General features: G+C 33.6%; 11 protein-coding genes and 8 pseudogenes across 23 annotated transcripts; 11 read left to right on the top strand and 8 right to left on the bottom strand.

Moving 5' to 3' along the window:
* Positions 1 to 3,744: 3,744 nt before the first annotated feature.
* LOC111278228 (G-type lectin S-receptor-like serine/threonine-protein kinase At1g11330) lies at positions 3,745 to 7,126 on the bottom strand. Its single transcript, XM_022864806.2, has 6 exons — positions 5,680 to 7,126; positions 5,439 to 5,549; positions 5,140 to 5,342; positions 4,850 to 5,060; positions 4,009 to 4,246; positions 3,745 to 3,907 (listed from the first exon to the last, which is right to left on the bottom strand). Exons 1-6 carry the CDS (start codon positions 6,998 to 7,000, stop codon positions 3,745 to 3,747), a joined length of 2,247 nt encoding a protein of 748 aa, XP_022720541.2. The 5' UTR covers positions 7,001 to 7,126.
* Positions 7,127 to 13,154: 6,028 nt separating this feature from the next.
* Positions 13,155 to 14,275, top strand: LOC111278670 (calcium-binding protein KRP1 pseudogene; annotated as a pseudogene). Its single transcript, XR_016344249.1, has one exon. The product of XR_016344249.1 is annotated as a calcium-binding protein KRP1 pseudogene (transcript).
* Positions 14,276 to 34,729: 20,454 nt separating this feature from the next.
* Positions 34,730 to 35,601, top strand: LOC111278708 (calcium-binding protein KRP1 pseudogene; annotated as a pseudogene).
* Positions 35,602 to 40,169: 4,568 nt separating this feature from the next.
* Positions 40,170 to 41,834, top strand: LOC111278716 (uncharacterized). 3 transcript variants are annotated; one of them, XM_022865339.2, is made up of 2 exons: positions 40,170 to 40,895; positions 41,027 to 41,834. In XM_022865339.2, exons 1-2 carry the CDS (start codon positions 40,389 to 40,391, stop codon positions 41,159 to 41,161), a joined length of 642 nt encoding a protein of 213 aa, XP_022721074.1. In that variant the 5' UTR covers positions 40,170 to 40,388; the 3' UTR covers positions 41,162 to 41,834. The 3 variants fall into 3 exon arrangements, with proteins under 3 accessions (XP_022721074.1, XP_089621277.1, XP_022721076.1); XM_089765151.1 differs by having other exon boundaries at positions 40,176 to 40,895; positions 40,988 to 41,124; XM_022865341.2 differs by having other exon boundaries at positions 40,196 to 40,895; positions 41,030 to 41,457.
* A 613-nt stretch (positions 41,835 to 42,447) lies between these two features.
* Positions 42,448 to 46,468, bottom strand: LOC111278662 (universal stress protein PHOS32-like; annotated as a pseudogene). The gene is made up of 4 exons (XR_016344163.1): positions 45,598 to 46,468; positions 45,228 to 45,285; positions 43,108 to 43,540; positions 42,448 to 42,985 (listed from the first exon to the last, which is right to left on the bottom strand). The product of XR_016344163.1 is annotated as a universal stress protein PHOS32-like (transcript).
* Positions 46,469 to 46,549: 81 nt separating this feature from the next.
* LOC111278225 (E3 ubiquitin-protein ligase CSU1-like) lies at positions 46,550 to 49,031 on the top strand. Its single transcript, XM_022864804.2, has 2 exons — positions 46,550 to 46,942; positions 48,148 to 49,031. Exons 1-2 carry the CDS (start codon positions 46,704 to 46,706, stop codon positions 48,821 to 48,823), a joined length of 915 nt encoding a protein of 304 aa, XP_022720539.1. The 5' UTR covers positions 46,550 to 46,703; the 3' UTR covers positions 48,824 to 49,031.
* A 121-nt stretch (positions 49,032 to 49,152) lies between these two features.
* LOC111278226 (uncharacterized) lies at positions 49,153 to 52,317 on the top strand (annotated as a pseudogene). Its single transcript, XR_016344164.1, has 5 exons — positions 49,153 to 50,413; positions 50,569 to 50,632; positions 50,832 to 50,989; positions 51,391 to 51,456; positions 51,657 to 52,317. The product of XR_016344164.1 is annotated as an uncharacterized LOC111278226 (transcript).
* A 250-nt stretch (positions 52,318 to 52,567) lies between these two features.
* Positions 52,568 to 55,360, bottom strand: LOC111278490 (putative cyclin-D6-1; annotated as a pseudogene). Its single transcript, XR_016344162.1, has 6 exons — positions 54,686 to 55,360; positions 54,480 to 54,566; positions 54,271 to 54,366; positions 53,979 to 54,180; positions 53,759 to 53,889; positions 52,568 to 53,662 (listed from the first exon to the last, which is right to left on the bottom strand). The product of XR_016344162.1 is annotated as a putative cyclin-D6-1 (transcript).
* A 4,145-nt stretch (positions 55,361 to 59,505) lies between these two features.
* On the top strand, positions 59,506 to 60,257 carry LOC149517686 (equilibrative nucleotide transporter 3-like; annotated as a pseudogene).
* A 1,601-nt stretch (positions 60,258 to 61,858) lies between these two features.
* Positions 61,859 to 64,649, top strand: LOC111278680 (equilibrative nucleotide transporter 3-like; annotated as a pseudogene).
* A 1,922-nt stretch (positions 64,650 to 66,571) lies between these two features.
* Positions 66,572 to 69,428, top strand: LOC149517685 (equilibrative nucleotide transporter 3-like; annotated as a pseudogene).
* Positions 69,429 to 73,402: 3,974 nt separating this feature from the next.
* On the top strand, positions 73,403 to 79,739 carry LOC111278223 (lysine-specific demethylase JMJ28-like). 5 transcript variants are annotated; one of them, XM_089764971.1, is made up of 13 exons: positions 73,405 to 74,662; positions 74,744 to 74,889; positions 75,260 to 75,365; positions 75,462 to 75,594; positions 75,684 to 75,747; positions 75,833 to 76,580; positions 76,921 to 77,250; positions 77,971 to 78,537; positions 78,614 to 78,686; positions 78,771 to 78,856; positions 79,067 to 79,186; positions 79,274 to 79,334; positions 79,433 to 79,739. In XM_089764971.1, coding segments are annotated over exons 1-13 (3,096 nt in total). In that variant the 5' UTR covers positions 73,405 to 74,002; the 3' UTR covers positions 79,435 to 79,739. The 5 variants fall into 5 exon arrangements, with proteins under 5 accessions (XP_089621098.1, XP_089621099.1, XP_089621097.1 ...); XM_089764972.1 differs by having other exon boundaries at positions 73,403 to 74,662; positions 79,127 to 79,186; positions 79,274 to 79,739; XM_089764973.1 differs by having other exon boundaries at positions 73,404 to 74,662; positions 76,921 to 77,191; positions 77,996 to 78,537; positions 79,274 to 79,739.
* A 574-nt stretch (positions 79,740 to 80,313) lies between these two features.
* LOC111278224 (uncharacterized) lies at positions 80,314 to 83,854 on the bottom strand. 2 transcript variants are annotated; one of them, XR_016344161.1, is made up of 5 exons: positions 83,604 to 83,850; positions 81,854 to 83,192; positions 81,439 to 81,713; positions 80,972 to 81,127; positions 80,314 to 80,586 (listed from the first exon to the last, which is right to left on the bottom strand). XR_016344161.1 is itself a non-coding variant. In XM_022864802.2 (5 exons), the coding sequence occupies exons 1-5, from the start codon at positions 83,609 to 83,611 to the stop codon at positions 80,467 to 80,469; spliced, it is 1,893 nt and encodes a 630-aa protein (XP_022720537.2). In that variant the 5' UTR covers positions 83,612 to 83,854; the 3' UTR covers positions 80,314 to 80,466. The 2 variants fall into 2 exon arrangements, 1 of the variants encoding a protein (XP_022720537.2); XM_022864802.2 differs by having other exon boundaries at positions 81,444 to 81,713; positions 83,604 to 83,854.
* A 1,249-nt stretch (positions 83,855 to 85,103) lies between these two features.
* Positions 85,104 to 86,544, bottom strand: LOC111278660 (protein MOTHER of FT and TFL1-like). The gene is made up of 4 exons (XM_022865286.2): positions 86,251 to 86,544; positions 86,095 to 86,156; positions 85,982 to 86,022; positions 85,104 to 85,807 (listed from the first exon to the last, which is right to left on the bottom strand). Exons 1-4 carry the CDS (start codon positions 86,449 to 86,451, stop codon positions 85,584 to 85,586), a joined length of 528 nt encoding a protein of 175 aa, XP_022721021.1. The 5' UTR covers positions 86,452 to 86,544; the 3' UTR covers positions 85,104 to 85,583.
* A 3,953-nt stretch (positions 86,545 to 90,497) lies between these two features.
* Positions 90,498 to 92,006, bottom strand: LOC111278659 (transcription factor MYB102-like). Its single transcript, XM_022865285.2, has 3 exons — positions 91,763 to 92,006; positions 91,529 to 91,658; positions 90,498 to 91,438 (listed from the first exon to the last, which is right to left on the bottom strand). Exons 1-3 carry the CDS (start codon positions 91,893 to 91,895, stop codon positions 90,622 to 90,624), a joined length of 1,080 nt encoding a protein of 359 aa, XP_022721020.1. The 5' UTR covers positions 91,896 to 92,006; the 3' UTR covers positions 90,498 to 90,621.
* A 5,398-nt stretch (positions 92,007 to 97,404) lies between these two features.
* Positions 97,405 to 100,566, top strand: LOC111278222 (vesicle-associated protein 4-2-like). Of its 2 annotated transcripts, none has more exons than XM_022864796.2 (7): positions 97,405 to 98,065; positions 98,381 to 98,451; positions 98,647 to 98,728; positions 98,877 to 98,995; positions 99,718 to 99,795; positions 100,041 to 100,160; positions 100,257 to 100,566. In XM_022864796.2, exons 1-7 carry the CDS (start codon positions 97,804 to 97,806, stop codon positions 100,314 to 100,316), a joined length of 792 nt encoding a protein of 263 aa, XP_022720531.2. In that variant the 5' UTR covers positions 97,405 to 97,803; the 3' UTR covers positions 100,317 to 100,566. The 2 variants fall into 2 exon arrangements, 1 of the variants encoding a protein (XP_022720531.2); XR_002688757.2 differs by having other exon boundaries at positions 97,521 to 98,065; positions 99,537 to 99,795.
* Positions 100,567 to 100,703: 137 nt separating this feature from the next.
* Positions 100,704 to 102,170, top strand: LOC149517684 (secreted LysM effector LysM1-like). Its single transcript, XM_089764969.1, has one exon. It carries the CDS (start codon positions 101,700 to 101,702, stop codon positions 101,952 to 101,954), a length of 255 nt encoding a protein of 84 aa, XP_089621095.1. The 5' UTR covers positions 100,704 to 101,699; the 3' UTR covers positions 101,955 to 102,170.
* Positions 102,171 to 104,315: 2,145 nt separating this feature from the next.
* LOC111278658 (sugar carrier protein C-like) lies at positions 104,316 to 107,526 on the bottom strand. Its single transcript, XM_022865284.2, has 4 exons — positions 107,134 to 107,526; positions 106,724 to 107,046; positions 105,090 to 105,719; positions 104,316 to 105,002 (listed from the first exon to the last, which is right to left on the bottom strand). Exons 1-4 carry the CDS (start codon positions 107,264 to 107,266, stop codon positions 104,523 to 104,525), a joined length of 1,566 nt encoding a protein of 521 aa, XP_022721019.2. The 5' UTR covers positions 107,267 to 107,526; the 3' UTR covers positions 104,316 to 104,522.
* A 5,936-nt stretch (positions 107,527 to 113,462) lies between these two features.
* LOC111278657 (uncharacterized) lies at positions 113,463 to 115,838 on the bottom strand. Its single transcript, XM_022865283.2, has one exon. The coding sequence runs from the start codon at positions 115,420 to 115,422 to the stop codon at positions 113,680 to 113,682; it is 1,743 nt and encodes a 580-aa protein (XP_022721018.2). The 5' UTR covers positions 115,423 to 115,838; the 3' UTR covers positions 113,463 to 113,679.
* Between the last annotated feature and the right edge of the window lie 1,521 nt (positions 115,839 to 117,359).

Genomic DNA, 117,359 nt, shown 5'->3' with positions numbered 1-117,359 from the left:
CATTGTGTTCCTAAGAGAGAGTTGTTTACAACTTACAAAGCAGGAGACTTTGGTTGTACCAAGATGGGAAACAAGAGTGTGTCGCAGATTGTTGGGATTGGTGATATTGTTGTACAAACTAGTACAGGCTGCATGTTGACTTTGAGAGATGTCAGACACATTCCAGATATGAGAATGAACTTGCTTGCTATTAATGTCCTTGATAAGGAGGGATATGAAAGCCGACAAAAGAATGGACAGTGGAAGCTTCTCAAAGGATCTATGGTAGTTGCAAGGGGAAAATTATGCTGCACAATGTATAAGACATGGATGCAATTGAACGGTAACCAGGTAAATACCGTTGAAAATGATGTTTCAGCAAACTTGTGGCACAGGAGGCTGGCACACATGAGTGAAAAAGGGTTACAGGTTTTGGCAAGGCACTCTCTCATTCCCTTGACCAAAGGTATGTCTCTCGATTCATGTGATTATTGTTTGTTTGGTAAGCATCATAGAGTTTCTTTTCGTAAAAGTTCTCAGAGAAAAGAAAATAGATTGGAATTAATTTATTCTGACGTATGTGGTCCCATTGAGGTTGAGTCATTAGGTGGTAGCAGATATTTTGTTACTTTTATTGATGATGCTTCACGTAAGACTTGGGTGTATATGTTGAAATATAAAAGTCAGGTACTGCAGTATTTTCAAAAATTTCATGCCATGGTTGAAAGGATGACAGGGTTACCCTTAAAGTGTATTCGAACTGATAATGGTGGGGAATACACATCTAAAAGCTTTGAAGAGTATTGCTCAAAGCATGGGATCAGGCATGAGAGGACAGAACCTGGAACACCGCAGCATAATGGTATAGCTGAAAGAATGAATCGCACCATTGTGGAAAAAGTCAGATGTATGTTGAGGATGGCAAAATTACCAAAGCCATTCTGGGGTGAAGCAGTCAACACAGCTTGTTATTTACTTAACAGGTCACCATCAGTTCCTTTGGGCTTTGACATTCCAGAAAGAGTGTGGACAGGAAAAGATGCTTCATACTCTCACTTAAAAGTTTTTGGGTGTAAAGCATTCATGCATGTACCAAAAGAGCAGAGGTCAAAGCTTGATAGTAAAGCTACACAGTGTGTGTTTGTAGGATATGGTGATGAGGAATTTGGCTACAGGGTATGGGATCCAGTAAAGAGAAAGACAGTCAGAAGCAGAGATGTGGTCTTTCATGAAAAAGAAACCATAGCAGACCTTGAGAAAAATGAGAAGACTACACGAGTTACTGTTGAGTGTGATGTTTCAACACCGACAGGGATTTCACAGGAAAGAGCCACAGATGGTGAAAATGAGCCAGAAACAGAACTTGGGGATATGAATGAGCCAGCCATAGTTGGTGATGAGCCAGATGCTATTAGTTTTGAGCAGGGGGAGCAATCCTCTCTACCTGAGAGTGTTGAGCAGGGGAAGCTACCTTCAGCATCAAGTGATGTAGAGTCTCAGCTCAGGAGATCTACTAGAGAGCGCAGGCCATCTACCAGGTATCCAAGTTCAGATTTTATTTTAGTTACCAGTGAAAGGGAGCCAGAAAGCTTTCAAGATGTGCAGGCTACTCCGGATAGAGAGCACTGGTTAAAAGCAATGAAAGAAGAGATGGAGTCATTACGAAAGAATGGTACTTATGATCTTGTTAAACTTCCAACAGGGAAGAGGCCATTAAAGAATAAATGGGTGTTCAAGTTGAAAAAGGATGGTGACAAACTAGTGAGGTACAAAGCTCGATTGGTAGTAAAAGGTTTTTCTCAGAAACCAGGCATCGATTTTGATGAGATTTTTGCTCCAGTTGTAAAAATGAGTTCTATTCGAGTGGTACTGGGATTGGCAGCTAGTTTGAATCTTGAGCTTGAGCAACTTGATGTTAAAACTGCATTTTTGCATGGTGATTTGCAGGAGGACATTTATATGAATCAGCCTGAGGGTTTTGAAGTGAAAGGGAAAGAGCACTTAGTTTGCAAATTGAAGAAAAGCTTGTATGGCTTGAAACAAGCTCCGCGACAGTGGTACAAGAAGTTTGATTCTTTTATGATGAGTCATAGCTATAAAAGAACAGCAGCAGATTCTTGTGTGTATATTAAACAATTCCCTAATGATAACTTCATTATCCTATTATTATATGTTGATGATATGTTGATTGTAGGACAAGATGCTAGTATGGTTTGCAGGTTGAAAGAACAATTGTCTAAGTCCTTTGATATGAAGGATTTAGGTCCAGCAAAGCAGATTCTTGGTATGGACATTATCCGAGATAGGAGAGCTGGAAAGCTGTGGTTGTCACAGGAAAAGTATGTTGAACGAGTGCTTGGTAGATTCAACATGCAACATGCTAAATCAGTTAGCAGTTCACTTGCCAACCATTTTCATCTAAGTAAGAAATCTTGTCCAGTGTCTAAGGAAGAGCAACTAGCTATGTCTAGTATTCCTTATTCTTCTGCAGTCGGTTCTTTAATGTATCTTATGGTTTGTACAAGGCCTGACATTGCTCATGCAGTTGGTGTAGTGAGCAGATTTCTTTCTAATCCAGGGAAGGTTCACTGGGAAGCAGTAAAATGGATTTTTAGATATTTGAGGGGTACCTCAAAAATGTGTTTGACTTATGGAGTTTCACAACCAATTCTAGAAGGGTTTACTGATGCTGACATGGCAGGCGATCTTGATGGTAGGAAATCTACTTCAGGGTATTTGTTCACTTTTGCAGGAGGAGCTGTATCTTGGCAGTCTAAGTTGCAGAAGTGTGTTGCTTTGTCAACTACAGAAGCTGAGTATATTGCAGCAACTGAAGCATGTAAAGAAATGCTTTGGATGAAACGTTTTCTTTTTGAATTGGGGTTGAATCAGAAAGAGTATGTGGTATTTTGTGATAGCCAGAGTGCTTTAGATTTGAGTAAGAATACCATGTACCATGCTAGAACAAAGCACATTGATGTTAGATATCATTGGTTACGTTCAGTGATTGAAGAACAGCAGATGCTATTGAAGAAAGTCCATACTGATAAAAATGTGGCAGATATGTTGACTAAGATACTTCCCAGGGAAAAGCTTGAGCTTTGCAGTAACTTGGCCGGAATGAGTTCCCTGGCCAAGGTAAGTTCCAAATGAAATTGCTATGGTGATGAATCTCCTTCTAATGGGACTGGAGGGGGAGATTGTTAGGAAAATGGGGTCCAGTCCCATGTAAGTGGTTTTGGACCAAGTAAAGGCCATGGGCCTTGATCTTTTATTTTACACAGAGCCCTAGCTACTTAATAAAAAAGAGGTGGGGTTGTTTAAGGTGTGTGTCGACAACCAAGCAGAGAAAGAAGAAAAGCTAGGAAAAGCAGAGAGAGAAAAAGGAGAAGGGAGAGTTGGTTGAACGGAAGTCAATCCGTGATCCGATTGAGTTGAAACCTTGTCAGGAGGTTTATGATTCAGAGTTCTACATTCTGAACGGTGAAGATCGGGTTTGAAGCTCTCTAGAAACAAATCCATGGTGTATTTGTTGAGTCACTTATTTGGTGAGATTTCTCCAATTGTTTCTCTAGTTGTTGATTAGCTCTAGTTTTAGCTAGAGAAGAACTTTGTATAACTATTATTTGATAGTGAAGATTTTTCTGGTGGCCCGTGGTTTTTTTCCCTCTACACTGGAGGGTTTTCCACGTAAATCTTGGTGTGCTTTATTTTTCCTGCGTATTTGATTATTGATTGTTGTCTATTGCTTCTGTATTGTTGTGATTATTGCTTCAGGCGCAACAAAAGGCTAATAGAATGTTCATCGTCATAAAAGCCTGCGTTTTTTCTCCCACTGACTATCTCCAATAGCAAGACTCCATAGCTGAACACATCAGATTTTTCTGAAAATCTCCCTTGCATTGCATATTCAGGCGACATGTATCCGCTGCATTTGAACATCAAAACAGAAGCACATATTCTTAAGCACATGCATAGATATGGTAGCATTGTAGCATAATGTATATGGTGAAAGAGAAATCTACTTACTAGGTTCCTACAACCCTTGTAGTTTTGGCTTGATTTTTATCTCCTCCAAAAATCCTAGCCATCCCAAAATCCGAGATTTTTGGATTTAGCTCTTTATCTAATAAGATGTTACTAGCCTTTAGATCTCTATGAATAATCTTCAATCTAGAATCTCTATGAAGATAAAGGAGACCTCGACTAATTCCTTCAATAATGTTGAAGCGTTTTCTCCAATTTAGAATTCCTTTCTGGACTGGATCTATCTCATGTATCAGAAAAAGAAAAAATGAACAGTGTGAGATCAATGAAACTAGAAACATGGTTTTGACCAACAAAAAAACAAAAAAAAACTAGAAACTTGGTTAACAAATTTACAGTTAATGTTGATAAAACAAGTTAATGCCATAACAAAGTTATGTCTCAAATTACAAAATTATAAGGGAAAAAAGATTGCAGTTACTTTGTTCCTTTAAGATTTTGTTAGATTATGAGATAATTTCAGATACTCTAAAGTCTGAACAAGGGACAATATTTCTTTTTATAATCTGTCAACTGTATCTTTGGTTAGTAAGTTTAGTTATAAAGTAGAAATTGTCCTTATTGCACGGAGATACGTCTTGAATACTCTGCACCTGATGTATTTTGTATATAGAGCAGAAAAATGAATGAATGCAGTGTGTTTTCTACTGTAACTCCTCTGTTTTTTCTTTCTTTCTTTCTTTCCCATTTTCCATTTTCATGATATTACAACGCATTCTGATTAAAGTTAATTTGGATGGTATAACCAAATTATATTGGAAATGATATAATGCATGCATTGGTTCTTAGGAAAACGATAGAAAAGGTATTAGCATGATCTAACCAAAGAGAAAAGCATCCAAGCTTTTGTTCGGCATATACTCGTATACCAGCATCTTCTCTTCTCCTTCAACACAACAGCCCAGTAATCTAACAAGATTTCGATGTTGGAGTTTAGAAATCAGCGTCACTTCATTCATAAATTCTTCTAACCCTTGGCCTGAGGCTCTTGACAATCTCTTCACTGCTATTTCCTTTCCATCTTGTAATGTTCCCTATACAAACAAAAGAATCAGTAGTTTGTAGTAATGTCATCTGATGGACTATTAGGATTTGCTGAAAATGGCCAATTACCCTGTATACTGGACCAAAACCACCCTGTCCCAACTTTTTGGTGAGATGAAAACTGCTTGTTGCAGTTGCTAGTTCCTCAAATTTGAGTAGTGGTAGCTGCTGGAGTTTAACTTCATCAAAATTGTCTTCAAAGCGACTAGAAAATTTTGTGTGCGCTTTTTCTCCATGGACTAGCAGCATTTCTTTGCTTTTTTGCTTCTTTGCTGATAAAAAAAAAATTGTAGAAAGTAATGTATTGATAGTTACTAACATTGCTACAGAAACTGTGTTGATTGCCCAATAAACTATATTGGTATTACCTCTTTGTTTAGCCATCCACCTCCAAAAGAACAATGTAGAGATGGTTATGATGATTATTCCCAGGATCACTGGTATTACAATAATAACTATACTGTTGCGTTTTGTTTTATCTACAAATTAAAATCAGTAAGTAATTAGCTTTATCTATATAGTCAAAACAGAATAGCGCAAATCTGCAGCAGTAAAAGTAGATAATTGGAACAATTGAACATACATCATATAGAAATTAAAACAATTTACCAAGTTCAGAGGATGCCACACGAATGTAAAGATCTATTCCCCCGGTGGAGAATTGCTGTATGTCAGTTAAATTTCCGCTCCATAACATGCAACCAGTGCCCGCATCATATGCATAAGCCGCACAGGAACAATTATTCAAGCACTGATCTCCGCATTCATCTTCAAGGGCAGATGACCACTCTGGAAAGGCTGGTGCTTTCATCATCTGTAGCTTCAGAAATCCATCTATTTTGCCTACTTCACTGCCATTGTTTATTTTTTCACACTGTAATAGTGTACTCCTAACACATCCACTAGTCCAATTCTTGCTGTCCCATTCCTCTTTAATCTTGGGCTCAAACCCTCTCAAACAACTGCAAATTGATGGTTTCTGTGAATCACAGCTTCCAAATGCTCCACACTTGCCATAAACATCACAATCAGTTTCTAAACTAGACCAGTTTACGTCCCAATTCCCCTTCCCATTATCCCAATATAGTTCCATTAATTTCCCTTGAGAATCCAATGCAAAGTATGATAAAGAAGACGCATTGGCAAAAGCATAAGTAAGATAAGATGTTACTCGGTCATCTACAAGATTAAATCCATTTAGATAAATAGAAGACATTCTTGGTATTCCAATAAAGGTCCGACCATTCCATGGACCACTCCGCCAATACAGCTGATTGCTATTCCAAATGAAGGCTTCAGGAATGTTGAGACGATTGATAACAGCTAAGAAATTACCATCAGATGGATCAGAAGGGCTTTTCCAGGATGTCAGTTGCACTTTCTCACCTGTTCTTACATCAACACTGAGTTTCATGGTCGGCATGAACGCATCAGAAGGTTGTTGAAAACTCTCCCACATGCTTGTTGTAGAGGCATTATTCCACAAGATAAGGTTTCCGGAGTCCAAAAGCTGTGCACTTGAATTAGCAACTGGATTTGTAACATTTGATGACCAAAGAATCTCCTCCTGTCCATTCAAAACAACAAGATTGCCATCCTCAGACACGGTTAAAACTCCAGAGGAGTCTTTTACAGGCTTGTTTCTGTTTGCTACCCATATCACAGTTTGTACAGGAATTCGATTGTACCATATCCCTACATAGCGATCAGTAGAATTATCGGGGCTGAAGAATCCCAATCGAAAATTTCCACCATTGGAGACTACATATTCAGGATCTTTGATGGATTTGGATGATGTGATAGTGTCTAAGCTAGCCCCAAACTGTGGGTAAAATGATGATAGTAAAAGCAGAGGTAATAAAAATGAGTTGCTAACACTTGTTCCCATGTCTGAACTTTTCAATTCTCTTGAGTTTGCATTGCAGGACATGGAAGGACTTGCAAGCAAAATTATTTTTCCTTAAGCTCCTTTCTCCTTTGACCAGTAATGCTGATTTTTCAATATGAGCTATTTTTCTATGGTTTTAACTTTTGGTCATCTGACTTGACTTATTCTCCAAAGAACACCAATTTTGAAATAGATCATGTTAAATGTTACACAGCATACAATAAGTGGCATAACCAGACGTTTGTGTTAGGTGAATATTATAAAATTATTTTTTATTTATAATATTTTATTCTTTAATAGAATATTGATAAAATTAAATATAAAAAAATCTTATAATATAATATAAATAGATGACATATCGAAGAGCAAGTAAATTACATGAGCATGAACTAGATTTTAGTATTTATTTATCAAACTTATATATATATATATATATATAGACGTATACATATGTACTCTAGAGAAGATATAATTAAGTTTTGTTTAACTCATTAAATTAATCTCATTTAGTGCTTTATAAAGGGTATCTAACTTTTAAATCAATTTTAACCTTATGTATGTGTCACGGGCCGTGCACAAATCCCAAACTTAAAAAGTCGCGTGACAGGACTTGCTCAAGATAGTGTAGACGAAACACCAAGAAAAATTTTAAACCAAGGCCTTAAAAGTACATAAGTTACTCAAATGTGTCGGCTAAGATCAAGATTGAAATGCAGGAGTACACTCATGGTGAGCTATACAGTGCCAGGCATGAGAACTGCTTGTTAAAAGGTTCTAAAACACTTCAGGATGTGGTGCTGGTAGTCAAGCACAGAAAGGCCTAGAACCGCTTGGAGACAAACCAGACGGGAGGGCATGGAACGGTCTAGAGAGGCCTAGAGGCAAGTCAGGTGCATGGGCACCAAAGGTTCCAGAAGAGTAGGTGCGGGCATAGTGTCAGGCACTGTGGCACCTATATGAGGAAGCCTCTAGAAGGCTCCAACCACGGGCAGAATGGAGAAGGCTCTATAATCTGCTAGGTGTGGACACTCAGCGAAAGTGCTCAAACTCCTCCAGACTTAGGGGCTTGGCAGGGAACTTGAAACCAACAGAAGTCTAGAAAGGCTTCAGTCGACTTTGTTCGGGCCTAGGCACCCTAGAACAATCTAGAAGGTCCTTAATGGTCATATACTTAGATTCATTAAAACCATAGGTACCAAGAGGGCTCAAGTGTAAATAGAAGAGCCTCATCTTCATTTGGAGATAGATAGAGAAGCCATTAACAACAAGTGACAACAAGATAATTAAGAGTGTAAAGCATTAGGAACTTAAGCCTTGAGAGCCTTTGCAAAGAACATATAAGGACTGTGTTTCTAGAGCAAGTGTATATATCCAATCAAGTAAATATACTACTTTTACCTTAATCTTTTTTTTCTTAACTTTTTCCTAAATTTTTAAGAGGTTAAGTTGAGTTTTAGCACAAATGCACAACACAGCCAGTTAGTGCATGGAACAGAGTCGGTTAAAGGCTTACTTAGGTATATGGATAGTAATTTCCCGTTTAAAGCCGCACGATAGTTAGGGTTAAGCTCTCGGCCTATGACAAATATATGTTTTATTTAGATTTGTGGCAAAGGTACTTAATATAAATAAATATATATATGAAAATTTTTAAATAACTAAATTAAGTGAGTGACTAACTAAAATGCTCAATATATGAGTTGGTATTTTTCATACAAAGTTCATATTGGTACCATAAGTTTAGACTTGATAATTTAAAACAAGATATAATAACAAGATACGAATATGATATGAAAATAAGACATAAAAATAATATGATTTAAAATTTTAGTAATAATTATATATAAATTTAACAAAATAAAAAAATATATTTTATATTTTTTTGACACAAATTGTGACATATAATTTTTATATAAAATATGATATGAATACATAAACTTTAATATTTTATACGATACGAATATATGAATCCTCAAATCTACGTAAGTTAATACATATTATTGCTAGGAAAAAAGTATCAATATTTATTGTCAGCATATGGTATGATATAATAACTTTGATAGTGTTTCTTATACAATATTTAATACAAAAAATATTTATGATAGGTAAGATACATACATACATACATACCTAATGTATCATATTCATATTGTTAGACAAAACAGAGAAAATTCAACACTCCTTGATAAAAGATTTTCAAATTAATTAGGACATTGTTTCACAATTATTTCTCTAATGATATGAGAAGTTGAAGGTATCAAATTATTAAAAATATACATCAACTGTGAAAAAATGAAATATGATATTTTTGAAAGTTTTGAGATTGAATTAAATTAAAAAAAAAGAAATATTATGATTATAAATAAAAATAAATTAATTTATAAAAAATCAAAAATAAATATTAAAGTTAAATTTAAAAATAAAATATAGAAGAAAGGAAAAAAATGAATAAATTCAACCTTACTTAAATAAGGAAAGGTCATTTTAGTCATCTAAACAATTTAGTCAATAATTATCTAAATTATCAGTGAATTCAAATACAAAAGTAATTAACTTTTGTTTTATGCATTTTATGAGCCTTGTAATGCTTTTGGCATCCGTTGGCATTTGCAATTCAATAATTTTCATTCACTTAAAATATTCAACAATTCATTTCAAAAAAAAAAATCAACAATTAAATAAAGGTAACTTCATTCACTTAATTTATTCATTCAACAATTAAATAAAAGTCAAATTGCTAATAACTTTGTGGAATGTGTAAAGAATGACTTTTATAAATAACACTAGCCGCTTAATATTTAGATAAAATGTTTAATTTTTAATTTTAATTATTAAAATTTAATTTTTAATAATTAAGAGTGAATTTTATTAATAATCCTTTTAGAACTTCAACTCATATTCTATATATAAATATATATATATATATATACTTAATTTGATTTCAATTGATTTTAAAAAGTCAACAATTTAATAATTATTTAAAATCTAAAATGAATGAACATAATCAAAATTTGAATTGAAAAAAATAATTCAATTAGAATCCAATATTTTCTTATTTAAACTTTTTTCTTTGAACTATTTCACATTTTTAAATAAGCTCTTATATCATTTAATTTGTATTCAAATCAGAGATTGATTTATATGAAGGACTGATTTAGATACAAATTTAAAAATTAAGAGTTTGTTTAGATACAAATTAAAACTTATGGGTTTATTTAAGTGCAAATTAAAAGTTATGAATTTATTTAGGTACAATAAAATTATAGATTTATATAAGCGGTAAAATTTAAGTTTTTGTTGTTTTAGCCTAATTTTTTATATTAAATTTAATAACGATAATTAATTTGATGAATTTTAATACTTTTAAACAAATATTATCTAATATGATAATCTTAAAAATTTTGATATAATAGTTAATATTATTAAACTGATACAATAGAGAAAATAAAAGAATATACAATATATCTTCTGATAAAAGAGTTTCATATTAATTCTAAAAAATTTTGAAATCATTATATTTGCATATTCTTCATTAAAATACTATATAGTACTAATCTTGTTTGTTATATTTAGAAGATAGACTAATGTATAACCAGTCAATCTTTTATTTTATTTTTTGTTTGGAATAATATTTTATTGGTGCTTTCATTGATTGAATATAATTTTACATTTCACTAATTGAAAGCTTAAATTTTTTATTTGAAAATTTTTATTAAATTAAAACATTAAAATACATCATTTTAGAACTTAAAATGAAATAAAATAATTTTCTAACATTGATACTTGTCATTTTTTTTAATGAAATTCTAATTCTCAAATTAATAAATTTGTTACATAGCATTGATACAATTTATAATGATTTCATTTTTAGTATTAATAATATAAATTGTTATGAATGAATTTAACATTGGCAGTGGCCAAAAAATATGATATTGTTATAAATATATTAGAAAAACAGTTCCAATGATTTTTATCACACCTTAAAATATTTCTTCAAAAACAATTAATTTTATTTCATTTGATAATTCTCTACTTAGATAATTATATTAAGAAATTAATCACTTTTAACACTTTTGAAGTTTGCATTTTTAAATATTAAAAAATAATTATATTTACTTTATTCAAATAAACAACAAATTCGCGGTTTATATTAGTTAGATGCATATTATCATGTGAGGAAAAAATCTTGTAGGAAAGATATGTGATATATATAATTATATATGTATGTATATCTATTAAGATCAATTAAATATAAAATTTAGTTAATTTTTTAAGTTTAAATTAAATAAATTTAACTATATATAAAAATATAATTTTAAAGTACGAACAAATAATGAAAATAATATTTGTTTAAAGGTTGATTATTTGTCAACCTTTATTTTAATTGTAAGATACACTTTTATTTTTTTTGTTTAAATTCTAACAATTTAATATAAAATAAAAATCAATAACGAAATTATTGAAATAATAATGATAAAAATAAAAACAAACGTTTAATATTAATAACAACTTTAATAATATAAAATATTTAAATTAAAATTTATTAAAAATTTAATAAAGGAGAAATTAATAATAAAAATCATTTAAATTAAAATTATTAAAAATATTTTATTGAAATTATTTGAATCACTCAATTTTAAAACTTTAAAAATTAAAATTTTATTACGAATATTTAATCGATTACTTTTAACACTTTTAAAATTTACATTCTTATCCATAAATTATATATAAATTGACATTCAATAAGATAAATAAGACTTAAAAATAACATTAAGAACCAAAAACAATCCAAATGAGGTAAAAAAAAAATAATAAGACAGAGCAAAAAGAGGACAAGAAACTGAAGTCATCTTGAAAGCACCAAAAAAAAAAAAAGGGCAGACGTTTACATAAAGGAGAAATAAGAAAATTCATCAAAAGAAAAAAAAAAAATAAAACACAGTGTTTAAACTTAAATAACTGACGTGACGCACTAAATTTAAATTGTAAATAATATTTTTAATAAAATTTTTACATAGTATTAATTTTTTCATTAAATTTTATTAATCTATCAATTATAATATTCACAAATTTTATCTAAAAAATTTCATATAAATTTTTTTCTTGAAATTTGATTATATTTTGGAATTTCCCATTTACATTATGAGAGAAAAAAATTTGAACATGATTCTTCTTTCCCAATCTGTTCACTTTAATTTATTTCTTACCAATCTTGCAGCCGATCGAACAAAAGGATTATTGTCAATTCCCATGATTATTGGTACGTTGCTTATTTAATTTCAAGGACTCAGACTTCGCAATTATCAAGGATTGAACCTTCCTCGTAGTCGAGTTTAATCTCGTGGATTGGTTTGAAACTTCGAGTGAGGCAGCCAATAACGAAGATGACAAAGGGGTACAGTGAAAGTTACTAATCTCTCCCTGTGTGCATCTTGATATCTGCCCGGAAAAAGACCGGACAGAGCAATCAAGGTGACGCAACCTTGTTTTGGATATTCTTGTCTGATATAAAGTTATCATTTGATATTGAAAATTGTTAATATCTGTCAGATAATATTTTAATTTTTTTTAAAATAATATATTTTAATATCAGTTATTTTGATATATTATTTTAAATTTTTTAATTTAATACAAATATATTTATAAATATATATAAATTTGTGTATTATAATAGTATTAATAATTTATAAAATAAATATATAATATATTCAAAAATCAAATAAATAAGTTTAAAAGCATAAGAAATAATATCATTAATTTTTTTATGATATTTTTAAATACTTAATCTGATCATATGATATTTAAATAAATATTTTTTCATATAAATATTAAGATAAAAATAAAGAGATATAAAAAATTAATCAAAGTTTTATAATTGTTAAACTTTATAAAAGAAGTATAATTGCTTTCTTGAAAAAAAATTAAAATACTTATAAACTTAGGTTTGAAATAATAAAATTATAAATTATAAATTTTGGTCTGAAAAATAAAATATAAAAAAATAAAACAAAAAAATAAAAAAAAACTTAACTTTTAAAGATTATTTTATCAATTAATTTTATTTTTATTGGATTAAAAATAGTTAAATAACAAAAAATAAATTAAAAAATAAAAAATATATTTTACCTTTTTATATAGGTCGAAACATGTTATTTTATCGAAATTCATCGAAATAGATCGAAATTAACGAAAATAATCAATATTATTTATTATCAAATTTGATACAAAAAATTATCTTTAAATATATTATATTTTGATACGACTAAAACATACTAATCGATATAAAAATAAAATTACCATCTATGATCTCGGTTTAGCAACAAATACAATACTGTTTGATAACATAACTGACGTCAATGAAAAAGAAAGCTATAAATCATAATTCTAACAATGATTACAAGAAAAGACCACCAATGCAATGCAGCAACTTCAAATCAATATTGTTACAGGGATGGCACTTTAGTAAATTGGGGTCCAAAGCAAGACAGGCTCTATCTAGAAATATGCTTGGTATGACCAATTCTGGTGGTGGTGGTGGTGATGGTACCTACAAGCTTCTCACAAGCAACTTCGAGGAAGGAGGACAATTTTCACTGACAGAAAAAGCCACAACTTAAAGGAAACAATTGCCAGCAGAGATAACCTGCTCAAACAACTTCATTTTTTTATCCGCACCTTTAATTTGTTCTCATCAGCACTCTTTCCTCGAACGTTTCTTCCCTTCTCCCCCCTTAGCTTTATTCTCTTTTCATCACATATAAATACCCCCCAACCTATTCCACTTCTGTTGTACCAAGCTGATTTCCATTTCATCAAATCATACAAAAACAAATAGCTTCTTTTTACGTTTAATAAAAATGGCAGCTCAAAACAGTGTAGTGTTCGAAGATTTTTTCCCTGCCATGGTTGAGAAATTGGGTGCTGAAGGTTTTATGAAGGAGCTGTGTAACGGGTTTCAGTTGCTTGTGGATGGAGACAAGGGAGTGATCACTTTTGAGAGCTTGAAGAGGAACTCGGCATTGCTTGGTTTGCAAGATATAAGTGATGAGGAGGCGATTTGCATGTTGAGAGAAGGTGATTTGGATGGGGATGGTGCTTTGAATGAGATGGAGTTTTGTACCCTCATGCTTAGGTTGAGTCCTGAGTTGATGAACACTTCAAGAAAATTATTGGTAGAAGCTATTGTCAATTTCTAGACCGTTTATCACTATGAATTAAGATTTTGTACCATTAGAAGTACTTCATTTCGCTTTTATTTTCATCATTTTTGTCCCCATCATTCGCCAATTATAAGCAGTGTTTTCTGCAATTTAGCAAGAGTCCTAGTAGTACACTTCATTTTCTCCTATGCGAAATTAAGAGGCCCCGTCTATTTATCTTGCTTAAAACATTGGACCAATTTTGCGATCACTGCACCCAACCATTTTCCAATAGGTAATAAGATGGATCAAACTAGATTGGCCCAATTCCAAAAATTTGTTTCCAAGCAACTTTTACTGAAACTGAAAGCGTTATTCAGGTCCAAAGATACTTGTCATTACCTCTCCGAAATTGTTGATGAGATGCTGATAATGTGGGCTAAACAAAAATGTGGGTAACAAACTGGAGTTCTTATTTCACTTTCCCAAAAAACAGCAGACAGCAACTGCACAGCAATAGTTGTATGCTTGAATCTCATTTAAAACGAACAGGAAAGTTTTCTGCTTAGTTATCTGATTGTCTGACAGTCTGAAGAATATTTTCGTCATGTCCATTTCCATTTCTTGTGCTTAGATTAGCCTATCTTATTATTACTAGTAGAAATTAGAAACCCAAGCTGGAAAAAGAATATTGTTGTCAATCTGCTAAGGCACAAAAGACAGCAAACAGAGACAAACACCTAATGATAGTGTGTCTGTCCAAACCTTATTTTAACTTTGACATTTCTAGTTCCAGGGCAACAATTTGAATTGAAAAAAGCGTAGCATATATTTAGCTAATTGCTAACCATTGCAGACTTGCAGTTCCAGAAGTACCTTACTCAACGCTCATCGCTTACTGCCAAGAGACCTTAAAATATATCGCTTGATCAAAAGGATTGACAAATGTTGCTGCTAATATAATTAATTTGATGTTGTCGATCGTATTAACAATAATATAGCGTAATTCTTTGGCATTATACCTGAAGCCTGCAGTGATTAAAAAAGGAGAAATGATCCGAAAATATATTTGGTGATCATGGGTCAACTGCAGATAAAAGAGACTAAACCCTGACTGCCGAATGTTTGAATATTCTTTTTCTTGGAAGAAATCTTATCAGACAGTTTACACTTTGTGTCCCCATTGTCTCTTTTCTTCACCACCTCCATTGCTGATGATGACACCGCTGCCATAATTACTTTCGTTGATAACTGTTTACTTGATACAGTGTAACATTTATTATCACTGTTTGAGGTAAAAGGATTACTTTTGTTTGGTAAATGCAGTAGTTACATGTCCCCTAAATATGCAATGAAAGAGGGCAATTTTCTGAAAAACGTGAAGTGTTTAGCTTTGGGGTATTAGTCTTAGAGATTGTTAGTGGAAGAAGAAACAAAAAGTTTCATAATGGTGAGAATTCTTCCAGCCTTATGGAACATGTAAGTGTTAGAAAATTTAAGAAAACGGAAATAAAAGAAAGATAAAATATAACTTTGAGGCGTGAAAAATATTATTTTAAAAGTAATTATGCCTATAAGATATAATAAAATTTTAAAAAAATTTTCAAATCAAAAGTAGTTAAAATTATTCAAGCAAAAATATTTATTTATAATAAATGAATAGTTACCAAGTAATTTAATTTAAAAGGTCAGACATTCTGTATAATCATGTTTTTATGTTTAAATAGATTTTATTTAAATAGTCATGTCTTTCTTTTCAGATATATTTATTCAGAATAAAAATAAATTTTAGTAATATTTCAAAATAAAAAATTAAAAATTAAATCTATTTACTAAATAAGCCCACTAAGAAAATTGTCCAAGTGTCTATCTTTGATTTTTAAAATTATTTGACTCACTAAGAAAACTCTTAACAAACTTAAATAATTTGACCTACTTCAACACTTAACTCAATTATTTAAATAATATAAGTAATCTCTTTTAAAGTACATATAAATAATCTTTTTATTCAATATAAAATACATCATATTATAAACTACTAATAGTAAGTCTAACTGATTCAATGATTCAATCACGCAAGTTCCATATCTAGTTCATTATCTTACAAGTACTAATTAACATGTAGCAGTTTCATAGTCGAGCTAACGTTTGCACTTTTCAGGCCTATAGATTGTGGAATGAAGATGAGATTTTGGTGTTAATCGATCCAGTGGTCTCTGATTCATGCTTTCGTAGGGAAATTTTGAGATGCATACATGTTGGACTTCTGTGCATTGAAGATTTGTAAAACATAGACCAAACATGTCTACTGTTGTTTCAATGCTTGGCAGCTAGATTGAGAACATTCCTACTTCGAATAAATGAGGCCCAACATTTACTTTGTTGGAAACTAAGTACCATTTATCACTCTTAGGTAAACCAAAAGGGGTATTCTATAACAATGACTAACAATTCAGGAACAACTTGCTGATCACTGTAACTGATATCTAAAAAAAAAAAAAAATCATTCTTTCAATTACATTTTGAATAAGAAAGGCGAATTGATCATAGTGAAAAGTATTGAAGAGATAAACCACACTTGGAGTTCATTGGAGCATACCAGAGAGCTCATATATATATGTTAGACATCTCTTAAGCCCAAAAGCTTAAGTTATTAGGTTTTTAGATCTTTCATGTATATATAAGACATCTTATTTAGATTTTCTAATAGTATGAGATTTTTTACTCACATATGAACCATATCCCAATAATCTCATCCGTTTACTTGTGAGTTTTGATCAAGTCTCACTTTGATTCTCCCGTGCGAGTAAGCCTTATCAATACCTTTTTTAGACCAGGCAACCCACATCTCTAGTACGCTTTTAGGCCAAGCCATAGCACTCAACCTTGCCACCTAGGTTGTCTCAGTGCTCCATCGTACTTACAATCCAAGTTGACTCAACACATCACTCACTTGAGTGTTCTACTTCTGCATATTATCATATACTCACAGTATCCAAGTCGAACATTTTAAATATCAATGTTGGAGCACATGGAGTTGATGGATGCGATCAACCTCTGATCTACCAACAATCTCTCCCTCAGTAATACCATTGAAACTCAAACCCGTAATCTTACTCTAATACCACTTGTTAGGCTTGAAGCAATAAACACAACAATGTAAAAGCAATATATCGTAATAAACCTATAGTAATAGACAATAATTAATAATCAACAATACAGAAAAAATAAAGCACACTAAGATTTAAGTGAAAAATCCTTCAGTTTAGAAGAAAAAACTATGGACCACTAGAAAAAATCTTCACTATCAAATAATGGATATACAAAATTCTTTTCTCACTAAAACTAGAGCTAATCAACAACTAGAGAGATAATTAGAGAAATCTTATCAAATAGGTGATTTAATAAATACACTCTAGATTTGTGCCTTGAGAGCTTCAAACCCAATCTTCACCGTTCTGAATGTAGAACTCTGAATCATAAATCTGTTGATAAAATTTTAACTCAATTGGATCACGAATCGACTTCTTTTCAACCAACTCTTCATTCTTCATTTTCTTTATATTTTTTGGCTTTGCTTTTTCTCTCTTTCTTTTTTTTCACCAAAACCAGCCCTTACTTTTTATTATGTAGGGCTCTCTTAAGAAAGCCCAAAACACAAGGCCCATGGCCTTTGAATAGTCAAATAACAAATGGGACTGGATCTCACATATCTTAACAATATCCCCCTTCAGCCCCATTAAAAGGAGATTCATTACCATAGTAATTTCATTTGGAACTTACCTTAGTCGAGAAACTCATTCTAGTCGAGTTATTGCATAGCTTAAGCTTCTCCTTATGAAGTATCTTAGTCAATATATTTGTTATATCTCATTAGTATGGATTTTTTTTAATATTATCTGTTATTTCTCAATCACTAAATGTAACCAGTGATATATATAACATTAATGTGCTTCATTCTAGAATGGTATATGGTATTCTTACTCAAATCTAAAGCACTTTGGCTATCATAGAATATCACATACTCTTTTTGATTTAACCCTAATTTAAGAAAAAATGTTTCATCCAAAGTATTTTTTTACCTGCTTCAATTGCTATAATATACCTAGCCTCTATAATTGACAAAGTAACATAGTTCTACAACTTAGACTGTCAAGACACAACTCCTCATGCAAAAGTGAATAAATATCTTGAAGTAGATTTTTTATATCAAGATTACCTGTCATGTCAGCATCAATAAACCCTTTTAGAACTAGTTGTGAAATTTCATAACTTAAGCACATTTTTAAGGTGCCCCTTAAATATATGAAAATCTATTTTACTACTTTTCAATGAATATTTCTTGGATTAAAAAGAAATCTGCTCACTACACCAACTGCATGAGCAGTGTCAGGCCGTGTACAAACTATAAGATACATTAAAAAACCAACCACAGAAGAATAAAAAATATTAGACATAGCTAGTTGCTCTTCTTTAGACATCGAATAAGATTTTTTACTTAGATAAAAATGGTTGATAAAAAGATTACTAACTTATTTAATATGTTGCATGTTGAATCTACTAAGTACTCGTTTAACATATTTTTCTTATGACAACCATAGTTTTTCAGCTCTCCTATAATAGATAATGTTCGTATCTAGAATCTGTTTTGCTGGACCTAAGTCCTTCATATCAAATGACTTAGATAATTATTTTTTCAACATGCGAACCATACCAACATGTTATCCCACAATCAACATATCATCAATATATAATCAAATAATAATAATGTTACCACTAGAGAATTTTTTGACATGCATACAAGGATCTATTGTTGTTTTTTTATAGCTGTGGTTCATCATAAAAGATCAAACTTTTTATATCACTATTGCGGAGCTTGTCTCAAGCCATATAAGCTTTTTTTTTAGTTTACAAACTAACTTCTCTTTTTCTTTTACTTTAAAACCCTAAGGCTGATTCATATAAATATCTTCCTATAAGTTACCATGCAAGAATGTAGTTTTAACATCGAGTTACTTAAGCTCAAAATTTAAACTAGCTATTAATCCCAGTACCACTCAAATGGAACTCATCTTCACAATTAGAGCGATAATCTCATCAAAATTGATGCCTGATTTATGAGAAAAATTTTTTACCATCAATTGAACTTTGTACCTCATAATTTGTCACCATCTTTTTTTAACTTGAATACCAATTTATTCTTTAATGGCTTCTTCACTTTTAAAAGTTTAACAAGATCATATGTATCATTTTTTCGTAATGACTCCATCTTTTTTTTCATCACTTTTAACCAGTGCTTTCTATTTCAAGTAGCCTACATATCTTGAAAGCTTTCTAGCTCCCTTTTACTGATAATTAAAACAAAATCTGAACTTAGATACCTGATAGATGGCTTGTACTCTTTAGTAGATCTTTTAGGTCGAGACTTTACATCACTTGATACGAAATGTAGCTCTCTTTACTCAACATTTTTTTATGGAAAAGATTGCTCTCCTTATTCAAAACTGATTGCATTTGGCTTATTACTAACTGTGGTTGGTACATTCATGTCTTCAATTTTTATTTTTTGCTCATTTTCACTATTTGTAACCTTTCTTATGAAACCCCTATTAATGTTGAAACATCACACTCAATAGTAACCTATGTAGTCTTCTCATTTTTCTCAAGGTCTACTATAATTTTTTTTTCATAGAAGATCACATATCTATTTCTGATCGTCTTCCTCTTCACTGGATCTCATGCCCTGTAATCAAATTTCTCATCACCATATCCTACAAATACACATTATATAGCTTTACTGTCAAGCTTTAATATCTGCCTTTTTGGCACATACAAAAATGTTTTATCCCTGAAAACTTTGAAGTGAGAGTATGAAATATCTTTCCTTATCTACACTCTTTTTGGAATGTCAAAGCCTAAAGGAACTGATGGTGATCTATTAAGTAAATAGTAAACTATGTTGACTGATTCACCCTGAAATGACTTTGGTAATTTTGTTATCCTCAATATACATATGACTTTTTTCATAATAGTATGGTTCATCTTTTTAGCTATACCATTATGTTATGGTGTTTTAAGTTTTGTCATCTTATGAATGATCCAATGCTTTGAATAGTACTTGTAGACACCCAATTGGGTCCAGGCCCAGATCAATTGGGCCTGGCTCAAATAGGTAAGCCCAATTCAATTTTATCTTGTATTTTTTTTTCTTTCTTCTTCTTTTGTATTTTATGTATTGTATTATTTATTATTATTATTATGTATTGATATATGTATATATTTATTTATTTATTTTTTGTTAATATTTATGTGTATTTTATTATTTATGTATTATTACTAATATGTATATATATATTTTTTATATTTTTTATTTTATTTATTTTTGTATTTTTACTTATCTAATTATATATCTGATATTTTTATTATTATTATTTTTATCCTATAATATCTTTTGATTTATCTTTTCTAATTATCTAGTTTTTTTTTATTATTTTGATTTTTATTTTGGAGGGCTAGGATTGAAAGTTGAAGAATCCCACTGGGAGTGGGAATTCAATCAGAAGAGTTCAGACTGGATTCAAAGATTGAATTCCCGTCCAAAGGGGAATTGAGATTGATCAGAAACTCCTGATCAATCCCTATATAAAGCACCTCCTGGAACAGAATGAAACACACAGAAAACAGTAAGCAAAGCTACTGATTTGAGAGAAAATGAGGCGTATAGGAAGCTAAGAAAAGTTTAGGAGTGTTTTGGGAGTGAGAAAAATTTTTTAGAAATTTTTTGGCGAACATTCCGGCGAACATTCCGGCGAAGTTTGATTTTTTCGGCGACCATTCCGGCCAATCTTGAAGTTTTCGACGACCAACCCAGTTTCCGGCGAAGAATCCCAGAAACCGATGACTTTCGACCAACTTCCGGTGAAATTTTCAGATTCCGGTGACTTTTTCCAGCATCCGACGAAAATTCCACCGGTGTTCTTCAGTTTTTAGAGAGAAGGGAGAGGAAAAAAGAAGAAGAGAGAGAGAGGGGAGGAGCGTTCTGTCGAAAAACGAAGGGGATTACCTTTTATACCCTCCCAAAACGACGTCGTTTTTACTTTAAGTTAATCAGAGGATCCGCGCGTTTTTTCGAAACCCGATCCCACCCGAGCGTCGACCCGATTCTGACCCGCGCGTGCCTGCCCCCTTCGAGCCGAGCCCGCCAAGCCTCCAAGCCGCTCCCCCGAGCGGTTTTCTCTTCCTTGAGCCGAGCCGCGATCCGAAGCGCTCCAGGTTTTTTTTTTTTTTTTTCTTTGAATGTTTTTTATTTGTTTATTTGTTTTTTTATTTATTATATTAGGTTTATTTAATATTCTTTTTATCTTAGTTTTATTTTTATTTTTGTTTTACTTTTTATTATTCATTTATATTTTTTATTATTCTATTTTCTTCAAATAAAAATCAAATTTTTTCAAAAAAAAATATTTTTGGGGAAAAGTTGAAAGTATCAATTTTCCTTAAAAATAAATTTTCAAAAAAAAAGATTTTCGAGGAAAAGTTGAAAGTATCAATTTTCCTTAAGATCAAAGTTTCAAAAAAAAATATTTTTGAGGAAAAGTTGAAAGTATCAATTTTCCTTAGAAATAAATTTCCAAAAAATATTTTTGGGAAAAAGTTGAAAGTATCAATTTTCCTTAAAAATAAATTTTAAAAAAAAAAGATTTTCGAGGAAAAGTTGAAAGTATCAATTTTCCTTGGAAATCAAAGTTTCAAAAAAAAATATTTTTGAGGAAAAGTTGAAAGTATCAATTTTCCTTAGAAATAAATTTCCAAAAAAAATATTTTTGGGGAAAAGTTGAAAGTATCAATTTTCCTTAGAAATAAATTTTCAAAAAAAATATTTTTAGGGAAAAGTTGAAAGTACCAATTTTCCTCAGAAATAAATTTCCAAAAAATATTTTTGGAGAAAAGTTGAAAGTATCAATTTTCCTTAAGAATAAATTTCCAAAAAAATATTTTTAGGGAAAAGTTGAAAGTATCAATTTTCTTTAAAAATAAATTTCCAAAAAATATTTTTAAGGAAAAGTTGAAAGTATCAATTTTCCCTACACAAAAAAAAATCATTCTTTCATTTCTTTCTATTTTGATTTTTTTATTTTGATTTTTCTTTAACTAATCCGACGACGGAGCCTCTGCAAGTGAAACAGTAGTTTTTCTTGTACACTCCTGAGGTGAGAGAATTTTCTCAATTTTCTGCTAAAAGTATTAGAGTCAATTAAGAATAATTTTCAATAATTAATTACTTGGTAAAATTTTAAGGCTTTTGGATAACACAAAGTTAAGCTGGTACCATCTTTTGATGGGCGTTGTGAGGGTGCTATAACTTTCCTCACACGTAACCGAACTCCCGAACCCTGTTTTGGTTAGCAGACCTGAACCTATTCTTCTAGGGACCCTTAAACTTAGGTCTTCCCTAAAAGGACAGATTCCTTAGGTGGCCAATCGCACCTAGATAAAAAAGATTGGTGGCGACTCCTTAAAGTCAATGTCTAGCGATAGATCCCCGGATCTAGACGTTATGACAGCTTGGCGACTCCACTGGGGACTTTGAGAGTCTGGCCAACAAATAATTTGTGTTATCCAAAAGTCTAATAAAATTGAACCCTTCTGTATATATGTGTTGTTATTCATTCATGTTTTATTTACTTTGTTAATTATGTCATTCATGTGCATGTGCATAACATGAGCTCTACACCCGAGCTCCGTCCCTCTAGGAGGGAGTAAAGTACCTATTGCTTTCGTGAGGTCTAATGCCTCCGCAGTGGCTAGCGAAATACTCCCACTCAAATTGAACCTTTTCCGCTTGTAGCCTGTAATGGGTGAAGATTAGGGTGCCTTACTAGTCTGTGATGGACAAGGATGTAAGGAGCAATTTGGGAACCTTTAGACTTTGACCTTAAACCACATATAGTGAACCTTAAGAGTGCCTAAACCTAGGATAGAGCTCTTTCTACCCAATGATAGATATACCCTAAAATTAAGACACAAAAAAGGTGTTTATCTAATCATTTTGATTGCTTGACTTTGTGTATTATTTTTACCATATGTAACATTATGCATCAGCATCACTTACGTTTCATCCACGGAACTAACTATGTTGTTTGTCTGATTGTATGCATCTGTATTTTTTTCATGATCATGTTTCAACACAATCATTTGCATTCATTTCATACTAGATTTCATTCAAAAAATGTACATTTCATTTGTGTATCAAAGCATCATACATAAGGCACAGCATAACATTTCTAATCATAAGTATGGTACTCAAGGTCCGAGGATAGCTCCATCTAGCGAAAACCCTGCTCATCCATACAACACAAGATCCAGAGCAAGGCAAATGGAAGAGAAAAGTTCTCATAGATTTGAAAAGCTAGAAAAAGCTCAGGAGAAGATTGAAAGTGAACTAAGCAAGATTCTGGAGGCCCTCAATAATATGAATAAAGGAAAAGGAGTTGAAGGAAGTACAAGCCAGCAAAAAGTGGCTGACCTTTTGTACCCTCCAAGTTTTGGCCCACCTCAAGCCCAGTCTGCCCAAGAGGTCCCGTCACAACATTTCGCCTATCCTGGAATGCCATCAGCTTTCAACCCAGGGCAGTATAATAGCTATATAAATCCTGTATTCACTGAAAAAGTAGTAGAACCAATTCATGATCTAGATGATTTAAAAGAGAAAGAGAAGGAAAAGATGAGAGTAGAGGCTGAGAAAAGTTCCAAGATTAGCATGCTAGAACAGAGGCTACAGGTTGTAGAAGGATTTAGCTTTTATGGGTCAGTTGATGCTGCTGGGCTCTGCCTAGTTCCTGATGTGGTCATCCCCCATAAGTTCAAAGTACCGAAATTTAAAAAATATGACGGTACAAAGTGCCCCAAAACCCACATCACCATGTATTGCAGAAAGATGGTAGCTCATGCACATGATGAAAAACTCTTAATGCATGTCTTCCAGGATAGCCTTACTGGTTCTGCTGCCAGGTGGTATGTTCAGTTGGATAGGACCCACATTCGCTCTTGGAGCGATATGGCTCATGACTTCATCAGTTAATATCGACACATCATCGATTTGGCCCCTGATCGTTTATCTTTACAAAATCTAGAGAAAAAGTCAAATGAGTCTTTTAAAGAGTATGCCCAGAGGTGGAGGGATATTACTTCTCAAGTACAACCTCCTTTGACTGAGAAAGAAACTACAGTATTATTTGTCAGTACTTTGAAGCCTCCCTATTATGAAAAGATGATAGGGAATGCAACAAAAAATTTCGTTGACATGGTAATCTCTGGAGAAATTATTGAAAGTGCCATAAAAAATGGTAAGTTAAAAGGAGGAGAAACCAAGAAGACATCATAAAAGAAAGAAACTGAAGCTCAAGCTGTGAGCTTTGATAGACAACAATTCAGGGGTTATCAACCTTATCCATCCCAAGGTTACTCTCCATACTATCCTGCTGTGAATAACGCCTCATCTTACCCATACCAGCTAGCCTCATAACCATCTTATTCATCCACTTACCGCCTTAACATTCAAGCTCCTGTAAGAACCTAAATTTGTCCTACTAACCCAGTAAGTGACTCACGAGAACAACGGACTACTCGAGAAAAACCTGTATTTAATCCAATCCCTATGACTTATACAGAGTTATATCGAGAACTCTATAATAGCTACTTGATTGCCCCCAACCATGTGGAACCACTTAAACCACCCTATCCGAAGTAGTATGATCCTGCAGCCCGTTGTGACTACCATTATGGAATTACTGGCCATTCTACTGAAAATTGCACTGTTTTAAAGTATAAGGTGCAACGGTTGATCAATGATGGAATGGTAAGTTTTGATCAAGGAAAAGCAACAACACCTAATGTTAGTGTACTGAGCGAAAGTCAAGAACAGAAAGGATCCGGAGATTCACAATGAATTGAGGGGCAAGATGTCAATGGAGATAAGGCTGGTTGAAGGTTTCTTCTGTCATTTTGGGATTTCTTTTCAAACAATGTTAGATTTTTTTGCAATATGACTTCACTTGTTATCATTTTAATAAAGGCAAGTCAGTTCATTACATTTTTTTCTTTCACTTGACCATTATTCCATGCCTTGTTACCTTCTATAACTTCACATTCCCATTCTTAAATTTCAGATGATGAATATTTAGACAATGATAACAATAATTCTGGGATTTAATTTTGAGAACTCATCTACGTTAATGTGAGGAGATGATTTGAGCAAAAAGTAAACTGTTACTGAAGGTGAAATAGATATGTCTTGAAGGTGTGCAATATTTTATACAAGTTCATGAGCTTTGTTCAATAGATGATGTTCAAGAAAGGTATTCACAATTGAGATGAAAAATGGTTATCTTTCTTTTACCATTTGAAAAACCATTTATTGTTACCCCTTTGAGCTTATCATTTTTTTTAAGAACCCCAACCAAGGATCACCCTCTACACTGGAGGGTAAATTTTGAAAAAAAAAAAGAAAAAAAAATCACAAAAGGTCTCAAAAATGGAAAGAGAAAGAAAAGCAAAAGAAAAATAAATGCCACACATGACTTGGGGCAAAGTAACTAGAATCTTTTGTGTGAGAAAAGAAAAAGTAGTGAAACGATGTGGGGCAAAATGCCAAGTTGTATCGAATGATCCTTTGGTTTTGAACCTTTTTAATACATGTTTTGAGCCTATTATATCCATTTTTTTTATGACCCTTCACCTTGGCCTACGTTACAACCTTGAAAAGTCCATTTGGATCAAGTGTGAATACCCAACTTGAATGATCATAGGTTGAGCAAAGACATGCTCATGATGAAGCAATGGAATCATGCTACATGAAAGATATGGATGAAAAATGAGAAAAGAGAAAAAAAAAAAGGAAAAAAAAGGGGAAAAAATGAAAAAATGAAAAAAATAAAAAAAGAGATTCAAATTGAAAACCTGAAAGGGTGATTTTGGTACCAAAAAAAAAAAATCCAGGTCAAATGGCCCACATGAATGAAAGATCAAAGATATCTAAAGATCCCTCAAAGACTGGGGCAGAGTTCGCCAAGCTCAAGATGACTTCAACAATAAATGGAATGAGTTTTTGAAAAAGAATCCTAGATTAATGTTGAAAATTGTCTGAATATTCATCATTTGGACATACCATTCACCTCAATGACATCCAATTTATTTCCTTTCCCATTTATTTTCTACCAAAACAGATCTTCATTGATTATCTTTACCATAATTCACCTTCTGTTCTCTTATTGTTTCACCCCTAGAATGAATTGAAAAAATGCTTGATTGCATTATATTTGTCAAGAATTGAAATGATAATGAATGAATGAATATGTGTTTAAAAGAATCTTACATTCATTTGAAAAGAAATCTAAGATGATGAAGAAATGGTAGAAACCTAAAAGAGATGATTTAGAAGGATGTATGATGTGACCAAATAGAGAATATGATGGGGCAAATCTTGAAAAGCAATACAACCAAGTGATGAGTACAAGGATGAATTGTCGAATGGTGGGAACAATCAGTGGACAGAGTTTGTTTTGGAATGGTTAATGCTGAGACAAGGACCCAGTGATGGTGGATGAAATTTGTTTTGAAATTTGCTAGTGCTGAGAAATTCATTGAATGATGGTCAAGGGATGATCGATTGATGAAGCTTATTTTAAAGTATTGAGAAACTGAACAAGGAAAGAATGTGAGTGGAAAGGACAATTGATAGCTACACTGGTTCGATCTTAGAAGAGCAGTGCAATTGGATCCTTGAGGAATCAAAGGGCTTGACACCCAAGAAAGAAAAAAAGAGCTTGAAAAACTTGAGTACCATACATTGAACAGGAATTAATTGGCCAACATTTGCATAGCATGCATTGAAATTCATATGCATTTGCATAGCATACACTACTTTCAGGAAAGTATAGTGTACAAATTCAAGAAGCACGGGTGTTCTAACATCCCACATGAAAAAGACAGATATGAAAAGACTTTGCAAGTTTGAGAAGAAACTTGTCAGGTAAGTTCCTAATCCTTGAAATAGGATGTCTCTTGGTATCAGGGTTGATTTATAAGACCTTTGGGCATAATCTCCTGAAATCCCTTCAAACACAACTTTCAACTCCTTCGGACATGATTGTCTAGGAGTATTTACTTTTTCAAAGTTCGTTGCCTCTGTTTAGAGGAGCAATTTACTTTTTCCAAAGTCGTGGTGCCTCTGTTTAGAGGAGCAATTTACTTTCCAAAGTCGTGGTGCCTCTATTTAGAGGAGCAATTTACTTTTCAAAGTCGTGGTACCTCTGTTTAGAGAAGCAATTTACTTTTTTAAAGTCGTGGTACCTCTGTTTAGAGGAGCAATTTACTTTCCAAAAGTCATGGTGCCTCTGTTTAGAGGAGCAATTTACTTTTCCAAGTTCGTTGCCTCTGTTTAGAGGAGCAATTTACTTTTTCAAAGTCGTGGTGCCTCTGTTTAGAGGAGCAATTTACTTTTCCAAGTTCGTTGCCTCTGTTTAGAGGAGCAATTTACTTTCCAAAGTCATGGTACCTCTGTTTAGAGGAGCAATTTACTTTCCAAAAGTCGTGGTGCCTCTGTTTAGAGGAGCAATTTATGTTTCTCAAAGTCGTTGAGCCTCTGTTTAGAAGAGCTTTGGTAAAAAAAAAAATAAAAAAACAAAAAAACAAAAAAAAACAACAAAAAAACCAAAAAATGTTGAGTTGAGTCTTGATTGGGTGTCTACGTCTTTGCGCCATTTCTATTTCACAGAAAATATGCAAAGAGGGGCAGCTGTAGACACCCAATTGGGTCAGGCCCAGATCAATTGGGCCTGGCCCAGATCAATTGGGCCTGGCCCAAATGGGTAAGCCCAATTCAATTTTATCTTGTATTTTTTTTTCTTTCTTCTTCTTTTGTATTTTATGTATTGTATTATTTATTATTATTATTATGTATTAATATATGTATATATTTATTACTTATTTTTTGTTAATATTTATGTGTATTTTATTATTTATGTATTATTACTAATATGTATATATATATTTTTTATCTTTTTTATTTTATTTATTTTTTTATTTTTACTTATCTAATTATATATTTGATATTTTTTTTATTATTATTTTTATCCTATAATATCTTTTGATTTATCTTTTCTAATTATCTAGTTTTTTTATTATTATTTTAATTTTTATTTTGGAGGGCTAGGATTGAAAGTTGAAGAATCCCACTGGGAGTGGGAATTCAATCAAAAGAGTCCAGACTGGATTCAAAGATTGAATTCCCGTCCAAAGGGAAATTGAGATTGATCAGAAACTCTTGATCAATCCCTATATAAAGCACCTCATGGAACAGAATGAAACACACAGAAAACAGTAAGCAAAGCTACTGATTTGAGAGAAAAGGAGGCGTATAGGAAGCTAAGAAAAGTTTAGGAGTGTTCTGGGAGTGAGAAAAATTTTTTAGAAATTTTTTGGCGAAAATTTTTTTTGGAAATTTTTGGGAAATTTCCAGATTCCGACGAACATTCCGGCGAAGTTTGAATTTTTCGGTGAATATTCCGGCCAATCTTGAAGTTTTCGGCGATCAACCCAGTTTCCGGTGAAGAATCCCAGAAACCGATGATCTTTCGGCCAACTTTCGGTAAAATTTCCAGATTTCGGTGACTTTTTCCAGAATCCGACGAAAATTCCACCGGTGTTCTTCAGTTTTTAGAGAGAAGGGAGAGGAAAAAAGAAGAAGAGAGAGAGAGGGGAGGAGCGTTCTGTCGAAAAACGAAGGGGATTACCTTTTATACCCTCCCAAAACGACGTCGTTTTTACTTTAAGTTAATCAGAGGATCCGCGCGTTTTGCAAAAACCCGACCAGAGCGTCGACCCGATTCTGACCCGCGCGTGCCTGTCCCCTCCGAGCCGAGCCGAGCCGAGCCGCGCCAAGCCTCCAAGCCGCTCTCTCGAGCCGTTTTCTCTTCCTTGAGCCGAGCCGCGATCCGAGCCGCTCCAGGTTTTTTTTTTTTTTTTCTTTGAATGTTTTTTATTTGTTTATTTATTTGTTTATTTATTATATTAGGTTTATTTAATATTCTTTTTATCTTAGTTTTATTTTTATTTTTGTTTTACTTTTTATTATTCATTTATATTTTTTATTATTCTATTTTCCTAAAATAAAAATCAAATTTTTTCAAAAAAAAATATTTTTGGGGAAAAGTTGAAAGTATCAATTTTTCTTAAAAATAAATTTTCAAAAAAAAAGATTTTCGAGGAAAAGTTGAAAGTATCAATTTTCCTTAAGATCAAAGTTTCAAAAAAAAAATATTTTTGAGGAAAAGTTGAAAGTATCAATTTTCCTTAAAAATAAATTTTCAAAAAAAAAGATTTTCGAGGAAAAGTTGAAAGTATCAATTTTCCTTGGAAATCAAAGTTTCAAAAAAAAATATTTTTGAGGAAAAGTTGAAAGTATCAATTTTCCTTAGAAATAAATTTCCAAAAAAAATATTTTTGGGGAAAAGTTGAAAGTATCAATTTTCCTTGAAAATAAATTTCCAAAAAATATTTTTGGGGAAAAGTTGAAGGTATCAATTTTCCTTAGAAATAAATTTTCAAAAAAAATATTTTTGGGGAAAAGTTGAAAGTATCAATTTTCCTCAGAAATAAATTTCCAAAAAATATTTTTGGGGAAAAGTTGAAAGTATCAATTTTCCTCAGAAATAAATTTCAAAAAAAAATATTTTTAGGGAAAAGTTGAAAGTATCAATTTTCCTTAAAAATAAATTTCCAAAAAATATTTTTGAGGAAAAGTTGAAAGTATCAATTTTTCCTACACAAAAAAAAATCATTCTTTCATTTCTTTCTATTTTGACTTTTTTATTTTGATTTTTCTTTAACTAATCCGACGACAGAGCCTCTGCAAGTGAAACAGTAGTTTTTCTTGTACACTCCTGAGGTGAGAATTTTCTCAATTTTCTGCTAAAAGTATTAGAGTCAATTGAGAATAATTTTCAATAATTAATTACTTGGTAAAATTTTAAGGCTTTTGGATAACACAAATTTAAGCTGGTACATCTTTTGATGGGCGTTGTGAGGGTGCTATAACCTTCCTCACACGTAACCGAACTCTCGAACCCTGTTCTGGTTAGCAGACCTGAACCTATTCTTCTAAGGACCCTTAAACTTAGGTCTTCCCTAAAAGGACAGATTCCTTAGGTGGCCAATCGCACCTAGATAAAAAAGATTGGTGGCGACTCCCTAAAGTCAATGTCTAGCGATAGATCCCCGGATCTAGACGTTATGATAGTACTCTTCAAAGTTTTTTGATGCGTATTTCTCACTATTATCAATCTGAATACACTTCAAGGGTAACCCTATCATCATTTTCATTATGGCATGAAATTTTTAAAAATACTATAATACTTTACTTTTATTTTTTAACATATACACCCAAGTCTTACGTGAAGCATCATCAATAAAAGTAATAAAGTACTTACTACCACCTAATGACTCAATCTCAATAGGACCATATACGTTAGAATAAATCAATTCCAATATTTTTTTTTCTCTAAGAACTCTTATGAAAAGAAACTCTACGATGCTTATCAAACAAATAATGATAATATGAATTGAAAGATATACTTTTGATTAAAGGAATGAGAGATTGCCTTGTCAAAACTTGTAACTCTTTTTCACTCATGTGTGCCAGCCTCTTATGCTACAAGTTTGCTGACGTATCATCTTTAACAGCATTTATCTTGTTGCCATTCAATTACATCCATATCTTATATACTGTGCAGTATAGTTTTTTTCTTGCAACTATTATAGATCATTTGAAAAGCTTTTACTACTCATTTCTTTTGTCAACTTTCATATCCCTCTTTATCAAGGATATTAATAACAAACAAGTTCATTTTCATATCTGAAATATGTATGACATTTTTCAAAGTTAACATGCAGTTTGTACTAGTTTGTATAATAATATCACCAATCTCAACAATTTATGACACATTCATATTTTTTATATTGGTACAATCAAAGTTTTTTGCTTTGTAAGTTGTAAATAACTCTATCTTAAGAACAAAATAATATGTCATTCTTGTATCAATTATTTACTCAATACCGGGATTACCAATATGATTACAATCATCATGTGTATAAATCAAAGTAATTGCATCATTATCTGAATTTACTGTTGCAATATTGTCACTATCTGAACTCTTACCTTTCTCATCTTTCCACTCTTGTTTCAAGATTTTACAATGTCATTTTATATGATTTGTTTTACCATAATAGAAACACTTTACTTTATTTCTAGACTTAGATCTATGTTTAGATTTACTATGACCTTTTGAGTTTTGACCTCTATCGATGTTTTTACCTCTGTTTTTTGTGACCAGAATTTGATTTTCAAGGTCTACATCTTTCCTCTTACTTCTTCATTAAACATATTATCTTTTATCATATCCAATGTCACCTTGTAATCATGAGTTGAATTAAAAATAGTCATAACTAAAATATTCTAATTATCTGGCAATGAATTTTAAAAAAATAACACATTCATTTCATCATCCATCTTAAGCTCCATAGTAGTTATTTGATTAAATATATCTTAAAAATCACTCAAGTACTTTGCAATAGATCATCCATCATTATACTATAAAGTTGCAAACTTTTTAACAAGCATAATTTTATTCATACTTATTTTTTTCTCATACAATGTTATCAATTTTTTTCAAACAATGTGAGCATCTGTCTCTTACGTTACATGATGGAACACGCTGATATCAATTTATTTTTAATTATAGCCAGCATCTTTCTATCTAACTTTTTCTAGTTTCGTCTTTCATATCTACTGATTTAGCTGAATCACCTAATACCGACTTTGATACCACTTGTTGGAGAGATAAACCATATTTGAAGCCCATAAGAGCACATCAAAAAGCTCATACATATATGTTGGACACCACTTGAGCCCAAAAGCTTAAGCTATTAGGTTCTTGGATCTTTTAAGGATATATAAGATATCTCATTTAGATTTTCTAATGATGTATGATTATTTACTCACATGTGAACCATATCCCAACAATCTTCCTTGTTTACTTGTGAGTTCTGATCAAGTCTCACCTCGGTTCCCTCGTGTAAGTCCTATCAATACCTCTCTTGGGCCAAGCAACCTCATATTTCCAGTGCACTTTTGGGCCAAGCCACAACATTCAACCTTGCCACCTAGGTTGTCTCAATGCTCCCTCAAGCTTACAATCCAAGTTGACTTAACACATCGCTCACTTAGGTGTTCTGCTTCTGCATATTATCATATACTTGTTACATCCAAGTTGAACTTTTTAAACATCAACATTCGAGCACATGATGGACATGGCCAACCTCTGATATGCTAACAATCTCCCTTCTAGTAATACCACTGGGACTTGAAGCCATAACCTTGGCTTTGATACAACTTGTTAGAGAGATAAACCACACTTAAAGCCCATGAAAACATAATAAAGAGCCCATATATATATGTTGGACACCACTTGAGCCCAAAAGTTTAAGCTATTAGGTTTTTTGGTCCTTCATACATATATAGGACATCTCATTCATACTTCCTAATAATGCGAGATTCGTTACTCACATGTGAACCTTATCCCAACAATCTCTTCCATTTACTTGTGAGTTTGATAAAGTCCCACCTCGGCTCTTCTTTATAAGTAAATCCTATCAACGCCTCATTTGGGCTAGGCAACCTCATATCTTTAGTACACATTTAGGTCAGGACACAACACTCAACCTATCTGCCTAGGTTGTCTCAGTGCTTGTTCAAGCTTGCACTCCAGGTTGACTCAACACATTGTCCACTTGGGTGTTCCACTTTTGCATATTATTATAGACTCGTTGCATCCAAATTGATCTTTTTAAATATCGACATTCGAGCATATGAAGTTGATGAATGCAACCAACCTCCGATTTGCCAACAATGTCTCCCCTAGCAATATCATTGGAACTCAAACCCGTAACTTTGGCTCTGATATCATTTGTTGGGGAGATAAACCACACTTGAAGCCTATGGAAGCACACCAGAGAGCCCATATATACATGTTGGACACCATTCGAGCCATAAAGCTTAAGCTATTAGGTTTTTGGGTCCTTCATATATATATAAGATACCTCATTTAGATTTCCTAACGACGTAGAATTCTTAACTCACATGTGAACGTTATTCCAAAAAAAAATTTCGTCCAGAGCTCCAACGGAGATAATGTTAAAGTAAGGGTAAAGTTTCCATTGCTGGTAACTTAGTAGTTAGTACTTAGTATGGCTTTACTAGCAAAAAACCCTGCTTAGAAGAAAAAAAGAAAGAAAGATCACCGGCTAGGAACCCCTTTTTCATACCGACAATAGCACAATATTGATTACCATGGTTCAAAAGTGCTAATAAAAAATAGACCTTGTTTGCATCAGTTGAATAAACTCGGCCTACCCACTGTCCGATGCCTATGCCCAAAGCCAATATTGTTTTCTTTGATCTGGACAATGGAAAAATATACCTAGAGCTATCCACTTATTACAAGTTTTTGGCACCTCAATTACCATGCCAGAGATCAAGATTTCATAGCAACCAAAAACATGAATTTTGGGTTAGGATCCATTTTAGGACTTAAAACTTTGCACCATCAAGTCAAGTGGACTCTGAAATTATAATGAGCCAATCATTTCTTAACTAAAAATTTAAGCTGATAAATTAATTGAAATAAACTGCCATTATTTTTCCTCGCAGTCCAAACGCAAAAAACACCCTTTCTGATTTGATAAAAGCCTAATTGTGCTAATATCTTGTTTTTTCTTTTATTATATTTATTTCCTTAAACCTTCGGTCAATTTACCACCATCCTTGGAAACAAGACGAGACAAACTCTGTGGCCTGACAGTTCATCATTGGAAATGGAACTCTCGCAAGAAGTTTCTCTTTATTAACCGGATTAACAAGCATCAAGGTTCATTCTCACCTACATTAATTTCATGGTCAATGTAAAGAGCATAATTCAGGGAAATTACCCGAAACCTGAACACATTTTCTCTTCAACATTATCATAATCATAAAAACAATAATTTGTTGAGAACTTACTGATTAATTATCTTTGAAGCTTTTAAAGAGAAAACCCTTCCAGGTTTATATAATCACAAGGAAGGTGCGAAGAACATTTGTAAAGATATTTTCAACTATTCTTAATCCTTAGTACATGTTTTAGCAATAGTGCTTTTCATGTAGTATCAATTGGGATGAACTGGAAAGCGACTCATCAACTTACCCAATCAAATTCAAAACGCAAAGTTGATATATAATTTAAAAATAAAATACCTAGTAATATTTATAAAAGGGCATATATTTGGGGTCGTGTTTTCCCTCCCACTTTCAACTTTACTTCATATTTATGTATTAGGTGACACAATCTGATGACCCTGACGTACAAAGTGCGATACTGTAGTCAATTGCTGGTGGGTCAAAACTAGACAAATTACTAATTTTGAACATAGTGTGGTGTTCCAGCAATTGCCCGTATAAAACCAAAATTTTTTCTCATAACTTGAATAAAACCTGCGTCACCAACTGGTACCTCATCCATGCAACTTCGAGGAAGGAGAACATTTACACAAACGAAACCGGCCTCGATTTTATACCCCAGCAAAATGCCGGCTGCAACAACCTTCCCAAACAACTTCCTCTTGCCTGTACGTTCGTTGTCATCGACAATCCTTCCTTCAACATTTCTGCTTCCTTTCCTCCTACGACTTTACTCCTTATACACATTATTTATAGTTATAAATACCCTATACCTCAGTCCGTCTTTCTCTATTACCGCATTCCATTTGCAATTCCTAGAGTTAGGACTTACGCCTGTGACTTGGTTGCCTTTCATTCACAAATGGCAGCACAAAATGCGATTGTGTTCGAGGATTTTTTCCCAGCCATGGTGGAGAAATTAGGTGCTGAAGGGTTCATGAAGGAGCTGTGTAATGGGTTTCGGTTGTTGATGGATGGAGACAAAGGAATGATCACTTTTGAGAGCTTGAAGAGAAACCTGGCTTTGCTTGGATTGCAAGACATGAGCGATGAAGAAGTGGTTTGCATGTTGAGAGAAGGCGATTTGAATGGAGATGATGCTTTGGATGAGATGGAATTTTGTACTTTAATGTTTAGGTTGAGTCCTGCTTTGATGAAGAGCTCAAGAACATTGTTGGTTGAAGCTTTAGTTAACGAAATGTAATCCTTTGTCTGCATTCAGCAAAAAAAAAAAAAAAAAAAAAAAAAAGGTGATCAAATGTTGTTCTCGTTTTTGTTGTTCTAGGGCTAATCTGTCATCAAATGTTGAAGAAAAAATGACAATGTAGCTTCTCTTATCTCAAATTTTACCCATTTTAGTAATTTCCTTACCAACAATTACCTTCTCTTACCTCAAACATGGCGGATTTAAACGAATTTAAATTTGAGAAATAAATCTTCAAAATTTTTGGACTGCAAAATCAAAGGGAGGTTTCTTGTAGAATTGGTTGACTATGATACCATTTCCATTGGTTTTTAGTAAGTTCTTAATGCTAGAATTGGTTGAGTTGTTTTAGGATTTCATTTGCTTCTTTGTTTTTATCGAAAAATACAAGTTAGCAGACGACAAAGCGGAAAGAGAACAACAAATGGACAAACGAAAAAACAAACAAGACATGAGACATCTTTTCCAGGCTCTCCTGGCAAATTGAACTGGAAATCAGACCCTAGATAGATCCTAGATCCAGTTTTGTTTAGGGCTTTAGGCTCAGAAGTCAGAACTCTCTGGCGCTCGAACTCCTGGGAAGAAAAGAGAAATGAAAAGAAAGGCTGGGCTCAGATTACCTGGGCTTTGCGTAGCCCTTGAGTCCTATCTATACTATAGACAAGTAGAAGAATCTTGCCCAATTTTTGTGTTCTGAAAAGCATGACCGACTTCCCACATGAGCCATGCATTAAATTCTTATTATCTTAATTGGATATAGTTGCAGGTATGAATCTTACGCCAAGTAAATTCTCTTCAGAATCTTGCCTTGATGACCTTCAGGTCCCCCTTTTTTGTTTTCGATAGTTAATTGCAGTAGTAAACTGTCCCCATCTACGGTTCACATCTTCAATATAGAGATGCTTTGAAGTTTTATATCACTTAATTTCATGCTCAAGGGGAAGAAAAACAGGATTCTCAGCCACTGGTTGAGGAAAGTTTAACCTTGTCCACATTAATGATATCCATACGATATATTAAATGACACCAACAACATCAAGCCTACAGGATATGAAGCACCATACCAGGTCCACTACCATGTAGAATATCAAAAACCTGACAAGCTGATCTTCACTGGCTCGAAGTCAACATGAAATGAATCTTTTTCTTTTCTCAACCTAAACCACAAATTTCCTTTCCTCGTTCAAATTTGGCCTTTGGGGGAAAAAGATTTATTCATCCATATCTTAAGAGTAACTGCTTTCTCGGCCAGCGGAAATGGACACCAGCAAGGCCCACAATCTTATTCTTCGTGCTGCGTTTGTGTCTACCACAAGAATATTGGAACATGAACAAATGAAGTTTGAACTGGTGTGAAAATCCACTTTTTCCACGCAAAGTTACTGTTCTACATGACAAAACATTACTAAAAAATCAATCACGTTGGTCAAAATTTTGAAGATTAGAAGAATTTACAGGTAATGACATAAGATCAGCCACACGGTTTTTAAACTCATTAAAAACACCAGATTCGACTTTGTCATATGACTAGCATAGAAACATCAAATTAAAAGCTGAAATATGATGGACAACCAACATGCACACGTAACATTCATACATAAAATAATAAATTCAAATTAAAAATATAAATATATTTATTTCGACCCAATGCAAAAATGATTTATTTCAAACTCAATTCACTAATAAATAAATCTTTACAATTGTGAGACTTTTAGAATAAAAAAAATCATCAAAAACTCTTTACTCAAAATTTATCTCAAAACCAATTACATCCTTTTAATTACCCCCTCACTTAACGATTCTCTTGGTGTCTAACTATTTGAGATTACCAAACTAAAATAAAAATATCTTATTTATAAAAGTAAAACCCTTTATACATTTTCTAAACATCTTATTATGAGATACAATACAAATTTAAACTCTTATAACTTCACTTAACTTTCAATATGAGATTATGAAATTTAAGGTAAATACCAACAAATCTTCCATTGACTTGAATCTCTAAATACTTCAACAGTATTTGTAAAAGCTAACATGCTTGCCTTTTTTTTTTACTTTTATCATAGGAATCCCAACAACTGAGCTTCCATCAAACATGTATAAGTGAATTTTTACCCTATTCTTTTGTAGAATCACACTATCATTCTTTTACACTTTCAACCAATTATTACTATCATAATATGTATACCCCGAGAAGCTAACTCACCAAAATCAATCAAATTATAGCTATAACTCAATAGCTACCTTACATGATGATGTGTCCAAACAACACCATTGTGAGATTTAAGGCAAACACTACTAATGCCTTGAATTTGCACATTTTCATTGTTGGTAACCACAATATCCCAATACTTTATATTCTTTTTCAACTCCACAAAACAACTCTTATCATTACAGACATGAACTGTAGCAGTTGAATCTAAAACTCAATATTTATCACCTTTCAAAGTCTGATTCTCATCCATACATCATCAGATATGACAACAACAATATCACTTTTTCTTTTATCCAATTTATTCTCATTATTCACCCTTTTAAAAGTAGTTATATCCCTTCTTAGCTTCTTGCAGCGCACTTGGATATGTCACTTTTTACCATAATAATAATATTTTATGTTATTGTAATCTCTGTCTCTTAAATTGAATCTCCTTCTTGATCCATTAATCCTCTTTTGAGTCCTTCCTCAATCAAAACCTTCTACAAATAGTGTACTCTCTCCAAGTAATTAGTTTTATATTCTCATAAACCTTTTGTTCTCACGCAACATGACAGTCATATCATCTAACTTCAAAGTAGACTTACTCATAAACAAAGTTTGAACTAAAAGCCTACAAGACTTGGCAAAGATGACAACAAAATTAAAATTTTTTTTTTTATCTTTTAACTTATCAACATAAACCGTCAACAATTGAGAAACCAATTTATTAAGTTCATTCAGGTGATAGTGAAGACTCATACCTTCTTCTATATTGAAAGAATATAGATATATTTTCAAATATAATTTGTTAGTCAATGACTTCAATGCGTAAATACCCTCAAGTTTATCTCATAAGCAATTGAAAAATCAATCTATTAAACTCATTAAGGTGATTATGGAGACTCATACTTTTTTCATTTTCAGAGAATACAGATCTATATTCAAACATAATCTGTTAGTCAACGACTTCGATGCGTAAATACTCTCAAGTTTATCTTATAAACTCTTCGGAGTACTTTTAGTCAATACATTATACTTTACCTTTCGGGTTAACGTTAATTTAATAGTACTAATAGCTTTTTTCTGAATTCTATTCTAATTACTATCAGACATTCTTTTAGACTTACTACTCTCTAATGCATGATCTAACCCTTATCGTATTAACAGATCTTGAATCATACTTTGACATAATATAAAATTACTCTCTTTATTAAATAACGGAATCTCAAATATGCTTGATCTAACTCTTGTTGTACTAACAAATCTTGAATCATATTTTATCATAATATAAAATTACACTTTTCATTAAATAATGGAATCTCAAATTTAGGCATAGATATATTAGAGACATCTTAAAACACTTGTTTCACAATCTCTTGAGCCTGTCTCTTCTCCTTGCTCTGATACCACTTGTTGGGCAATTAACACATACACGTAAGCTCAAATCAAGAATAAAAACACATAAATATATTTGTTTCGATTTAACTCAAAAATAATATACTCTAAACTTAATCCACTAACAAATAAATCTTTACAATTGTGAAAAAAATCATCAAAAACTCATTACTTAAAATTTAACAAAAAACTCAATTATATCATTTTAATAGTCTATACACTTAATTATTCTTTTGGTGTCTAACTATTTGAAATTATCAAACTAAATCAAAAGTATCTTATTTATAAATATGAAATCCTTTATATTTTTATTAAAATTTCGATGTGAAATATAATATAAATTCAAATTTTTATAACTTTAGTTAACTTTTAATATAAGATCATAAAATTCAAAATAAATCTCAATAAAATCAACCAGTAAAAATTTATCCGGTGGTTGTTGTTTAGAGTCAAAATGCTTGGGAACTTAAAAGTTTTAAAATCAAATCTGTAGTAGGTTTAATTACTGAGAAAAATAAAAAAAAAAAATCTTCCTATATATAGATAGTAAATCCTAATAAGATCTTTACCACGGCCTAATTTGTGCCAATAATGGACCAGACAGACACGTTTCTCTTGACTAGACAATCTGTAGCCGGACAATAGGTGAAACCTGATTCCCGTAACATGAAGATTGTCACTAAACAAATGCAATTGGAAGAACAATCAACCTCTTGAACTATCCCAGCCAATTACTCTCCTAAGAGGAAATTTAGTAAACACTACAATGGTGGCCACAGAATTAATAGTTCACTGGGACGCAGACAGGTGTCTCGTGGAATACTGTTCCAAGCAGAACCCGCCAGGAAGTACGTAAATTGACAGGTCCACAGGGACCAAGGACTTATCTTTCATCATCAATTTATGCCGAACAGCAGAGAAATAGGTTTTGCGTACAGAACGAAAAGCAATGAGTTGTTGAATAGGGTATGATGTGGCAAGATCCCGTTTTCTTGACCAAAATGCATTGCTCCTCAGTTCCAAACTTTTTTTGACAAAAAGTCAATCACGCAACGCAAACATGACTTGGTGTTCTTACTGTACTACTGACAAATTTTCAAACAAACGCAGCCACACTTTACTTAAGATTATTGGTGCATTAATTCGAACTCCAAAGGATGATTTCCCATATATCTAAAAAGGATGTGAGATTTATCGAAACAAAAAAATTGAAAATAATTGAAAAAAATTAAAATTTAAGAAAAGAATAAAGAAAGCAGAAGGAGGAATTTTATACATTTAACGAACATTGGCCAACTTGCCCTTGAGCATTTGTTTATGTATCTTAAAGCACTAAGGTTGACTAACAGGAACAAACACAGAACATATAGGCATAAAACTTCAGCGGTGCGCATGGAAATTCAATATTAAAAGGCAATTCTTTCAAACCAAGAACAAAAAAAAAAATGAAAAAGTGTGAGCTTTGCAATTCTCTGGCAAAGGTTTATTGTGAATCAGATCAAGCCAACTTGTGTTGGGATTGTGACTCCAGAGTACATGGTGCCAATTTTCTGGTTGCTAAGCATTTAAGAACTCTTCTTTGCCGTCTCTGTCAATCTCCTACGCCCTGGAATGGCTCGGGACCAAAGCTTGGCCCAACTTTATCTGTTTGTGATAGTTGTGTCAATAGAAATGCTTGCAGAGAGGAGATAAACAATGAAGAAGAAACACGTGATGATAATAATGAAGATGATCTTGGTGGGGAAGATGACAGCAGTGAAGATGATGATGATGATAGTGGTGGTGATGAAGAAAATCGAGTGGTTCCATGGTCATCTACGCCACCAGTTTCCAGTTCTTCAACAAGTGAAGAATCTTCCACCAGGCTTGACAGCACCCAAGAAGGTGCTTCTCAATCAAGAACAGTTCTTTCATTGAATCGCACGCTTGACACTGTAGAGCCCGCTTCTCGAGTAAGCCAGTCTGTTTCTCAATTTTTTTTTTTTGCAAATCTTTCTCTGAATGATCCTCATAAATCTTGGAATTTTTCATTCGTTTAAGCCAGAATCTGAATTTTAGACGTTGCTGAAATTCTATTTTGAAGCAGGATCACTCAGGCTGCTCATTTTCTCCACAACATCAGAGCAAGAATTTGTCAAATGAATCAACCTCTTTAGACGCTTTTATGTCACTGAAAGACCAGAAAATAACAATGAGAGACCCTCTCAAGGGGTTTTAGAAGGGTATGGCTGCTGGAGACATCTGAAGAAGTCGAAAACACTGCTTGATATCTGCAAATGATGCAAAAGCTGGTTCAAGATGAAATGGCATTTTTACAGACTAATTACTTTTCGTTTAATATGAGGTAACTTTCTCTAATTAGAAGTCAGCCAGTCTTGATTGGTATGTGTCGGGTGTACTTAATTAAAGAAGAAATGTAAGCTTTTTTTTTTTTTTTTTTTTTTCATGTTGAAAACTTGAAATATTAGCTAGTTAGTTTTACATTGAAGCTGAAAGAACATTTTACAAATAAATTTAACTATAAAAGGTGATATCCGACAGATTTAAAATTTAAATAACTAATATTTACAACGCTTTTTTTATTTCATGTTTGTTAAAAAAAAAACATTATGGCAATGTATAGTTGCAAGTGATAGAGGCTAATAACAGCTAACAAATTTTGTTTCTTTAATAAGAAAAACTTGATTACTTTTCAACCTCAACACAGATCACATGTTTCTTCTGGGAATAAGGCAATCAGGTACCATTCTTTAAGGGATGAATTGCACTGTAATGATCAGGTTTGCCAAAGTTGCATCTTTGTTTTTTAAGAATATAGCACCACATCTCCCTTAAGCAACAGTTTCATTGTCCTCTTCCATTTCCAACACACTCGATGTAATCAATGCAAAGATAATGCTATCGATTATGACAAAAGCAATTAACTATACTTCTCACCTTCCTAATTTGGTATCCAAAATTTGAATTTAACTTTTTTTTTTTTTCAATTTTTTGTTTTTTGGATTACGTTCGTTCTTCAAATACCTGGGAGTTTACTCAAGTTCCAATACAAACTCCAAAAGTTTTTTTTTTTTCCTTTTTTTTCACAAAAAATGAAGAACATTGAACAAGCGGCAATTTTAGTTGTACCTAATGGTGTTCATAATTTGATTTTAATCAAATTAATTAATTAACTTAATTTAATTTAATTAATCAATCAATCATTGAATTAATTTCGTTCAATTAATAAAAATAATTTTAAAAAAATTTCAATTAAAATTAAAATTTTAATCGAAATATAATATAATTTAAATATAAAATAAAAAATACATAAAATAAATCATTTAATTTTATAATTTGTTAAAATTTTTAATATAATACTTTAATATTTGAATATTTTATCAAAAATTTTATTTAATTTATTTAAAATATGAGAAATTTAAAATTTAAAATATAATTTAATATAAATATATTTACTATTCGATTAATCAAAAAAATTAACCGAATCGATCTAACTAAACTCAATTTATTAATTTTTAAAATTTATATATTTAATTTAATTAACAAAAATATAATAATATAATTCAATTAATTCAATTTTAAATAATTCAATTCAAAATTCATCGATCAACACCCCTAGACTTGTACCCCACCCTTGACAATGCTTGAGTCCAGGAAACGAGTGGGATCCTTTTCTGGTGCAAGTGTTGATACCAATTGCACCCAGACAATGAACCTGGTTTTAATTGTTTGACCAATAAAATCCAAAATTCCACTTCTTTCACCATGAGATTCACAAAGACAACCGTTGAAACCTGAAGGCGTGATGAAGGTATCTAATGATTTCTTTTGCATGCGCCACAAGTTTTGTAGTTCCCTTTTGAGTCCTTTTTTCTTTTCAAAAGAAATTTATCAAGCACATGCATTCCCGACGGTACATTCCCCTTGAATGTTTTCTTCTTTGAGAGCTCGCGCCGATAAAAATTGAATGGCTTGAGTTCAGAGCGAGGTCATTGGTGTCATTTGGTCCACACGAGTTGACAGGCTTACTATGTTTGTCATCCTACAGAAAAACATAGGAAATTAACGAAAGAAAATGACTGGTTTTTTCATGATTAAATGCATCGAATTCAAGCTTCTTTTACGTTATCCCTTCAAGCTAGTGACAAAGTTAATGATGCATACACTGTTTAGGCTTTCTTTCATCAAAACTTTAGCTGCGAATCACTGAGCGACATGGGCATGCAAAAGCAGTAGTTCATCATTTCCCCATTTAGTCTCTTACTGAGAATTTAATTAAGGTTTATGAATTAAATAAATATATATTTGCCATGAACACAATCTTAAGCAATATCTTGGTATTTTCAATCGTAAGCTAGCTTTAAATCAATCCCACCATCTCTTTCACTATTATTTGTACCGTATAAATAAGCCGACCATCACATCGGATTTAGGCGATTAGAAGAACAGGTGCAAAGGCGTATATTGTAAAAACAAAACACTAGAACCACCAACCATTTTCACACAAGACCGTTCAGAGACTCCATTAAAGACCATTCCAACTTCTAAACTGCCTCCCTAAGCGCCCTCCTTGCTGCTCATAAAGCCTTATGCGAATCTGTAACAAACAGAAATCGGTGTCAATTTTCATCCAAAACAGCAAGATAGAGGAAGCCATAACACCTATAAGAGAGAACATTTCTACTACTTTGTCATAAAGTACAAAATTTCTTTTTTCTGATACCAAGGGTGGTGCGATGTGTGTAACACTGTCGGTGAATTAGATATTGCAGGGGTGTCCTTTAAGAAATTATATGACACACATCGGTTCATAGAAGAAAATAAACTAAACTTGACTGATCAAATCACTATATGTCAGTTTATATGGTTAGTAATATTTAGCCATACAGATCAACCACCAGCCAAGAACTAGCATTCTGCTGAAATAATTTTTTTGGGCTTCAAGCAAAATCGAACTTAATGAACAAATTAAATTTCATGTGTTAACACAGTTTGTAGACACTAAAGAAATATTCTCCTCAAAATAATAACAATATTCGTTTATATGTTTCATGTTATTCTAGATGCAAAATGTTACATAGTTTTGGAATGCTAATGCTATCAGTATCCTCAGATACACTTCCAGGGTGATTCAATAGAAACCATACCAATTAAGTAATTATGGGACTGACTAATTTGTTGCTTGCCATTTATGGAATTGTATAACCACAAAGCTGTACATATGCATGTGGTTATATAGCTTTTAAATTCGGTAAAAACCCCAAATTGCCCCAAAACCAGATATGTTTTTGGAAAGACCTTGTAGTAGATTAACATTTTCCAGGGAAACATGTTACTAAAATAACTAATTTCAGCGATGCTCAGAGATGCCATAGAAAAGTCATCAATTTGCATGCATACAGTACATCATAAAATCCCAGATGGCAATGCTAGTCCAGAATCATGGCAAACATCTTGTTTATGTATAAATTCATAACTACATTAAAAAGATTATTTAATTTGCACGTAAGGTACCAATCAAATACAGTATTTCGTGTGAATCGCAAACAGCATGAAACTGTCACAACTTAACTGAAATAGAGCAGAACTAAGGTTAATGCATAATTTCCTTTTTTTTTTTGGGTACAAAGGAGGCCTTAATCTAGGGATACAGGAAGAGGTTGCAAGTACTGGGATTTGAACCTTACACTTGCTGGACAACGCCACTCGGGTGGCTACATAAACCAACTAAGCTAAATTATGAATTCATTAATGCATAATTTCAGGATGTCGTCTTCTTTTTTTTTTTTTTTTTTTTTCTGTAACTAAACATCTTACCAAATTTGACCAAAGAAATGGAAGTTTACTACTTTCACTGGGATAGATCTTTGAATTAAGAGGGTTTAGGGAAATAGAGAAATAAGAAAAATTATAAAGAATGCAACGACATGGGAGAAGCTGAAACCAAAGTTGCGCCATAGCTTACAATATGAATTATGAAGTAAATGACCTTCAGGGCACATTACAACACTGCAGAAATACATAGAGATGACAGCTATGGCAAATAAAATGTTACTCATAGTATCAGTAATCTTATAAAGCAAAGAACAAAAAGAAAAGAACAAACATCAATTTAAACTCTATGAGCAACAAACATCAATTTAAACTCTATGAGCAAGCACCATCGATACATGCTAGTTCAGCCGATTTAGAAAACATAAAACTAAAATAGGCTAACTGTAACTCGAATCTAAAGACAAAACATAGAAGATCTTTCTCTCTAATTAACAAACTTTTTTGCTCACAATTTTATCAGGGAAACATATTGGCAGTTTGGCATTGAAAGGTTTCGGGCACTTAAGCCTGATGCAAAAAAAAAAAAAAAAAAAGAACATCAATGTAATAAAACTGATCAATATGCAAGATGAGATTCAATCTAAACAAATTCAAATAAAGAGAACAGAATTGTTACAGACAGAGATGGGATGCTTCTTGTCAACAATCTGATAGCACCATTAAACAGGAGATGCTTAATCAATAATCAGAAAAACCCTCTCCACTCTGCAATTTTCCTTCTATGAATAGAAAGAAGATGCAATAATGTGCATGTCATACTCAGATGATCAACCAATGACACTTTCTGCCATATGAAATGAAGAAATTAAAAAACCAAACCTGACTGTTTATCTTCGGCATTATGAAACCCCTTTTCCTCTTCCTCTACTAAAGGACATAAGACTTCTCCATCTTTATCTAACCCATTTCCCTTCAAATTTTCCATCGCTATCTTTCTCTTTCTCTCCATCAGGAAATCTGACAACAATCACAGGACAAACACAGTGACGAACACAGTAATCACTTACACTTCCCAGCCTTCCTTTAGCACTCCTCTTTGCAGCTCCAAACCCTCTACTCCCCATAACCACAGCACTCAAACCCAACCTTTCCACCTCCAAGCAAAGCCTTTCCTTCATATCATGATCTTTCACTATGTGAACCTTAAAGGATATATGAGATTCCGCCAATAGTAAAGCAAGATCGTTTATTTTCTTATTAGTGAACAAATCAAACTCTTCCTCCCGTTTCTGCTGAGTTTCCTGGGTTTCATCATCATCAGGAAGTGACACGTCTATGGCTCCCCAGTCAGCACCGTAGAGAACGCTCGTCGGACTCACGTGAAGGAGGATAACAATGTCCCCCGAACGAAGGTAGTTGTGAACAGCCCATTGAACGGCAAAGGCACTCTCGTAGCTCAGATCAACGGCTATACCGATCTTACGTTGGGTCCCGGAGGAGGAAACTGGGAACCTTGGAGAAGATGGTTGTACCAAAATAGCTGTAGCCGGTCGGTCCAGCGATAAATCCGATGGGTTTCTCTCCTTGGGTGAAGCGGCCATGGACCAAGTTTTCTAATTTTTTTGGCTGTGTTCAATTAATTTTCCGGGTTTTGGTTGTCGGAGAGAGACAAGACAAGTTGGTAAAGACATTGGAAGTGAAAAAGCCTGAACAAGCGTCAATATAACGTCAGAGAAAGTTCAAATTTGGACAAGCCATTTTTTATTTTTTGTTATTTATTATTTATTATTATTATTTTTATATTTGTCTTTTTTTTTTGGTTATGTATTAATATTTTATTTTAAATATAAACCCGGTCCAATTTCTGAAAATCCTAACTCTGGTAATTTCTAGGGTTTGACTTCTCTCTCTCTCGATCTTCCAATCCAATAACAATTGAAATCGATAAGGGTTACGGTTTTCCGTTCACAGACAAATAATCAAAGATGCCACAAAGGCACTCCAAGAACAACAACGATTTAGCCTTCTTCACGTACGATGAGAAGAGGCAGCTAGGGTACGGGACGCAAAAGGAGAGATTGGGGAAAGACTCGATTAAACCATTCGATGCTTGCTGCCTTTGCTTGAAGCCTTTCATCGATCCTATGTCTTGCCAAAAAGGTCACGTCTTTTGCAAAGAATGCATTCTCGAATGCCTTTTAGCCCAGAGAAAAGACATCCAAAGGTACCCTTTTTAGCCCAGAAATTCTGTGTTTGGATCAACGAATTGTTGATGGTATTTTGCCCAATTTATTTGTTTAGACTTTAGAAATCATGTTAATGACTTGTTAATTCTTATTATTTTTCTTTGGGATGGTTGCTTTAACTGTAATTCAACTTATAACTATCTGTATGTCGTAATTCATTTGGTAAAGGAGATGCATTAGGTATTTGTGATTTTTCTTCGTTGAGGGGTTATAACTGAACAAACAGCTATGGCCTAAGATCTTTAGAACGTGATGTTCTAGGTATTCATTGGATCACAATGGCAGTAGGTGGAGTTGCATGTAAAAACATGGCTGATTATTGGTGGGCAAAAATTTTGAAGTGTTGCCTAATTCAGCATTCTGTTTATTTTGATTGATCCTGCTACAAACTAGTCTTACGCCCCGATTCTGTATTTTTGCGATGTCTTTGTGATAGAATTGAAAGTGGAAGAAACAAAACTGAATGGAAGTAGAGAAGCTGGTTATCATTGAGATAACAGTCTCTTTAGCGTCTAACAAACTTTTGTGTTTCCAAATGTGAAGGATGCTTTCTGTTAGTGTGTGCTTGTATTTGTCTTCTTTAAATTACCCTAGCCATTTCCCCTAAACGCTATCTATGTGTTTCAGCATGATAACAATCAAATCAAGAAGAATGATGTTCTTATGAACTTTTTTTTCCAGGTTTTAGATCATTTTTGAGTCCGTTGCAGTTTATGATAAGCTAGACAATTTATACATATAATCTTTTTTACAATTAGATGACATCACTACATTCTCTAGTTTGATTGGATAGAAGTTATTTTCTAGAGCTGCTATTAGTAATTTCCCAACGATAGGAGGTTAGGAGACTGATATGAAAGCCTGCTAGGAGAACATAACTCTTTCCTCCTTTTCATTGGAGCAAAGTAGGATTTGAATATGTCTTCTTTAGTGCTTTTAATGTTTAGTAGCGTTTTTTTTTTTTTTTTAACTATAAATTGGCAGTCTCCAATGTGAAAAACTACCTTTCATGTGGTGCAGAAAAAATTTTGAACTAATAAGGTTCTTTGGTAGTTAAGTGGGTGCTTGTACTGGATTTTCTTTAAAAAATAATAATAAAAAAAACTGCTCTGTTCAAAATCAGCTCAATTTGTCCCTTTATGGGACAATGTGTTGAAAAGCATGTTTTTATTCCATGTGGCAGGAAGCTTGCTGCCCACGCTGCTCAGCAGAAGCAAGAGAAGGAAGAGCAGGAGGAGAGGTTGATGTTGCAGAAATCTAGAGAGCTTGATGCATTTGATCAGCAAAACCATGGTGCTGTGCCACAATACAATGACAGAAACCACAGCACGGACAAGAATGGGTTCCATGGGGCAAATAGTGTGAAGGCCACTTCTTATGAAGCGGAAGCACTCCGGACAATGAAAGCATTCTGGCTTCCCTCTGCCACTCCAGAAGCACCTGTTAAAGTCGAGGCTCCTTCCACCGGTACAATCTGTCCAGAAGGTAAAGAAAAACTCAAGCTGAAGAGCCTTTTTCCTATCTACTTCTCTGAAGATAACAGTGAACAGAAGAAATCCAATTCTCTTGATAAGACTTACATTTGTCCGAGCTGCAAGGTGACTCTGACAAACGCATTATCATTGGTAGCCCTTAGCTCCTGTGGACATGTCTTTTGCAAGAAATGTGCTGACAGGTTTATGGCTGTCGATAAAGTTTGTTTGGTCTGTGATAAGGCATGCAAAGAGAGGAATTTGGTGACCTTGGTAAAAGGAGGGACAGGCTTTGCTGGCCACGGGGATCATCTTGAAGCCACTGATTTCAAGCATTTGGGAAGTGGTAGTGGCTTGGGGCTTGTGAGACCTGCCGCGAAGACATAAACTTTCTTTTTTACCTCTTTGTAGGTCTGTTTGTTTGCCTCTCCATCGAAGAAAAGTGAAACAAGAAAGGGAAAAGAGATGCAACGAGTTTCATCTGCTTTATACCTTTCGGATTCAATATCTTTGCACATCATTCTATTCTGTACTTCTGGTATGAATTTGTTTAATTTTATTCTAAAATAGCAATGGCAATATCGTTTTTTTTCCATGTTTAAACATGTTTAGGCTCATTTTCTTGCCTTTGAAACTAAAATGGTTAATATAGGAGTTGAACTGTTGAAATTCTTCCCATTGTTGTTGGATCGAGGGACAATGCATATAGAACTAGAACTCCTATTGTTATTTGTTACTATTATCACATTAATTTTTTTTTAAGGGATAAGATAAAAGAAAATTAACCCAATGAGCCAAGCTATAGGTTCATGTAAGAAGGGAAGGTCGGAGGGTGGTTGAGAATTGACGATAAGTCATAAGTGATAACTCTCAAACCCACCTTCATTGGGAAGCATAAATAATAAGCTTTATCTGATCACAAAAAAACCATCAAAAGACCCCACCACCTCCATCATCATCACCCACCAGCTTGGGTCTCCCTCTGCTCGGTGCCGCCTGCTGCTTCACTTTCACCTCCCCACCGCAAGTAAACTTGGGTTGGTCCTAATAATAACTAAGGAGCTTTAGCTTTGGCTTTTGGGTACAGCTCAGTATCCGTGTGTTTCCCATCTGCCTATTTCATTCCAAGTTTTCCCTTCACAAATTAGACCACCATCAGATTCTTGAATAAAACAACTTTGTAGCATTAACTTCATCACCAATTTTGATATTATTGATATACAGTATTCCAACAAGGTTTCTGCTTTTGTCAACATCTGACTCTAACACCCCATAAAAGCTGGTTGCTTTCTCTGTCTATATCTTGTTCCATATAATGTAAAGACGAAATTCAACAAAAGTTTAAAGCTTGAAAGTTGAAAACATGACTAAACAATTAATGGCATTAATTATTAAATATCACCAAAAAAAGAAATAGGAAAGAGAAGAACTTTTACTGCAGTTAGAGATTCTTTTTTCCTTTTTTCTTTGGTGGGAAATTAGTGAAGGTCGAGATTAGAACGTTAATGAAGCTATTATTAGCAGATTATAATGTTAAATGTCCCATAATCAGGATCCTACGTGGCAACAGCTGTCCAATCAATTATCCGCCTCTACGGGTCCCACACCCCATTAATCATCCCCGCCAAAGCAAAACTAAAAAAACAATTATTAAAAAAAAAAAAAGGAGAGGTTAAGCTTTGAAGTTTCCTCGCTTGTGTTTTAATGGTGGAACTGGATAAGCAAGAGAAAGTTGTTGTAAGTGGAAACAAAGAGGAAGAAGAAGGAGAGAGGCTGCTAGATCGAATGGCGGTGTTAGATTTCGACATGCTATGTTCGACGGTGGTTTGCAAACCCAAGGCAAATGGAGGAAACTTGAAAGCGCTGAGGATTGTTCAGAACAAGGAAACGGCAACTTTGTGGCGTTTTGAAGATGCGAGAAGGTGAAGTTGTTCTTGGTTTCTTGGCTGACTGCTGTCTCGCTCTCCAATCTGCCTGGTCAGTTCTCTCTCGATATGTTTCGATTTTGAGGAAAAGGCCGTTTGTTTCCTTGGAAAATTAAAAAAATTTAGTAGAAAAACTGATTTTATGTTATGAAACCGATGTGAGTGATTCTATTAATGTTTATGTAATAGTGTGTTCTAATGTTGCAGTTGCCCCTGCTACAGATTTGGGAAGAACATGAGGCGGGGTGGTTTCGGTTATTGCTTTCTTCAGGTAAAAATTTTCATGTTTCTACATTGTTATGCTACTCAAAACACCATATCTGGAAATGGGGAGTTCCCAGATATGTTGTTTTCATAGTCACCTTATGATATGCAAGTTCAGGGATTTTGCAATTTTTATATATATTCTAGTTTATTGCCAATGATGCTGTATTGCAATATATTCTTAATTCTTAATGTGCTTTTTGCAGGGAACTTTTTATTTCATTTTTGTTATGAGTTCGTTTCTGAACTTCCTTGCCTTCATTGTCACCAAAAGGAGTTCTGTATTTGGCTGTTGCTTTCATCATATCCATTGGATCATATTTGTGTCTTCCTTACACAGACAAAAAGAAAATTCAATATTAGGGTGAGAACTTTTATTTATCGACATTCTTGATTCTTTTCTGACTCTAGGCTCTAATGATAAGTGATTTTTCTTGATTCCTCTTGATTATGGCTTTCTCAGTGCATTGAACTTCTATTCTTTTGTGTATAAGAATTATAAAGATTGATAAATATGTAAGATCAGCTCATCTAGTCATTTATAAATGGTGTTGTTATTTATCTATTATCTGGATAGGACTAAGATATCTTGAATTTCAACTGCATGATCAATTATTGTGCTTTCCGGATCTTTTCTTTATGTTTATATTGATTATATACTTCTGATAGTTATTTACATTTTCACTTTAACTTTCCCAGCATCTTACACTTCTGTTTCAATTTTACTAAAACCATACTATTGTTAGGAATTATGTTTGTTTGCAGGGTAATGATAGCTTAGTGGATGATTGCATCTACCATCTTATCTGCCCTTGCTGTACGTTATCCCAAGTTCTTGTCCTTGCCAAACTGTGTTCGAACTTTGAGTAATTTATTAAGTGACTCTGCAATCCAAAAATGCAACGAGACTCTTTGAATTATTGATATTATTAAAGAATCAAAGTCAAATGTGGCTCAAATTTAAGTTCTTCAAATCTTTCATTTTCCTGAAAAATGATAATTAGCTTTTTTTTTTTCTCGACATGGAGCAGGAATCCAGAGCATTGGAGATTAACAATGTCCAAGATGGTACATGGCATGGTCGTGGTGATATATGCATAGGAAACTACGAAGGGAGCAAAGCGTTCATTGAGCTACTCCCTCCTCCTCTATCAGTTAAGACTGCTGAGCCCTGCAGCATGCAAAATAGTTTAAATGGTGATGATAACGGTTGAAAACATGAGAAGCTGTGTATTCAAAGATCTTGTCCAATATTGGCTACAACAGCAAATCACAAACTTCCCAGAAAACTTTTTCTTTGATGGAGGGATGCTAGACAAGTTGATGGAAGAGCAAAGCGTTACCGGCTTGGACCATAGAATCCTGTAGAAATGGTGATCCATTTTATTCAAGGAGAAAGATAATGGTGCTTCCATGTGCATCAAAGGAAACTATTTGTAACAGTTCGGGAGGAGTTTTGGGGACATCCAATCCAACTTTGCATTTCATTGTTATTTTCACCAGATAGACTTTGAGTCTCTGCCCCCCATTTTTCTTTACCTTAATTGATTAAGGGAAAACCTTATTCACCATGACTGCTGTAGATGCTTCCTTTTAGAAAGTATATTTTGTTTATTTTAAATAATAGCTTGGAAATAGATTTGTTATTTTACTCTTTTTTCCTTTTGTGAATAAATACATAGGTTCTGCCGACTGTACTAGTATTCATCATTGAATTCCGAATATAGGTGTTCCATTGCAGGCTTCAGATTCCCATATATGCTAACTTGGCCTGATGGAGAGAGCAATAGAGTGAATTTTGTCTATTTTTCAAGCTTCTTTTTGACCAAAAACTTCTTTCCATAGAAGTTTTAGAATTGCTAGCCCTGGAACTAATGGCCTGGATTATGTAGATTAGAATCAACATTAGTGAATGATTCTATGCAACTTAATTAGAAGACATGAAGGAAGTGAAATTTGTAATTTCATAGGGAAAAACAACTCCAAAATTTTTGTGAAAGAAACCGTACAGAAATGGCAGGAACAACTTTCTACAAGGAGTAAAAGCTGGGCATGCAATTTGGGCTTGGATCCTTGGACCATCTAAAATGGCCCAGTGGTCCCTGGATTAAGATAATGTTTACTGTCTACAGAAATCAACTTTCTGATCTTTACCTCCAAAAGTGGACCCAAAACTTCATTCAGGACCATCAACCTTTGCCCAATAAATCAATCAGTTAATTTGCATTGCTGCAATCAATTCATTTCTACAAGAAAACAAAAGTTATGTTTCTCGTGTTTCTCAATTCCTGAATAACCAACAAAGATGAGACATAGTTATTTCTCCCTCGGTGCCTTTCAAGCATATAAATAGTGTATTTTCTCGACAAAGATACCAAAATCTTTCAAGACAGCAACGTGCCTTGAACGTTGCCTTTCTCTCCCTCAGTCTCTCTCCCTTATCCCCACAAATTTTTTAATTTCTTGAGTAGTATTTGGTGGAATTGGACTATCTACTTTCCCGCCTATCTCATTTTCTTTGGTCTTGGTTTTTTACAACAATTTATAGTTATATTCTATACTTTGACATGAGAAATGAAGCCTCCATCTGTGCCTGTTCAAGAAACCATTTTCTAATTTGAAGTTTACAGTGAAATATCTTATTGAATGAAGCATTGCTCTATTCCCTATCTGCTACACAACAACACAACATTAACTCAAACAATTATTTCTAGTTTAACCTTTGAAGCCATGTTTTTGTCCTTCATGTCCTTTCTCCACATTAGGTAGTGAAAATCTAGCTGAAAATCTTGTCCACATGGTTGAATCTGGGAAATCTGCACCCTATTAATTTCCGACGCTTGATTTCTCTCTTTTCAGACATTGCAGTGGCAGCTGTGGTGCTAGTGGTACTTTCACCTTCTGATTTGGTGCATTTACAGTCTAAAACACTTACTGGGGTTCGTGTACTTGAGCCCGACACCCTATCTACAAATGATTCGCTGATTTCGTTAATCACCATCTGTTGCATTGCATTAAAGCATTTTAACAGGTTCTCCTGTAAAAAATTATTAAGGTTCATTCGTTAGTGTAAAGTAACCAGAAATGAACAAAATATATTCTGCAAAACTAAATATGAGGACTAATTGCTTACTTTGTTCACGTGTTCACAAGACAAAATTGAGTTTTCGAAAAATGGAAACTGCAATGGGAATAGCTCATGAGATGCCAGAAGAAGAGCCGATGCTGCAATTGTTGATGGTTTGAACTCTAACAGATTGATTTCTGCAACAAAAACAGAGTTTTTCTCGTAAGGGTTTAAGCTGTTTAATGTTAAAGACATGACAGAAATGATTTATGTTCTGTTTGATTACCATTACGAGCTTGGAAGATTATGTTCGTCGCTCTGTCTTTTAATGCATGTGTCGAAGGTGGATCCTTTTGTTCGAACAAAGATATGAAGAAACAGATAAAGGAGAAGGGTGTTATTGATCTCATTCGCCAATTCAAGGCATCAAGAATCAGAAGCTCCATTCGTTGGATAGCTGGGGCATCAAACATGAATCCTTCTTCCCTCTGTTTCATTTGTATTAGTCATACATGAGGGTAAACAGATTAAGGAGATTAAAAGTACAACATTATTAATCCAAAACAGATGTTTTTTACCTGGAAATTGGAGGAACAGAAATGTATTTCCTTCATCTTTGCTGCCAAAGAAATGCAAGCTATAACAAGAAGCCTCAGAACCCATGGATTACCTTGCTACAAAATTCAAGATGAATTGGATTGTTAGCTGAAGTTGTTTTAATGTATCAACCAATCCTCTGTTTGATTAACAAGAAAACAAAGAGAGAATATTTAGATAGACAACATACCGGGATTTCTTGCCTGGAGATGAACCGATCCATGTAGTTAACAGCCAGGTATGTCGTGTAGGAATCAAGGTTACAAGAATACTGTGCCTGACCAACTAAAACAAGTTTACAACAAAATACAAGAAAATAAAAGAAAAGAACAGTAAACAACATTAAAAAAAATGAAAGAAAAAGAACAGTACTAAGTTGGGATAGATATGGGATACCTGCAAAATGAGAGAAATGGCTTCCTGTCGGAAAGAAACATAGAAGTCACTGGTCTTTAAACATTGAAAATAGTTCTGAGAAGGCATGTGATCAGATTCTGAAGAGAAGAGAGTTGAAATTTTATCAGATTGCTGTTCTTTCAAGCCTGTGAACGGGTCCTCAAGATCAAAGTACTCCATATCAATTCTCTTTCACTTTTTCTTTGGTTAATTTTCTTCTTCCTTGAAACTTTTGGCCTTTTTAATCTGCTATATGTTGGAATTGAATGAAATTTGAGAGAAGGGCCAAGGGAAGAACGAGAAAGAAATAAATGTGAGAGTAAAAGAGTGAGTAATAATGATGGAAAAGAGAAGTTTCGCTTTCTGTGCCGAAAAAGAAGCTGTGGTCTGTGGAGTCTTCAACCTCACTTCTGAGTCTTTTCAGTCCCAGCAGCTGCCCCAATAACTTATATGGTTGTTGGTCCCTGTCCCTGCCTAGACATATCTCTTTCTCCCTTGGAAAAGAGAAAAACAGGCAAGTTGTGGTTACAATTTGTTGTTTTAACATTGTTGCACGATTTAATACTAACTAATCTGAAATAATTAGTATTACGAGGTCCTGAATGTTAAGGATTGTACTTTTCAAGAGCTAATGTTGGAGAAAAAGGATAAAAGTGCATCTTGCCCTTCTTTGAACATATATATTCACCAGGTTATTAGTGATTCCTTCCAGGTAAACCTTTCTTGACTACTTAATTACATCAAAAACTGACAGGATCATTTGTAGTTTGTTCTCAAACCCACTTTCATTTTTGAACAAAAATCTTTTAAACATATATAGTTTGACAGGTTCATCAGTCAGTGAGTTTTATCATATGTACTTTCATGCTCCCACTGTCAGTTACTTGACATCTAGATTAGTATATTATTGCCCCCTGAAGGTTGAATTCAATCCATGTCTTTAATTTTAGTGATCAAAATTTAAATTCTAACAACGTCAAATAAATATAGTTAAAGAGCAGATTTGAATTTTCTTCATGTAAATCAAAATTATTGGAATTTTATCTGAAGAAAATAGCTAGCAATTGACTAATACTCTAATGGATGTTCTTACTAAATCCAATAAAATAATAAAATGTACTACTTTTTTTTAACTTTTTAATCAACTCTTAAATTTTTTACCTTATTATTTATCTTATTAAAGATAATATTACGAATATAAATTTTTTTTAAATTCGTAATTTTTAAATATTAATTTCAATAACATATGAATTGATCAAAAAAATAATTAATTTTTTAAACTTTTCTTTTGATTAAAGAATAAGTAAGCCAATGTAAACTGGTCACATTTTCCCAAACTTCCTTTTATTTTAGCATTTTCTGTGTCATAGTCATTAGACTCAAGGTTTCATTTCTCTAAAGTCATTATGTAAATGTGGGTTGACTCGGTTAGTCTTTATATATATATAAAAAAAAACTTTTATTAAAAAGAAAAAACAATGTGCCTTCAATTTCTTCAACCACCCCCATATTCTCCATCATATGAGCATTTAAGGGTGCCACTTCATTCTACGAAGAACAAAGATATTATTGCGCCACATTCCTTGACTCAAACTATTTAATTTGTTAACCAACAACTTGAAATTAAAGCCGTATATCTTGGATTCACTCATTTTCTATTTCGATTTCACATTCTCCGTTTGGTTGGTAAGAAGGAAAGAAAGAGATAATGATAGAAAAAAAATTTTTGATTTAATGATTAAATTACATAACCATAGGTGTTATTTTGTAACTCAATCATTGAATTTAAAACATTTTCTTTTCTTTTCTTTTTTTTTTATCAAACAAAACCAGTATTTGTTTTGTTGAGTATCAAAATCAATGAATTTTAAGAAAGGAAAAAAGAAAAAAATGGGTTTTTTTTTTTTTACCCTTAAAAAAGGGAATATTTGATGAAATTATTTGGTTATACAAAGTGAAGAAAAATGAGGAAAGGAAAGTTTTTATTGATGACCCATGAATATAAGTTTTTCATATGTTATCATTCGTATAAAATATAAGTTTTTTAAAATTTTATTATGACCCATAAAATTTTAGCATTTTTCACTTAGATCTTTAGATACATAAGATTTACATATGCGCAAGTATGATTAAGACATTTTCAGGTGTACATGTAAGTCATTGGCCTCATGATGTTAAAATGCATACATAATGCATACATAATGCAGCACAACCATCCATATGAAACTTTAATTGATTTTTGGCCTATTTGATGTGCGATAATTTTATGAATTTTAAAAATTGGATTTACTATCTTCTTTGTCTCGATATCTTTTCCGATTCAATCTGACAACATCAATATCCCCGAACATAAAAGAAAAATAATTACTGAAAATAACAAATTAGTTGATGAAAGATCAAACGATTGTGAAATTTTATAGTAAGCATATTTATAGTATAGTGAGAACTAGTATCGATCTTTCACATTCAAGTTCAACCAACCTGAGTGCCTTTTTCTGGACATAGCCGTTTATCGAGGCAGAATCTTCAGCCTTCAGCTGTTCACCATTCTTTACTTCTTTTTCCAGACATCAAATGATCATGCAGTATAGTCAAACCATTTGAACGAGTATTGATCAGAAGATGAAGCCGTATGAATGTCGTCAGCATTACACCAGGATTACACCATAAGGCAATTAGGTAAGCAATCATTAGTTTCTCCATTGCCAAAAGAATAACCTTGAAAATCCTTATATCTTTTCGTTGTTAGGTTCCATTCTCCTTGAATCACATTTTGATATGATACCATCCCCCTACAATCATTAAGGCTTTGATAATGGAAAGCTAATTTTGTGAAATAAATGACAGTAAAAGAATATATTCAAGTTTTTAAATTTAATCAGTGCATTTTGCTATCAGAATCTCAAAAGCACTCTACTATTTTTCAAATTCTTTCAGAATTTACAGAATAATGCATAAATCAAGAATGCATCCACATTCACTTTGGTGCTATTAGAATAACATTAAATTTTCATGGTTGAAATGATATTCCTGTTTGTACAAGATGGCCGAGTGTAAGGAATTGGGAGAGACAATCACAAGGATAGAAGTGCAGGTAAGGAAGGAAGAAGCCAAAGCACTTCAATCTTTTCCCACCCTAATGTGTTTTGTTAGGAGAATGTACCTTTTGTTTGCTCTCTCTCACTCTCTCTCTCTCTCTCTCTCCTTTTATTTGGTTCTTTCTTTATTTCCTAGTGACTGTCTTCTTCTTGCTGACACAAATCGATTCTCTGGTTCTCATTGATTCAAGAGAAAGCCTAAAAGTGCTTATACAAAAGTTCATTTCCACTAATTGGGAGACCAATGAAACTTTTGCTTTTTCTCTTTTTTTTTTCCTTGTCAACATTTGGTTGTACACATTATTTTTCAATATAGAAATTAATGACTTCATAATATATAGTACTTAAGAGCAAAACCTTAATTATTAGTTAATATATATTGTTGCAGGGGGGCTTTGAATGGAGGGAGAGAGAGAGAGAGAGAGAGAGAGAGAGAGAGAGAGATTCATGTGAGAGTATGAGTGCATGCATGCACGCCTTTCACCCCATGCAGATAGCAGCATCATATCGTCCAAGCGTAAGGTGCATGTGGGACTCTTTTCTGAACACAAAAGACAAAATCATTATCTACTATACGTATTTACATCCATTGTTTATGATTTTTGTGTTGTCATCGACTCATCACGCTCACTCTCTCACATGGCAGTGAAGATGAGAGAGAATGTGTCCATCGCTTTGCAAATTTATTACTACCATATGCTACTACTTTTGAAATTCTTTTCGATTAAAACAAGATTTCAATTTTAGAACCACCCTTTCTTTATTTACAAAGATCAATTCATCTAAAGTTCACATTTTCATTTGAATGGGTGGAATTCAACGATTTTATACTTGAGGGTTTACATATCTCTCAATATCATCTATCAAGCATCCTAATTGCTAAATGGTTTAAGTATTGGAAAGCAGTGGAAAGGTTCCTACCTAGCCCATTACCATATTTATTTAAACCATTGGGCTTTTATTTGCATGGATGGTGCTCCGTTCATTCAAGTGACTGTCCGTCCAAACTAAATCTATAATGGAGTGGCCATGACCTGAACTTTGAAGACGGACAGGCTCAAGAATTCAATGCCAAGTGCCTATTTCATTGCTTTAAGGCTTAAGCCTTTAACTATTACTACAGAATTACCTTGCAGCTTGCCAGAAGGCGGTCCCAGTTCTAGATGCTATTAACATTGATGATTCATCAGTCTAAGTTTACATTTTTGTTTCCTACATTTGTTTCTAAAATCAGTTAAGTCTGATGATGTTTTCCTTTTCGTTTGAAGAACTACCATCCTTCCAGGGTGCTACCATTTGCACTTGGAACAATTGCTACATTGGCATTCAACGAATCAAATTAAAGATTGATACAAGACGGCAGAACATAATTGGATACTTACTTTTCTGTGCAATTATTTTCATGCTCATATCGGTAACTGTTAAAGTTTTAAATAATAGGGTTTCCGTGAATGAAAATGAGTAGGAAAAAAATGTAAAAAGAAGATTAGAAAACAAGAACACAAAAAAATTTATGCGGTTCAATTATAATAACCTACATAGAAGGGAGAAAGGCATAAAAGCTACATCGTTAATACTCTGACTTATATTAAAGATTACATAAAACACCAATTGTGGTTTAGATAATATATGAAAAATAATAATGAAAGATATTATAATAATTTATTCTAAAAATATTGTCTAAATGAATGATTAATTGATCCCTGATTACATAAAATCATTTTATAATTGTCCTCAAAATAATCGAACAGTCAATACTTTTCAATAGTAACTGCTCCCATATTTTGTACCTTGTGCTTGATTTTCATGTAGTAATACATAATCCATCCACTTTGATTCTCCCACTGCTGGTTCAAGGAAACCTCAATTTGTCATCATTTTTTTGACAGTTGCCACATCAAGGAGAGGAGGAATTGGACTTTCATTGCTATATGTGCAATTGTTGGTTGTTTTATAAATTCCATATGATTGGTATGTTCAGGTATCCTCTTGTGCTGATAGCATCTTACAGTGTGTGGGATCTTATATCAAGATATCTTCCCCTGGTGAAATTCCTCAAGATAGAGTCCAGGAAGGGCCTCATGAATTAAGATTGCAGTACTTTCTCGGCTTTTTCTAATCCCTGCTCTCTACTTCACTGCCAAGCATGGTGATGATGGCTGGATGATAATGGTCGTATCCTTCCTGGGATTAACAAATGGGTCACCTTACAGTCTGTGTCCTTACAGCTGCACCTAAAGGCTACAAGGTTAGTGGTAGCATAGTTATTTAATGCAGTGATTCTTATAATTTTCCCCTAGGACGAAATTTGCTGAGTTTCTGCTGAAAATTTATTGCTTGTTTTTATTGGTTTTTGGTAGGGACCTGAGCAAAATGCCATAGGCAATTTATTAGTGCTATGTTTATTAGCTGGTCTATCTGCAGGGGTTGCTTTGGATTGGTTGCAGCTCATTGGTAAAAGGAATGCCTTTTAAATATCCAAGTCTATCTTGTTATACGATGAAGAATGTTGCTGTTTGCAACAAGGGATGAAGTTTTGATCATCTTTACTTTTGAATAATAATATTTGTCTAAAAAGGCCAATCTTTTTGAATCATTATTTCGGTGTGTAAAGTCTTAGAGGGCTGGCCCAAAAAGCTCAGAAATGGTCCTTCCAAGTTCGACCACACATTTTGGGCTTTGGCTACTAATTTCCACATCGGCTAGAAGATTTTCTGTGGCTTTCAACTTATTATTATCACAAAAAAAGTGCATCATGCATCAATTATTATTAGGATTTATAATATTGTATTATCAGTGTATTAATATTATATATTATTATTGAATCATATAAAGATATTTTATAAAAAATTTATTTTAAAAATATATATAATTGTTTTAAATGAAATATTATTATATGATTCGTTGAGAATGTATAATATTTCGAGAGTATATTATTTATAATTATTGTATTATAATTAATTAATTATAATTTAAAATTATCTAAATCCAATAAATTCTTTGTTGTAATTAAAAAATTATAATATTTATAATAAAAAATTATAAATAAAATGTTATTTAATATTTATTTACTTTTAGTATATCAAATATAAATTCTTATTATTATTCACATAAATCGGTTGGGAAAAAACCAAATTTGAGGTACCACTTAATCATTAGTCAACTCTGAAAAACAATCTAAAAGGTTTGAATCATTTTCCAATCCATTACAACTTACTATATATATATATATATATCCTACATAAAACGTGTGAAAAATGCACTCCATGGCAACAATATTTGGTCGTGATGGCACAATAAAACCTGTTTAAATTCGATCAGATGGTGGGTGTGGCAATTGGGTTTTTCAGGACAGAAGGATTTGGATAATTTGTAGCACTACAAGTCAACGGATACAGTGACAAGAAAACGTTTTTTTTTGCTATTATCCCACGTTGGGTTCGATTAACCGTTCAATTGAGTAGTCCAAGAGGCTTAAAAAGGCAATAATTTTGTAAACCAAATATAAACATTATTGCAGCGCATTGAACAAGTAGACAATCCCGCCAACCAAACGTCAGTGGCTCAATAATTGCTGGAGGATGATTTCAAAGTACAGATCACCATAAGTAAACAACATTACTGAGTATTGTCAAGCGGGCCACCACCACAACCAAGTTGATTATCACTAAAAGCTAATTCATATTGAATGATCAAGATGTGTTGTATACGAAGTTTAAAAATAATAGTTAAAGCTAGTAAAAAAGTCATTAACTAAATTCGAACTCAAAAATCATTTACGTTCTCATGAATGATCTTTTCTAATTAAACTAACCCTTAATGGTATAACATATCACCCTTGACTTCTTGCGTTTTAGCATTTTCATATTGAATTTTTTTAGATGAGTAGTCAGTTTATTGACAAAAGGAAAACTGTTTGTGTTGGTTCTGTTTTGACAAAAACTTGCTGCAATAGTTATTCACTCTTCAGGTTTTGTTTCTTTCTCTGTACTTGTCGTAGGAAAGCCTTTTGTCATCTTAACATTTCCAGAGTTTTAACTTTGGTGGTATCCCATCAAATAGGAAGCAGCCATCCATGACTATTGCTTATGGAGGGGAGTTGCCGGCGAGGCTTGAGGTTTGTGCTTTCTGTCCTTCTTTCATTGGTAGTATGATCAAGGGAGGGTGAAATATCTTCCTATTGATTACATGCATTTGATATTCACTGATCAGTTTCATATGAAAATTAATCAGGGTAAATTTAGTGCCATGGTGGTTTGTTAGATTCTCGGACTTGGAAATCTTGTCTCTTGGAATAGCATGGTGACAATAGGAGACTACCATTACAATTTGTTCGGGGTTTGTTACTTTATTTTTCGTGTTGAAGCAAGAAATCACTGTTGCATCTTGTTAGATCAAGAATTTTGTTCTTTAGCAATATATTAATCCGAATATTTTGTCCAAGTTTACTGCTTGAGTAGAGATGATAATTAAGAGCATAAGTTTTAACTCAGAATCTTTTAGCAACTATGGATCCTTGTTCAATTTAAACTAGATTTCCTGCTTGATAGGTGCAAGTTCTTCTCTTGAAACTTTGAGTTCTGCAATGTTAATTAGTTACTGTAATTGTTCCTCCATTTCTATTTGAGTCATCACCAGTCTAAGAATTGAATGTCCCTGGCATAGCAATACATCTTATCAGAATCCCATGAAAAATGGGTTTCTAAAATCAGTTAAGTCTGATGATGTTTTCCTTTCCGTTTGAAGAACTACCATCCTTCGAGGGTGCTTACCCTCGTTTATCAAACATTTGCACTTGGAACAATGGCGATACTGGCATACAACGAATCAAAGATTAATACAAGACGGAGGAACATAATTGGATACTTGATTTTCTTTGCAAGTACCTTCATGCTCATAGTGGTAACTGCTATATTTTTGTAATTTTACCTTATGGTTGCTTGATTTTCCATGTAATACATATAATATTCCATCCACTTAATTTGATTGATCATCTCCCACCACTGATTCAGAATAACCTCTATTTTGTCATCACTTTGTGGACAGTTGGATTTAGCCACATCAGGGAGAGGAGGAATTGGACCTTTCATTGCTATACGTGCAATTGTTGGTTGTTTTGGAGTTGCAGAGAGATTTATCTTTCATTCTCCCTGAATTTATCCGTTTTCTTTGACTTCTTTAATTCCTTCTGATAGTACTTCTCACTTTTATCCTAAAGTTTTCAGCAGTCAATTTAATCCTTAATACGAGTTGGTTTTCTGATTCAGTCCTACCTAACTGGTTTGGCTGCGTCTGGGGCCTTAACCTCTATTTTGAGGCTAATCACAAAAGCAGCCTTTGAAAAGTCTGACCATGGTCTTCGTAAAGGGGCAAGAATGTGGCTTTCTTTTAATATATGCAAACTTCCTATTGTGAAAGAACTTTTCCATTTGTGCATTGGTGCAGTTTGGGCAACTTTAAAATTCAGCTGTTTTTGCAAAAGAGAACATTTTATTTGAATAAGCAGAACTTGGCTTAAGTGTGCAATGTAGTAACGAACAAGCATCATATTTGTGCCATTCCCTAAATGAGCCTTCTTCTAATGTTCAACCGTTAAAAAAAAATCAAGGATTTCCAGTTTTTATTGAATTTTTTTTTTCTTTTCTTTTTTACACTATTGTTTCTATCAATATCCACATTCTTTGAGTTTCTTTGTGTCCTGCTCTATTTATTTTTCTTTCCCAAACTGCCAATAGTAAAGTACTTCCGCTCAAAGGCAGCCTCAGAAGGATCAAAAATTGTTAAAGCTGATCTTGCAGCAGCTGGCATCCCAAGAAAAGAAGACGACGGATTATTGCAATGCATCTTCTTCTAATTAATGTTCCTGCAACTTTTTTGACATTCCATAAACTAACAGATTTTGGCATTTCTATAGGATGAAGACAATGCTAAACTGAATGAGAGACTGAGCAACAAACAATTATTCTTTCGGAATAGATTATGCGCTTGACCTCTTTCTTATATTCACCTTGACATCTTCAATTTTCCCTGGTTTCTTATTTGAAGACACTGGTGAACATAAGTTGGGTTAATGGTAAGTATTCCGATGCTTCATTGAACGAAGTCTTTACCACATCATCCCACCAATTTGAAGCTTTTACATCACTAGCATTACTTAGAGATATAGGTACTTGGAGTTTTTGTCCATGTTATATTGAATACTTATAGGCCTTAAGGCAACTTGAAGACTATCAAGTATCAAGCAATTAAATTTTACTTCCTAACCTGTTCACCTTGACTATATTGAATTTGCTTTGCGGTTGATGGTATTGGTACTCCTGGGAAATTGCTAAGTAAACTGAAGATAAATTCCATGTGATTGGTATCCTCCTGTGCTGATAGCATCTTACAGTGTGTGGCATCTGATATCAAGATATCTTCCCCTAGTGAAATTCCTGAAGATAGAGTCCAGGAAGGGCCTTACGATTGCAGTACTTTCTCGGTTTTTTCTGATCCCTGCTTTCTACTTCACTGCCAAGTATGGTGATCTGGGCTGGATGATACTGCTCGTATCCTTCCTGGGATTAACAATTGGTCACCTTACGGTCTTTGTCGTTACAGATGCACCTAAACGTTACAAGGTTAGTGTTAGCATGGTTATTTAATACAGTAATTCTTAAAATTTTCCCCTTTTGTTTGGATGAAATTTGCTACAATCTTAGTATTCTCAATAATTTGAATTTCTGCTGAATTATTTTTTTGGTTTTTGGTAGGGACCTGAGCAAAATGCCATAGATAATTTACTAGTGCTAAGTTTATTAGCCGGTCTATCTGCAGGGGTTGCTTTGGACTGGTTGTGTCTCATTGGTAAAAAGAATGCCTTCTAAAAATCCAAGTTTATCTTGTTATATGATGAAGAAAGTTACTGTTTGCCACGAGGGATTGAGTTTTATATTGTCTCTACTTAGGAATACTATTGGTCTGAAAGGACCAATCTTTTTAAATCATCATTTCAGACGTCTATCCATATTATTTTGGTGTGTTTATGGAATAATTCAAGAAATAATACTAATTAATTAGAATGGAAAGTTGTTGTTGCAAGTAACGTATTTCTACCATGTGAATGCATTGGATAATATCTCTTTCTTGAGAACAAAAAAATAATAAAATAGAGGGTATTGTTTCAACAAATTATAAGTTGAAACAAGTTCGAACAGAAGCATAACGTGGCATTATTCATTTTGTTATTGGCAAGTTGAAGAGAAAGGTGAAAGTATATATTAATAATAACAGTTATAAATGATTTGATATGATATGAAGTTTGTTGTTCATGTGTATTTACCTTTCAACTTACACCAATCTTTGTCGATAACAAAAGGTTGGGAAACAACCAAATTTTAGGTACCACTTGATCAGTCAATTCTGAGAATTACTCCTCTTTGAATATTCAAAATTCACCAGAAAGAAAGATCGATCATTGATGTTCTAACCATGAATTTTCTTGGGTTGTTTGTACTTTGTAGCTACTTAGTTTGTTGTGAAACTTCCCCATGCATTGCAAGAGAAGTCTGATTCCTGAATAAATTGCAAGAGAATCAGTGCATCCGACTCCAGTATTGCCCTTCTAGTTAATGTGTGATCCAGTTCTTATCTTCCACATACAGATCACCTTATGGCTTTGCTTTTTATATAATAATAAATTTCTTGACCTTCATCTCTAAATACACATCCAAAGGTTTATAACTGTTGCCGATCATCCCTGCCTGACCCTGAGTTTCCTGATAAACAGAAAAATTGCTAATTTTGGAACCCTTTTTTTCCAGTTGAAAACACACAGGCCATAATGTTGACAGCCATTATATTAAAAGAATAAACTTATCCATAATCCTGGATCCAGCAAAAATTACGCATGGCAACAGCACTTCTCTACCACAAGCAGGCACATATAAATCTTCATGAAGTCAAATTTGTTTGAACCAAAGATTATTTTGATTCACTTACATTTGTCTTTTCCATCTCCATCCACGCCTCTTTCTTTCTCAGCCTTAAGCCATATGTCTATCATTATCGCAATAAAATTTACAGAATCATGAAAGGCAAAGAATCTTCATATCTTTCCTTTTCTAGTTTTCCCTTTTCTAAACTCCACAGCTCACATCATTTCTTGACTTCAAATTTTTCATTCTATTATTCACACTTCAGACACACCCATCACTTAAGAAAACAAGGGTCAGTTTTTTCTTAGCATCTTTTATGGGTCATTACACTATCAGTGAACATAAAACCTGAAAAAACATAAAATTTTATTCTTACAACATAAAAGATCTATACATTATCAGAGCATCAAATATAAACTTTTATGTGCCCATTTATATATATCATTCTTCCATGTGCTCTTTCTGTTTTTGATTAACATATTTCACTTTTAATTATCTATTCTTTCTTTTCCAGATAATATTATATCTTTCCTTCAAGTAGTTTTATATTGCATCGACTGTTCATTTTGTTTGCTATATATAAACCATTTTCATGCATATTTTTCTACTTGAAAAATACCCAGTTTCATTATCACCTCACCATTAACTTTTTTAAGTGCTAGCATTTTCAGATTGCCCTTATTTAGATGAGTAGTCAGTTCATTGAGAGAAGAAAAACCATGTGTTCGTTTCTGATTTGACAAAGTTTGCTGCAATATTTATTCACTTTTCAGTTTTTGTTTCTTTCTCTGTATTTGTTATAGCAAACCCTTTTGACATCCTTACATTTCCAGAGTCTTCAGTTTTGGTATCCCATTGTATTGGAAGCAGCCATGACTATTGCCAATGGAGGAGAGTTGTCAGCAAGGCTTGAGGTTTGTGCTTTCTTTTTCATTGATTTAACTACATGTAATTATTCACTCAGTTTTCTGTGAAAATTAATCAGGGAAAATTGAGAGCCATGGTAGTTTGATGGGTTCTTGGACTTGGATCTCGTCTCTTGGAATAGCATGCTGACAATTGAAGATTATTATTACACTTTGTTCCCGGTATGGAACCTTACTCTTAATTTCTGTTTCATGTTGAAGCTGGAAATCACTGTTGTATCATTTTCTTTTATATCAAGCATTTTGCTCTTTAGCAATATTAATCAGAATATTTCATCACAGTTTACTGCCTGACTTGAATTAAGAGTAGAAGTTTCAAGTTTGAAAAAGATTTTTTTTTAGTTGCTTTGCTTACTTGTTCAATTTAAACTAGATTCTCTGCTTGATAGGTGCAAGTTCTTCTCTTGAAAGTTTCACTGCTGCCAAGTTATTTATTTTAATGCCACAGCAAATAAATACTTGGAGATAGAATTCTCTGTTAATTACCTGACTTTGAGGGCAAACAATTGTACCACCATTTCTCTCGTCTCCAGACAATAATTGAATGTCATTGTCATATCAATACATCTTATCAGAATCTCATGAAAAATAGCTTTCGAAGATCAGTTAGTCTGATGATGTTTTCTGTTGCATTTGAAGAAGAATAAATACCATCCTTCCAGGGTGCTTACCCTTGTTTATCAACCATTTGCACTTGGAACAATGGTGATACTGGCATACAACGAATCAAAGATTGATACAAGACGGCGGAACATAGTTGGATACTTGCTTTTCTTTGCAAGTACTTTCATGCTCATTGTGGTAACTGCTCCTATATTTTGTACCTTGTGCTTGATTTTCCATGTAATAATACATATTCCATCCACTTGATTCTCCCACTGCTGGTTCAAATAACCTCTACTTTGCCTTCAATTTTTGACAGTTGGATTTAGCCACAAGAGGGAGAGGAGGAACTGGACCTTTCATTGGTATTTGTGCAATTGTTGGTTCTTTTGGAGTTGCAGACGCCCATGTACAAGGCAGAATGGTTGGAGATTTATCTTTCATGCTCCCTGAATTTATCCAGGTCGGTTTTCTTTGACTCTTTAGTTTTTTTTTTTTTGCAATTTGCAACTTCTTTCTTTTACCCTAAGGTTTTCAGCAGTTGACTTAATCCTTAATACTAGTTGGTTCTATAATTCAGTCCTTCCTTGCTGGTTTGGCTGCATCTGGGGCCTTAACCTCAGCTATGAGGCTAATCACAAAAGCTGCATTTGACAAGTCTGACAATGGTCTTCGTAAAGGGGCAAGTGGGTGACTTTTCTTTTGCTATTATGTAAACTTCCTATTGGGAGTGGACTTCATTTATGCATTGCTGCGGTTCAGGAACCTCATAAAATTCAGCTTTTGTAGCAAAATGAAATTTTTGCTTTGAATGAGCACAACTTGGCTTAAACTTTTTATGTGGAATGGACTGACAAACAAACGTCCTATTGGTGCCATTCATTGTCACATGTGTTCAGCATTATCTTACAAAGACATCCCTCGATTTGCAGTCTTCTGATGCTAAACTGTAAACAAAATGAACGATTTTCAGTTTTTATTAAAAAAAATCTTTTATTGATTTTGGTTTTCTTTTTTGCAGTGGTGTTTCTAGCTATTTCTACATTCTTTGAGTTGCTATGCGTCCTGCTGTATGCACTTTTCTTCCCCAAATTGCCAATAGTGAAGTACTTCCGCTCAAAGGCAGCCTCAGAAGGATAAAAAACTGTTAAAGCTGACCTTGCAGCAGCTGGAATCCAAACAAAAGAAGACCAAGGATTACTGTAAACGTTCTTCTAAGTAATGTTTGTGAAACTTTTTTGACATTCCATAAACTAATAGATTTTGGCATTTCCACAGCTTGAAGACAATACTAAACAGAATGAGAGGCTGACCAACAAACAATTATTCGTTCGGAACATAGATTACGCGCTTGACCTTTTTCTTTTATACGTCTTAACCTTGTTATTTTTCCCTGGGTTCATAAAACACTGGTGAACACAAGTTAGGTTCATGGTAAGAATTCATTCATTGACTAGAATAAGTACAAATTAGATCATTATTAATTTTTTTTCTTTTTTATGCTATTTGAAAATTTTACTTCCTCACAAGTACACTTTGACTACATTGAAAATTTTGCTTTGCGGTTGATAGTATTTGTCTTCCTGGGAAATTGCTTAGTAAACTGAAGATAGATTCTTATGATTGGTATTTTTCAGGTATCAACTTGTGCTGGTAGCAGCTTACAATGTGTGGGATCTGATATCAAGATATCTTCCCCTAGTGAAATTCCTGAAGATAAGAGTCCAGGAAGGGCCTTATGATTGCAGTACTTTCTCGTTTCTTAATGATCCCTGCTTTCTACTTCACTGCCAAGTATGGTGATGAGGACTGGATGATACTGCTCGTATCCTTCCTGGGATTAACAAATGGTTACCTTACAGTCTGTGTCCTTACAGCAGCACCAAAGGGTTACAAGGTTGGTGTAAGCATAGTTATTTGCATTAAATCTTATTTTTCCCCTTTTATTTGGATGAAATTTGCTAGAAGTCTTAGTATTCTTAGTGATTTCTGATGAAAGTTCGTCATCTTTTTTTTAGCTTTTTGGCAGGGACCTGAGCAAAAAGCCTTACGTAATCTACTAGTACTATGTTTACTAGGTGGCATATTTGCAGGGGTTGCTTTGGACTGGTTGTGGCTCATTGATAAAAAGGATGCCTCCTAAAGATCAAAATCTATCTTGTTATATGATGGAATTTTAGATTATCTTTACTTTGTCAGAATTATTGCGGCTGAAAAGACCAAAGCTTTGTAAATCATCATTTTAATTTTTCTTACACATCCATCCATTTTCCATACCCATTTTATCATAGCCCAAGTGACCTGCAAGAAACTCAAGCTTTCTTATGCATAATGAATATATATATATATATATATATATATAGAAAATAGATGGTGGGAAGATCCCCACAACTCGTGAAATAATCATACAAAATTATTGTTGATTTTTTTTCTCTATTTTCTTTTCACCATCAGGATATTAGGGGAGAATATAAGGACTGATCAGACCTGCCTGCACTACTCTCCAAGGAATAAAATTAGATCATAAATGGCAAGTAAATACATTCCATTCCAAGTCAACTAAATCAAGTAGATCCTTTCTACACCATCCTTTCCTTTGTACCTTAACCGCAATTCACTTGAAAGTGACCCTAAAGTATAGGTTAATGATATATAAAAATAGTTAAAATTCAGTTTGTCTTTGGATAATAGCAATTAATTAAATTTTACAGTTATATATTGATGGTAGCCAGCATTTCCATCTTGCATCTCATGCAAGTAACCAATCAAGCAAGCAGACTTTTCTTAAGAATCCAATTAACAGAAGATGCTTGAGAGTTCTTGAAGAAATCTCCCTGGCCAATTTAATCATATGAATATCAAAATGTTTCCTTCTTGCTCTAAATTTCTGAATGTTCTTTGCTTTATCTCCACTCTAACTTTTATAATCCATTGCCGAAAGGAAGGAAATAAACTTCTATGAGCCTAATATGCCTCTGGTTTTTCTTCATCCGTTTTATCAGTTCTCTGAAGATTTCTCCTGGTTTTTGCTTGTCAAAAATTTTGCTTCCTAACCGTGGTATCAACCCGTACTTGTTTCCCATCCACTTTCATTTTCCTTTTCCTTTTCGTTTAAGTAGTTTTGAGTAGTTTTTAAGGACGAAATGATGTTGGCCTTCAGCAATATTTTTAGATGCCAAAGACTGATACACAACCCATTTCCATTGTTGCTTAGGAACTGGCACAAAGAACCTATTCCAGTGGCATGGGAAAAACCTGAAATTGGATGGACTAAATTAAACTTTGATGGATCCTGCAAAGGTACGGGAAAAGCTAGCATAGGAGGTGTCTTCAGGAACCACAAGGCTGAATTCTTACTTGGTTATGCTGAATCAATAGGAAGAACCACTAGCACTGTTGCAGAACTAGTTGCATTGCGACGAGGCCTAGAGTTGGTGCTGGAAAATGGTTGGACTGACGTATGGCTTGAAGGTGACGCCAAAACATTGGTTGATATTATTGTCCAGAGGAGGCAGGTTAAATGTGCAGAATTACGAAGACATGTTAGTCACATAAACCAGATCATACCGGAGCTTAACAATTGTATTGTGACTCATATCTATAGGGAAGGCAATAGAGCTGCTGATAAATTGGCTGAAATCGGACATCAGCTGGAGAAACCTCAAATTTGGTGGAACATTCCTCCAAATGAAATTCTACGTATTGTCCATGAAGACGCGGAGGGTAAGATCAGTCTTCGCAGAAAATAAGCAGATTTTAAGTGTAAAATACATATTGTAAATGTGTACAGTTAATCATTTTTTTTATCATTCTTCCTGTCTGCTATTTTTCTTCTTGTCTAATATGCTTAATCTAGGCATATTCATCTCCTTTTCCACATTTAACTTTACCGTATATCTAATCAAGAAATCATTGCACATGTCTTGCATGATTATTTTTTCACATAATAACAGGATTCTTGCAAAATCAAAAGCAGGTGTTAACATCAAACCCATTGTTTTTTATGACAAAGATAGGCTTCCCTTCTTTATGGAAGATCGAAACGCCCTTTCCTTAAAGGAGGTAAAAAGCTAGTCGATGAAGGTATGCTATCAATATAAAGAAAATTGTCAAAGTTTTACCATTTGACCTTCCAATCAAGTGGTCCCTACCTGGAGCCTGAAGGTTGTTATAACGAAGTTTCTGAGTTCTGACTAATCCAGCGAATACATACTACATATAAAAGAAAATCAATAGTAAACCGGATAATGAATTCCGTAGTTGGATATTAGGGTTAAATGTAGTACAAGATTCAAGTAAAAGAAACCAGTACAGCCTGAAGTCGCTCAATAGAAGCAACTTCATTCAGACTCCCAGGAAAGAAGGGGAATTAAATATTTAAATATTTAGCCAACATGTCGAAGGGAGACGATATGGGGTCCAATTTGGCAACTAATATGGCAGTACAAACCAAATTCAAGTTACATGTACTGCAACTCGTATCTGAGCCTGTTCTGCAGTACATATATATTGGTTGGATAGTTCAATAGTTGGATCCTATTTTAGGTGAAGCAAACATTTGGAGATTCCCAGATGGAAGAAACATCATTGAGTGCAGCGTTGATGAATTATTTCAGTTTATGGCTTATGCGCCTTGCTGGATGAATTCGCCAACCTGCACTCAATCATGTTTTTTGCTCTTCTGGAACAAAGGCCGTCAAGACTCAAGAGTCAAGAGAATACAGATGTAACAGGTTTTATATCTCTTGGTTGGTTCCCCTTTTTCAGCCTTTTTCTTCAATACTTTGGAAATTAATATCTTAGGAGCAATTCTTCATTTCTTGATGAAAACTGAAAAATCATTTAGTTTTTCTATAATTAGTTTTCCCTTTGGGGTCTGAATTATCAAATTTAAATCAAATAATTTATTGAAGAATTTCAATAGCTTAATTGAAATTTGAAACTTCAAATACCAATGATAATCCATCACATTTGACTAATCGAATCAGGCAATCTCTGGTAAGTGGTAACGTGTTTGACAACTAGCATCATATCTCCAAACAACGGGAGCACCATTTCATTTCCTAGACTCGAGACTCCAGTGGCTACGGCCATAATTTCCAGGTTAACAAATCCTGATACCTTCACTTGCTGTTCCTGAATCCAGATCAAAACAGACGCCAACTGCACAACAACAACTAGTCTGACGATGACTACCCCAATACCAATAATTCGCATTAAAAGCAAAGCAGCATGCAAAACGGGAACCAGAGATAAATGGGCCCTGGAGTGCTGCAAAGTCTTTTTTCTTTCGTCTAAACATTAAGTATCTCGAGAAACGGGATAAGTTTCAGGGTTCCACAAAATTTGCATAGATATTGCACTACTTTTTGTCAGCATGATATATAGTAGTAGCAGTACCTCATTTCTCACTATTTCCCCATTTTCACATTGTCTCTATGGTTGAGGTGCATACAAATTGTTTCTCACCGAAAGATTGATTGTCCAGTTAATCAGGATCAAAACCATGAAAATGGTACTATATTAGCAAGTGTATAGGATTGGAAAAATAATGCTGGAAATTTTGATCAGATTTTGCAAAGGGATTTGTGGTTTCTGCTTCATGCCCTGCTGCAGGATGAGATTGGTGGTATGAATTGAATGAACAGAGGAACTTTAATGATTAGATGATTGATCACCGGACTTCCAACTTAAATGCAAATTTTTTTGGCATTTTGTCATTGCAGTAGGACAATTTCTCTAGCCTCTTTGCTGCAACAAATTTGTGCATTAAAAAACTGTTAGTTTACTTGTAATGACACCTGATATAATAGTGCTTATCAATGTAAAGGATAAGTTGGTCTGCTGCCAAAAAAAATTAAACTAGCATCTAATCTGATAATGGTGCCTCTATCCTGTCATGATCACTACCAGAATTCTTTCCTGACAATAATGCTTTCTTTTGATCATTATAAACTCTCAGGTAAGAACCAAAAACCTCATACAATGATTCCTGTAAAACCACCACAGTGCAAAATCTGCACCACCATTTCTCTAACAAACCTGAAATGATTCATATCAGACATTTCTTCTGCATCATATTATAAAAAATAAAAACCCATGACCAATCTCTTTTGCTGGAAATCTGTATATTTCAGCTGCAAATTTTGCTTATTAAAACTGATTGAATTGCTTATACAACTCAATTCCTTACCGGAATTGGCAATTGCCATTCAAGTAAAACGATCAAATCATCATCTGATTAGTTGCTGTATACTCAAAATTTTTTATCACATTTGCAAATCTGCTATCAACTGATTAGATGGGGCAATGTTCAAACACCCCTAAACAAATAGAAGAAAAAACAAAGAAAAATCCAATAAAAAGCTAAAGATACGTTTCTGTAAAAGCATCTGCTATAATTATAACCCTTGTAATCAAAGCTCAAAAAATGCATTTTTTGAAAACATCTGAAAAAACCCCCAGTGCCCTTAATTGTCTCAAACTGTGAAACGTTCGATCAAAGCTTCCTCTCTGTCCACCATTTGGAAAGTTTCCAAGGCCAAACTGGGCTCCATCTTTCCTCAAAATTACCATATCTGCCACTTCCCTTTCCCTCTCCTACTCTACTACTCCCAATAAACCGCTAATCTTAACTCTTGGAATCCTTTCGGAAAATCGCTCTCCGCTCTTTGCAATCTAAACCCAGGCCCTCTTCCCCGTTTTCTCGAGAATACCATTTATCTTCCCGGAAAAAAGTTTTTATTTTTACTGGAAAATCAGCCAAACAGAAGAATGGAGGAAGAAGAAGGTGCTCTACCGGACCATCTCCGGTGCAAACGAACCGACGGGAGGCAATGGAGGTGCAAGAGACGAGTAATGGAAGGCAAAAAGCTGTGCGAGCTTCACCATATCCAAGGCCGTCACCGACAAAAGAGACAGAAAGTACCAGAATCCCTCAAAATGCAAAGAAAAAAGAGGGTTTTCGAGAAGAACAAGCTCGAAATTAGGGCAAAGTTGCTGCAATTAGCGAAGCCAATGAAGCGAAAGCGCGTGATCGGAGGGGAATCCGAGGCGTTAGATGAATCCATTCGGAAGATGAAACTGAGAAGAGGAGATTTGCCATTGGAGCTTATAAGAATGGTTTTGAAACGAGAAAATGAGAAGAAGAAAAAGAAGAAAAGGAAAGAAAGTAATTGTAGTGATTTTGATGAAGAAGAAGAAGAAGATTTGATAAGAGAATTGCCTAATGGGCTAATGGCTATTTCTTCTTCAAGTCCACATTTTGATAATGCAGGTTCATGTTCCGGTTCTGGTACGGGTTCGGGTTCCGGTTCTGTTTCAGGTTCTTGTTTTAATGTTAAAGTAGGGGAAACTGAAACTGATACTATTGCAATTACCAGAAGGCGGTTTCGGTCTAAGAACATTGAGCCATTGCCCGTGGGTACATTGCAGGTATTATTTGATTTTTTTTTTTAAAAAAAAAAATTTGTTTGGTTTTTTTAATCGTGGGTTATTATTTTTTTCTCAATGAAGGTTATGCCATATAAGAAGAAAGTGGTGAATTTGAGGAGAGGGAGAAGAATAAGGTGTCATTGGTGTAGAAAGGGTGGTGTTCCTAGTTTGATCAAGTGTTCCAGTTGTAAGCAGCAGTTTTTTTGCTTGGATTGCATAAAAGAACAGTAAGTGATCTTTTCTGTTTTTGCTTTTGTTTGAATTGTAATTGTAATGTAGTTATATGTTTGTTTATTTATGCTACATGGATATTAATAGTATACCAAAATGCAATAAATTTAAGGCATAAATACCTGTTTTTTTCACTCTGGATGTTATTCACCGAGTTTCTTAATTGTTTGTATGGACCTTCCCAAACCAAACTAGTCTTTTGGGAAACACTTTCCCAATCTGGCTTGAAATGATGCATCGAAATCGTGTTTAGTCTTTGTCTCATCTCTATTTTTTTAATGTAATCTGTAATGTTGGATTTGCACCAGTTGGTTGGAGTTAAGACATAGGTGTTGGTTTAATCTTTTGACATTGAATTGCATATAGGTATTTTGTTAAGCGAGAAGAAGTCAAGATAGCTTGTCCAGTATGTCGTGGAACTTGTGGCTGCAAGACCTGCTCAGTTAGTCAACATAGAGACACTGAATGTAAGGTCTGATGATATCTGAAATGCCTTAATTTGACATGCTGCTTTCATTTTTCCATGCTTAGATCTGATGTTTTGCCTAATGCGAAAAACATGTTTCAGGAGTTTCTAAGGGACAAAAACAAAGTGGATAAGGTGTTATATTTTCATTATTTGATATGCATGCTTCTTCCTGTTCTGAAGCAAATAAACCAAGACCAGAGTGTTGAGATTGAAGTAGAGGCAAACATAAAAGGTAATGACAATGATTCTTCTTGAATTTTTTATTTTACCATTCTATATTAATCAATGGAAGAGGTTGCGACGTTTTCTTGTGTGTCATAGGCAAAAAACTCTCCGATATTCCGGTCCAACCAGCTGAGTTTGGTGTCAATAAGCAATATTGTTGGTATGCTCTTTGCTGCTTAAAGTGTATTCATAATATATTTACTTTGTTTTGTTGATCTTTGGTGATGATATTACTTCTGGAGCAGCAGCAACTGCAAGACTTTCATACTGGATTTCCATAGAAGCTGCCCAAGGTGTTCATATAACCTCTGCTTAAGTTGTTGTCGGGATATCTTTCGAGGGAGTTTAGTTGGAAGTATAAAGGAACTTAACTGCAAATGCCCATATAGACAGAAAACCGGTTCACCAGGCATTCGCCTTTCAGATAAGAAATCTGTTAGAATCTCTAAGAAAAATCATGACAGTAGATATTTTGATTCTTCTGCATCATTGCCTACTCGGAAAGCTCCTGATTGCAGTGGTCCTATATCATGCCCACCCACAGAGTTTGGTGGTTGTGGTGATGGCCTTCTTAATCTGAGATGTATTTTGCCTCTAAAGTGGTTCAAAGAGCTGGAAATAAATGCTGAAGAAATAGTCGGCAGCTATGAATTGCCAGAAGTCTTTGATATTTTTTCATGCTGCCCGCTATGTCCTGGGACAGATTATGAAGCTAAAGGAGTGAAGCAGTTGCAAGAGGCTGCTAAGAGAGAAAATTCAAATGATAACTTCCTATTTTACCCCAATATCAGGAACATTCATGGTGATAACCTGGAGCACTTCCAGAAGCACTGGGGTAAAGGCCATCCTGTGATAGTTCGAGATGTGCTTAAGGATACATCAGATTTGAGTTGGGATCCAATATTCTTGTTTTGCTCATATCTTAAGAGTGGTGTTGCCAAATCTGAGAATGAGGAATTAGCTAAAGCAACAAGTTGCTTGGACTGGTTTGAGGTTAGCTTTTTAAACTAGATCACCTGCCATACCAAATTATACATTTTTTCATGTTATAGAAAGATAAAGTTGGTCCTCTTTAGTTCATTACTCCAGCTCTCTCACTCTTTCTCTGTCTAGCATGCACGCACACCCCACACTCCAAATATAGGGCATTTATGAAAATGCATTTAAACTTCCATGTCATCTGCTTGATTCTCAGTCTATATTTTTGGTTCACTTTTTTTTATTAACTTTTCATGGGAGATGGTATTTTTGCTTTTTGAATTCTGTTTCAACACCTTCTAGGATCTTCAGTTAGGTGAGGTTATGAACAATTTTACCTTTTATATAATGACAGGTTGAAATTGGCATTAAGCAGTTATTTTTGGGGTCATTAAGGGGGCTGGCACAATCTAATATGTGTGACGAGAAGCTGAAACTGAAGGGCTGGCTTTCTTCTCATTTATTTCAAGAGCAATTTCCAGATCATTATGCTGAAATCATTCGAGCTTTACCACTTCCAGAATATATGGATCCTAGAAGTGGTCTTTTGAATATTGCTGCAAGGTCCCCGCAAGGAATCACAAAGCCTGACCTAGGCCCATGTATCTCTATCTCATATTCCAGTGGTGAGGAACTTGTACAGGCTAATTTGGTGACAAAAATATGTTACAGTTTATGTGATGTGGTATGACTATTTCTATCCTTTACTTGTATCTTTATCAATTTATCCCATCTCTTAAAACTTGGGATGATGCACATTTTATTCAAGTTATCTCCACTCAAATGTAAATTGCCCTTGCTCGATGATATTTGGTGGTAAACAGTTTCTGTATGTTGTGCACATTCTGATAAAATAAACAACAGTCAAGTGCACATATCATAATGAAAAATAAGTTTCTGATTCAGGCATAATCTTGCATATTGACATGCACATAATCTCTTACTCATTTTTCATGCTATGCACTTTTGCAATTTTCAAAATATGATTTTACCATGGTGTGTTGTGTCTGATTGATCATGCACATATCCTTGTCCATAAAATTTTCTACCTTTACAAAATGATTGCTTTTATAGTCTTTTTTGGCCAAAGTTTGTGTAGTCTGACAAATCCTATCATCCCTTAGAAGGATCATGTTCTAAGGTGAACTTAGCAAGAAATAATTTGAAACATTTAGCAATTTACATTCTTATGGAGTTTACTGAGCATCAATTATTGGGAATATTATTTGAATTTGTTCAAAAGTAAAATATGAAGCTTCCACTAAAGCACAACCATAAAGTTATATCTATTATTGTGAAAAACCCTTTAATACATACATTAATCATCCTTTCTGAAAACATTATGGTGATATAAGTAATCTCTGCCATTTATTTTGTCTTTTCTTTTCCCCTCTTTCTTTCCCAGGTTAATGTTTTGGCACATGCTACAGATGCCCCTTTATCCATGAAGCAGCTTAATAAAATAAGAAAGTTAATGAAAAAGAAAAAATCTCAAGACCAAAGGGAGCTTGCTAAGACTACTCTTGATCAAAAGATGGCTAATAAAGTGAAGGGAAAATCTTCACCACATGGTGAAAACATGGAAGAAGTAGGATTGAATGATATGATCAGTAAAGAAATGCATGCTCACAATAGAGTACCAAAAGTATCCTCCCAATTCCCTCCTGCTGTACATGAAGTGCATGGTTTAGGTTTCAAAGATAGAGCTGTGTACCATGATAATGAAGATAGCTCTGACTCTGGTTCTGATTCTGATTGTAATTCAAATTCTGAAGTGGCAGTACTTCCATTCTACACCATTCACAGCTCAGAAACATCAGAAAATCAGGAAGTCTTTGGGGAAAGAACAGAATTCTCCAAGTCTTGTGGAGCAGAATGGGATGTCTTCCGAAGGCAGGATGTTCCAAAGCTTATGGAGTACCTTAGAAAGCACTCAAATGAGTTTGGTCACACATGTGGCTTTCGCAAGCATGTAAGACCAGTCCCAAGACTTGACAATGTGCTAGTAGAATGGACATAATGCTGATTTTTTTTCTTTTCTGCTGCAGGTGGTTCATCCTATTCTTGATCAGAATTTCTTTCTTGACAAAAGTCACAAAACAAGGCTGAAGGATGAGTATGGTGAGTTAATAAAGTTTTGTTTATCCCTTGTTATAGTTGAGGACAAATTTACTGAAATTTCTTTCCACCTCATATTGCTTCTAGAAATTGAACCCTGGACTTTTGAGCAGCATGTTGGAGAAGCTGTTATGGTTCCAGCTGGCTGTCCATACCAGATTAGGAATGTTAAGGTAATGTATACTACTGATATATTTGGTCTTGAATTCTTGTAATGGAATTTATTGTTATGTGCAAATTTTGAATAATTTTATATTTGCTCCATATGCTGCTTCATTTGTTTCTTTTTATGAATTACAAATTATTCTTTTGGCAAAAAATTTTTACCAATTTATATGGCTATAACTATTATTTTCTTTCCTCTGATATGTTACATCCTGTAGTCCTGCGTTAACGTGGTTTTGGACTTTGTTTCTCCGGAAAATGTAACCGAGTGTATCCAGTTGATGGATGAACTTCGTCTACTCCCCGAAGATCACAAAGCCAAAGCAGAGAAGTTTGAGGTAAACTTTGCCAAAATATTACTCCAGTGAACAGTGTTCATTTTCTGTATTAATGTGAATATGATTCTGCCTTTACTCTAAAATCAGGTTGAGAAGATGGCCCTGTATAGGATTAGTGGAGCAATAAAAGAAATTCGTGAGCTTACATGTACAGAGTAGGTGCAGTGAGTAGTTGAGAATTCAAGAACATTGACATGTAATGTAAGGGATTCTCAAAACTCAATTTGTGGCTGTTGTTGCATGCAGAAATTTTGATGCTTTTGTCCATTCTTTCTCTCCCCCTATTGGCAATGGAAGTCGAATTATGTGGAACAAGACCACTTTGCTGGAACTGACTTTGTAAATGCGTAATACCTGGTACAACTTAAGTCAGGTTGGGAAATCATTCATAGTATTTTTACTTTTAATCTGTCCAATACCAACCACAGCTAATTTCCCCAATATGCAATAACCGATCTCAGCATAATCCATAGAAGAAAACTCGAACTTGCATTTCGTTTATTTATGCAGTTGATGGGTATTTGCCTTTGCACAATTTAATACACAAACTTTCATGAATCATTTCATCCATATATTGTTGGAAAATTTTACTTTGCTTCCTTTCCCTGATAATTTAGGAAATGATAGTTGCTGCATCTTTTGCATCATTGACAAATGAACTATGCAATGCAGCTTCTTTAGACAATTAAGTGATCAGCCGAGCAATCTTTTTCATTGTTTTCTTACATCCAATTCAATCTGGCATTACAAAGTAAACCTAAGTGACTGATATCACAGCACAGAACAAGATATTTCAGATTATTTCATTGACTAGGTACATAGGAAAAGGCATGTGAAGAACAAATGTATACAATCCACGTCGCTCGGCAGTCGGCTCAACAAAATTTCAACAAATTTCTACAGTTATCTAATTAAGTTCTGGTACATTGAATGAATTTTTTTCCCCTCCTTTTTGCACTAATAATTTAAAGAAAAAATGAATAGTTTTTGATACTTTATTTCTCTCGGGTTGCCCCTTTCTTTCACTGTTTTCACCTGTTACTTATGGGGCCTAAGATATAACAGCAATGAATTGATGAAAGTGACAAATGATTATAGAAGGATGAAATTTCACATTAGCTCCAAACTTCAAGATAAAAAATGATATTTTTAATGCCTTTCAGGACCGGTTACATTCTAGGGTCTCAGCTCTATCAAAATTGTTTTCTAGAAAGAGAAACACATGATCCTAGAGATCTATTGAAATGATGCATTCAACTAACTGTACTTCAGATAATATTTTATGGAGCCATCAGCCCATCAATAGTGTAGGAAAGAGATTTTGCCCAGTCAGCTTTGAGTAGTAGAGTCTGTAGCGTTTGCATCACGTTATATCCTGGATCAAGTTTCCTTTGCCAACCCTACAAAATTAAACAAGTACCAAAACATGATACTAAATTAAATAATGACTATATCAACTAGGTTTATATTCATATTGTAGAGGCATTTTAGCAAGTCACTCTTAGGACCATTATGAAACAATCACCATATGGGAATACCCCTCCATTCTTAACTTCAAGACTCAACTAGCCAGGCAGATTTGCTCCTACGACTATGATGACAGCTATTTATTTGGTTTCCTTCTTAAAGACATAAAATACAATATATAAACATGAGTAAACATAAAGGAGTTCTTTCGTAGCATCAAAAAAACCGAGGGGGAGTCAAGAAAGACATCTTAATTGGTTGGTCAAAGGTTAGATACATTAAAGTTTGGACTCAGCACAAAATGAAGAAAGAAGTTACCTCAAGAACCAATGTTGTGACCATCACAGTGCATACATTGCCATCAATATTGACTTTATGATGCCGTACTTTCTCAAGCAATTGTTGCATGCATTCAGCTGGATGGACTAGATCACCCTCTGGAGTACCCCAAAAAGTGAATGCTTCTTCCACTTCCTGTTGAAACAAGGCATTAGAAAACCAAGCAGCAGAAGATAACATAGACATAGAAATAAATAAATTGCATGGGAAAAGGGAGGGGATTGGATGATAAAATAAAGATAGTCTGACTTGGAATAGAGATGATAGTCCATTAAGGCATTCATCTAAAATGACAATCCGATAGAGAAAGGGAGGATAAAAGAAAGCATTTGGGTAGACTAAATGGGAAAATAAGGAGAAGACGATAACAAAGAAACCGTTTTCCTATCTCATCACTGTCCTAAAATCTTTTGGGTCTTAGGACAGTTTAGGTTACATCTATATACATCACCTCAATAAAAGCCTTTGGGTTTGGGCAGTTTTGTCGTTGCGATAATCTAAGCGTACACTCTGCAGCAGTGCGACCGTCTCTTCGGGCAACAGCCTTAAAAAATTCTAATAAATTTACACGATCACTCTTAGAAAGTTCAGCAGTCATGCCTACATCAAGGAAAATGACATGAGGCTTTGATTTAAAGAGCCGTTTTCGAGAAGCCTTGCTCTGAGACACCCGGACAAGGATATTTCCAGGATGCATGTCAGCATGAATAAAGTTGTCCACCTGAAAGAAGAAAATTAATCTTTTGGAAACCAGAATCGTATCATACTCTTATTTTTCAAGAAAGAGGGATCAAGCATCATCAAGTAGATATCAACAACAATGTTACCAGAAGCATAAGCTAACCAATTAAAAATAGTTACCAAAAGCATCTTTAAAAGTGCATGAGTTCCAATATGAGCAAGTGCAGTCTTAATCCGGTCATGTCCTTCAAGTCCATCAACATAGTGTGCGACACTTTCCCCTTGCTCATAAGTTTCCACTAAAACAGCAGGATGCACAAGTGGATACACAGGCTTAGGAAAAGAAACATCTTTCCAGCTTCGGAAATTATATATAAAACGGTTCAAATGGGCAGCTTCCCTTGCAAGATCAACTTGAGACATCATGAAAACAGAAAACTGCTGGACACTCTCATCCAATCTCAACCAGTTCAGAGTTGGAATGAGCTTTGATAACTTTGCCACCAAGTTGATAATCATAAAATCTCTCCTAATTGATTCACCGACACTAGGATGTCTAACCTTTACTGCAACTACCATGGGCTTGACCTGCTTACCAGGATAGCGGAATCTCAAAGAAGCCCGGTGCACCTGAGCTATACTGCCAGATGCTACAGGTTCCTCTTCAAAATCCTCAAAAATTTCAGAAAGCTTGCGGCCAAATGCTCTTTCAATAGTTTTCTTTGTGTAGGCAAAGTTGTGCTCCGGAGCTTTGCTGTGAAGCTCTGAAAGCTTGGTGCATAAATCTCTAGGGAAGAGATCTGGTCGTGTTGCTGCCCATTGACCCCATTTTATGAATGCCGGACCTGCTGTTTCAAGTGTGCGATGCACAACCTCAAGCCACACATTCCTAAATTGGGGACCACAAGAGCCGGCAAATGGTGCCATTAGTATGCTTGGAGAGAACAAAACTGCAAGATAGAGAGCCCTCACCAGCAAGATAACAACTTCTACTACTGAAAGTAGGATAGAGGAAACAAAAGCATGGCCATCTTGTGCACGGATATACAAAGAATTTGGTGATGGGTAGTAATCTGTCTCTACTAAAGTCCTCTGTGACAATGCCAGTCGTCCCCATTTCAAGCCAAAAATACCAGGAACTATCAGGTGCGAGCGGTACAGAGCTAAGCTGACTGCTTGAGCAATCCTGCCTATGTGAGGGAACATACGACTACTGGCAGAACATTTATGGGTAAGCCTTTTCCAAGCAACTTGGCCATGATGAGTCACTGCACTACTTGCAGAGAGGAAGGAATGGTTCCTCGAAAAATAACCTCGGCACAACCCTTCCTTAGTATTCTGCAATAAGAATGGAGCCATTCCTCCAATGTTGAACCAATACTGGGAGTACACTCTAAATTGTGGCAACCACAACCCAACAGTAACAACCGTTCCATACTTCGCAAATTCTAAGCGGCTTCTTGTCTGGGTTGAAATAGCAGATTGTGCAACTTTCCTAATATTTGCAAATGTCAAAAGCCTGCATCCCGACAATTCTCTCATCATTTACCATGTAAATTCTAAATTTCTTACACATAAAAGCAAGTATTCAAAACCCATCTGTCAACTTCACACAACATGGCAGCAAGAATTCTACTTTCTTAATTTATTTCATTAAACTCAACATCCCAAGTTGTTGGAAACAGATTTTCAAACCTTTAATGCAATAATTCATTGTGAAATCATTCATCAAGGTAATCATTACATCTTGCTACACCTAAAAGATAGAAAATATTTCACCTTTTCTAAAACAACAAAAAGAATAGATTTAAAACCCTTAAACCAAAGTTCCCAGAGAAACTAATACCCAAAAAAACCCAGACCCAGGAAAAAGTAACCCCAGAAAATGTTTTTGATAAAAAAGTAAAAACAAAAGGGTAAGGAGATGAACCTGGACATCGCGATATATAGAGAGAGAAGATAAAAGAGGGAGCTTTGGAGAGGCTAACGAGCGAAGGCGATGAATAATAGAAGAAGAAACAGAAGACGAAGTTCTTGAAAGCATTTTCTCATCGATGGTTCTCTTCTGATTAACAATCGAAACCTTTTATTTGACCAAACTTCATTCTCTTTGTTTCGTTATGGTAAAACCTAGCGGCGCGAGATGATGTGCAAGGAAGAAGAGATCTGCGCCTGCCTGCTACAATGGGCCTAAGATTGGGGACAACGTCGTTGACTCCGGTATTTTGGGGCCCACGCAATTGCCAGGTAAGCAAAAGTTTTTGAACCAATTAAATCGATCTAAATTGAATAAATTTGATTAAATTGATTTGATTTATTTTGTTTTAATTATAATTAATTTTTTAAATCGATTAAATTTATTAATTCGGTTGATTTTTAATTTTTAAAATTAATAATTATTTTTTTAAATTTTTAATAAATAAAAATTAAAAATTAAAATAAATATTTTTATTTATTTTTTATAAAATATTATTAAAATTATTTAATTTGAATAAGATTTAAATTTGAATTTTATTAAATTAAACTTATAATTAAATAATTATTTATAATAAAAAATAAAAAAATTAATTATTTAATTAAATTAATTAAATCAAATTAATTTTAATTAATTCAATTATTATTAATTATTTAAAAATATTAAATTAAATTAATTATTTATTAAATAAAAATCAATTAAATTGATTATTATTTTTTTCAAACTAAACCGACGGCTAATTGCTCACCCCTACTAATTCTGCCTTATTTTGTCTTAAATCTATTAAAGGGTAATTTAGTAAATTTATTGAAAGGACAGCTTAGAAAAGATCAAAGAAACTCCAAACATTTTGGAAAAAGATAAAAATTTAAGAATGACATCGGAAGATATTTATTGTTTTTTTATAAACAATATTTGGCGTTGTTTAATATTTATAATATTTATTTAAATTTAATATTATTTTTTAAATTCAAATTCATTTAAATAAGTAATATCTATTAAATATTTGAATATGTTAAAATATTTATTTATTTAAATATTTTATTAAAATATTAAATAACTAAGAATTTGATTTAAAATTTAAGTTTATTCCTAATTAATAATAAATAAAAATTATTTTTTAAAGTTTGAAACTTTTTACAAGTATAAAATTTTATATATTTTATATATGTAAATCGATAATGAATTCAAATATTTATTATTATTTATTAAAATTTAGATGAATTTAAATATTGAATATCCAAAAAATAATATTCATATTCATTCTGAATCCATTACAAATAATAAATTTTTTATACAAATACATTAATTATCCATTTATAATTATCTAAATCCGATATAAACCAATTAAACAATAACAAATATTATTTTATTTACTATCTATTGTTATCCTTAAAGAAAAAAAAAATCCCCTATCCTAATGGCTAAATTTGCTGGCTGAGAAACTGAGTCTTGATAGACAAATTTGCTGCCTATTTTTTTTTAAATAATTGAATTTTATCACAAATTAAAAAGTTGCATATTATATTATAATAAAACAAGTCAAGAAAAATCAACAATAATGTAATCTATTATAAAGAATTGAATTTTTAATTTTAATGAGTAAAATTCAAAAATAAATATAATCTTAACCAATTTGTGGTGTCAAGTTCAAACTTAACTTGTTTCAGTTCAAGCCGTTGGTTAAGGTTTTGCCCTACATAGAAACATTGTCTTATCTTTACACACATCCAATCCAACAGTTTCTCTACTTCATGATTCTGAGTTCTGAGCTTCGATGAAATTCAGACAAAATTAATGAAAATTATATACACAGACAGACGGACAGACAACAAACATCCATGCATCTCCATCACCCTATCAATCTATTCTATATCCTTGTATTGAATGTTTGTATCACGAAATCTACCAAATATTGAACTCTTTAAGTATCAGCTAGCGTTTCTTCATTGCTGGTTCCTTCTGTGAATTGAAATACACTGCAGCAACTGGAAGCCCCAGCCTGTTTTGAGCAGCAAATTGGCGAGTACTGAAGTTGGCACGGCCATCCGGAAGTTGACTTCCTCCCCCCATTGCTCCTTCCTGCTTAAAGAGTGCCAAAATATACCGGTGAATTCCTATAGTTGGGCGGGGTCCCATGTAAGCCACCAACTCTCTTCCTGTATTACATGAAAATTCAGTTTAGAATCAAAGTTTTGTTTAGATTTGACTCACTTTGTGAATTAGATGAAAGTCTAGAAAGCGTTTTTTAAATTAATTTGAATCTCATTTTCTTCTCATAATGATTAAGACCAATGTTTTCAGGTGAAAGAAACAAAATGGAAAAGCTATACCTTTGGTAGCATCATGTCCATGAGGAATATCTACAACAATCCTGCAACAGAAACATTAATTATACCAAATTTTATGCAGTAGCAGAGATAAGCATGATATATAATGTAATTACCAGTGGAGCAACTCCCTCAGTCTTGGTTCACTTGGATTTGGAGCATCAGGATCAACCATAACCTACATATATTATTGCCACAATACTACATGTTGAATCACAGACAACAGTTATGAGGAAGATAATTGGAGAAAAAGATTTGAAAGAATTGCATACGAGAGTATATAAACTGGAAGAGAGGGGAGGACCAAGAATTTGGAGATGAGGTTTATCAGCAGCAGCAGATGGCTTGATGTCACAGCCATTAGTGACCTGCTTGGTGCCATAATGGACAGTGAACTCTGTCGCAGGAGTGAACATGTCGAGCACGTCTCCGATCACTCCGCCCACGATCAGTGGCTCCACGGACCGACTCATAGCGTCCTGGACTAGGCCTCTATTTTGTCTTTGATGAATTGATCAATTTATAGTTTTGGAAATTTTCCTTTGGGTCTAATCTTTTTTCTTACTGTTTTGGAGCAATGGAAGTAAGCAAGTGGCGTTGGATACGTTTACGATTGACACGTTAAGGGGCAACTTGGGTTGATTTACACGTTGCCTAGTCCACAATCGAAAGTGCCAAGTGGACACGTGTTGGTAATTCGGACATGAGTCGGTGATTTGCTGGCTGCCGTCATCTCCAATAGACTGAAATATCCTCAATTCCTCGTGTCTGTGTCTTATGACAGTTTGTCCTTAGTGTTTTGCTCTTGTTTTATCTCAAGGGTTAGATAGACATTCCACCATTACCAAACCTCAAAGCTTCGCGTTGAAAACTATCAAAAATACTTTGGAAGTGAGCAATTACTAGCTACAATCAAACTGCTCCGATCCCACTCATGGAAAGTGGGGAATTCATGTTCGTTGACAGTTTTTCATTTTAATATGCAGAGGCTGTAAGTATAATTACATGAAAACAACTAAGAATCAACATCGTCAACCATATATATTTAGTCTTAAAACACAAGTCGGTGGCACAATCATATGCCATTGTCGGGTTGGCCTGGTCAAATGTTGAGAAAACAATATGGAGGATTAATCCATCATTTTGGACAGTTTCAGTTTCCATTATGATTATTTTGGTACTCAGTTTCCATTATTTAATACAAGCACTAATCACTTTTTTAATCTTTTATTAGTGTTCTACATAAATGCCACTTGCTTTCATCTCTGGCTTATTTTGGGCCTCTTTGAGATCTAATGGTTTAAATGAATAAGGTTTCAGAAACATTTGGGGTCTCGGGCTAAAAGTTTCTGAAGGGATCTAAATGTGAAAATGGTTTCATTAACATGGGCCAGATTTAATTGCCCAACTACTGCACAGTGGTCAATCTTGATCTTGACCGGAGACAGGCCTTTGTTCAGGAACAAGGGCAGATTTTGATTTGTTTAATACTGCACAATTTGGAGTATTGGTCAGAACTGATAGCATGGGAAACCTCTTCGATTAAGATTTCTATGGGAATGTTCAGTTTTTTGGATAAGTAAATCTTATTATTTACCCAAAAAGAAGCAGATAAAACCTGTTGTTACACCTTGCAAACCAAATATTGAATTCAGGAATCAAAAGCTTAACGTATTTGATATATATTGTTGAGCATAAGAATTTCTTATACGTGTTCAACAATATTGCTGAATAAAAAGTTGGGATCTGGCTGGGAACTCAGATTAATGTCTTCCACCATTAAAAACTTCAAAAAGGATGAAATTCCAAATTCAAATTATCATCCATTTCTGATTTTGTCCTTTTGGTTGAGTGATTACTTTAGTTCTTATTACTGGGGCGTACTTCAAGTTTGGGTTTATCAGAGAATTCAACAACAATCTAACACGTATCAAGCTTAGTGTTGATCGCATTCAAGGGAGGAATTGAACTCTAATAGCATTCTGGCACCAATTAGCAAAACAGCAAAAAAAACCATAAAAGGCCTGTGGAATTGACCTGTCCTTTCATTGCTAGTTTTGTCTTTAGCCGATTTAGATTACATTTGTATGGTCGTAATGTGGATTTCAATAAAATTGAAAATAATAACAAGAATTATCATAATTGTGATTAAAAAAATTATTGTAATTATAATTTAAAATCTTAATAAAAAATTTATGTTAAATAAATTTTATTAAAATTAACATTTAATTTAATTGATAATATGATAAATTCAATCATATTGTATTATATATGTAATGAAATCAAAATTAAGACTTAAACTCTACTCTAGCTAGGTTAGCTAGTAAGATTAACTTTATCGATAAAGACCATGATTAATCATTTCAATTGGTCACAAATATAAATTATTCCAGGTTTTTCTTTGATATTATTATTTTAAGTTATCATGATAAAAAAAATATTATTAATGCACAAATAACAATCCAATAACAAATCCCATAGTTTTCAACTGATAATTATTTAATTGATCCGTCAAGAGAGAAATGGAAAAAGAGAAAGAGAAAAGAATGGAATCTGAAGCTTTACCGTCGTCAATAAACTAAAGCTTGAAGCAATCATCAGTTAAGGTTACAGCAAGGCCTGTTGCTACCTTTTAACCCACAATCTAGAAATCAACATTAATCAAACAGAAATATACACATATGTCTGATTCCGTAGTTGAAGCAGACAAAACTCTTTCTGTTTGAAATTATTACTAGTTTCATATTCTAAAGAAACATCCAAAAATGTGAATTCTTAGTCAATAATCCCATCTTTTAGACGTCCATAATCGTCAGGAGGCCCTATTTTTCTAATCCCAAATTGTGCTGCACTGACCGTCATTGGAAAGAAAAAGAACATGAAAAGCTAGAAATAAAAACCCATACGCAAATTAAGACAGTAACCCATTTTACAGGGGTGTAGTCATTCAAAATGTTTGAAATAACAAATTTTCTTTGGGCGGTCGATCAAGAAATGGAGGGTGTCCTTTTCTCAGGCTCTGGTCGGCTCATAGTCAAAGAAGAACCCTACATTTACACCCCCAACACCAAAAATTTCTACGATAATTGACTAGTCGAGCCTTAAAAATCTGATTTAAATTGTGTACACTGGATTATATATATATATATATATATATATATACATGAAAGTGAGGTGCTAACTGTTTGGTTTTTGACCCATAAAAACAAGACCAATTTTCGACGTACAAATGACGTAGCGATTACATGGGAATTTTGGGGTTCGCTAAAAGAGCGAAAGGAGCTTCGGATCACACGAGCAGAAGAAGATGGATAAGGAAGATAGTCTGATTATAAATGGCTTTTTGGCATGCACGGTTGGCTTTCATCACATTTTATTCATGCACCTGTTTCTTTTTACGTACTGAATGAAAGCATCGTATGATTAAGCAACTAAACAAATAGATTTGAAGTGATTATAAATTAGTTCGTAAGAAATATTATTGACTAAGCATGATTAATTGATTATTGCATAAAGCCGCCACCAGCCAAAGCACAGTCGAATCCGCGGTAGGTCTCTAAAACTGGATAAGAAAGAAGCCTATTACCGTGATTACCCGGTCAACCGGTGAGCTCAAAGCCAAACCTGCTCTCGGGACCCACCTCTGCATGAATGAGTCCATGTCACTGAAAATGCTGACGTCATTAAACATTTAGGTTCTTGGTTTGACATTGAAGCTTATTAATAGAGTGAGAGATGATGATAAAGGGACAAAACACAGCACAAGAGGCACGCGTTGTTTTTCAATAAAAGCCAGCTCTTTCTTTTAATGGTGGTCCCCCGCTATGGTCGCCGCTAGTAGATCGACATGTGCCCTTCTTTTTCTAGTTATTTCTTTGCGCAAACCCGATATTACCATAATCCCCCATGCAAAATTACTTACTTTATCACTACCTGAAAAAGACAGTTGCCCTTACAGGTGGCACAGACACGTGCAGGATTCACGAACTCCGACACTTCATGGCCGGAAACCCCGCCGGAATTTGACTTCCTGTCGGGATCTTTGAAGCCAAGGTCTTTCTCTATAATGATTTTTGTCTTTAAGATCATACATAATTAATTAGGTAACACTTTGGGCTAGTTTTTTTATTATTATTTTTATTATTGTACTATAGCTTTCTTGTTCTACGCAAACATGACCTAAATTAGGGAAGGAAAAAAAAATTTTGCTTTATTTATTGAGAGTGTCATAAATCTTGTGAAAAGCCAACAGCATCGTCCTAATGTGTTATTGTTATATCTTATATATATATATATATATATATATATATATGTTTGGGAAGTAGATATATTTATCTGTCCATTTGACAAGAATTGAATAAATATATGATAACATGACTAATGTAAATAAGATACAAAAATAGAGGAGAGCAAAAAAATAATATTGTGACATATCAATAATGGAAACTTCCCAATTATATAAAAAATATTTAAAAAAGAAGGTGAAGAAGGTAGGATCTTGGTTCCTGAAAGAGTAAGCTTAAGAAAATTAATGCAACAAATTAATTAGTAGTAGTAGTAGAAAATTTTACACCTATCAACATCCCCCACTGAATTCAAAAACCCACAAAAATGGATTTTTTTTGTTGAGTTTGACTTTGCAATTACATGAATTCATTAACATCCCAAATATCTGCGATTTCAAACTTCAAAATGTTGCTGCAATAGCTTTCTCTTTCGTCTTCAGTGCAGCTGCTGTTGATGTATGTTGAGTTTGAATTCAATGGAGTTGGACTTGATGAAGGCGTCGATAAAACTGACGTGAAGCTGAAGCTCTGATTGCTGTTGTTGGACTGGAAATTTGAGGTTTCGGATGAAGGGTCCATGACGGTTTCATCAGAGCCGTAATAGTTATAGTTTGGCGGTATCGGCACGTAATCTTCAGTCAAATTTGAAGTCATCGCATTGCCTTGCCAGTCATTTGTGTCGGTGATATTTGATGGAAATTGGCCCACATTGGGGTTCATGTGTTGTGCTTCGTTAGAAAATTGAATACTACAAGGAAGATTCAACGAAGTACAAGATGGGATTTCTTGGAGTTGCGTTGGGAGATGATTAGATTGCATTACTGGTTGATATTGGTTTTGGACTTGGGAACTGCAAAGTTGGTTTTCTTGAACATTTTGAAGAAGGAAATTCTGGTTTTGGTTTTGACGTTGAGATGACATGAGGGATGTGGCTAGCCTTAGTAGCTCAGGGTTAACCAAGGATTGGACTCCGAGTAACCTTGACATGTTCATTTGAGATTGGTTGCAAAGAGATGAACGTAGGATTGAGGAAAGGTCGAGAAGATCCAGTCGAGGACTATGAGTCACTGGATCAATTCCCATTCGAAGAAGCCTCTTTCTAATGTGAGTGTTCCAATAGTTTTTTATTTCGTTGTCTGTTCTTCCGGGCAACCGAGAAGCAATGGCAGACCACCTATAAACATTCAACACATTAGAAAAACAATACAACGAAACAAAGAAATAGAGAACCAAAAGAACAAAGGAAGATGGAAAAGAACATCACTTGTTGCCCACTATACTGTGTAGCTGAATTATTATCTCTTCCTCTTCAAAAGAAAATCTACCCCTTTTGATATCAGGCCTCAAATAATTGGTCCATCGAAGACGGCAACTCTTTCCACACCTTTGCAGCCCTATTATTAACAATTAAAAAGGGCAAAAACCCATTACTATAAAGTCCACAAAAAAGTACAATAATCCATCCATGCAGACCAGAAATCAAGAAGAAGAAAGTTACCAGCATGCTTTGGCAGTGTCCTCCAATTTCCATTACCATGTTTTTTAATATAATCAATCAACCTCTGATCCTCTTCCGGCGTCCATGGCCCTTTTTTGAGCCCATTTTTATCACAGCAAGGTGTTCTTCCCATGTTAGCTTCTTGGTTTTGGTTAGAATCTCCTTGAGAGATATGGGCTGAGTCAGAGAACTGATGAGAAAAGAGAGAAATGATGCAGCCAAGAGATGAAGGTCCATATGGGAACTGTACTTGTATAAATAGCGAGAGGTTAAGAGAAGTCAAAAGGATTCGGTACCGTCCTCTGTTAGATCACCCTGGCGACGTGTCCTCCTTTGAAGAAAAAAGTGAAGTCACCTTATTAAATCTCAATTAACGGAAAATAATCCATATACAAAATTTTTTTTTTTTTCCTATCATTTTCCCGGCATCTCAGTGTCACTCCTCACTTTCTGGATTCTCATTAGCTGTCACCAACATGAAGCAGCCACGTACCCCTCTCCTTTCTCTGCATTTTTGCAAGGTTGGATTGAGTTGAGCTTAAGCTGGTCCGAGTTGTGACTCAATATTAAAGTCTTTGAATCCAAAGACTGTTTTACCCATGGAAGCACCACTTCTGGACCAATTCTGTTCCCACCATAAGAGGGTAATTCAATCATTTTTCTTTTAATAATTTTTTTCAAGTCAATCAGTTCATACGCTTATTAAAAAAATAAATGCTTGGGAAGCATTTAATTCGGGGATGGCAATAATAGAGTTGGGTGTTTGCCAAAACATATGAACATTTATTATGCACAGAGACGATTGAAAATGGATTCTCCACCAATAAATTTCAAGATAAGGTTTTTCCACAATAGTTTCCATTTCGAGATGTTATAGTTATCTATATAATTCAAAAAAAATTTCTCTTTTCTATTGATTGGATTAAACATACTTTCTTAAACTCGTGTAAGATCAATAAAAGAGCTTAATTTCATGGAGTTTTAATGGAGAAGAAAAATTCATAGCTTAGTCAACATAAAAACGAAGTTAGAACAAGGAAAAACAAGTTTGATTTTTGTGTGAATATGGAATACAATAGTAGTTCACATCAGGACGACTTCAGGGAGTTATGTGGTTTTAGTCCATTCAACGTTTGATTTTTCATGTGAGCATGTTTCTTACCATTTTTAACTTTGATAGCTAGCTTCGTCAACACCCAAACTCAAATTCAGAAAACTCTTCATCATTATCTATACTTCAGCAATAATCATGAATCTTGTGAGGATTAATTTTAGGTTTAAAGAGATTTTTTTTATCAAAAATTATCAACGAATAATTAAAATATTTTAAAATTTTAAATCAATCATACAATATCAATGTCATGTCTTTGATTATATAATCGCTCAACCCTTAAACTTTTTACCTCTTTTTTATATTAAAGACCCTTCATGTACTATCTAAGTATTATACTTTTTTTTCATCTTATTTTTATTTTTTTTAATCTCTACTTAAATGTTAGAGTGCAAATACAAAAAATATTTCTTACCTTTACCTTTAATCATTTTTTTTTATTGTGATTTCAAATTTTTTACCATTAGTTCAAAACTTGGCACTATCAGACTTCTTCATTAATACTAAACTGTTGAGAGAGAGATAGGGATTGCATGATCCAATTTTGAAAGAAAATCGAGTTTGTCAATTTACAAGAAATTGGAAATAATCTTTAAACACGTTAACTTGATGATCTTACGGTCTAAAAGATGGTTTTACACTGAGAAACTCAAATCATCGTTAATCATTGGCAAATTAAAGTCATGTAAACCAAAAGGTTTTTTTTTTTTAATATATATAACGAACAGCATAGTACATGAATTTTATCTTTGGCGCAATGAAATAAGTCGTCATTGTTTGTCTTCTAGTCTTGTTGTCCGCAACATTTGAAATTGATAATTTCCTGTCCAGCAACGCGTCAAGATTCGACGTCCGAGCAATTATTATTGAAGTGTGGTTGCTTCTAAAATAGACCATGAGGGGCTTTGTGATGGCTATATAATCTCTAAAAACCGTTGGCTATTTCCTGTAGGCCATAGCTAGCTAGCTACCCACAGCCTGATCCGCCCTTGGATGACAGCCGGATTTTTTCTAATTTTGGATACATTAAAATTATAATAATATGGATAACATCAATGGTTTTTTCCAACCATGTTAGAGACAAATCATGATTTGTTGCTTTTTTAAGTGGGCCATAAATTCTCATTGGAATTCATAGTTGTGAAGCTATGGAAGAAACCTTTTGTCTTGAATTCCTTTGAGTCAAACAGGCAACCAAGAAAGTAATAGAGGAAATAAATTTATAACAGATCAGAGGGGAAAGGAAAAAGAAAAGGTCGAGAACGTTATTATTAAGATAAAGAAAATAAGCTTCTCTCAGTTTTCAAAGCTACTTTGAAGTCTAAACTCAAAACTAATAATGAAATCTTTTAAATGGGTCGGCACCATTTCACCCTCGAAACTATTCCTTTTCAATACAGTTATTGAGATTACGACCAAGCGACCAAATGATAAAATTTAAATTTAGTTAAATCAAATTGAGTTAGAACAATTTAATTTATCGAATGAGTTAAATTTAAATATTATTATATTAAAATTAAGTAATTTATGAGTTTAATCAAAATTTTAAATTTTAATATATTTTATTATTTTAATTAAAAAATTATTGTTTTGTTTATATATATATATATCAATTCAAATTTAAATTCAAATTCAAACATATAATTGAATTTAAAATCAAATATAAAAATTAAAATTTTTTTTTATTAAATGAATCTAATCAAACAAATTTAATTGATTTGATTTTTATTTAAAATCAAACTCAAATTTAAAAATTAAAATTTAATCAAATTTAAATTAAATTTTAAATAATAAATTTTAAATTAAACTTAAATTCACACTTTTTATTATATCAACTAATTTCAATTTCATTACACTACTAATTAAAAATATTCGGCCCATTTTGACCTTTTGTGCTTTGACTTTGGATTTCTTTTTTCTATTTTTAATCGGCTCAGCTACGCCACAATGCAGCTCATCACGTCACACGTTTATAATAATAAAGGACAATTTCGTCAGATTCTAGTTTTAGTAAAAATATACAAATTGGTATACTATATTTGTATTGCATGACGACACCGTATCTCATGTACGAACCTAAAATCACAAGCACTGTGGTCTAACGTGGTAGAATCTAAGACGTTAGATTTCCACACAGACGAAATCAGCTGATTCATCATCAGCCCATATGCGGCCGCCACGTCATAAATCGAATGATGTCTGCTAATTTCCAAACAACAAAAGAGCAAGTCCTTGACGTAAATAGTATTTTATTTGGACAGGTGTCCTTGAAAGTGGATCATCAAAGGCAGGCGGCCATTTGCGTCCAATTTTTAATCTTTCTCCATAGCAATTTAATACTATTTATTTATTATCTTAATTATTTAATGGTATAAATAAATGCAAAAGTGGATTCATGTGAAAAACATTATTTATTTTGGCTTTGGCTTTATCTCATGGATTATGAATTTATATATAACATAAGGTTAATTGCATAGATGGTCAAATAATAATAGTTTATGTATTATGGCTTTATCTCATGTTGTTTAGAACTGAGATAGTCAGTAAGGCTTTGCTAATTCAAAGTGATTAACATAAAATACAATTATAATGGTGGGATTATGTCTCCATGCTTGCTGTCATGCTTGATAAGGTAATTACTTGTCCAAAATCCAGGGTTTGCTTGTGCATGGGTTTTCCAAAAGAAGTTGCATACGTGTGCATGTGTTGATCCTGATTGTTGGATTGGATTTTACACAAAAAATTTGGTAGATTATCCAAAATTCTTCTGATATTAATAATGATTTTAGTTTCTCTTTGACTGCTTCAACAAACATCAGAACAATAAATTATATGAAAGCCCATATCGTAAAGGGAAATTTGACATTGTTTAATTTTATTTCCAGATACGAGATCCAAAGCATTTGTGGATGATTACTATATATATTATAACCATGCAAGAACTTGGTTATTAAATAGTTATACGTACGTACGTAGTTTGTATTTTAGAAATAGATTAGATGATCAAAGCAGTTGAAAGTAGAAGAGGAAACAGATGGCCTTGGTAAGAGGTCGAGAACTTTCTCAAAAACAATGGTGAAAAAAGAAAAACGATTAGCGTCCAATGTCAGCCCTGTAGGACATGTAGGGCAAGCATAAGAAAACTGGAATGAATATATGAAGTTTTCATTATAACTCTGATCAAATAGGCTGGTTTTTGCCATGTTTTAGTAGGGTTAAAGTCCCAATTAAATCCTGCATCTGTTGACTTTTTTCAATTTCATCATAACTCCACAAAATATACCTTACCGTGAAGAATCGGACGGTCAAGAACCCCGGAGAAAAGTGGAGGAGATGAAGAAGATCCATGGCGGGAATGGCTTCAACGGTCCGTCCTGGTTGCCATTGCTGATCTGCGGGCAATGGGTGGTCTGGGACAACAAAATTAGAAGAATGTGGACTTAAAATGGTGCGGGTGAAATTGGTGTGGGCTGCTGGATTTTTTCCCATTTGGATTTTGCATGATTGATAATTTCAAGACAGGGCAATACGGCAATAGCCCAACCCAACTTCTGGTCTATTGTTAAATCCCACTGACCCAGAAGCCCAGAATTCGAAGCCCATTTATATAAATCTAAGACTCCAGAGTCTAGACAACAGGCTTTGCTCCGACAAAGCCATCCTCCAGTCTCCTTCTCCACCACGTAAACACACAAAAAGGCTTGCTTCAAACTAGTAATAAACTATGTGGGTGTATGGATTCGGCTCTAATTACCACTAATTGAATTTAGTAAAATTTATTTAATATAAATTTTTTATTAATTTTTTTTCAATTATTATTATTATCGTAATATTTTTTATTTACAAATATAATAATAATTATTATTATTTTTAATTTTATCATTCATCTAACTGAACCCTATATATAATAATTTGAATATTGTAAGGGTTAACTTAATCAATTGTGATTTATTTTTACAGCTATCATCTTTGAATCTACTAAAAGTGATATCAGAGCAAGAAAGATGTTCAATTGAGGAGCTGATATATATATATATATATATATATTCCACAGTCCTTCAATGGGATGACTCTGAATTCCCAATTTGAGCTTTTGTATGTTTCCTAAAAAATGGAGGGTTCATTGGAGTTTGAGTTTTGGAATTCCCCTTTCGCCTGGAGAAGCTGGAAATCAAAATTTGAATTGTGAATTGCCATTTCCATTTTCCATTTCATGTGTCTCTAACGTTTTAGATACTCTGTATTAGAGCATAAAGTTCAGTGTGAAAATACCTCCCAATCGACGATCGACATCAACTCAACATTTATCGTCAACTTGCAGCCGCCAAACTGAATTTCCTAGTCGACAAAGACATTCAGACAAGGAAAATCCAGTGAAAAATCCAACTTTAATTTTTTAGTTCAGTGGGGGCCACAACACTCATTCACATTGCCCTTGAATCTTCCAGAGTGAGATATGATTGTTAATCACTAAAAAAAAAAAATTTGTCCCATTAAAACAGACGTTAATCCAATCCAAAACCATCAATCAAAAATACCACCTGCCCTGATCTGCCGCGTTTTCCTAGTCAACCTCTTTTTTCCCAAAGTCGTCGTTTTAACGTTAATGTCTGGCTGTTATAAGCCAAGGAACAGGACATGACCTGAGAAACAAAGTTGGTTTGAAAGTAAACGAGCTGTGTCAAAACCCAAAAGCAGTGTAAAAAAAAAAAAAGGAAGAACAGTAAAGGAAGACGCGTCGTTTTAAAAAGGCTTGATCGTCCCCGCTAATCAAGCACGGAAAGGTAAACTTTAAAGGCTAAGAAATGGGAAAAGGGACTTGAAGTTCTCACAAGTCAAATACAGCAGAATTCATGCTCTTAAATCCGACGCTCTCTGTCTCTCTTTTCCTTGGAAAACGGTGTCGTACAAGCGCTTGTGAGAGAGAGAGATGCCAATAGAAAGTGAGCAAAAGTCACCGTCCGATGGCAAAGTTTGTGGATTTTTTAAGCTGCCGTTTCGGCAATCCGATAACAATACCAGTACGACGTCGTCTTCTTCCTCGGCGTCGAATCTTCACGGACAAAGTCAACCTCACGTCGAAGGATCGAACCATCACGGCTCTGCCAATTCGGTTTCCTCCGTTGCAAAGTCGCTTTTTCCCACTTGGCGTCGGCTCAAGCTTGATCCGGCGAATAAGCTCTATTTTCCATGTAAGTAACTAAGAAAAAAACTAATATTATCAGATTTTAGATTTTCCCCTTGTTTAATTAAAGTAAAGCAAAAAATTTTATGCTTATTTCTGGAAATTAACATTAAAGTCAACTAATTATTTGAAATAAATAAATTCTTTTTTTAACTGTGAAATGAAAATGACTGTACTCTCTATTTGAGTAATTTCAAAAGAACTTGCATTGAGACTTCAAGGATTGAGAATTCAAAGCCATTGTCATGTGCTATCTAAAATAACTAATTTCAGATTACAATTTTCTTGTTTTTGACTGTATATTTTGTCTTGTTTTTCCAAGATGAACCTGGCAAACAGGCGAGGAGCGCGGTCAGGATAAAAAACAGGAGCAAGTCATATGCAGCTTTCAAGGTAAACCTTAAAGCTTTGGAACATTTCATTTTCGCTTTGTTGTTTTGTGTTTCTTCTTGTCTATGTTTGGTATGTTATGATTTATAAGTTAGAGGTAGAAGTGGGAATGAGTATGTTATAGTTAAATGTAGTGTATTATAACCATTGCTTTGATGAGTCTTGTAATGAGTCCTTTTTTTGTGTGTGTTGTTCTAGTTTCAAACAACATCACCAAAGAGTTGTTTCATGCGCCCTCCGGGTGCTATTCTTGCCCCTGGCGAGAGTATCATAGCAACGGGTAATTGCTACTTTACACTCTTATCTTATGCATACCATTTACTTCTGGTTCATATTATGCAATGGCACTAATATTTGTTTTCACTATTCTTCATATCTTCCGAATGATTCTTATGGATTTCTCTTCCTGTTTTGAATGGATTTACTAGTCTTCAAGTTTGTGGAACTTCCTGAGAAAAATGAAAAACCAATGGATCAAAAGAGCAAGGCTAAGTTTAAAATCATGAGTCTCAAGGTGAAAGGTCCGATGGATTATGTACCTGAGCTGGTTCGTAGAACTTCTCCTATAAACTGTGTTTTTAGATGATTCACATGGTTTATAGTCTCTATCTTGATGACAAAGAATAAGACTTTTTAATTTGATCACAATTGGATGTTGGTGATCTTATGATGGATATAGAGTAATATTCTGTTGATCCATATAATATTTAGTTTATGTGGTTAATAAGTAGTTTAAATTTCTCTGCAAATAAGCAGCTTTATTGGGATTAGATTATTACATATAAGCAGTGTTATAGTTTGATTGGATTCTTGTATTTCCAAGGCTTTATAATCTGAAGCATAAAATGTCACCATGGGACAAGCTTCTATATCCAATATTCTTCATTTCTGGATTTGTACCTGATGTCTGCAACATGAAGAAACTACTGTGCTTTGGGGCCAGATTGTTTTTTTTTTGCATTTTTGTTATCAAGATGTCCTGGTGTTGCTGTAAATCAACTTTTGAAAGTGGCATATGCTCAATTTTCATGTTTGATGAGATAAGAATCTCTTGTGCAAAGCTGATTTTTGGGCCCATTTTGATACAGGCATGCATGATTTTTCAATCATTTTTTGGGTTGTGTGGCTGCCTTTGTTGGATGCGCCATTGGGAATATTACCACCTACCCCATGATTGCTTCTCTACCTATCTTATTTCCCTTTTTTCCTCTGAGGTTTGATATTTCTAACGGTATTGTGTAATTAATCTTAGGTGACTGTTTTTTGCAGTTTGATGAGCAGAAAGATCAAGTGGCAATAGAGCAAATATTGCGGGTTGTTTTTCTATATCCCGGGCGTCCTTGTGCTGTAAGTACTGTTAGCATCTTATTATTTTATCCTGCTGTAAGTGCCTTTAGTCATGCTTGCTTCTGCTTTTTATACATCTGCGTGCCAACATTTTCCACCTGCATGATGCTTGAAATGCATGCCAAATTATCAATATTGTCGCCTAATACTCCCATCACAAAATAAAAGCCTAAAAAAGAATAACTGGAACAGAACACATAATTAGGCTAAATGTTTATGGGTTTGTGCCTCGTGACTTTATGAAGGCTCTAGAGAAATTGAAGCGCCAATTAGCTGATGCTGATGCCGCACTTGAGGCAAGCAAAAAGCCTCCAGAGGATGCAGGTCCAGGGATTATTGGGGAAGGACTCGTCATAGATGAATGGGTAAGTTTTCCTGTAATCGTCTGATGAAAATTATGCTTACAGATGTTTTACTTGTATATCATGTATTACTTTTGACTCTGAATTTCTCTTTTGCAGAAGGAGCGAAGGGAAAGATACCTTGCTCGACAGCAGGTTGAAGGAGTAGACTCATCTTAAAGTGGCATTTGTCATGTGATTGAAGTTTTATATAATCCTCTCTTGCTTATACCTCTCCAATCTTTTCATATAACGTGAAGGGTCTTGCCTTATAAGAATGATCAGGAAACTCATCTTTTGTTGTATAAAAGTAAGCTAAATTTTCTGTAATTGGAGACTGGACACTCGGCTAGTTACCATCTGCTTTGTAGTGATTTTGTGACCTCCCTAAAGGAATAAAATTGTTCTTCAAGAGATGTTATAGACTTAATGGATTTCGAAGTGAGTAGGAATGTTTCAATGCATATTCTACAATGTTCGCATCAATTATCTTTAGCAAACGTTTCACAATTTCGGTAGAATATTTTTTGCGGTGCTTTCGAAATCTTGCCAAGCCATTTAGATATGGGATGACAGATGTTCTCCTTTGATTTTCCCAAGCCAGAGCAGATGCTAGTCATTGTGAATGCATAAATAGTAATAATGCTAAAAGACATCAGGTCAGATGCATTTGGAGCCTGTTTCTGGTCATGATTTTGGTGCTAAATCGTTTCTAATCGTTGATGATGTTTCATTCATTAAGGGTTTTTTATTTGGGATAAATCCCAGTGGTTTCAGGTACTTAATGGTATCGTTGGGCCAAGGGGGCCACAAGTTAAACTTTCTACTTGAATTCCGGCTGAAGAGTCTGTTTAAAGAGTGATGCACTTGAATTACTGGACACAAAGCCAAACCAATCACATTTAATTTATAAACTATAGAACAAGGAATATATGCTTGTGCCAATACTTCCACCTGCTGACAATATATCAAATCTCGAAAGCCAAAAAGACAATCTAAAGAGAGATTCATATTCATATACTGTGATTCATTACAAAGATTTATAGGGTCTTGACCTACAGAGTGATCATAACAAGCTGCTTTCTGTGATCTTTTGTTCGGAGTATCATAGTCCTAACCGTCACCCTGGTCTTATATTATTATTTGTGTCTGTCTTGTCACCACATTTGGTGCCAAAGTTCCTCTTCCCTCTCAGGGCAAGTTGCAGCTGAACTGTTATGCCGTGAGCTTTTTAAGTTCTAGGCCATTAGGAAAGCGATGGAAATTGCAGACCTCTCCTTTATGCTGCTTCAATGTTCTTAATCTTACTAATCAGTATTGCATTGTCTTTGTCTAATCCGCTATGGAATGAGAATAGATCACAAAGAAAAGCCGGCCTCTTGTTTACCAATTCGGCAATTACCACTCTGATATTAACGGCTGCTTGACTCTTTGTAAGTTACTAAGGTAAGTTTTTGCTATAAATAGGGGTTTAATCCGGGGAGTTGCTGCACCGAAGAGCAGAACAGATTCACCAGCTAAAGGCAAAGAAAAAAAAAAAAAACAAGAAAAGAAACAGCAAAAATGGCAAAGTCCAACAGCAAAACTGCCATGATCACCAAGGTTGTCTTGATCATTACTCTTTTGGTCATGATTGTCTTCATAGCTGAAAGCGCTCCAAATTGTAACCAGGTGCATGGTGTAGTTAAGGGCGACACATGCTTTGGTGTAACAAACTTGTTCAACTTGACCACTACATTCTTCGATTCAGTCAACCCAAATCTCGATTGTGATTCACTCTTTATTGGTCAATGGCTTTGCGTTGCTGGAACTGCATAATCAAGCAGCTGATCGAACAACAACGAAAAAAAAAGTTCTTATGATTCGAAGTCCATGAATAAGGAGAGAGCCAACTTCTCTCCCTGTCGTCTATTTTCAATCTTCCTTGTAGTATAACCTGCTAGCTACTGGATTATGTCGCCAGCTGCAGGGATTATCCCTTGTTTCTTAATGAGTATAGTATACTTGGAATTTCAATAGATTTCTTTTCTTCCATCGTAACCTCCAATCTGATTACTTTCTCTATATGAATCTAAACCTTTAGATTGCATTGTCAAGAAGAACTATAGTAAAAAAAAATCAAGTTCAAAGACAAATAGGGGTTACATCGCTAGTGTAGGCATCAAAATTTGGGCTACGCTATGGATCAGGATTTTACAACCTGGGTGCAGTGAGGAAGTATGAGCCCTTACTGTAAGCCTAAAAACTGCAATTCAGGCCAAGCAAGCCCCATAATCATCTTTCTTGTTTATAACAAAAGTTTGGCCCACAAATTGAAACGGAATATGAATTGCATGTTGGGGTGAATCGGAACATGGGGGAAACATGCTCTCTTGCATAAAGGTAAGGAAAAGAAAAAGAAGATGTGAGGGACCGACAACATTTAAAAAAAAAAAGGGATAGCATAAGAATACGATACCCAAAGTTCTTGTATCACCAAAATGTTGAGAGATCATAGAGAGGGACAAGTAACCAAAATTAATTCCACTTATCTACTTCCTTCCATCCCATCCAAAAAAACATGTCTCTTGGAAGGGGGAGGTTTCGGGACTTGAAACAGGAGTAAATTGTCTTCCCCCCAATATAGTAAATGTATAGTCATGCGATTCACGTTTGGCCTTAGTGCAAGACCGTGATGAAACTGACAATTAGCCATTCCTTCGAAAGAGTTGTCCTTCCTATGTTTTAATATCCATCCAATTCATACATTTTTCATTTCATTCACCAAAGCTTATACTATACAGGTCTTTCATTATTACATGGTGAAAAGAAAACAAAAAAGACAACGCCACTTCAAAAGCATGTGAAACTTGTTGATTATCCACTTGGAATAAAGTTATGGGAATCTGATGAAACTGTTTTATCCATTTGTTTGGATTGTTGATGATAAATTTGCCATTTATTCCCACTATAATTTCAGCCAAGTGACTGCTTTTTTCATCAATGCAAATACCATTAGCCAATGATAAAGGGTCAGAAGAGATACAGTGAGATACTATCTTCTCCTTGACATTACAAATTTAAAGAAGAAAATAAAAGATATCAACTTGACAGAGATGGGAAATGGAATTTTATCCTTCTTTTCAAAGTTGTCTTTTTATTCATGATCCTTTGTTATCAACAAAGGGAGAAGAATGAATGACTCAAGACTGCATTATTATCCATTAATGAGATAAAAATGGATCAAACTTCGGGTATGATTTTGCTTAATAAGGTAGATAAACTCATCTTTGAGTAAGATACCTTAGCTTTGATTTCATCAGATAGTTTTTTGGGCAGGCTAATTACAGCATTGACAAGAAATTGAGTAAAACAATGGCAAAGAAACCACATGAAATTAACTCACAGACTGAAACAAAATCATATGTGAAGGTGAAAGAAATCTCCTCTTTTGCAAACGACAAGATCATGAGAACTTAAATGGATCAACTATGTTTCTCTTAATACATGTGAAGTTTCTGCTTTTTCATAAGACAATTTAGTTTCCTCATCTGGTTAGAGACGTACTTTTCTTGACATTTTTTTTATATATTCGAGGTTAAAATTTTAATCATTGAAATTGAAATTAAGAATTTAGATTGCGGCTGTCGCCCAAATCGGATATTAAGTAATATTAAATAAGAAATTTTTATTAATTTGCTATGTCATCAATTAAGAACCCAAGAAGCAAGAAGACGAGAGTTTAAAGATGCATGAACTATGTAAAGAGAGTATGCTTATCTTTTAAGTTTCTAAATTTGAATTCATTTGGAGCTTGTGAGAAGATAATTTTTCATAAATTCATTAAATTTCAATAAAAATATACTAAATAAAACTCAAAATTCCCTTGTCGTTAAATAAAAAAAAAAATTACTCCGAACTACATGATTCACTTAAATGGACCACACCAAATTATTTATTATATAATTAATCCGAATCAATTACAAATAACGGAAGAATTTGCCAGACAGGCAAGGGAAGACTTGGATATATACATGCATTCATATTGTCTAACATCTCATCATTGTTATTTAGGTTGTCAATGTTTTTTTTTTTTTTTTTTTTACGGTTTTCTGGATTTCTTGTGAAACATTTGATGAGTTAACAAAAAATATAATAATAAAAAGAGATTCTTATTTATGTTGCAAAGTGGGAAGTACGTCATTCAAAATTCATAGAGATTCTTATTTAGGTTGTCCAGGGACATTCCTGGTTTTAATATATTGAAATTTCCAGGTTCAAACAAAGCACAAGACTCTTCTAGCCAGAGGTTTTTAATCAGGAAGAAATTTATGTAACCTTGATCCAAGAACATTGAAACCTAAGCTAAATTTAAAAACAATGAAAAAGTAAGTAATCCAGGGTAAGTTACACATTCTTTGGACCCTGGCCTCCTTTCTTCATCTTCATACCTCCATTGGGGTAATCAAGGTCTTCAACGAATCGGGACCAGTACCAGTGTGACTTCCATACTTGGTTCATCTCTTCAATTGGGATGCCCTTTGTCTCGGGCAAGAAATAGTAAACAAAGATGGACATTAGCACCACAAAGAAGGCGAAGAAAAGGAAGAGCCCAAATTTCATGTGGCAGAGCATGGCTAAGAACACTTGAGCCACTAAGAATGTGAAAATCATGTTGACAGAAACATTGATACTTTGTGCAGCTGATCGGATTTCCAATGGGAAAATTTCACTAGGCACCAGCCATCCAAGAGGTCCCCAAGACCAGGCAAATCCGGCTACGTAACTGCAGATGAAAAGCACCACAACAATGGCATACCATTTGGGTAAGTCACCAGGGTTCCCGTTAATTCCAAACTTAGCACCAATGCAAGCTGCCACAATAGCCTGAAAAGCAGCAAAGATGAAATTTAGTACCATCACATTTTAGCACGAATTGTTATTGACAGTAATTTCATTGTCAAAAAAAAGTACCTGGCAAATCAACATTTGAACTCCCCCCTCTAGGAAAAGGAATCTCCTTCCCCACTTATCAACACCATAGATTGAAACCACTGTTGCAGCAACGTTAACAATACCAGTGATCACAGCAGACATTAAAGAAGCATCGTTTCCGAAACCAATTGTGTTAAACAATACAGGAGCATAAAACATAATGACATTAATGCCAGTTAGTTGTTGAAAGAAGGGAATTAAGATGGCCATGGTTAGATGGGGCCTGTACTTCCTCTGCAATAAGTTTCCCCAAGGGTGATCAACTAGCTTTGATGCATCACTGGCAGCAACAAGGTCCCTAAATTCCTCCTCAACATCATCAACCCCACGAATTTTCTTGAGTTCCTCCCTGGCTTTCTCAGTTTGGCCACGCTCAATCATAGAATTTGGTGTATTTGGGAGGACTAGAGATCCAACTGTGATGATAAGGGCTGGGACCATTGCACCACCCAAACTCAGGCGCCATCCCCAGCCCCCTTTGATCTTAGCAAAGAAATAATTCAGCACGTTGGCAATAAGGATTCCAACTGTAATTGATAATTGGAATCCAATGTTCAATGCTCCTCTATATCTGTAGGGTGCCATCTCAGAAAGGTAGAGTGGCACAGACTGCAATAATTATCAAAGAGAAAAGAAAGAATTTGTCAAAATTAAATTAAACTAAATCAGTATACTAAAAATTTGGCAGGAAAGTAATGCACAAAATGTCTTTCTCAGGGACCACATGGCTTTGTCCGGTTGTCAATGTTTATTGGATTACTTAAAACAGAACTTGGTTTCTTTTCAACACATCTAAGTCACATTTGTAGAAAAACAAGACATTTTTAAACGCACAATTTTAATTTTTTTTTATAATATAGCATTTGATTCAATTAAGACACCTTCATATTTCAATTTTCTATTCAACGCCCGTTGCATCGAGGAGTACCCTTTAGCTAAAAAATAGTGCAAAAAGAGGTCAGGCAAGGAAAACCAAGCCATGTCTGACCGTATTCAAGCTTCATATCTCTTTCAACCATTTACTGGAAATTCATTTATTACAGTATTAAATACCGAAATGGTGAGTTATTGCTGACTTCTCAGATCTCAAGAACTGCAACCTTGAAGAAGACAGGTCTGTTGCAGGGTAGAAAAATATGTGTCTAATGTGAAATCACCCACGTAGGGTTTATCCGGTAAGAAAGAATACAAAGCTCATATTTGGATCAGAAAAAGTTTGCAGAGACATGTTTTCTTGTCAGTTTCCAAGCCAAAAAGATTGTCTGATCGGTAAACACTCAGAACCATCTCAAAAATAGATCTGAAGAAAAGGGGTCTGGTTCCAAGGAAGCGGAACACAACGAGACACATTACACGACAAAAAAACCAAACAAAAATCTAAAAAAAAAAAAAAAACCCAAAGCACAAAAGAAATAAAACAGAACTTTTGTCACTTTTTCAGACAGCACATTTTTTGTTCTCTACGAACAACTTGCAAATGAAACAAAACAAAACTCAACTTTACGGGAAGGGCCCCCATCGGCATACCAATCTCTGGATTCAAACATGGAAGATAAAAAAAATCCAAACACAAGATTGAGATCAAGAGCTTGGAAGTAGAAAATGGTTATTACCTGATTGGCAAATCCGACACCGAAACCAAGTAAAATTCTACCAACAATCAACATCCAAACAGCTTTGGCAAAGCCATTGATAAGAGCACCAGCAAAGAAAAGTAAACCACCGAAAAGCATGGACAATTTCCTTCCAAGCTCACGGGTGACAGTGGAGGCAACCAGGGAAGCCAAAAGAGCAGCCAAATACAGTGAAGATGTGAACATCGTCAGCGTTTGGCTATCATATTGGCAATATTGATTTGTCGACTTATCAGCCTCTTTCTTCTCCCAAACTTTTCGGAAGAACTTCCGGAGAAACGGGGACATTGTCGTCACTCCACCTGTCAAAAACCCAAAAAAGAACATTAATTTCTACGCGAAGCAAACAAGGAAAAGAACCGAGTTTTTTTTTATCTTCGAAATATTACCAGAAATCCCAATATCATAACCGAAAATCAAACCCCCCATGGCTGCAACAATACATGTTACAGTAACAAATGGGGTAAGGTTTCCCGGGTACTCCTTGCCCCTACCAGGGCCAATTCCTCCTACAGCCGGCATTTTTTCTTTCTTTACTTTCAATTGTAAAGAAACAAACTCAAAACCAGGAAAAGAAGAGGAAAATATAAGATTGGAAGAGACGATTAACACAAAGAAAGAAATCAAGCAATTCCAGGACTAGAAGATAGAGGCTCTAGAACAGCATGGGAGGTGTTTATATAGAGAAAAAAAAAATTCAAGAGTATGAACTGTATGTCTGTATGAAGCAGGAATGATGGTTTGACTAAAGATAAGATCGAATTTCAATTAATCAACCACTCATAAATCATTCAATTAAATTCCATTTATGATTCATCATATTTTTTATTTTTAATTAAATTAAAATAATTTTTGATTAAAATTAAAAGATTCCCCAAAATATAAACATTATAATTTGGTAACAAAATCAGACCAGTTCGTGAATGACAGTTGGGAAAAGATGAAACCTAGGACGTCAAATATTATTCGATCTGAGTTGGCAAACACTTTGCCTCCTTCACCGAATTAAAAAATTTTGCCTTACGGAAATTTGGATAAATGTTGGATTTAATGTCAATGAGAAAACGTGACGGTAGTTTCGTGATTTTTGAAGAATTGAGGGAATTTTGGGAGAACAAGATTTTTAGATAACGTTAAACGAGATTTGTCCGGAGAGGATTATTTTCATCTTAACTTTTTTTCAATATACTCTAACAATTATATTATAAATTTAATTTTTAATAAAATTATTTAAATACATATTAATTAATTATTTTTTATCTAAAAATAAAATTTTAAAAATTCTTAAAAGTTTTTAAAAATAAATATAAACTTTTTAAAAAAAATTTAAAAAAATAAACTTCTTGAATATTCATTTTTAAAGATAAATTTTTGAAGTTAAAAGTTTAAAAAAATGAATGTCTAAACCTCTTAAAGGTTTTCAAACATTTTTTAAAAATCTTTAAAAACTTCAAATAATTCATTGTCAAAGCTTCAAATTCCTTTTAAACATTTTAATATGAAATTTTATAAAATTAAATACAAAATCAAACAAAAAAAAATAAAAAAAGATTATTTACCTTCGAATTTATGTTTTTTAACTTTAAATTGATGAAATTTCTTTTGATTTAGCTTGATTGGACCTAAAATCCTTTAAGATTTTTAGTTGAAAAAAGAAACAAGAGATGTGGTGTGAAAGGAAGGGAAATGAAGTATCTCAACTTTTTGATAAATTTATACTTTGAGTGTGAGGTGTTTTGAATAAAAAAATTAGATGTTAAAAATGAAAAAAGTGTTGAATAATTGTTGTTAGGTACAAATGATAACACTTATTTGTTCATTGTTTCGTTTAAGAGTGTAAATGATATATTAATACTTATAAATTATTCGAAATCACTCAATAAATTTTAAATTCGATTTATTTATTATCGAGTCGAGCTCGAATAATTTAATTTATCGATTAAATCAAATTTAAATATTCTTATATTTTATTCGAATAATTAATAAATCTAATAGAGTTTTTATATTTTAATATATTTTTATTATTTTAATTAATAAAATATTTTAAACTTGGGCTCGAGTTTAAGCACCAATAATCAAACTTTTATCCAATATAAGAATCGAGTTTATTTTTACATATTAATCGAGTCTAATTGAATAAGATCGAGTAACTCAATTTTTATCTCGAGTCGAGTTCGAATTAAAAAAATAAAATTCGATCGAGTTCAAATCGAGTTTCGAATCTCAATTTTTAAATTAAATTTAAATTTAAATATAATATTATATCGACTTAAATTCAATTGATTATGTTCTTAATTTCGTTCAAAAGAGCTAGTTGTTTGTTCCCAAAATTGTGGATAATGTTAAACACAAATATTATTGTCTTGTTATAAAAGAAATCTAATTTTTATTCTTGAAAAGAATTGTAATTATACTCATTAGTTATTTAAAATGACAATGCAATATATACGCAAAAATACATATAATTATTCTATAATGATATTTTAAAAAAAAATAAAAAATGATGACTTTTTGCTTATTTATCTTTTGAGTCAAATTTTTTTAACATGTAATTAAGTATATTTGAAATTTATTAATTGCATGAAAGAAATTTGGCTATGGAAGCTGAGAAAAATAGGGTACATCTAACATAAATAGATGCTAAAGAGCTTTACTTTCCCTATTCTTTATTCTTTGCTCTCCTTCACACTCAAACAATGGCTAAAGGTAAAAAAGCAAGAAAGTTCAGCACTCAACAAGAGCATAAGAGAAAAAGAAGAAAACAACAAAGTAGGAATATTGTGTATCATTAACTTTTGAAATTATTCCTTTAAATTATTATTTGATACTTTAATTTTATATCAAAATATTTTAAAAATTTATTATAATATATAAGTTAAAATTTAATATAAATTTATAATTTTTTTTGAAATAAAATCGAAAGATATTTGAATCAAAACGAATAATAACTTATAATTTAAGTACAAATTTTTATATATTAACTATAGCAAAAAAGAATTATCATCCATGTAGTAATGATTTAATTATTAAAAACACAAAAAAGAATTGGGGAATGAATTATTATGATATCTTAAAATTGGAAATGATAATTAATGAATAATTTAAGGTTTAGTCATTGGTTATCATGAATAGGAAAAATGAAAGCTCAATGCATGAATTTTATGAATCAAATGCATTGTAAAATCAATGATGCAATGATGGATGTGGCCTGTTGCAATGAATGTGGAATTTTTACTTGCTTTTTTACCAAAATGAAAAGAGTGGAAGTTCAATGTAACATCCTAAAGGCAGAAAGGTTTAGACAAAGAAAATTTGGAACCTCAAAAAGATTGAAAAGCAAGGAAACAAACAAACATGCAAAAGAAAAAGTAGTTCTTCCCCATGAATCCATCAAAGGAGTGGAGTGCTTTTGCAATGGTTATTTTCATTTGCCGACTTTTCATTTTGGGAGTTTTGGTTTTTAGTAATAATTGACGTGAAACGAATTAAAATTGTGACATTTTAATTTTATATTAGAATATTTAAAAATGTATTATAATATATAAATAAAAATAAAATTATAATATTTATGAAAATTATAAATTATAATTTATATTGATATAAAAATATATAAATTATAAAAATTTATGTATATATATTATAATTTATATAAAAATTATATATTATAATTTATATCGATATAAAAATATAAAATTTAATTTTTTATTTTATTAAATTTATATATAATAATTATTATAATTTTAAATTATATTATACTTCTATTTTATTTTTATATTATATTATCGTATTATAATTTAAATTATCTCAATCACAGTAGATTGAAACCCAATGGAATGGTTCGTTCTTCTTCTTAGAATACAATGGCCTTGTCAATATCCATAAGGTTTCTGCTGTAACCTCCGATACTTTTGGGATTGTGTTGGTGGTTCCCTATCCCTAATGAACCTTGCAAAACACGTGGATTTTCCACGTAATCTGCTCTTTTACTACGCTTCTTTATTTGTTTCCTAACCTACCATCTTCAAAATTTCCTTATTTTTTTTTATAATTTAATGTTAATGATTGAATTAAATATTAAAATGCATTAATTTTTTATTTTGATAAAATATTACTAAAATCATATTAAATCCAAAATGAATTAATGGTTGGACCATGAAATTTGTTTTGTCTATAATTTACTTTTCCATTATAGCATTGTCAATCCCAATCAGTAAAATTAAACATTAGATGTAATTTATGGTGATTACATCATTAAGCTCTCAGTAAAATGACAATAATAAAAAGTAAGTATTAAATATTTTATTTTTAATATTTAATATAATATTTAAATTTTTAAAAAATTCTTAATATGGTATTTAAAGGATTTTTTAAAATTAAGAGATCATTCATGATATTATTTTTTATTAAGGATGAAAAAGTTTGAAGTTTATTTGTTTTATTGAACGTTTGAAATTTGACATTAAAAATTAATTATTTGACAAAAAAAAATTAACAAGGATATTTTTTGATTCATAGAAAGATAAAGTCCTTCAAAGGAAAGAAAATTGACAGGATTAGAACTTACAATCATGTGTCTTTCTCAATGTTTTTTAACCAATAGATCAAGAAACAGTGCAGAATGATATGGTATTTATGGAGTGGTTCACCTCTTTGATTTGATCTTCCTTCAGGATTAAAAATGGAGTAAAATCTTCAAATTGACTGCTCCAATACGACAAGAACCACTCTGGGACCTTGTACTCTACGTCTGACCATGAATGTTAACAGCACATGGACAGTCAAGACTGTCAGTAAAAGATTAAATTTTGTTCCCCAGATGATCAAGTTGTTGTTTTCTATCCGTTTTCAATTGCAAAGATTCGATGTAAAAGATTCGATGAAAGTATCAAGTGTTTAAGATATTATTAATCAGACCTGAACATGATAATACCAATCTAACACAACTGCAATACAGCACTCCACCATTCTAAACAGTTTTTGCTTCGGCAACTTAATCTGAAAGAAAAAGAAATGACAGCTAAAACATCAATACCATGCCACAACAGCAAAGACTTTGATATTGATGAACATGAAAGCTAAAAATCGGTACTATGAAATGGGTTTTAGGCTAGGATTCTTGAGCTCAAACCCAAACCAAATATTAGGCTTATGTTAGGGAGGCCCAACTCCAGAAGTTGGATGAACTCCTAATATTTGCAGGCACCGCCGAGTAACCAGAACATATATGGTGGCTGGTGATAGATTGTGTGGCCAGTAAATGAGAAGGCGTGAGTGGGTGAGCTTTGCTTCTAACAGTTTAAAGCAGCAAGCAACTTGTGGTATTCCGCAGCAGAAATGAAAATCATGTGCTCTTCGTTCATTTACCGCAATGCTAATAAATATTTACCCGCACCCTAACCGCGTTTCAGCAAAAAAGAGAAGATGAGATTGTAAATGAAAAGTTTGGAAGAAGCTGAACCATAATAACATGGCGTGATATCTACTGTTGTAGTGTTCTACATTTATGGTTCAGTTACTGCCATGTCTCACCAATTGACAATTCTACCAATACAAGGCAGAAGGCATAGATGCGTTTAAAAGTTGTATTTGCAGGAACTAATCGGATTTGGAAATGTTTGTTCAAATAGAGCCTGTATAAATTCAAACTGAATAGCAATTATACTAGCATTGATACGATAAAAATGATATGATAAACTGAATAGCTATCTCCACTGGTTAAAATTTGATGTGGTTCTGAATTTTTAGTACTGACAAACTTATCGTTGTTTCCCCTGAACAAATTCTTTTTTCATTTGTTCTTGTCATTGACAATCACAAAGTCAATTTTGTTTGTAATATTTTTGATAAAGAATCTCTAGTTTGTTCTTTGTTGCTATTCTTTAGCAATATACATTTCTGTGATTTACTTATGCTTGCAGGCAGGACCACTGTGGGATTACCTCTTGTACCAACATTTTGTCGATTTGTTCTGCTTTGCTAAGAAGGCTGATTCCCTTTAAAATGAAGGCAATCAGACCCTAAGATGAGCAATGTCATCTGGGATTGGACTCTGGTGGAAATCATTGCTCCTGAGTGGAATATATGGGGCTCAAGTTCTAGTTCCAGTTCCAGTTCCAGTTCCGGTTCATCACTCTAAACACAACCTGTCAAAAGATAAGACGGTCGACTTCTCAAGGTCCACAAGCCTTACAAACGAAGTTGGCCAATTAATTACGATTAAATTTGTGTAATCTCCAAATGGCTAGGTCCCCAGCATTGGGCATGTAAGCCTCTTTCAATCCAGCTGATAATCGACCAAAGCAAATTGAATCACAGTTCCGAATTGTCAGGCCTAAAAATCCTGTCTCAACTCTCAAGCTAATAAGAAAGTGATGCTTGGCAATCTAACCATATGCAAAAAAAAAAAAAAAAAAAAAATCTAATCAGAATTTTAAACTGGTTTTAAAAATAAGAAAACTATCATGAGGAAGACAGCGCTGACAAAAAGACGAGCAAATAGAGAAGGAACTTTCATCTATCGCTATCCCCTCTGTCCCATAATAGCATATGACAAAAGCTTGATTGCCATTGTTCACATGCCCACTAGAGGTTTCATGCCTTTCCCATGTGCAAACAACGCAAATGCTTCCAAATAATCTAATATTATCTTATCAATATAGAAACGCTTCCATTTCTTTTTAACATACGAATTGTAATTCCAAACAGGAATGCCAGAGTATCTTTACAGGATTCTATAAGAACAGCTTTTATTAGATTGCTTGCTACTGATTACAAATTAAACAAAAAGCTGTTCTAAAGCTGATTCCGCGAAGGAGAAAGATTGAAGGCACAATAACATTGTAAGATTTGAAAAAAACAAGTTAATGAAACTTGGCAAAACACTTATGTAGATATACAGTAAAATCAAAAGGAGAACAAAAAAAAAAGAGTTACATTCAAGAATGCCAGAATCCACTCAGCATACTACGAAATCTATTCATCGACAACTTCCTGACAAGTCTTTTGGCGTCAGAAACTTCAGCTTCAGCAAGTTTCTCTATGTTCTTTAGATAGCCAGAACTGGCAATTTTTCTTCTTCCACTATTGCACCTTGTCAATGACATTAATATAGAGAGCAAGAGCTTTTTGTTACCTGAAATGCCCTCCTCTTGATCAAGCAGTTGAAGAAGAAAGCCTATGTTTCTGTCATCTTGAACAAATCTTTTTCGATTTTTCGGAACTGAGACCAAGTTGGAGAGTGCCTCGGTTGCCATTTCTCGCACTTCATATGACTTTGCATCAAGCAATTTGACAAGCTCAGGCATCAAACCAGCATCCCCCATTGCCTTTTTAGCCTCTTCAGATGTGCCACAAAGCCTAAATGTCACCTTCAGAGCCAATTCTTGAACCGAAACCTCACCCTTGCGTAGGAAGAAAACTAGTTGATCCATAAACCCATAAATCATCAACATATTTATGCAGTTCTGTGAAGAAAAACATAAATTCTCAACTGCTCTTAATGCTACTTCTCTTGTTTTTGAAGAGGTTGCTGATTTAGGATCCAAAACGCGTACTAATGCATGAATTCCTCCTTCTCTAACCACCATTTGACGAACTGATTCATCCCCAGAAGCTATATTTTGAAGGAATTCTATTGAATTTATCTGCACAATTTCTTCTCTTGATCTTGCAAGCTTGATGAACGTTGCAATTGAACCTTCATCAACCATAAACCTCTTAATCTCTTCAACACCAACAAGATTTCTCAACACCCCACAAGCAAGAGCAATTAATTCCCCTCCAAAATCACCGCTTGAACAAATTTTCAACAGGGCAGTTACTCCACCATGAGCTGAAACTGACCATGCATTGTCTGAATTAACAGTCAATTTCTGAAGACACCTAGCAGCTCCTTCTTTACCCAAATCACTGCCACTTTCCAAAACCCGAATCAAAGGCCCAATAATCCCAGTTCTAACCAAAACCCCCTTACACAAATCAAACCCAGATATTAAAGATACAATCTTTGAAGCCTCTTCTTGAATCTCAATCTCTGGTGAATCAAGAAAGCCTACAAACACATTCACAATGTTACCAACTTCCACTACAAGTTTAACATACCTCTCGTCTTCAGTCATAACTTCATAAAAATTAACCAGAGCTTGCCTTTTCATTTCCATATCACCAATCTTCATTCTTGTCAGCAAATCTCTTATGTAAAACCTCATGTCATCTTTGCAAGCACCAAGACCGGGCCTTGAAACCACAATGGCAAAACCATGACTCAGAATCCCAGCAGAGTAAATCCCAGAAAGATTCTCCAGATGGCGGTCAAAACTTGCAACCATCACATCAAGGTCGCTTTGCATCAAGAGCTTGCCACTGAAAGAAAGTTCCACGCATCTTCTTGCAAGATCATAACACTCATTTACGGTGACCAAAATAGGAGGAATAAAGCCAGAAAAGACCGCTGTGTTTTCGCTTGAATCACAGTTTTCAACGGCCATTAAGCCAGAACTTAACTCTTCTAGCTTCTTGCGAATAAGTTGCCATTTAACAGTGAAAACTTTGATAGAATGAGAAAGAGAAATCAAAGAAGATATAACCTGAATGGCCTGCCTGAGACTAGATTTCATTGCTGTGAAAGATTCTGTTGAGTTTTGGTGTTGCTGTTGCTTTGGTTTCTCTTCTTCTCCCATTTCACTGTTTCTCCCTAATTATGAACCAAGCCCATTCCTTTCTTTTTAAAAAAAAAATTTTGCTTTGAAGAAAGAATCTAAGCAGAGAGGTGATCTTATCAGAAGACGAGAGAGAGAACGATGAGCACTGACTCCATATCTATAGTTATCTTTTTGTGTGCAGCTGAAACTGAATTGGGTGTTTAATGTACATTTACAGGGCTGACCTTTTAGGGTACGTGTAACTGTGACAAGTCAATGGGACCAACATAGGGCATTTCTGTCAAAATAACTATGGTTAAAAGGGTAACTGAAGCTAAGACTCTTGGGAGTTGGAAACATGTTCAGAGGACTGAGAAGGAAGACGGCTAAAGGCACGGAAAAGTGTCTGATGAAAGCAAACGAGTTTGACAGGTTTTATCTCTTCTGATGATTGTACATCAATGGATTTACATTGGGTAGCTCTGGGTTTTATCTGTTCAGAACAAAAATCTAGTAAAATCTTGGAGCAGCTATGGCAATGGCAGTAAATACTTGTAAAATGAGGGATTTATTCTTCTCATTTTGACAAATTCCACAATCATACAGCAGCTATACATCATTTGATGCATTAATTATTATTCAATTTTACTTTTGTGGGATTGGAACTTTGGATTAGTTAACCGTTACTTTCACAATACCTCACCAACTTCATTCTTACTGTACTCAAATCTCAACCTATAAGTTTTCTTTTTTTTTTTTAATTAGATCTGAGGTAGGGAATGACAATGGTGAAATTAGAATTTTTAATTTATATATTATTTTAATTTTTTTAATCAATAAATAAAAAGCTAAAGACTTTAACTAATAAATTTAAAAGGATGACTTAAAAAAAATTGACAATTGGGTAAATTCTGACTTTAATAGAACTTTAATTTCATAAAAAAATATGTTTGTTTCCAACACGTAAGGTCATTAGTCTTTGGTATAAATAAGATTTAAGAAGAAGGATGTTATTTTCATACTCAATTAGCATTTTTAACTCGTACGAGATTTTTAATTAAATTTTTTATAAATTTAAATTTATTTTTTAATTATTTATTTAATATATAATTATATATTTATAAATACTAAGTTACAATTAAATAATAATTTATACATAATATATTATAAATGGTATTGTTCATCTAAAAAAAATTAAATTTTTATAAATTTTCAAAATTTATAAAAAAAAAATTTTATTAAAAATTTTTTTCTTCAATTTATTTGCTAAATACTAAAAATTATATATATATATATATATAATATGTATATATATATTTAATTGAACAATAAATCACAATTATTAATTTTGTTATAATCATTTGCTTTTTATTAGTTCTTATTTTTTATATACTTCAAGTAATTATTAGATAAATATATTGAGTTAACAATTATTTCTATATATGTCAACAAAATAAAGTTATTTTTTAGATAAAAGGAAAACAATAATTTTTTATGTTATACCTAAAAAAATTTTTGAAAATTTTTTTATTATTAATGATTTTTAACATAATTGATAATATTTTTTGTGAGTTAGATATGATAGTGATCATCATTCTTCTCAAATTATCCATTGTAGACAAATAAATTCAATAATAAAAAGTATAACAAAAGGAAAAGGAAATAGAGAATATAAATTTACATATTAATTTATCAAGATTAAATATATACAATAATAAAAGTAAATAAGTTAATAAATTAACAGAGAATACAAACATTGAAGAAATGAATAAAACAAAAAAAAATATGTAATACAAAAAGTTAATTATAATCGATCTAAGTAAAATTAAAAAAGGTTATGGACTAAAGAGAAATAAATAAATTAACCAAATATATAATATTAAAATATTTGAATTAGAATATGAATAAAACATTATATTTGTTTTCAAAGCAAAATCATATTTTTATCTAACTTTTTTATCAACATTCAGATGTCT

This window comes from Durio zibethinus, chromosome 8 (assembly GCF_047325235.1).
Source record: "Durio zibethinus cultivar Kanyao isolate XHJ-2024 chromosome 8, ASM4732523v1, whole genome shotgun sequence".
In the NCBI taxonomy this organism is placed as follows: Eukaryota; Viridiplantae; Streptophyta; class Magnoliopsida; order Malvales; family Malvaceae; genus Durio; species Durio zibethinus.
This window is presented reverse-complemented; position numbering and strand designations above follow the sequence as displayed.

Bases quoted from the DNA above. Each gene is read 5' to 3' on its own strand.
- LOC111278228 (XM_022864806.2), bottom strand. From the start codon at position 7,000: ATGTCCTGCAATGCAAACTCAAGAGAATTGAAAAGTTCAGACATGGGA. The intron at 5,061-5,139 runs GTAATTGGCCAT...TTGTTTGTATAG, and splicing joins GTTTTGGTCCAGTATACAGG to GGAACATTACAAGATGGAAA. The intron at 3,908-4,008 runs GTAAGTAGATTT...GTTCAAATGCAG, and splicing joins ACAAGGGTTGTAGGAACCTA to CGGATACATGTCGCCTGAAT.
- LOC111278716 (XM_022865339.2), top strand. From the start codon at position 40,389: ATGAAAAAGTGTGAGCTTTGCAATTCTCTGGCAAAGGTTTATTGTGAA. The intron at 40,896-41,026 runs GTAAGCCAGTCT...TCTATTTTGAAG, and splicing joins CTGTAGAGCCCGCTTCTCGA to CAGGATCACTCAGGCTGCTC.
- LOC111278225 (XM_022864804.2), top strand. From the start codon at position 46,704: ATGCCACAAAGGCACTCCAAGAACAACAACGATTTAGCCTTCTTCACG. The intron at 46,943-48,147 runs GTACCCTTTTTA...TCCATGTGGCAG, and splicing joins CAGAGAAAAGACATCCAAAG to GAAGCTTGCTGCCCACGCTG.
- LOC111278223 (XM_022864801.2), top strand. From the start codon at position 74,003: ATGGAGGAAGAAGAAGGTGCTCTACCGGACCATCTCCGGTGCAAACGA. The intron at 74,663-74,743 runs GTATTATTTGAT...TTCTCAATGAAG, and splicing joins TGCCCGTGGGTACATTGCAG to GTTATGCCATATAAGAAGAA. The intron at 75,748-75,832 runs GTATGCTCTTTG...CTTCTGGAGCAG, and splicing joins GTCAATAAGCAATATTGTTG to CAGCAACTGCAAGACTTTCA.
- LOC111278224 (XM_022864802.2), bottom strand. The intron at 81,714-81,853 runs GTAACTATTTTT...TTCTTCTTTCAG, and splicing joins CACTTTTAAAGATGCTTTTG to GTGGACAACTTTATTCATGC. The intron at 81,128-81,443 runs GTGATGTATATA...TTGTTTCAACAG, and splicing joins ACCCAAAGGCTTTTATTGAG to GAAGTGGAAGAAGCATTCAC.
- LOC111278660 (XM_022865286.2), bottom strand. From the start codon at position 86,451: ATGAGTCGGTCCGTGGAGCCACTGATCGTGGGCGGAGTGATCGGAGAC. The intron at 86,157-86,250 runs GTATGCAATTCT...TAATATATGTAG, and splicing joins CTTCCAGTTTATATACTCTC to GTTATGGTTGATCCTGATGC. The intron at 85,808-85,981 runs GTATAGCTTTTC...CATGTAATACAG, and splicing joins TGGACATGATGCTACCAAAG to GAAGAGAGTTGGTGGCTTAC.
- LOC111278659 (XM_022865285.2), bottom strand. From the start codon at position 91,895: ATGGGAAGAACACCTTGCTGTGATAAAAATGGGCTCAAAAAAGGGCCA. The intron at 91,659-91,762 runs GTAACTTTCTTC...TGTTAATAATAG, and splicing joins GACACTGCCAAAGCATGCTG to GGCTGCAAAGGTGTGGAAAG. The intron at 91,439-91,528 runs GTGATGTTCTTT...GAATGTTTATAG, and splicing joins CACAGTATAGTGGGCAACAA to GTGGTCTGCCATTGCTTCTC.
- LOC111278222 (XM_022864796.2), top strand. From the start codon at position 97,804: ATGCCAATAGAAAGTGAGCAAAAGTCACCGTCCGATGGCAAAGTTTGT. The intron at 98,452-98,646 runs GTAAACCTTAAA...GTGTTGTTCTAG, and splicing joins AGTCATATGCAGCTTTCAAG to TTTCAAACAACATCACCAAA. The intron at 99,796-100,040 runs GTAAGTACTGTT...GACTTTATGAAG, and splicing joins ATCCCGGGCGTCCTTGTGCT to GCTCTAGAGAAATTGAAGCG.
- LOC149517684 (XM_089764969.1), top strand. From the start codon at position 101,700: ATGGCAAAGTCCAACAGCAAAACTGCCATGATCACCAAGGTTGTCTTG.
- LOC111278658 (XM_022865284.2), bottom strand. From the start codon at position 107,266: ATGCCGGCTGTAGGAGGAATTGGCCCTGGTAGGGGCAAGGAGTACCCG. The intron at 105,720-106,723 runs GTAATAACCATT...TAATTATTGCAG, and splicing joins GTGTCGGATTTGCCAATCAG to TCTGTGCCACTCTACCTTTC. The intron at 105,003-105,089 runs GTACTTTTTTTT...GCTGCTTTTCAG, and splicing joins TTCAAATGTTGATTTGCCAG to GCTATTGTGGCAGCTTGCAT.
- LOC111278657 (XM_022865283.2), bottom strand. From the start codon at position 115,422: ATGGGAGAAGAAGAGAAACCAAAGCAACAGCAACACCAAAACTCAACA.